This window comes from Acomys russatus, chromosome 13 (genome assembly GCF_903995435.1).
Source record: "Acomys russatus chromosome 13, mAcoRus1.1, whole genome shotgun sequence".
Taxonomy (NCBI): Eukaryota; Metazoa; Chordata; class Mammalia; order Rodentia; family Muridae; genus Acomys; species Acomys russatus.
Window position 1 is genome coordinate 12,236,727 of NC_067149.1, and position 138,985 is coordinate 12,375,711.

Here is a 138,985-nt window from a genome sequence, read left to right on the forward strand (position 1 = left end):
TCGTGCTTGTGTGATAAGAGTTTTACCAACTGAGCCTTCTCCTCAGCTTATACTTGTTTTTAAAAGGAGTAAACGGGGCCAGGGATGTGGCTCAGCGGAAGGGGGTTTTGTCCAGTATGTACAAGGTGCGGAGTTCAATCTTGAGTACTGTTAAAAAAAGAAACAACAACAAAAAAACAACAAAATTTTAGCTGGCGTTGTGGGCATATACCTTTAATCCCAGCACTCAGGGAGGTAGAGGCAGGCAGATCTCCATGAGTTCGAGGCCAGCCTGGTCTAAAGGCTACAAAGAGAAACCCTGTCTCAAAAACCAGTAAATAAATAAATAAGAAAAACAGTCCTACTCCCAGCACTCGGGAAGCAGAGGCAGGCGGATCTCTGTGAGTTTTAGGCTAGCCTGGTCAAAAAGTTAGTCCAGGACAACCAAAGCTATAGAGAGAAACCCTGTCTTTAAAAGAAAGTAAGAAAAACAGTCCTTTTATATATCATAGAAGTAATTTTTTTCAGATTTCAGAAAACTAGGTTTAGGAGGCCGTTCTCTGAAAAATATGTAAGCGTTTCAGTTTTGGTTCATGATTACATTTTTCTTTTCTTCTCTTTCTAGGAGTTTAATCTGATTGATAGGCGTGAGTTGGCACCACTTCAGGAATTAATTGAGAAGCTTGGATCTAAAGACAGATAAATGTCTCTTCTAGAACACAGTTATCCTCTTCTTGCTTTATCTACTGCTAGCACTCTCTCATTGCCATTTGGTATGGACTAGTGATACTGACTATAAGAAAGCAGGATCAAAAGACCCATTGTGTCTGCAGAGAAAATTGTCCCAAAGGTAGGTTGACCGGATAGCTTCAGAACAATCCTGTGACACAGCCAAATCAGAGTTGCTGTGTGGCCACCACTGTTATTGTTAGTGTCCTTTGTTTTAACCTCATGACTAACCTGCAGTTTGTTATTGAGCTTTGTTCAAGAAAGTGATTGAGTTTTTCTGTGTGACAACATAATGGACATTAAGTTTTCAGCAGTGACTTATTAGTAAGAAATTAGTAACAAATTTCTTAACACAGATCAGTTTGCTTCATTTTACAAATTGAAGCAGTGTTCTGTTTCTAAATCCCAACATTTACAGCTTCTTTTTCACTTTGGATGGCCTTTTATTTCATATCTGTATACTGATGTTTTATAGGCAAGAATGTATATTTTTAGCCAGGCATGATGGTGCATGCCTGTTACCTGACACTGTGGAAGCAGAGGCAGGAGGATCACACATTTGAGGCTGGCTTAGGCTACATTGTAAAACTGTGCGGGGGGATTGGGGGGTTGGGGGGAGGTGGGGGGGCTGCAAAATCCACAAGGCTTAACTCACAGGCATATGTGGACTAAGATTAACCAAAGTTATTTTAAGTCACTTGTCTTATTGAACTTGTTTGGGATTGTCTTCATGTCTGTCTGAGGAGAGTACACAGCAGATAAACCCTGTCTCTGACCGCGGCCTTGTAGGCTCTCCTTTGAAAGTCTCGCTCAGATTCCCTTCATAGGTAGCTTTTGACAGATACCAAGAAAACTCCCAAAAACCTGTGACAGACTTGGGCCTCAAAGCCACTATTTTCATTGATGTTTCCTTGCAGTTCTGGAGGGAACAGTAGAGAAAAAAAAAGTATTCAGAGTATTTGATACTTCCTAATGATTCCATCTTTTTATTGCAACTTGAAATTTACATTTATGTGTAGAAATGCAGAGACTTTATGGCAATAAGGACGAGAGTCAAAACCGCAGAACAGCTTGAGGGTGTGTGGGCTGCAGAAGGTCTCCCTGCTGCCTTTTAGAGGGGGAGAGTGACAGCAGCCTGCCTTCACTCTGTTGTTACCCAAAGACTGCATTGTGCTTGAGCTCTTGGACTTCTATCCTGCTTGTCTTTGTATCAAAACTTGAATTTTTGCTCATTCTGTCAGGATAAAAGATTCTGATTGAGGAAGGTGCCTGCTTTTCATTTGGTCTCAGATCCAGTCAGTTCTGGCTGCCTCCTCAGATGTGCATGCCATCCTAAGTATCCTGAACACTTGCCCGAAGGGTGGTGCTGGCATTCTGTGTGCCAGAGCTAGGATTCACACAGTGCTCACTGGTCTCCTACATGGCTTTGTAAAGTTAGGGTTGATGAGATTTTGTTATTTATTTTATTTCCACTAGACTATACAGGAAAGAAAAGCTCCAGTTTTAATAACTCACTTTCACTATGTTCTTAATTATGCTTGGAATTTTAAAGGAACTGTTTTATTTTATTTTGGCTGGAACCACACATCACCATTAGGGGAATTCAAGTTGGGATAATAGTTTAAGGAAGAAAGGACAGCTTGTAAACACCTCACAACCCAGGTGTATATAAAGGCCCAGATGTCAGCTGTTGTACAAGTGTATGACAGTCATCTTCAGACAGGAAGCAGCCTTCTTGCCACCAAGAACACATCACCCCAAAACCACAGACTCCATTTACTTTGATTTGTTTAAGTTCCTAAGGAATGAAATTCTCTTTCTCAACCAGGGTTCAATCATTTTTTATGATTTCTGGTACCCTCAAAGCAAAGGTTTCTTTTATTCTCTGCATGTATTTCAGGATAGAAATGTTCTCTCCATGACTGAGCCCCATATACAGAGGCAGCTCATTAATGGGACTTAAAGAAAAACCTTGTTAGTAGTTTGAAACTTAAGATTGTCTCCGTTTTTGTTGTATCCCCTTTCCCCTCTTATGGTTTTTGTTTGTTTTGTTTTTGTTTGAGTTTTTTTGTTTGTTTTTTTATTCTAAGACAGGGTTTCTCTGTGTAGCCTTGACTGTCCTGGACTCACTTTGTAGACCAGGCTGGCCTCGAACTCACAGCGATCCTCCTGCCTCTGCCTCCTGAGTGCTGGGATTAAAGGCGTGTGCCACCATGCCCGGCTCCCTTTTTCCTTTTAAAATGAAAACAGTGCCAGACTCTCAAACTGACCTGCCTTAACCAGCAGTGTGCACACATTTGTCCATTTGCTCACCTCTGAGCTAGAAACTTGGGAGGAGGATGGTGTCTTTCCACCAATGGCTAGAGGGCCCTCTTATAACATCTGAAAAAAATCAGTCTGTCTTGCCTTCTCCACAGCTCTCCCACTCCCCTCAGCAGAAGTCAAGTTGTCCTGTCATTGCAATGGCTTCTGACTGCCTGGTGGTGCCTTAGCCCTGTGGTGCTTTAACTTCTAGGACTTTTAAAAACTTGAACAATGGGGCTGGAGAGATGGCTCAGATGGCTGCTCTTCCAAAGGACCAGGGTTCAATTCCCAGTACCCACATGGTGGCTCACAAGTGTCTGTAACTCAAGTTCCAATGGATCCGACTCCCTCACACAAACACACATGTAGGACAAACACCAATGCACATTAAAGGAAAAAAAATTTGGACAATGATAGACAAATTTTTAAAAAATAGTCATACTTCCTTGTACAGTTTTTGTGTTGACAGCTACTATACTGTTACTTTGCTACGTGAATAAAGTGATTTACTAACAGCCAGTTCGCTTGGGGTTCTTGTAGCCTAGGCCTACAGAGCTCTAGTTCACACGGCTTCTCAATGGAGAACTTCAGGTCTGTGTTCTCCATGACTTTCAGCAAAGGCAAAGGCATAGTCCAGGTGGTGAGGGTTCCTGTTGTATTCTTGGCTTCTCTCTGAGCCCCAAGAGCACACTAGGAGTAGAGCTTCTCAGCCATGATGTCATTACCTCAGAAGCATAAACAAATCAGGCCTGAAGAGTGTAGGCCCTACAAGTATGTTTCCAGTCATGGTGCCAGAGCTCCTCTACTCTCTACAGGAGCCATCCCCTGTCAGTATGGGGCTGTGACTTGAACAGTGCCACCCTGGACATGAGCTGCTGTCATGTCATTCCCCACTGAGGTCAGTAAGAGTTCAGGCAAAGAAGGAAACAGTAGTCTTTTGGTCTTCCTGGTTTTACATTCAGTTTTGAGGCTGGGCTGTGACAGGCTCCGGAGCACACGTGGTAGTAGTAATTTTACTGAAGCAACTGCATTGAAATTCACACGGGTTTTCTCATCAGATTGTATCAAACAAGTATTCTGTAAAGCTGTTCTGGATGGCCAGTGTTCTATGGGCTGGTTATAGAACAGCATTCTGTGTTGCTCTGCATCAAAAATAGTTTGCATAAGGTAGTCTTGGTTACCACCTAAAATAACTTAAAATATTCCTCACATGAAAAATTTATGTTGTATTTTTAAACCTTTAGGGCTTTATCTATTTTTCTAAGTCGTTAACTGTACTTTTTAAAAAGGTATTTTGTATCTACTTTTGTAACTTCATAAAAATAAACTATATTGAAAGCAAAAATGTCTTTGAAGTGTGTTAGCATGCTTTTATTTAAGTGTGGAAATAAGATCTTTTAGGTGTTGCAAATTTGAATACAGTTTAAATTTGGATGGCTTTCCTTGCATGCCATTTAGTATCTCCTTTCTTTCACTTTCATTTTATATCACAGTTGTCTGTCCAGTTCCGGAGGATCTCACACCCTCACACACACATAAAAGCAGGCAGAACACTAGTGTACATAAAGTAAAAATAAATACTTTTTTTAAAAGATAGAAGTTCCTAAATGAAACCAAACATAATACCAGGCCTGCAGATCCACCCCCGGACAGAAATGAGCAGTCTCAATCCGGGCATGCTCATAGGACATCTTATGTACACATTCTGAGAAACAGGACGGAGGCTCGATTCACTAATTTCCTAACATTCCCCAGCCCAAACAGCCACTTGTCATTAATGTAGGATAATTACTAACAAGCTCGGTGTGTTAATCAGGGTTCTTTAGAGCAGCAGTTCTCAACCTGTGGGGTCTCAACCTCTTTGGGGGGAGGGGTCAAACAACCCTTTCACAGGAGTCACCTAAAACCATTGGAATACACAGACAGGTACATTATGATTCATAAGAGCAGCAAAAGTTACAGTTATGAAGTAGCAATGAAATTTTATGGTCAGTGGTTACCACATGAGGACAGTATTAAAGGGTTACAGCATCAGGTAGGTTGAGAACCACTACTCTAGAGGAACAGAACTAATAGAATGACTGTATGTCAAATTACTAGAATGGCTTATAGGCTGTCATCCAGCTAGTCCAGCAATGGCTGTCTCCTAACAGAAAGTCTGAGAATGCAGTAGTTTTCAACCCACGAGGCAGTAAGTCTCAGCTGGTCTTCAGTATACACTGGAATCCCAAAGCAGTAGGCTCTAGTGCCAGTGAAGGAAGGGATTTGCCACCGAGAGCAAGCAAAAAACACGGTTCCTCTTTGTGTCCTTTATAGAGGCTACTAGCAGCAAGTGTGGCTCAGATAATCTAGAAGATCTAGGTTAAAGGTGTGTCTTGTCTTCTCGCCTCAGAAGATCAGATTTAACATGGGTCTTTCCACTTCAAATGACTTAATGAAATAAACACTCCTCACAGGTGTGACCAGTCCATTGGGTTTTAAATTAATTCCAGATATAGTCAAGTAGCCAACCAAAAAAAAAAAAAAAACCACAGGTACATTTTAGGTCTGTTTGAAGAACAGTGCTAGTGGTTTTGGACTTTTTGAGTAGAGATGGAAACTTGCAGAGTGATCAAATGTGCTTAATAACTCATTGTATAAGATAAGGCAAGCCATCAGTCAGCAGCATACATTTATTGACATGGTCAAAGCGTGTTCTTTGCTTGTTCTTGATGGCAAATCTCTTCCTTCACGGGCACTAGAGCCTACTTCTTTGGGATTCCAGTGTATACTGAAGGCCAGCTGAGACTTACTGCCTATCTCGATTTTGTTTTTTGTTTTGTTTCAATAGGCCCAAAAGTAATCACAAAGGCCCACAAGATGGCTCAGCAGGTCAAGGTGTTTGCTGCCAAGCCTGACAGCTTTGAGTTTCATCTCTGGAACCCCCATGGTGGATGGAGAGAACCAACTACCAAAAACTGGTCTCTTACCTACACATGTACGCCGTGGCATGTACATGTCCCCACGTAATTAATTAAATGTAATAATTTAAAATTATGAATAACCTTAAATTTTTTTTTAAGTGATCACCAAAATGTGTGATCACTAATGGCCTAGTCTTTGGGAGCTGTTTGAAGCTTTAGAAGGGTAGAAGTAACTTACACAAGAGTCGGGAAGGCCAGAGTTGGGCTTTAAAGTACCATAGCCAGAAACTATAAGCCTTTAACCTGTCCAGAATGTCAAGGCTTCCAGTATCCTCGTTCTCTTCCGTGTCTTGATCAAAAGCAACCTAGATGCTCCTTGATTGACAGGTCTTATAGGGGTCATACTGCTCTGTTTTGGCTTTCAAGATGCTGGGAAGACATTGCAGGACCTTATTCCAAAGGAATGTTCAGTGCTCTCAGCAGTCTGGGGAGGCAGGAGCTGCAAGCCAGGAGATTTTCAGACTGTTGTCCAATGTCAGACAAGGTCAGTAAACTGGTACACAGCTGTGTGGGGTTGAAATTTTAAGGACTCTGACTCTTGGGGTGCTAGGGGGCTCTATAGAGTGACTGCAATTAAAAGTCATCTCAGTGAGGTAAAACTGCATCTCAAGAAACCCTGAGGAGTCCCTGTGGTGAGGTGGCAAACAGGCTTCTAACCCAGAACAAGAGGGTCAGAAATCCAAGGTCATCTTCAGCTATGTAATGAACTTGAGGCCAGCTTGGGCTATAGGAAACCCTGTCTCAACAGTAAACAAGATGGAGTGATTATGGCCCAAAGTAAATAAAGGGGTAAGAGCCTCAAGTTCATGCCAGGTGGTGGTGGTACACCCCTTTAATCCTAGCACTCTGGTGGCAGAGGCAGGTGGATTTCTGTGAGTTCGAAGCCGGCCTGGTTTACAGAGTGATTCAGGGCAGCCAGAGCTACACACAGAAGAAACCCTGTCTCAAAACAAAAACAAAACAACCTCAAGTTCCGAGCGGAAAGGATTGGCCATTTCTTGGGCCCAAAGGCAGTTTTAAAAATGAAGGGGCTGGAGAGACGGCCAGTGGTTAAGAGCAGGGCTCCACTCCCAGCACCCACATGGAGGCCCACAACCATCTGTAACTAGTTCCAGGGGATCTGACACTTTGCTGTCGGTGGACACTGCATATGCATGTTATGTAGACACACACACAGGCAAAACACTCAGGCACATAAAATTAAAACATTTTAAGAAGCCTCAAGTTGCAAGTAGTACTAATGTGGCTTGGTTGGAGGAGATTTAAGTCTCAAAAAAAAGACAAAAAAAAAAACCAAAAAACTTTAAAAGACAGTTGTGGCCTGGGCAGGTGATGAATGCCTGTAATCCTAGCACTGAGGGAGGCAGAGGCAGTCCTGGCAAAGTGAGTCGAGGACAGCTAAGGCTACACAGAGAAACAAACAAAAAACAACAAAAAGAAAGAATTGTGTAACCAAATGCCTGGCACAATTCTGGTGCTGTATCTTGCTTGCACTTTAAGAATCCAGCTGGATGGGTAGGTAAGGTAAGTCATATAAAAAGGTTATTTCCTGTGGGTGATGAGTCTGAAGGATTTGAGAGTGAACATTTTTCTCTCAAATGGTTTGGACAGCCTCCTGGAAACTGAAGGTAAGGGGTGCACAGTGGAGAGCCAATAGTTCTCAGTGACAGTTAAGTGGGTGGTGGTTCTCTGGAGGATTGACAAGAAAAAGCACCAATGTAAACGGTGGAGAAGTCTACAGATAAAACTGTGACCTTAACCCAGAACACTTAGCTTCACGTGACAAACGTGTCTGCACTGAATTCAGTGCTCATTTCCAGCAGGGCTGGCATCCAGTATAGCTCAGGGAGGGTCACGTATCTGCCGCCTCAGCTTGCTTCTGTGTCTGATTCATTACCAAAGCATCTCTTAACTAACTGGTCACAAAGCTGGTTGCCTTCTGTTTCGGGCTTTCTACAAGCTTAGCAACACATTGGAAAATGGTAATTTCTTTAGTTGAACCAAATCCAAAACCAGTCTCAGTCATGTGACCAGAACTATCTACCATCTAGTTACCAGTCTCTGCTCATTGAACAGGAAGTTTAAATAGCAAAGAGGGGCTGCTATACAGCTAGGAAACAGTTTAGATAGTTTTAACTGTATTTTGGCATAAATCAAGAAACTTAAAAGTTAATAAATTATTCCTAATTACAGTCACTGTAAATTTTAAGGAATCAAGCAGAAAAATCTGCTTATCAAGCAATCTGGAGATGAGGGCTGGAACCCAGGAGTCACTCAGCATTGGAATGAATTATTAACATTTTGTTTAGTTTTGAGAAAGGGTCTCTCTATGTAGTCCTGTCTGTCCTGTAACTCGCTGTGTAGGCCAATTAGGCCTTAAACTCACAGAGATCCCTCTGCCTCTGCCTCCTGAGTGCCAGCCAGGATTAAAGGTGCCCGGGTCTGTAAGTGAGCCCGCTTGTAGCTGATCACTTTAACGAACAAATCCAGGTCCACACGGGAGGTACTGACTGCACAGGCACAAGTGCAGTCAGGAAAGGCGGGGAAGTCGGCAGGCTGCAAACAGCTACCACCGGAGAAGCAAAGGGCTCAATGGAACTTGGGCTTGTGGTCTCTGACAGTGAACCACGCTGTTTCATTGGTGGTTGCTCATACCTCCTTACAGTCCTAATCCTACCTCATCTGGTGGTGGTGGTTTGCTTTGTTTTGAGACAGGGCCTCACTTCATAGCCCTGGCTGGCCTCAAACTCACAGAGGTATGCCTGCCGTTGTCTCTTAAGTGTTGGGATTAAGGCAGATGAAACGCTGTGCGTTCAAGGCCAGCCTTGTCTACAAAGCGAGTCCAGGACAGTCAAAGCTACACAGAGAAACCCTGTCTCGAAACAAAACAAAAAAGTGTAAACCACCACACTCCCACCCCATTTAGTTTTGAGACAGTGTCTCAGCCCAAGCCGGCCTGGAACTCACATTAGTTTTGAACACAAAAGGAGTCCAGGAATTACATACAGGTTTCAGCCTAGGCCTCTGCTGGCCCGTGTCCCCTGCTGGCCTGTGTCCCCTGGAACTCAGGGAAATCCCAAACAATTTTCCACCTCCCATCATTCATTTAACATCTCAGCTATACCTCATCCCCCACCCCTCCTGCCACTGTATGTGGCTCACGTGGCCACTGCAGCAGCCTGCCCTCCCCAGTTTCAGCCCCTTCACAAAGTCCCGTTCCCCACCCCCCACCCCGCTTCCTCACAGGAGCCAGAGTGCTCTTTCAAGAACACACCAGAGAAGACCTCCGTTGCTTGCGACTTTAACAGGAAATCCTTCTCCGGAACGAAGCCAGTTTCCCAGAGCACTGGCTGGGAAGTCGGCATGAAGGAGACCTGTCCCGTGCACTGCCGAGGAGGGCGACCTGGGGGCGGGGTGGGGAACTCTGCGATGGCAGCTGGCCTTGCGGGACGGAGGGCGTGCCCACGCTTGCAGTTAAGGCTGGTTCCGGGTGGTGATCGCGAGGTCGTCGCGGCCTCCGGACGGCAGGGGGCGGGCTCGCCCAGGGCAGCGACCCTGGACGCCATGCGGGCAGTCTTTCCGACTTGCACCCTGACCTCGGGCTGCGGGCTGCGTCGCCCGGCATGGCGGCGTGGGGCCCGGCGGCCGCTGCACCTCTGCTCCGCGGGAGCCGCGGGGTGAGCCGGTGGGGGCTCGGGCGGAGCTGCGGGGGAACTCGAGTGGCTGTTGTCAGGCTGGGGACAAGGCGGGCCTTGCTCTCATTCATTCTTTCCTGCCCTCTGCATCGCACCGGGTGTGCTGGGGGTTCGGGCTCAGGTGGATCGGGCGCCAGTCCCATAAGCAGTCACACTATAGCGACTCTGGGAAAGAAACTCTGCCCTACGTAGCGGTGCTGGGCACTCCGGACGAACCCGCACCCTGAAATTGCACACTGTCCAGGCCTCTGACCTTGAGCCTCCATAGCCTGAAGCAGCCTGGAGTGGGAGGCCAGCATAGGGCCCGCTCTCTTAATCCTCCTACCCCCCTGTTGGTTTTGGAGACAAGGGTCTCACCCTGGCTGGCCTACAGTTTGTGACATTCCTCCCGACTCCTGGAATAAAGTGCCTGGTCTTTCTCCCCCTTTACAGACTCATCTTTAGCTCTTAGTGATTCTACCTTCTGCCTGCCGTCGTTGGTTTGTCCCACCAATGTTTCTGTCCCGGAGCAGGCTCACCTCCAGACCTTGCAGTTGTATCAAACTCACAGCCTCATGGTTTTGTTCCTACGTGCAGCACACAGACCGTGGAACGCCAGGCTTGGCCGTCTCTTAGGCTTCCCGGCCTATGTCCAGCGGCCACGTCTCCCATCTGCTCACTCATTGCTTCAAAGGGCCTCCTGCCTTTGGGTCAGGACTGGGATGCTGCTGGCTAGTGAGAGAGCTGGGGAGATGGCTCAGCTGGTAAAGTGTTCACAAGGATGAGCTCAAACCCTGCCCCGCAGGATCCCTGTGAGATGGTGGTTAAGGGTGCTCACTGCTTTTGCAGAGGACCCCAGTTCACTTTCTAGCATCCAGGTCAGTCAACTCACAACTGCCTTTAACCCCAGCTCCAGAATTCTGATACTCTCCCTCATCTAGCCTGAAGGCACTCTGCACTCGTGTGCACAAACTCGTACTTAGACACACATACGCATGATTAAGAATAAAAATTGAAAAACAAAAGCCACACGTGGAGGCCCCATACTTGCAACCCTAGTGCTGGGAGGGTGACACGGGTGGCTTCCTGCGGCTGGGCTGCCAGCCTACCAGCCTACCTACTTGATGAGCTCTGAGCCAGTGAGAGACCCTGTCTGAAAAGACAAGGTGTTGCTCCCGAGAACGCCAGCTGTGCTTATCTTCTGACCATATCCCCCCTCCCCCGGCCACAGTGGACATCTGCGCACAGGCTGTTGCACACACATAAACAGACCATAGAGACCCAGGGCATATCCCTGAAAGTCTAGGATAGCACCCTGCCCTGGGCCTTTAGGTGACTGTGACCTTCAGCCCCAGCTCTCACCAACAACCCCAGTATTTTGCCTGCCCCCACTCCACCACCACGTCATCTCACAGTTCCACAGACTTCCTCTTTGTTGTCACAGCTCCCTCTGCTGCACTGCGTACATCGGCTGTTTGCCTCCCAGACTGAGGGGGAGCTCAAAGTGACCCAGGTGCTCAAAGAGAAGTTTCCTCGAGCCACAGCTATCAAGGTCACAGACATCTCAGGTGAGGCTTTCTCCCCCCCTACCTCCCCCCCATGGGGGCTTTGCTGAGATTTTTCGAGTTTGCCCGGGGAGAGGCTGAAGTGAAGAGACTGGGAAGAGGCCACTTGCCACAGTGACTTCTCTGTAGGTGTTGTGTTTGGACCAGATGGAGATGGGGCCCTTAGGAACACCAGAGGGGGCCTGGAGAGATGGCTCAGCGGTTAAGAGCCCTGGCTGCTCTTCCAGAGGTCCTGAGTTCAATTCCCAGCAACCACATGGTGGCTCACAACCATCTATAATGTGATCTGGTGCCCTCTTCTGGCCTGCAGGTGCACATGCAGGCAGAGCATTGTATACATAATACTAAATAAATATTTATGGCTTACCAGACCTCTGTAGAGGTGCCAAGAGCTCAGGCCATGCTCTCTCACTTTTGAGATGAACCTTCTAGTCTGCTCACCCCGGTACTTCTGAAACCCTACGGTGGTAGAGCTAGAATGGACCCAAGGTAGGTTTTGTCAGCTACCCTATTTTATTCAAGAGTCAAGCCCAACGCAGCCAAGGGAGATGGGGAGGACAAGGGACAGCATCAGGACCCAGGGCAGACTCTCTGAGCCAGGGTCTCCTCAGGCCACTGTTGCGCCTCTGAACCTCTGAATCGCTAGCTGACTGTCAGCACCATGCTGGGGGGGGGGGGGGGGGGGGGGGGGGGGGGGAGGGGGTGGCATAGCTTCTGCCATAGAAGCGAGCACGCCCAGAGAGGAACGCAGGTGCAAGCAAGTAGATAAGAGGCAGCCCTACACTTCACTGCTTTTACTTAGGGTGGGCTGGGCCTGCAGCTCAGCTGGTAGAGTGCTTGCATGGCATGTACAAAGGCCTGGGTTTGATTCCCAGACACATGTAAAACAGTGTGCTGGTGCTGGCCTGTAACCCCAGCATTAGGAGGTGCAGTTCAAGGCCATCCTTGAGTATGTGGAGAGCTGGAGGTGTGGTGAGGTGAGACTCTGCCTTAGAAAACAAAACAAAAAAAAAGGAGTCTATGTGATTGTATGGCAGGTGAGGGCACTGAGGGCGTCCTGTTGTGCCAGGAAAGCATGACTGGAGAATTTGAGGCTGCCAGCTATGTGGTGTCCACAGCCAGGAAGCAGAGAGAGTCGGATGCTGGGGCTCTGCTCAGTGTCTTGTCCTGCTAAGGGGGGGAGTCCCTTCATCTAGAAGCTCCGGCATAGGCGAGCCCAGAGGTTTGTCTTCTCAGTGATAACAGAGCTGTCAGGTGACAGTCCCAGATGGAAGATGGGACCACATACACTACGTCTGGATGGAACCCTAGGATGTTTGTACTTTTTTTTTTTTTTTAATATTTATTTATTTATTATTATGTATACAATGTTTTGTCTGCATGTACACCTGCAGGCCAGAAGAGGGCATCAGATTACATTATAGATGGTTGTGAGCCACCATGTGGTTGCCGGGAATTGAACTCAGGATCTCTGGAAGAGCAGGCGGTGCTCTTAACCTCTGAGCCATCTCTCCAGCCCCCGGATGTTTGTACTTTTAACAGGTCCTGGGGAAGGTGGTCCACCAGGACACTGAAATCGCTCCTCCCACCAGCTCCCTCCTGGGGCTTACTAGGAGAGAATGTTCTCCCTCCCTATGCTCTCCGGGCCTTGTGCGTCCTCTTTCCTGTCCACCCTTGACAGGTGTGGGTAGCTGAGAGGCCTTGCAAAAAGACGAGTCCATTTGGGTCAAGGCTGCCTGCCAGGTCAGACCGGAAATTGTGGTCTTTAAACTACACTCGTTCGCAGAATGCTGTCGGCATGTTCCATTCTTGCCACTCTCTGGTACCCGGAGGCTGCCGTGCCATCTGGTGACTGAGATGTCGCGACTCTGTTTTAGGAGGCTGTGGGGCAATGTATGAAATTCAGATCGAGTCGGAAGAATTTAAAGAGAAGAGGACTGTCCAGCAGCACCAGATGGTTAATCAGGTCAGTGGCTCCTGATGATCCTTTTCCCCCTGGTCTTCAGCGTCTGAGGGCACAGCAGTGGGCATGCTAGCAATCACTGCCAGTCCAGGAGAAAGCAAGGCAGCCACTAGTATACAGTCAGAGGACAGCAGTTGAGATCCTAGAAACACAAAAGCAGAGACTCGCTAGGTTGAGATATTGAACAAATGTGAATTCACTTAAAATTGACAGCAGGCCACCTAATAGCTACCTTTCAACTCCTTTTATAATACTAACAATGTTGACTGCGTCTTTGGTTTGGATTTTGTTGTTGTGATTTTAAAGAGATGGTCTCATGTAGCCCAGGCCGGCCCCAAACTCATTATGTAGGCAAGGGTGGCTTTGCACTTCTGACTATCCTGCCTCTGCCGTCCAAGTGCTGGTAGTGTCTGTGTGTGTGTTTATGAAATGCTGGGTTCAAACCTAGGGCTTGTGCACACTCTAGGAGAGCTCTAGCTACTGAACTGCACCCCAGACTAATTTGGGTATTTCTTTAAGACTAGATCTCATGCAGTCCATACTGGTCTCAAACTTATTAGTTGAGGGTAACTTCGAACTTCTGACCCTTCTGCCTCTACCTCCAAAATGCTGGGTTTCTCACTGTGGCCACCATGCCCAGTTTATGAGGTGCTGAGGGTAGAACCCAGGGCTTCCCGCACAGTAGGCAAGTGCTGTACCAACTGAGGTGTGGCCTCAACCCTGGCTAGGGATTTTTAAGGCAGAGTGTCCATCTGATAACGGACTTGTTTGGACTCAGGATCTCTAGTTGCTGCCTCCTGAGCAAGGTTACAGACACGCGCCACCATGCCTGGCCCACTCAGTGGTGTCTCCTGTCACACACTCCAAGCATAAACAGTGGTAAATGACATTTCTGTGGATTTCCGTGCATGTGTGTCCCTCAATGGGAACCTGTACCAGCTTTGAGTCTGGGTCTTTGTCTCTGAAGTCACCCCTTTGGACAGCTGTGTTTGGCGTCACCCTCAGAGATCTTGTGCACTGTCAGGTGGTTTAGTTTTTGAAAAGCACAGCTCTGACCATAAACCCCTTTACCTTAATTCACGTATCCTTTACTGTCCTTGGAGGGTCCCTTCCCTCTGCGGTCCCTAGGGTCCCTTCTGCACTCAACTCAAAAGCTGCTTCCCATCCTCCTGACTGGGCCCCAAAGCCCCTCTACTTTCTGACTCCTTCTTTTTAAACGTTTTGTGTTCTATATTACTAGGGGTGGGGTGCACCTGTTGCAGCACGTATGTGGTTGAGGAAGAGCTCGCCTTCCACCATGTGGGTCCTAGGGATTGAACTCAGGTCCCCAGGCTTGTTAGGCACCTTTCCATTGGGCCATCTCACCTACCCGCCATCTCCCTCTGCCAGCTGCTGCTGCTGCTGATTCTGACTTGTATCCTGGATACGTACACTCCTGACCCCTGTCAGCCCTTTGGCACTCTCACAGCCCTGTATCTTGCCTGTGGCACCTACAGCCCTCAGGCAGGCTGGTGGTTTGAGAGATAGGCTGTGATGGGGCAGTAACCATTGGCCCCTCCAGATGTTCTAGCCCTGTGGCCTGGCAGCTTAGAGCGCAGGGAGATGGGACTCCAGGCCAGGTAAGAATGCCGGGATTACAGACGTGGGCCACATTTGGCCTTTTTTACGTAGGCTCTGGGATCAAGTTCAAATTGTCAGGCTTACTTAGCAAGGGCTCTTACCTGGCAAGCCATCTTGCTGGCCCTCACAGTGACATTGTTGGCTGGCCTTGAGTTCTTTTTTTGTGGCTCTGTTATTTCATCATTGTCCTTTGCTTTTCTCTGTGTCCCCAATCCCCAGTATTACACCATGTGATCAGCCATGCTTATTCAAGTTACTTTTTTGTTTTTCTCTGAAGACAGTGTCTCACTGTGTAGCCCTGCCTGTCCTGGAACTCACTATGTAGCCCAGCCTGGCCTCGAACTCACAAAGATCTACCTCTGCCTCTCTAGTGCCGGGATTAAAAGTTTACACCACTATGACTAGCTTTCAAGCTGCACCTTCTTGCCCTTGGTACTTTGTTTTTGTTTTTTGTTTTGTTTTGTTCTGTTTTGTTTTTTGAGGCAGCGTCTCATAGCCCAGGCTGGTCTTGAACTTGCTATGTAACTGAAGATGACCCTGAACTCTATTTGTTGTTAAGCACTGCGGGTTGAACACAGTGCCTTATCTGTGGCCCCATGATGATCCGCCTGCTTCCACTCTCACACTTAGGGTGCTTTAAGCCCAGCCCGTTCCCCAACCGGAGCCCCAGTTTGCTCAGCTGCCAGCCGTTCCTCTGGCTGTAGCAGGGAACATGTGACACTGACTGTTGTGGATTGAGGAGCCTTGGAAGGTTTCACAGAGGTCATGGGGAGGTGTTGGGAAGGAGTTGTGCACAGTGAACTGCAAAGCTACGAAGCTTCCAGATCCAGGACCTGTCTGTGGGCTCCCAAGCTAGCTACAATGGCGTGTCCCACGGTAGTCCAGATGCAGAGACGGAAGTGGCCACTAGGGGGCATCCTGGCCTGCAGCAAGCCGAGGGAAGGCTTTTTCCAGGATTGTTTCTGTTTGTCTGCAGAATTGAGGCTTCCATGGCAATACAGAGTTGGCCTGGGGTCCCAGCACAACGGCAGGGCCAGTTAGAAACATGAGTAAAACCAGCTGTGGCCAGGACCACAGAACATCTGGGTCCATAGCCTGACCTATTTACTTGCTTGCTGACTTTGGACTGTTCTAACTCTATAACCCAGGTATTGTGTGTGTGTGTGTGTGTGTGTGTGTGTGTGTGTGTGTGTGTGTGTGTGTGTGTTATAGGCCAGAGGTCAACATCAGGTGTCCTTCCCAATCACTCTCTACCTTTAAATATTTATTCATTTTAATTTTATGTGTATGAATATTTTGCCTGCATGAATGTTCGCCTATTACATGACATCACATGTGCATCTGGTGTACTCAGAGGTGAGAGGAGGGAGTCCGGTGCCCTCTGTGACTGGAGTTACAGAACCCAGGGCTTCAGCAGTGGTAACAAGCGCTCTGGACTGCTGAGCCCTCTCTTTAGCCTTGGCCTCCATTTTGATTAAGTTTTGGTTCAGGGTCTTCCTTCATTGCTGGGCTGGACTTGAACTCAGGAGCTCAGGCTACCACTCTGCCTTACCCTGGTAGCTGGGCTGTACATGCGCAGCACCACAACAAAGTTAGGTATTATTGAGTGAGAAAAAAAAATTGTAAAGGGTGTGATGGTGCACACACCTCTAATCCCAGCACTCGGGAGGCCGAGGAGGACGGAGCTCCGTGGATTGGAGGACCCTGCTCTACACAGGAAGTTCCAGGCCAGCCAGGGCTCTATAGTGAGACCCTGCCTCAAACAAAGAAAAACGTATAAAGGGAATGGGAGAGGCTTGGAGACTAAAGTGCTTGTGGGCAAGTGTGAGGACCTGAGTTTAGATTCTCAGAACCCACATAACACTAGCTGCTGGTGTTACAGACTTGTGTGACCACGCAGCATTTGTCAGTGCTGGGTGTGTATGTGTGTGTGACAGCCCACCTTAACCTCAGCGCCTGGACTGCAGAAGCAGACAGTCCCTGGAGTAAGCTGGCTAGTTGACTGGCCCAAACAGTAAGCCCCAGGTTTAGCGAGACACCCTGCCAGACGTGGTGGCGCACGCCTTTAATCCCAGCACTTGGGAGGCAGAGGCAGGCAGATCGCTGTGAGTTCGAGGCCAGCCTGGTCTACAAAGTGAGTCCAGGACAGTCAAGGCTACACAGATAAACCCTGTCTCAAAAAACCAAAATCAAAACAAACAAAAATGGAAGTGGCCAAGGAAGCTAGCTAGCGTCAAACTCAGGCCTGCAGACACCAGTGTCAGACAAAAAATATTTTGAAGGAAAAATTGAAACATGTGCAAAGTAGCCTTCAGTCAGAACCAGATAAAATACTCTGTAGCCAACATAAAGACACTAGAACTGACTGTGACGTCTCTTTCTCAGGCACTGAAAGAAGAGATCAAGGGGATGCACGGCCTTCGGATATTTACCTCTGTCCCCAAGTGCTGACCACGCCCGGGCTACGTGACTGCTGATGCTTGAAACCTGGGTGCACTAAGCTCACCGCAACCTTCCAGGAAAATCCCCTGCCAAAAAAATGTATCTATTTTTGTTCATAGACATTTCTATATTATAATTATAGGAGATATGCTATCTATTTAGAGTTAATTAAAGGCCATGGGTACCTACTGCTCACAGCAGGCCGTGTCATCAAACAGTAGCCTTTGTTCATAGTGGTTGTGTGTGTGTCCTACTACTGGATACAGAGTGAAGGCCAGAGTTTTGGGTTGTTATTTTCTTTTTTAGACAGGGTCTTACTGTGCAGCCCTGGGTGGCCTAGAACTATTTAGACCAGGCTAGCGTGAACTTACAGAGATCTGCCTGCCTACTGCTTGGATGAAAGGTATGTGTCACCACACCTGACCCCAGAGTTTTGGTTCTATAAAGTTATTTTAAAGTTATTTCCCTCCCTTGCTTCTCCAAGAATGACAAGGAACCCTCAGTTTCTCATCCCCTGGGGAGGAGAGGAGGAGTGTGGCATGCCTAGACCTGGGTTTGAAGGCCTCATCCTCTGCATCTGGTAGGAGGCGGGTTTGCCAGGAGCTGTGCTGTCTCTGCCAGCCTTGCACACACAGTCACACTGGGCTCTGGGTGTAAGAGAGGCTGAGAAGCTAGAACACCCTTTCTATATTACCAGGACTACTGAGTCTGGTGCTTCCACTGAGGTGGGCAGAGGGTACAGGGTGATTGACCTCTAGCCCCAGGGCCTGCCTTATTCATGTGTTTCCAGAAGCTGGTTCACCAGCGAGCCCCCAAATCCAATGGCCATCGCTTTACCTTTGCTCTGAAGTCTGACTAGTTCATAAAAGTTTGGTCAATGCCTGCTGCAGGCATCGAAGATCGCTGCAGGAGTTGCCAGCCCCTGCAGTGCGGCTTCTGGCTTCCTGCCCAGCCTCCGCATCTTACTGAATAGCTTCTGGGTTTGGTTTGTTTGTTTTTAGATGTATTTATTTATTATATATACAGTGCTCTGCCTGCAAGTAGACCTCCTGGCTTTCGGAGCATCAGGTCATACTATAGATGGTTGTGAGCCACCATGTGGTTGCTGGGAATTGAACTCAGGACCTCTGGAAGAGCAGTCAATGCCTTTAACCTCTGAGCCATCTCTCCAGTCCCCTTGGTTTGTTATTTTTGAGACAGGGTTTCTCTATGTAGCCTTGGCTGTCCTAGACTCAATTGGTAGACCAGGCTGGCCTCGAACTCTGAGATCCACCTATCTCTGCCTCTGGAGTGATACGCTCAAAGGCATGTGTCACCATACCCAGTGATAGCTTTTTAAAATCAGTGTCTGGGTGTGCATGCATGCAAGCAGTGCACATGTGAAGATCAGAGGAAATTTAGCAAAGTTGGTTCTTTCCTTCTACTGAGTCCTGGGGACTCACCTCAGGCTTGGTGGCAGGCACTTTTGCCAGCTGAGCCATCTCCCTAGCTGTATCTATAAGTGTCCTGAGCATATAAACTCAGGTGCTTACGTCTATGTGGCAAGTTGCTTAATCTTTCCAAGTTTAGACCAAAGTATGCAAAACTGTCTAGGGCCGAGGTTTGGAGGACTCTGATGTGGTCCTCTTTGAGCACACCTGTCCCTGGCCATGGGGACAAGGCGCCTGTCACATCTGTCTATGAGTTTGTCTGTAGACTGTGCCAGGATATAACATGTGCCAGCAGTAACAAGGAAGAGCAGGCTTGAGGACACTGGGGGCGTAGAATCCGGGTACGATTGGGAAGATGGAAAGCTTGGCAGAGTGGCGAGCTTTGATTTTTGTGGCACTTACAACTTCAGCTCTGGCAAACAGCCACGGAGCACCATGCAGGAGCACCAGGGAGGCCAGGGCAAGACACAGCCTTGGCACTGGTAGTGACACGACGCCAGGTGGCTAACCAGGGGCCCCGAAGGGAGGGCCTGCAGGGGCAGTCAATGTTTGGACACTGCAACTCAATGCCATGATCTATAAAGTTCATGCTTGAGAACCGTGCAACTGAGTCATAAGAAAATTGCTGGGCCCAGGAGGTGGCTCAGCTGGAACAGATGCTGGCCCCCAAGCCTTACACATGCACCAAGACACACACCTCTCCCAGCCTCCTCCCACCCAATATGATAAAAGGAAAAAAAATTGGAAAACCCATCATGGTTTAAATTCATGACTGTTGGGTTGTGTTCATGGCAATCCTGGGTGCATGTGGCCTATGGCTGTATGTTGTACACATCTGGTAGGCTGTGTTGAGAGTTGATGCTCTTGGGGTGACCAGAAAGACTGCAGTGCAGGCTCCTGGGACACTGAAGGCTACCAGCCATGGGCCCCAAGAGCAGAGGGTGTCAGGGAGTGTAGTCCTTCAGTGAGGTCAGTGAGGACCTGATTCTCTGGCCTGCCCGAGGACAACTCTTTGGAGGAACAAGAGCACAGATAAGTGAATGGTGTACAAGTCAAAGTGAAAAAGTCATCTTTACTCCCAGAAGTGTGTGTGATGGGACACGGGATGGGTGGGTGGATGGATGGCATGATTGGGCCAAGGTGGACCCAAAAGCTGTGGATGAGAAGCTATGGGGTGGGGTGTGGTCGGGCAAGCCATGTGGCACATCCCTGAGCTGTTACAAGGGGGTACAAACAGAGAGAGAGAGGGGGGGGGGAGAGAGTAGGCCACACCCTGGAGCAGAGATGGGTGTGTTAGGGAACAAGGTGACATGGAGGATGGAGGCGGGGACTTCCGGGGGAAGGCTTTGCAGGGGTGGTCAACTGGGCCATCTGTCTGCACAGACTGCCACAGGTGGGGGAGGGCTAGACTGAGCTGGAGCTGCACACGGTTTTCCCAGGCTTGTTTGGCATTCTGGGGGTGCTGACTGAACAACCGCTGGTTGTGAGGGTTGGATGCCTCTTCAGGTTGAGAAGACTGACAGTTCTTTAAGGTCAAGCAGTGTGCAGGTCCACCAGCAAAACTTTCAAAATAATGTTGTGTCAACTCTTTGGGAACTTCACACTCTCTCCTCTCCTCTCCTCTCCACCCTCACTTCCCTCCCCAACCGACTGTGTTTTCTTCCCGTCAAGTCCATGTGTGTTGCTCATCCACCACCCTCAGGAGTGGGCCGAGCCATTAAAGAAGATGGACCCTCCCTCTCTCCCAGATGCCAGTAGCTCGACGGAGTGGTCAGATGTTTGCCAGCTTCTCCCTTCTCATGCTGGGGTTTTGTCTGGCTTTACCCTCTACAGGTTCTGGGCACGCTGTTAACAACCACCACTGGGTTCATTTGTGCAAGTGCTCCCCTGTGTCTGGAAAACACCAGTTCCTTGAAGTTTTCCACCACACCTGCCTCTTACAAGCGTTCCATTCCTGCTTGCAAAGACCCCGTAGGCCCCCAAACACTGAAGGCTAACGTCAATACTCCTGGTAACCGGGTCACGCTTGATGGTAGTACCACACTCGAACCACACAGCATGGGAAAATCAAACTGGTACTTCCCTGAAAGCTACACCCCTGTTGACTAGCTTTCAGAGTGCCACCAGGAAGGGATGCTCGTGGAGAAGAGCGTAAGCACCTGGCTGCGAACTCCATTATCAGCAACAACTGGCCTGGCAAAGTATATATATATATCATGGAGTAACCAGCTGCTTTCTGACCAGCTCTAAGGGCCAACCCATGAGGTAGGACCCATGTCCGGCACTGCTAATGGTGCCAAGAACACGTGGCTAGATAGGTCACAGGCCCTAGAGGAAAGAACCTACTATTCTGCTAAAATCGGTTTTTTTTCCCCCCTCAGACAGGGTTTCTCTGTGTAGCCTTGGCTGTCCTGGAACTTGCTCTGTAGACCAGACTGGCCTTAAACTCACAAAGACCCACCTCCCTCTGCCTCCCAAGTTCTGGGATTAAAGGCATGTGCCACCATCACCACCACCTGGCCAAATCAATGGTTTTTCAACCTTTGTAATTCTACGACCTTTCAACACAGTTCATGTTATAGTGACCCCTAACCACACAATTATCATCGCTAATTCATTCTGCTACTAAAATGGATCATAAGTATCTGTGTTTTCCAATGGTCTTAGTGGCCCCTGGGAAAGGACAACGGTTCAGAACTGCTATGCTAACAGACATAGTATCAAAGTGCCTCCTAATGACTTGCTGCTATACCCATAGATTGGAATATCTCTACACCCGCATCGAGCAGCGGTTTCTTGCAGCAGAAGTGCTCATAGAGGCCAGGACACTGAATCCTTTGGAGCTGAAGTTACAGTTGTACACTGCCTAATGTCGCTAGGAACTGAAATCAGGCTCTCTGAATGAGCTGCAAGTGTTCTTAACTGCTGAACCATCTCTCCTGTCCCACCACCCTCAGAACTTTTAGTAAGGTTGTTGACCAAGTAGTGTAGCGAGGTAGGGGTGATGACAAGACAAAGATCAGGATGGGCCAGGAGCACGAGCTAAAAGAGACACTTAGCCAAATCTCAAATGCTGTTGGAAGCAGAAAAACATCAGCAAAGGGGCGGGAGGGGCACTGAAGAGATGGGTCAGTGGTTGCTCTTCCAGAGAACCTGGGTTCAATTCCCAGCACCCACATGGAGGCTCAAAACCACCTGCCCCTCCAGTCCTAGGGGATCCAATGCCTTTCTATCCTCTGAGGACACCAGGCACATGGTGCTAGATCTGCTCGCTGGGACATTTTGGGCAGAGGAAATGGGAGATGAGGGCGACCGTCAGTCAGCTCAGAATTCCCCCCAAACCCAGAACTGTAATGCAGCCTGGGCTAAAGGCATCCCTCCCCCTTTCTCCAGGGGCAGCAAGCAGAACCAGGGGCCAGCTTTGCAGCTCACTACCGTGTCAGGGCCGCCAGAGCCCAGCAGGATGCAGCAACCCTCAGCAGTTATACAGTGGAAGAAGTGTGGACAGCTGAATTCCAGATTGACAGGGGCAACAAAGCAGACCCAGGGGCTGATACAGGATGCTCTGGAGAACAGTCTGTGGCCTCATCTACTGAGATGGCAGGCCCCTCATTGCCCCCTGAAGTAGGCTTCCTAAGGGTGTCTATAATAGATTCCAGAAAGTCTGCACGGTACCTTATGTCACAAAGTAATCCTGGTTCAAGGTGAGATGGGGGAAATAAAGAGCTTACACAGAATTTGAGTGCAAAAAATAAATATAAAATTTATTAAAACACCCACAATATTTTAAAGATGCCAGGAGTAATACAGTTCACAAACCCAGTTGTTTGTGTAAATTATAATAAAATACAAATCAAAAAAGGATACATACTTGCAATTTCTAGGCACCCTAAATTAAATTTACTGAAACACTGGGGGAGAAAGAAAGGGGAAGGAAGGCGGTAGCTCAGGAGACAAACCAATAAACTGGAAGGAAAATATTAACAAAAGGTAAAAATTATACAAAATAAAATTATCAGCATAAATTTACTGTACTAAGATATCTACAGTTTAATAATACACATCCTATTGCCTTGAGACACTGCAAAAACCTACCATTCATCCATCAACCCCAGATAAACTTCATTTCAAGTAGCCACAGTTTACAAAGTCAAGACGGAATATTCAAGTATGGTTGTTAAGTTCACCTCCATTGGAAGCCAGGTAACCAAAAAGGAATTCAAAGAGATAAGAAATAAAACACATCCAAAAGCTACAAGGGTTCTTGATCAAGTCTAAAGCATTAGTATGCTGTGAGACAGCCGGCCCTTGCTTCTTTAAACACAAGAAAAATCAATGACACTCTTGTCTGTCTTCGCCCCTCAAAAGAAAAAAAAAAAAACAGAAACAAACAAAACAACAACTATCGGAATCTAGAAAATTTGGGATGTCCAGATGAGCCAATTAGTATCTGAAGTCCCCATATGAAGAGTGAGGGTCCCCCCTGAATGCGGGCAGTCAGAGCAAGGAGAGCGTGAACGACACCCTACTGAAAGCATCCCTGATATCAAAACAGAAGCGACCGAGGAGCAGGATGAACAGCTCACCGACCCTTAGCCACAGAGCCCAGAACTCGGCTTCTGTGCTGAGGGCTCTGCTTTGCCCTCTCAGGTGGCACTGCCAGAAGCAACTACGCACACACGGCTGGAAGTGGGGCTGTGAGCCTGGGTTGGGGTATGCACCTCCAATGTGTTATCTTGGTCCAGGGTATATGGTGAAGTAGGCCTGGTAGGACAGCAGATAAAATGTGGTGTTGTGGAAGTTTTCAAATGACAGCAACCACGACAGAAAGCTCGAGACAGGCAGAGGAGATTCACATTTTAGTCACAAGCAAAACCTAAGAGAAGGAAAACAAAATCCAGCCATACTCCTTCCTCTAGGCACTCTGCCATTTTACTGCTTAAGAGTGAGCAGAGATAATGACCCCAGGTGTGTCAAGGTCAAGGGAGATGCCCAGTGGATGCCCACCTGTGAGCATCATACCCTCATGGAATCTAAGTTGTCACAATGTCCTGTTTTTGAGGTATTAAAAAAAAAAAAAAAAACTGACAGTGGATGATGTTCTTACATTTAATCAGCTTATGTGGACACAAGGAGTTTAGCACCAACTAAAAGCGGCCCTGGTGGCATCGAGGGACAACGAAAGCACCTGCCTTTAGTCTGAGCACCAGGAGCTACCAGTGAGCGGCAAGAAATCAAAGGCTTGCCCATCCCGTCCCTGCCGGGGCCAGGTGAAGGCACTCCCCCTGGACCACGGCCTGTCCCCTTGAGGATTAGCACCTGGGCCACAGGAGAATCCCTGCCAATCTAGAAGAGCCATACCCCCTCCTAATCTTGCCTGAGAAGATAGCACAAACCCACAGTGCCCACCCAGACAGGCAGGCCACTGCTGTCCTTGCAAGAAGCTAGCTGCCTTTTCCATGTGCCGAGCTTTGGCCACCACGGGGGGACAACAACAACAAAAACAAACCCAGAACACTGCTCGGAGCAGACACAGCGCGGTAAACAGAGGTCTAGGAAGACAGCACCAAAAGAGAAGGGAAGAAAAGCCCAGACGAAGCCCACCTTGTTTTTGGTTGGTTGTGGTTTCAAACGTTGATAGCACCTCAGGGAGACAAGATCAGGGACAGTCACATTGAAACACCATAGCACCGTTTATTAGACTATTTCAATTCATAAAAATGCTTCCAAGTCCAGAAAACACACTTCAGTAACAAAAGGAAAGAGATTGGTTGAGGCACATCAGGGATATATCAGTTTTCCACCAGCTTGGCCTTGCTTTGACATCTTGAGGCAGTCAACAAAGTCTCCTCGCTCAGTGACACTGGGCTTCTGGCTACTGTCAACCACGCTCACAGATCCGCTAAGAGGCAACAGAGCTCCACTACTTCTGTCCTTGCTGTTTAGCATTCTACAACCCCTAGGGTCTGCAAAGGACTGCTTCCTAACACAGCAGGAGGGAGGATGGGAAAAGGCAAAGCAGCACCCAGGAGAGCTGGGGGTGGGCTGCTCAGGCCCCACTAAAAACCAGACTTCAAACTGAACCCCCCCATCAATCCATGTGACCCCTCCCCCCAGTGGCGCTGACAGGCGGTTTCTCCAGCTAGCACCAGTTACTTTGTGAGAACCTGCTGCAAAATTATTTTTATTCTAAAAGATCTCTTGGGATAGGACTTCAAAAGTCCTCTCGCACACAGCAGGCAGAGAGAACTAAAACAAAGGAAAGGAAACAAAGCAGAGGTGGTGTGGGCTGTGGCCACCGGCGGGCAGGCGGCACACTGGGAGCGGGCTCCCATGTGGGCCGTCAGCTCCCTGCTATCAGGGTACTCTTAAATCTCGCTTATGCTGTCAGGTTCTTGAGTTGCAATGGCTTTTTTTTTTTTTTTTAATTATTTTTCTTTCCTCTTCTCGTGATAAAAAATGTCTTGTCAATCATCTTCAGGACTTAAAAAAACGATAGTGCCAGTAAAAAATAAAAATTTTGATTTTTCTCTTTAAGAAGCCTTCAGCAGCAAGGGGTGGGGGTATAGAAGTGTGCATAGTTACGTCTTAAATACACATCTAAAGCATGCTCATTTCAATGACAGGTTTGAGGTAGGTTATACATGTAGTGTGTGAAAATCAGCAGGGCTCAAGCACTGCCGCAGCACGGCGCCCTCAGACAGTGCTCGCTAGGACCTGACCGGTCAACACAGAACACCTCTCACCTCACCTCACAGCAGCCTGCTTCCTGGCCTAGAGCTTATGAACCAAGGCTGTGCAGGTTTGGGGGATGGGATGGGCACCACATGCTTTTTCAGCTGGTACTGATTTCTCTGTACATCTAATGGCTTTGCTACCAGAGGGTGAGGAGGGTTGGAGCATACTGAATACACGTCAGAGATCCACACACTGCCAACGTCAGAGTCATCTGGGCCACACTCGGGACCTTGCAAGCCAACAGCCAACCTGGGGCTTCTGTGGGCCGTATACACGGTCACATTCTCCAAATGCTTCTCAAAATATCATATTTAAGATTATTTAAAATGAAGTTTTTCAAGGCACCCCCCGCATCTACCTAAGCACGGAGTCAGATGAGACCTGCGTAAAAGTACTGATGCGATTAAGCAAAATAGCATTTAAAGGACCCAATTCTCCCTCAAAACTAGAAAATTAGCATGCGCCTTAAAGACTCTGACGCCTTGAGCTTGTCAGACAGAGGGCCAGAGGCTTGCCTATAAATCTGAATCTGAGGAATTCTAAGTCCTGACAAGCTCTTGGGCTATTTATTTCAAAAGCAATAATATTTCATTTTTTTTTGTCCTGTAAAATAATTGCGACTTTACAGAATATGGTAAAGGTGGATTGACAAAGCACAGTAAATATTCAGCTACTATTTACAGTTTCTCCCACAATTCCATGTTAAAATGTACTTTTTATTCTCTTCAAGTTGCTGTTTAAATCTAGGCAAAAGTGCTTTAAAAAAATCTTTCACTATTTACAGTTAAAACCAGACCACAAAAATGCTCAGGACACCTGTTAGCCACTCTCTGCCAGTGCTCCCGAAGGGCTCCAGTCAACACAGGGCCGCTGGGCTCTCAGCTCTGGCACAAGGCACCACAAAGCTCGGGGACTCAGATTTGCCTTCAGCATTGTTATGGGATTGCTACACTCGGCTTATGAAGACCGAACCTGGCTAGACCTACTCGCTGACTGCCGTCTCGGGGCTTGGCTGCCACTCTGTGTGTGTCCCGATGATGAAAGCCCCCCACTCACCACACGCGTCCACACGAGCAGCCTGTTAACATGGCTAATGGCATCAGGGGTAAAAAAACGAACACTCCATGAAGTCTGACTCCTCCAGACAAGCGCCGCTCCCACCTGTCAGGCCCAATCTCTCTCAGCAATGTCACGGAAATTAAAGCACCAACATTCTCATTCTCAAAGAACCAAATCAATGCACCAGGATTTTAGAATGGGCGTGTTACATGGGAGGTAAGAAAAGGGAGGAGGGAAGAGAGAAAGATCCAATGGAGAAGTGGCCCCCTCGAAGGAGGAAAAGCATAGCAACCTGTTGAAAACGCCTGACCCTTGCACTTTAAATGAAGTGTAGGCCACGCCCTGTGAAGGCTGGGAGGACTGCACCATTGTCCCTTGTGAAGATCCAGGAATAAGGACGATGTGTGACCTGCCATCACACTGGCTTGCTGAGCTCTGGCAGGATGCTACCTGCCCTGAGAGTCAGAAAAGTCCCAGCGCAATACTACAGCACCAGGCTCCAGCACCACACAGCACCGCAGAGCACCACATAGCACGCTGGCTCTTCACAGCTTGGGTTTCAACTTCTTGTTTTTAAAGATACAGTAGCCCTTTTTTAGTATCAACAAACTTTGGGGCGATTTTTTTTTTTTTTTAAAAAAAATTGCCACTAAGCTTCCTTCAGCCCAGTACTGACTGGCTTTATCACTAAGATGGAACAGGGCTCCTAGGAGCTCTCAACTCCTGCTCCAGCGTGAGGTGCTGCCTAGCGACCCGGGACATCATATGACTTGATAAATAACGGACAGAGAGGATTCAGTGTGGAGACTAGCGAGCTTGCAACTGTCTACTTCCAACCTGGTTTCCGGGGACGTCGAACACCAGCATCTCCAGGCCAGGCCTTCAGATGTCTATCTACAGCTTCTCCCACTCCACAGAGGGGAACAGGGTGGTCCCCAAAGGCTCCCCAGCCTGTGGGAAGGAGGGCTAGACCAGGGCTACATGCTAACCTTGGTTTGTTGGGGGCAGATGGCTGGGAGAACCTGCAGCTCCCAGGAGGCCAGGCTCACCAGGCAAGAAGCACTGCTGGCCTTTCCCGCCCATCTGTAGCCATCACTATTGTTGCTTTTTTAAAAAATCCAATAAATACACATTTTTAAATGGAATTTAAAACCACGCTCCTTTGTGAAAGGACACTATAAATTTTCTTTCCATTATTGTGATATACAAGGATAAAATTTTAAAAACAAAGAAAATAAAAGCCCCTCAAAACAAGGGGGAAAAAAAATAAAACAATGTGGAGATATAAATATTAAGATCACGAAAAAAAAAAAAAATCACCCGACAGCCGTAGTTTCTTCTTCAAAGTGCTGGGGAAGTAGGAGAGGAGGGGCGGGTCAGTTTCTGAGGTTTGGACCATAAATACATATATATGATAGGCATATCCATATATGTAGATATAGAGAGACTTCTGCACCCCCAACCCGCCCCCGGGCATGAGGGCAAAAGCACCACAGAGGCAGCTCGGGCCGGGCCCGACGCTGAGGTACGCTGGCTCCTGGCACCTAGATCCAGCGGCTGTAGGGGCCAGTGACCTTTGTGTAGGCGTAAGAGGACACGGTGACCGCCGAGTCTGTGGGCATGGCCATCGCCTGCCGGGTGGGGACAACCCCCTTCTTTTCTTTGTGCTGGGGCTCAGCTGCCATAGCAGCCCCCCATTTGCGCTTCTTCCCATAGAGCTTGGCCTCCTGCTGGCCCAGACCCAGGCGTGCGGCCTCCTCTTGCCGCTGCCGCGCCCGCTCCGCCAGCTGCTTCATCTTGGCCTCCCAGAGTGCCAGGCCGTGGTTGGGCTGGTTGAGGTTCTTGTGCTGGTAGAAGACCAGCGAGATGCGGGTGGGGTGGCAACGGTTGGGTTTTTTGAGCGGTGTGGTGGCATGTAGCTCCCGCCGGGCACACTCGATGAGGATGGAGCAATGGGCAGGGGCCACAGCCACGCCGCCGATGTTCTCATCCAGGAAGTTGTGTTCGCTGTCTGACCACAGCTCTTCCTCTTCCTCTTCCACTCCCAGGCCACTCTTCTCTTCCTTCAGCACCCCCTTGCTGGGGGGCTCCTCCTCCACGGTCCCCTCCTCCAGGGCGAAGGGGTCCCAGAGCTTGTCTTCTGACTTCAGGGCCCCAAAGAGCTTCTCGCCAGAGCCCAAGGGCATGCCAAAGGCTTGCCAGGCTTTGTCCAGCTGGTTGGCGCCCGGTGTGGGAACCCTTCCTTCCTCTACTTTCACAGGGGTCCACAACTTGTCTTGGAACCCAGGACCACCTTTCAGAGCAGAGTTGAAGTCGCCCGTTCCTATCCCCCATGGCTTCTCAGTCAGGCTGGGACCAGTCAAGGCCGAGGTGCCGTTCCCAAACTTGCAAGGGCTCCATGGCTTGCCTCGGAGCCGTCCTCCAGGGTGGGGGGACGACTGCTGACCTTCACCCGTGAACAGTCCCCACTGGCTTTCCGGGAAGTGTGAAGAGGTGAGACAGCCGGCCCCAAAGGAATTGAGCTTGTCGGGAACAATGGTGGGGCTGTCCCCGGAGGGGAACACCCCCCAGCTGCCACCCACACTGTTAGTCCTCTTGGGGGACATGCTTGGGCCTCCTGAGTACTGTCCCCACAGATGACTGGGTCCCCCATTCTGAGACGCCTCGGGCAAGGGTGTTCTGCCAATCTTACCGGAGTCTCTGGGTACAGACTCAGCCTGGGTCAGAGGGTCTACTGGCTCTTGCTTGATGGATCTGTTGTAGCAACTGGGGCTCTGAGCAAAGGGAGAAGGGTCCCTGGATGCTGGGTGGAGCTGGGAGACCTTGGGTAGCAGATATTCCTTAGGGCCCGGGTAAGCAGGCTGCTGGTGGTGTGGGGCATGGTGGCGGGTGTCTGTGGGGACAGCCTGGCCTGGCAGCTCGGCAAACTCAGCACCACCGTAGGCCGGGTTCAGGCTGTTGTGTAGAGCATGGAGGTCTGGCTTCTTCTCAAAGCTGCCTCCACCGCCCCCGTGCCCCCAGGCGCCAGGGCCCAGGAACTGGGAGGGGAAGACAGGGCTGCTAGATGGAAAGCCATAGTAGCCGAAGGAGGGGAGTGTGTACTTGGAGTGGAAGCCGTTGACGGAGGCCAGGCCGGGCTGCGCGTAGCGCGAGTGGTAGGAGTACACACTGCTCATGCTGTAGGGGTCAGAGGGCCGGCAGCTGCCCAGCACCGAGTAGCTCTCCACCACCGCGTTGCTGCTGTACTTGAAGGAGCTGAAGTGGTTCTGGGGCTCCACCTTGAGGGAGGGTTTCAGACTTTGCTGGGACAATCCACCCTTCAGAGACAGGCCTGGGGAAGGCAGGAGGCAAGGAGGAATGACACGGTCTAAGTGTAGAGTTCAGGGGATGGAGCCTCCTTCCCTGTCTGAGAGGCGCAGGATGAACGAGGTGCTGAGATGAGCTCAAGCCTGGCCTAGACTCGCTCCCTGGGCATCCCACATGGCGGCGTATAGAGAGTCTCCCCTCTGCCACCACTTACTGTCTGACCCCAGAAAACGCCTCGGTTCCAACGGAAGCTCTTCTTCCCCAAGTGTGGGCTTGGAGTCACAGCAGGGACTGCTGCCAGGGAGGAATGGGAGCTCAGGCACCCAGCCCACTTCCCACCCGTGGGCCCTGCCGTAGCGCTCTTCTCCCCACACACAGCAAGGGCATGCTGGAGAAGCCAACTGCTCCCGCCCAGGTGCTTCACAGGACATCTCCCTGAAGGACACAATGAACGGCCTCAGGACCGTGCTGCCTAAAGGCTGGGGTTGGCCGCATGAGGACAGGGCCCATCCTGTGCCGGTGGCACCCCTTTGTTTACCTGCATCAGTGGCGACGCCAGCCAACTCCAGGGCTTCCTGCTTGATCTTCTCTGGCGTGCTCAGCTTCTCCTTCTGCAGTTTCTTCTTCTCGGCCGCCGCCTTCCTGGCTTCCAGCTGCCGCTGGCGGCAAGACTTGGCAGGCTCGGGCAGACGCCGGACCTCTCTAGGGAATGCCGTGAGCACCTGGATGGCCCCGCTGCTCACCTTGGCGCTCTGGTTTTCCTCACTGCCAAACTCATCCGTGCTGGCCATCTTGTACAGGGGCAGCACGTGCAGCTGCTCATCCTCAGGGATCTGGCCCACGCAGCGATTGTCTTCCTTGGTCAGGGTACAGACCTGCCCCACACGGGGAGAGAAGGCGTGGGGTGAATCCATGCGTCGAGAGAAGAGTCTGAGCTCCCAAACACGTTACCCCCATGTAGTCCTACCATCAGCCATCTGCCTTGTCCCATCACATGCTCATGACCACCAAGGCTCTAAAAACTGGCAATGCGTGGCTCAGTGTGGCTGCGCTGGGCACAGGGCACCTGCCATTCCTGTAGCCCACCACGGCCACCACTATGCCACATTGACCACATCGACCACTGAGCTCTTTGCTTCTAGAATAACCTTTCTTTTTATTAAGAATGATCTCAGGAAAAAAAAAAATAGTTGTAAACATTCGTTCCACACACATGCACTTGTATGTGTAATACTTTTGGATGACCAAATAGGATAGCATGCACATTTTTTAAACATAGCACGAATATTTCTTGTACATGAATCTTCTAATACAATTTACAACCCCCCCCCCCTGCAACTCTTATACTTCACGTTCGACTGCCCTTAGCCTCGTGCCTGCCTTCTCTATGAGCAAGAGGCAAAAGGAGCTGGAAAGATGGCTCAGTACTGTCTGCTCTTCCAAAGGTTCTGAATTCAAGTCCCGGAAACTGCATGGTAGCTCACAACCATCTATAATGGGAGCTGATGCCTTCTTCTGGCATGCAGGCTCTGCATTGCAGACACAGTATTCATATATATAAAAGAATAAATCTTAAAAAAAAAAAAAAAAAAGAAGCAAGAGAAACTGGAAGATGTCCAACCTCTTTAGTGTGTAAGAGGCACACTTCACTTAATCAGGCAGACTGACAGGGTCCTGCGCTTCAGGAAACAGAACAAGTACTAAACACTTGCAACCATCACTATCTCCACCCTGGGACTTCCAGAAGAAACGTTTCTGAACAGAGCGGCAGGGATCCTTCATGGCTGATGGACGGGAAGTGTGGGACTCACTAACTGCCCACCTGTAAGGGAACTGGCTAAGTAGTTGATATGAGAGCGACACATGAAGGTTCGGCACATTTAAACATAGATCTATACCCACTGACACAGAAAGCCCAACTTCCCGCTAGTTAAGAAAAGCACGCCACAGGACAGCAGGCGACATGCCATTACCCCATAGCTGTGTATGGCCGTGGTTGTGCACACAACAGCAGAAGGGATGGCCACCAAATGCTGACTGTGGTTATCTCCACAAGCTTTCAGACAAGGGGTTTTAAAGGGTTATTATTATTATTATTATTATTATTATTATTATTATTATTATTATTATTATCATCATCATTATTATACATGTGTTTGTGTCTGTGTGTGAAGTATCACAGGTCCTCTGAGGGTGAAGATGGAGAGCTCAGGGTTACCTGAAGTAGTTTACTGAGAAACCAACTGAGGGTCTTTGGAAGGGTAGCAAGTGATCACTGACTGCTAAGCCACCTCTCAATCCCCAACTCTAAAAGTTTTTATACTGAAGGGTTGAGGAAGATGGCTCAGTGCATAAAGTTATTGCTGTGCAAACAGAGGACCTGAGTTCAAGCCCCACACAATGAGCCCAGCGAGGCTGGATCCCATCTTACTGGCCATCCAGATTAACCTAATTGCCCAGCTGCAGGTACCAAAGAAAGACCGACTCAAAAACAACAGTAAAACCCACAAAAGTAGACAGCTTCATAGAACACCAGAGGTTGACCTTTGACCCTCAATGCAAATTGAACCCAAGTGCACACACAGCTACCCACATGTGCAGGCCCACTTGCCTACATAAATGTACATTTTCCACCCAAGACAGGTTTTCTCTATGTAGCCCTGGCTGTGGTGGACCTGGCTCTCTGTAGACCAGGCTGGCCTCAAACTCACAGAGATCCATCCACCTGCCTCTGCCTCCCTGAGTGCTGGGATTACAGGTGTGTGCCATGGCGCCTAGCTACACATGTACAAATTTTAAGACATGAAAACTTGCAGGGCCCCTCACTTTATCTTAGGGAGCCTGCCCTTTCTGGCATTTCATGTCTGGGCCCCCAGCCTTCTCCTTCAGGCTCCCAAGGCCCCACAGTCCTGTCTGAACTGGATCCAGCTGAAAAGCAAGCACAGCAGCAGCAGCATTCCCTTGAGGGGGTCTCCACCTCAGTCAGCCCCAGCCGTCTCTCTTCTCCAGCGCACACACGCCTCTGGAGATGATCCACTTGTACTCTTTGAACCTTTCTCTTGCCTGCTCCTTCTACAACCTACACAGCCTACCAGGCTTTGAGGAAGAATTTCCTATTGTCACCCCCAAACCTCATCTTGTTCTGCTCGGGAGAGGCACCATAGAGGCTCTGACGGCTCACACACCTCACTTGCTGCTGTGAGGGCTTTCTCTGAGGAGGGGCTGGCCACCTTACCAACACTACCTAGAGCTCCAAGAATCCAGTCTCTACCTCCCTCCCTATAACAAGCAAACCCTGGCTCCCTCTGCTGGACCCAGGCTTCCTTACCACAGTGCACCCATTGTAGAGATTATGTTGGTCCTTGTGGGCGTGGGCACAGAAGTCCATGCAGGCCGTGACCCCTGAGAAGGGCCGCCCTTCCTTCCGTCCCAGGCGGCAGTCGATCGCCACGTCCTCATTGGTCACCTGTGTGAACGGCCAAGAACAGCTGCTCAGGAGGCTGCACCTGGGATGCCGGTTAAGGGTCACAGCTGTCTTGTGAACCTGAGCCACAAGAGGAAGGTCTCCCACTTGAGAGGCCCTAGCCCCGAAGGAATCTCTCTAAGTTAGCTCAGGCGTGCTTGCCTAGACACACAGGAACTCAAGTCTCCGTGGGGGAAGCTAGGCCAGAGGCACTAGAGTTAGGGGTAGACTGGAGAAGCAAGGCATCTCTGAGGCACACAATGGCCCCAGGAGACCTCTAGGCTTAGCGCTTTAAGAACACAAGGGTGACCACACTCCCACTTCCCAACATCAGGAAACTTGAGGGAAAACGCCACGGGACAGACAAAGGCCCCGGCTCCAGTACCTGGTTCTGATAGGCCTGGGGGGCCAGCCGCTTATATAGGGGAGCAACCTCGGTGGCCAGGTCCTGGAAGCTATTCCGGAGCACTTCCTCCTGCAGAGAGAACAGTTTAGAACATTCAGGACTGCCCTGGCTGGCAAACTCCCTGGCAGAAAGGAACCCTACCAGAACCATTGCTGGGCACCACTGGGAAGGCAGGAAGCCAAGTGTCTGCAGGGTTTCACAGTGTTCCTCTATCATGTCCATTTTAAAGCTGGGGACACTGAGGCTTGCTAGGAAAAGCCACAGCTGGAAGGTGCAGTTAGCCTGACAGCTAAGCTACCATATGACTCACATGCAGCCCCATCTGGCCCAGGGCAGGAGAGCAGGCCCTTGCAGAGTCCTTTCAGAGCAAGGCTCTGGGTCAAAGGTGTGCTATGGCAGTAGGGATTTTTTGGTAGGTGTAGATCTGTGTTCCCATGTTAGAGAAAGTGGAAACTGATGGGCCTGTGCTGGGCATTCACAGTTGGCCTAGCCCAGAGCCCGCTGCCAGCCAAGTAGCCAAATCCAAAGCCCCGGCTGCTATAGCCTTCTGAAATCAAGTGACTGACTGAATTAGGTCCCTCGGTGGCTCCAGGTGATTTTTGAACTAGATAACAAAGCTGGTCATCAGCAGCAGCATTGAGGAAGTGCCCATGACCACTGCTTACACCAAGTGCTGGCTGCTGTCTCACCTGCAGCAGCAGCATTTCTGTCACCCTTGGCCTTACACAGGCTTGTAGGCACTTGAGACCTTGAGCACACACACGGAACATTTATGAAGAAGGAAGCAAAGCTATACCGCATAGAGAGAAGCCAGGAGCACAGCTCAGTCAACAGTCAGTGCAACCCACATGACACTGTGTGGGGGCCTGAGTGCTGCTCTGGAGAACGTTGGGGTGCTGCCGTCAGCACAGCTGGTCCAAAGTAACACAGACAGCCCCAAGGTGAGGGACCCTGCCTCCTTCACCACGAACTACTCACACGTCACTCTTGTCTGTGAAGTAGGTAACACTGCCTGGGCAAATGGGTGGTCCTGGGGTGACTGAGACACATGTGAACCCAGGATGCAGCAAGTACTCAGGACGTGGTGATTGGCAGAACCAGGGACGGCTCTTGGAGAGACTAAGCGATTGTGTCTTTTTATTCCTGGCAAGTCTCAGGCCTTGAAGCTCTTCAACCCGCTGAGGCAGTCACATCTGCTGCCTCAGGAGGAAGAGGGTCCCTAGCTTACAAAGAGCTGAAATTAGAGTATTTTAAGCTTACTGAATTGTCTAAAAGTTTTCTGGGGAAAAGGCTCTGAATTTGGGGGAAAAAATAAGATTTTTATGTATGTGTGTTTACGGGATGTATGCATGCAGATGCCTGTAGAAGCCAGAAGAGGGTGTCAGCCCCCTGGCACTGGAGCTACAGATGGCTGTGAGCCGCATGAGGGTCATTTGGAAGAGCAGCCAGGGCTTTTAGCCATCTCTCCCTCCAATCCCTGAAAATGTTTCACTTTGCCTATGAAGAACAAAGCCATGAAGATGCTTACATGGGCTGTGGAGGCACAGAAGAGGTGGCCTAGTGGGTATCCCCGTCCTCAGGAGAGTGGGAAACCCTGCCAGTACCAAGAGATTTGAGTTCTGAAGGCGAAACTGGTATCAGGACACCCAGGATGCCTGCATCCCTCAAAGAGACCAGTCCCCTGATCCCACCCACCAGGAACACAAACAGAGAGGAAGCAGAGCAGAGGTGAAAGGGCAGCGTGCTTATCCTGAGACCACCCCTTGCTATGGCCATTGCAGCATGGAGCACAGAACACACGGCAAATAAGAAATGGCCTCAGCTGACATCACAGATCCTACCCCCTTGGTGGAAGCTGCACTACAGACCCAAAGGTCCTTACTCTCTTGTGACAGGGCCAAGAGAGATAGGTCCTGGAAGGGAGACCAGGGTGAGAAGCCATGGAGAGAAAACTTCATCACAACCCTGTGACTATGTGTGGACCACCACCCAGTGCACCAGGACAGGGCCCCAGCCCACTGAAGGGTGTGATACCTCACCAAGCCCAGTACGGATTCAGAGGGTCATCCACAGAGAGGAAGGTTCCCCCCCCCTCCTATAATTCCTACACCCTAAAGAAGTCCTACAAATAAATGGCCAGATCAAGTTCAGGTGGAAGATCTGCATTTATTTGCATTTGAAGCACTCAGAGTAATTCCTTTAAAGCTGCTGTTTAGGTGGCAAACATCTGTAGCGGCAGCCCTCAGTTTCCTCACCGCCTGCTAACTGGTCCTCTGCAGGGTCAAAACCCAAAGCCAAGCAAGAAACATTTTCTGCTGTTTGTGCTGTGGCGTGTCAGTCCTACCCTCTGCATAGCTGTTAAGGATGCAGGTGGGGAAGGGTGCGGGGGTGGGGTGGGGGGAGGCTGCCGTGTGCCAGGCAGTGCTCTCCTCACCTCTTTGGGATTGTCCCCCGTGAGGCGGAACTTGCGAGGTGTCTTGCTTCGAGCATACTTGCAGCCGTTGAAGTACATGCTCCAGGAACAGCCGAAGGAGAAGGAGGCACCACAGGTGTTGGGGTCTTTGCCTTGGCAAGCACAGGTCCGGCTGCAAAGTACAACACAGGCCAGGCATGCAGATGTGGTCTCTTTGTTAACCCTGTCCCTAATCCTGCAGACGGCTGGCATCCACTAGCCTCTGGTGACAAGGGCAGGTTACTCAGTGAACACTCACGCTTGGAGAAGCATGCTTGTCCAGAAGCACACGGCATGCTACATGAAGTATGAGTCTATCAGTGACATTCTTGCAGAGGCAAACTTAAAGGGACAGGAGAGACATGGCTGCAGGAGTCGGGGGAAGGGCTGTAGGTGAAGGGTACAGGAGTTATGTGTGGGCATCAACTTCAGGAATTATTCTCTGCTACCATGTTGGTCCTGGGGAATGAACTCAGGATGTCAGGCTCGGTGGCAATCGCCTTTACCCACTGAGCTGTCTCATGGACCCCTGTTCGCAATCTTGACTAGGTGACCTAACCATAGATATTTGTCAAAATCCTTCCAACTGCTGGGGCTGGTGGAGAACACCTTGGAACCCAGCACTCTGGAGGCAGAGGCAGATCTCCCCGAGTTCAAGGTTAGCCTGGTCTATATAGCTTGTTCCAAGCCAGCCAAGACTACAATAGCAAGACCCGTCTCAACAAAAATAACGCAAAGCCCTCCAAACTATATACCTATAGGATAACTTTACTGAAATGAAATGCATCTCAATGAATGGATAGGAAAACCCAAATAAAGACAGGTTAGCACTGATGTGGGGTTGAAGCCGTGGCTGCCCAGCATGCCAGTGTCTGCTGCCCAGGGCCCTGCAGCCCCGTCACCCACCCCCCACTGCCACCCCAGCACATACTCGTCATTGAGGCCACATCTCCGGCTGGTAGGGTTCCCGTACTTCCGCAGTGTATCAGTGAGCTCCTGGTAGAGGGTGTCTCCAAGGCTACGAGGGATGCCCTCCCAGGCCAGGATCAAGATGACAATCACGGCGTTCTGACAATGGTGGCCTGCCCGGTGCCGCACGAGGCATAGCAGCTTCTCCTCCAGCGTGTGCCTTCGGATCACCTGCAGAGACACGGGACTGAGCTATGACCCTGCGGGGGCCACACAGTTCTGCATGGTACCTGCCCCTCACTACTCCCACAGACCTGGAGTTATGAGTCTTTAAGACAGTACCATCAGAGAAGAAACACACATTTTTAAAAGAGCAAAATAAAAAATAATTACAAGCCGGCGTGGTGGCGCACGCCTTTAATCCCAGCACTCGGGAGGCAGAGGCAGGCGGATCACTGTGAGTTCGAGGCCAGCCTAGTCTACAAAGTGAGTTCAGGACAGCTAAGGCTACACAGAGAAACCCTGTCTGGGAAAAAAAAAATTACAACAAAGTCTAAGACATTTGTGACCAACACAAACTTGAAAGAATAAATGAAACTGTGAGCCAGAAATATAGTGGAGAGAATTGCACATCTGTGTACGTTTATACGCGGGCAGAAAAAGGGCTGCGCATATGTGTGTGTTCACACTCAGGGCATAACACGGTGGAAAACAGCCAGGCTCCTCAAAAATAGAACCCACGGTTGTGGGGGTGTTGAGGTCAGGGGAGGACCAGGCTGCAGACAGGTGTAGTCACACCTGCCACTCACCTTGTGCAGGTTCCACAGAAAGGACAGGTAGGCAGTACCAAGAGGGAAAAGGGGACTGACACAAGGTGAGGCCTCAGTAGGGACATCTGTTCACTAAAGCTGTGAAGCCTAGCTCTCCTTAACCACACAAGGGACCTCAAGCCTGTGCAGCTAAACTTCTCTGGTCTGTAAGGACAACGTGGAAATGAGGAGCTCTGCCTGCCCCGCCGTCCAGCCATTCTTTTAGACAGGCTCTTCCTATGGAGTCCTGGAAGGTCCTGAACTTACTATGCAGACTGTGTTGACCTCAAAAACAGATCTGCCAAAAAACAAAACAAACCAAAAACAAAAACAGACCTGCCTGCCCCTGCCTTCTGAGAGCTGGGATTAGAGGTGTGCTTGGCCAAACACTTTTTAAGATTTTTCTTCACTTAAGAACTTATGTGCATATATTTGTGTGCTTCATGAGTTTAAGAGAGCCATGTGGGGGCAGCTGGAGCCCCTCCCCCCCATCAGAGCAGCAAACCTCGCAATGGCTGAGCCATCTCAGCAGCCCCCAAGCTCCCTTTTTAAAGTAACAAGCACCACATTTTTTTTTTTTTTGCTACTATGGTAAAATATGCATAACATATAGATCTGTACATTTTAGTGGCTTTAGGCTCATTCCCCACGCTGCACAGCTACCACTTCCTCTAGCACAGTGGCTCTCAGCCTTTCTACCACCGTGGCCCTTTATTACAGCTCCTCATGCTGAGGTGACCCCCAACCATAAAATCATTTTTGTCGCTACTTCATAACTGTAATTTTGCTACTGCTATGAATCATAATGTAAATGTTGGATACGCAGGATACTCGATACGCGGCCCCCAAAGAGGCTGAGAATTGCTGGTCTACGACTTCTATTCCCAATAAAGCTTAAACCTCACTCGCGGAACAGTAATGCTCCAACTCTCCCCTTCTGACACTCCCAAGCCCCTGAGATCACTCTTTTTTTTTTTTAATTAAAATTTTCTTTTTAGCATCTATTTAGTCTGCATGCGCCCATGCAGGCCGAGGGAGAACTTCTACGAGCCCTGCTACCTAGTAAGATCTAGAGATGAAATTTACACCACAAGTGCCTCTACCCACTGAGCCATCTTGTCAAGCCTACATTTTGGATTTTTGGTTGGGCTGAGAGTTGTATCTAGGGTCTCATGCATCCTGGGCCAGCACTTTGTTACCGAGCTGCATTCTTCCTAGTGTTTCAGCACTGTCCTTTCTGTCTCTGCAGCCTGACTCTGAAGTACCTCACGCATGTGGAGCTCTAGGCAACCCAAAACTGACAACTGGTAGTGTTCTGTTTGTGACAGCATGGTCGATGGCTCTCTGCAAACATTAGCACAATATTGCACATTCTAGACAGCACGCAGTCCTGACCATGAGGCTTTGGTCTAAAGCAGGCACGTAGTGACGTCATCCCCTATTTCCCAGCCATCAGTCAACCATCATTTTGTAGCTGTGTCTTGGAACTCAGAAGCACACAAACAACCTACGCTAGGTCAAATGCTGCTTCAAGACTCTTCAAACGGTTGCCTGGCTCCTGGCAGGCTGTGGGAGGCCCACTGTGGGCACCGCCATGTATCTGCAGATGCTGATAAGACAGAGCCCCTGGACCAGGGTTCTCCAGGCCTTACAGTCACTCTCTATGGCTGATGTCACTTTGCAGGTAGGAGCTCTGAAGAGGTACCTCCCTACTACAGCAGACCTTTTACTGCAAGGGCCACCTCCCACGCGGATGGAAACCACACGCTTCTGCACGCTTCTTTAAGAAGCACCAGGCTCTTTTCTTGTGAAAAGTCGTACAACACTGGCTAGGGAGTGCCGGAACCTAATATGTGCTGACTGAGGCTCAGACATTTGTTATTTCCATCCAATGCAGAGATGCAGAGGCAAGGAGCGATCCCAGGCAAAGACAGTGAGTGTGGAGGCGACATCCAAATCAGCCACACGAACATCCTTTCAGCCTTCCTGCCTCTGGCCCTGTGGCTTTCCTCACTGACATCCAAGCCAGCCACACGAACTTCCCGCAGCCTTGCCCCCACGGCCCTCCTCCTCAGAAATGCTTCTACTCCTTGGGCCACTTAATGCCCCGTGGCCCTGCTCACGTCTGCATCCCAAGCTGACCCAGCCTCAGCTCCTGTCCCTCGGCTCCTACAATAGAAGCATCGCCGCCGTTTCTTGGCTAAAACTCATGCCTCCAGGTCTCAGTGACCTCGCCTCCAGTCGCCTATGGCAATCGAACATGGACCAGCTACCGAGAGCCCAGCTCACTCTAAGCCAGCTCTGTAGTAGCAACGGTGATTCCAAGAGCTGTTCGTGGGCCAGAAGGGCAAGGCTGAGAGAACTGAGGTCTGCCAGTGACATTCTCCCCGACCAGATGGCCAGGATCCCTGCTCAGAGGCCGGTAAGAAGCAAGCCTTGTCGAAGTACTACCCGGAGGCCGCGTCGAGTCCCTCAGCTTGGCTCATCTAGGTCAGCCTCCACTCTCTTCCCTGGCTTCCAGGCAGGGGTGGGCTAGGCTCCTCTCTTCCTCTGTCTGCAGCCTTTACCAAGGGGTCACACACACTAAGTGTAAAGATGAACATAGTCCCTCACAGCACAGGATGCCTGGTGCTGGCGTGTAAGTAAGACAAAGGTAATGTGCTGCCACAAGGGTCTTTGGCTCTGGGCCCACGATGGTACGTATGTCTGTTTCCTACCCACCTGCCTTGCAGCCTGTTCTGCCACGTGGGCCCAGGGGACAAGAACGCTCAGTGCAGCTTAGCCGTGGAGACCCAGCACTCACCCACTTGGCAATGGGACAGCCTCGAGAGCTCTTCCCTTCCTTCCCCGTGTAGATGACCTTCTCGATCCGGATAGCTTTCCCCTTCTCTCCATACCTAGAGAGGAGACAGAAGCCGCATCAGCACAAAGAACACCCAGAGACTCTGCAGTGTCAGGAGGAATGGCCCCAGGGTGTTTCAGCCCGGGCTTCTGGCTACTGTGGGGCAAACAGAAGGGGAAAGGTGGAAACTGTGGCTGCTCTCTGCTCACAGGCTTCGGAGTGTTACCCCCAGGCTCCCAGCATTGGTTCATCTGTTCTTCCTTTGCTCCTGTGCAGCTTGCCTGTCTCTGTCCTCAGACAGAGGGACAGTTAGACAGAATAGTCCCCGGCTACTTCTGACCCTTGAAGAAGTTGCCTGAGCCCACAGGCATCTGCACTCAGCTCTGCTGGCCAAGGACCCCCTAGTTAACTACTTAGAAATTCAATATACAAATGAAAAACAAAATTGTGTGTGTGTGTGTCTGTGTAGCTTATCGGTCTCTTATAACCACCCCAGCTGACCTCTGAATACAAGGATGGTAGGGGAGTGACCCTGCTAAACACAAATTCCAGCATACAGTGGACAAGGCTGCCCCATAATCCCCCCGCACACACCCTCTTCCTGGGCACCCATGCCTCAGTATTAAAGAGCCAAAGGCCTCTGACATCATATACCAATCACGCCATGTTTATGGACACAACTATGACCATGAACATGTATCACACAAAGACACAGGGCAAGCCTGGTTCAAATACAACCCGATGGTCAGACAGCCACTCTCTAGCTACATAATTGTGTGGCCAAGTTACGGAGATCGTCTGGAGCCCAGCCTTCTTGTGTGTAAACTGGACAGCCCCAGGCTTGATGGCATACACATATTACTTAAAGCGCATCAAGCGTGAGGGAGGAACTCAGCACTTCTCTGTCACAGCATGAAAGCCGTCCTCTTCTTAATACATTTTCAGTATCATCTGCAAACAAGGGTCACTTGTCATCCTGGCCTGTATTACCTGAGCTCCTGACATGCTACAGGCATTGTTGCTCCCCCTGGACTTCACCGAGAGCATTTCCAGCCATCTCGCCATGTGGGGCAGATTTCTTGCCTTTGACGAGTGCCCTGAGGGCCTAGGACCTTTAACTAGGTATCCATCAATTAACGTAACAAATGTATTTTTAACATCTAACAAAACTATTTTTTTCTTTAGCCTATTAACATGATTTTTTTCTGTGTAGCCTTGGCTGTCCTGGACTCACTTTGTAGAGCAGGCTGACCTCGAACTCACAGCGATCTGCCTGTCTCTGCCTCCCAGGTGCTAGGATTAAAGGAGTGAGCCACCACACCAGACCCTTAACATATTTTTAAAAGACTGATTTAGTTGTGTGTGTGTGTGTGTGTGTGTGGTGTGTGTGTGGTGTGTGTGTGGGGGGTGTGGGGTGGGTGGGGGTGGGTGTGGGGGTGGGGGTGGGCTGTGTGTGGTCTGTGTTGGGGGTGGTGTGGTGTGCACAGGCATACTTAGGCTGGGTGCTCTGTGGGTGCTGATCTCGGCTCCAGTCCTTTTGACTGCACAGCACTCTGCTAAGCCATCTCTCAAGCTCCAACACAGGCAGCTTTTAAAAAAAGACTAAATAAAAAATATCCTTGTATTCTGTAGTGAATTCAGTTTGATCATGACATTTAAGTACGCCATTTAATAAAGCATAATGCTATCCTGATGTGTGAAGTTTTGTGATACCCCATTCTTCACCTCATCTGTTCCACTGCTATGAATCATTATGCCCCAGAACCAACCAACAAGGGCACCAGTCTTGGATGCAGGTCAGTGGTACAAAAGTTGGCATCATTAACTCACCTAGGTGTATAATTTCTCTATACATATATACAACACACACACACACACACACACACACACACACACACACATCCTGCCTTTAGCAAAGTATCTTGTGGAAAAAACAGTGGCCAAGGTGCTTTCCCCACTCTGTACACTAATGGTTTTCTAACTTTTTTTTTTTTTTTTTTTTTTTTTTTTTTTTTTTGAGACAGTCTCACTGTGTAGCCTAGGCTGGTCTAGGAACTCAGTCCTCATGGCCTTAGATTCCTAAGGGCTGGGATTAAGGCATGCACCAAGCCCTGCCAATGCTTACAGACGTCTTTCAAAAAAAAGCTTCCTTGTTGCATTTCCCTGGTTGAAAAGGGAACAGAGTTTCTTTTTCAGACTCTGAACTAAGGTGTCTATCTCACTCAGATCTTCTGGGAGTGCAAGAAGTGCTTTGGACCACATTAATGGGAGCAGCTGCCCGTCCTTATAGGAAGTGCTTGCAGAGGCCATTCAGGGCCTCTGTGGCAGGACCTGACAGGGTGGCTTTTGTTCGCTGCCTGGACAAGTCTCAGCCCAACAGGCTTTATCAGGCCACTACCCCCAAGGGCAGGCCTGGGACCTAGGTCTGTCTAGGGATCCCTGTTGGAGACTAGCGTAAGGCTGCCACAGCTCTCTCTGAGACAACTATCATATTTCCCACAGCAGGGTGAGCTGAGGACACCGGTGCTGGCTTTCCGACCAGCTAGCTCCTTCCTAGCTTCCTGTCCTGTCCTTGGTGACAAAGCTCCTCAAAGTTTGCACTGGAGACCAAAAAGAAAGGGCCAAGTTGCCTAGCCAGCTAGACTCTTTTTTTTATTCCTTGAAAATATAAAAACTGAAAACACTGGGGGTGGGGGGCCATGTCATGGTATATTTGTGGAGATAAGAGGACAACTTGTGGGAGACAGTCTCTCCTTTCAACCACGAGGGTTTTAAGGTTACACTCAGGATTGAAGGTCAATGCCTCTACCCACCGAGCCGTCCTGCTTGCCCATTTACCTCTAGAACAGAACCTGTCAACTGCTGCTTTGCTTCTTTCGCCTTAAATGCCTTACCTCCTGCCTAACCATGACGAGCCTAAAACTACCAGATTCTGAGTCTGTGAGGACTGGCTATGGTTCTGGAAGGTTGGCCCCAGGATCATCAGCAGGTCTTTCTGAGAGCCAGGTAGGTAGGCGGGTTATCAGGTCCTACTCAGACCAGGAATGGGGCCCAGGGCCCTGCCTGTGCTCTCACAGTCCCCCAGCAGCTTTGGACTCCTGCTCAAATTTGAGAAGCATTAAATCTGGACTTCCCCAGGGCTAGCACTAGCATACGAATGAGATCAGTCCTCCCCGAGCTCACAGGACCCACGAGCTGTACAGGCTCTCTGCAGTGGCAGGCTGCAGAGGACCCTTTAAGGCTCTGTGTAGTGGGCCATCCACAGATTGTAGCTTGACCACTGATTCTAATTACCTATCAGCACCAGGACCTGGGTGTCCATGATGCCTATGAACACATTGGGGTATTTTAGAATCTGCTTTCAACTCCACTCCCTCCTCTAGATCTGTGCCCTACAGGCAGCTACAAAAGCCATCAAAACCCCCTTGATGTCAGTGTGTGCCCTTCCCCGACTTTGGCTAACCCGACAATAGAGCCCTCCTGTGAAGAGAGGTGCAGACAAAGTCACCTGTGGGGCTGGAGAGATGGCTCAGCGGTTAAGAGCACTGGCTACTCTTCCAGAGGTCCTGAGTTCAATTTCCAGCAACCACATGGTGGCTCACACCCATTTATAATGAGATCTGATGCCCTCTTCTGACATACGGGTGTACATGCAGATAGAACATTCATATACATTAAAACAAAAATTTAAAAGTCAGCTTGGGCCGGGCGTGGTGGCGCACGCCTTTAATCCCAGCACTCGGGAGGCAGAGGCAGGCGGATCTCTGTGAGTTCGAGGCCAGCCTGGTCTACAAAGTGAGTCCAGGATGGCCAAGGCTACACAGAGAGGCCCTGTCTCGAAAAAACCAAAAAAAAAAAAAAAAAAAAAAAAAAAGTCAGCTTGGACAAGCCACAACAGCAAGAAATGCATCGCCCACCTGCTTTCCTCCTTGTTCCAGAAAAGTAAGACATCTATAAGATAAACTCAGAAAAGAAAAGGGAAGATGGGCTGCTGTACAGGCTTTGTCTGTTAGAGATGAGCCCGTAATAATCTGTCCTATGGGAAAGCAGGTCAGCAGTGACTCCTTAAGGTCAAGTCATAAGATTCAGACTCCCACCACCAAAGGTGAGGACTCCCACTGCCAAAGGTGAGGACTCCCACTGCCAAAGGTGAGGACTCCCTCCGCCAAAGGTGACGCCCTCACGCTCTTCCTGGCGTGGGGTAAGCAGACCTGGCTCTCAGCTCACTGGCAGCCAATACAAAGATGGAGCCACAACCTGCTCCCAAGACTCATGGGGCCCTTATGGTGGAAACAAGCCATTTGCTGATGGAAAAAACAGGCATTCCCAGCTCTCGGAGGGGATCGTCCCTTGGATTTGTTTCTGAAGAATCTGTAGTTGGCTGTTATTTTTTAAAGCAGGGAGGGGGGAAAGTACAATCTCAACTCAATCCCTCCCTCCCATCCTTGTTTCAGAATGCACTCTGCTAAAATTAGAGAACTGTCTGGAAATCTTATAGAATTACTAACATTCCTGTCCAAAGGAGAACAACCAAACACAATTAAACCAAAATCACACTCTCCCAGCTCAGACCTGAGCAAACACTTGCACTCCCTTACCAAAACCGCTGGCAGGCCTGGAGTGTTGGGTCACACCCAGCACTAGAAGGTGGAAGCAGGCGGACTAGGACATCAAGGCCAGTGTCAGATACACAGTTAAGTGTGAGGTCTGCCTGAGCTGTCCAACTGTCTCAACAAACTAAAAAAACAAAACAAAACAAAACAACCCCCCCCCAAACAAAGCAAAAAACCCAACAATAAAAAAGTCATCATTAGCCAGGTGGTGGCGGCACACACCTTTAATCCCAGCCCTTGGGAGGCAGAGGCAGGCAGATCGCTGTGAGTTCGAGGCCAGCCTGGTCTACAAAGCGAGTCCAGGACACCCAAGGCTAACACAGAGAGATCCTGTCTTGAAAAAACAAACAAAAAAAGTCATCCTCCAAATGTGGCCCGGTGCAGTCTACAAACTGTGGCAGACATGCAAGGACACACAAACACACATGAGTCTAAGTCTCTTGTCCCGGGCTCAGGCAGGACCCTTTAAATCAAGACTACATTTGGAGTTGGTCTTTGATCAAGTGGCTTTTCTGATGGTTATTCTGAACAGAAACGTTTCCAGATGGCTTGGGAAATGAAGAGCGATTACTGCAGATCAGTGACCTCCATCCAGCTCAGCTTACAGCAGACCCAGTCTCCATCCCATTCTTGCTGCACTGACAGGATGAGCCCAGCTCCCCTATTCACAGAAGACCCGGCTCCCATGTCTGTAGGACCTAAGCCACTAAGCCTCCCACATGCACATGCTATGCACATGCACAAGCAAAGGTAGATCATCTTTGCTTTGTTTTATATAAAATTCTAATGGTTGGTTTTGAACACATCAGTGTACACACACAACAAGGGCAGCCCACGCTTTCTGGAGCACTTGTAATGGTTCGGTTTCCATGCCAGTCCAGTCTGTGTCCACAGCACTCCTATAATGCCAGCTCTGCTTTGTAGATAAGAAAACTGAGTTATATAACTCCCAAGGGGACTCAACAATAAGCATAGGATCAAACATTAAAGGCTCTATGTGAACCAGGCATGGTGGTACACGCCTTTAATCTCAGCCCTCAGAAAGCAGAGGCAGGTGGCTCTCTCAGTTTGAAGACAGCCTGGTCTACATAGGGAGTTCTAGAACAGCCCGGGAGACATAGAGAGACCCTGTCTAAAAACAAATAACAAAATTTCCATAAAAAGTCTCTATATGAACAACTTTAAAAAGAAAGAAAGAAAGAAAAGAAAGGAAGAGCTGTTAAATAACCCCACAGGAAAGCAGAGGCATGCGAATCTCCAAGATCAAGGCCAGCCTGGTGTACAGAGTGAATTCAGGACAGCCAGGATTACACAGAGAAACCCTGTCTTGAAAAAGAAGACAATCAAAAACCCCACTCCAATTCAGTACTGAATTGGTAAACTCATGATACCTTCAACTACAAAAAAGAAAGGAAAAAAAGCCATAACCTCACTCAGTCTTTTCCTCTAAAGTGACCTGAAAACAATGAACCACTTTTGTAGCAACATGTACCCTGACCCCAAGTCCCCAGAGTCTTTCAGGACTCCTTAAGATAAGTGTGCAACATGAATCCAGAACATCCTATACAGTAAAATCAGGGCAGACTCCAGTTATGACGTAATTTGGGTGGGGATGGGAAATCAAAACAAGACAACCCACCTGATGCCAACAGAATGTGAGCTCTAAGCACCCTTTTGCGGGACATCGAGCGGACAAGGGAGCATGGGAGCATGCCAAGCAGCAGTGTAGAAAAGTTACCCAAGAAAACCCGGCTGTGGAAGACTAACTCCATAAGCCATAACACCACACAGCAGTGTTTCTTCAATAAAGCTTTTTTGGGAACAAGAAAAGGGGTCGGGGCACACGGAGGGCAGCCCTACAGATGGCATGAAACCCACGGCAGAAAGTGAGATAGACTCCTGCTCTGAACCTGCCACCATCCAGATGTGGGGGTTCTCCCTGGAGCCATCTAGCGCGACCCTATGGACTCAGGTGCTTCCACATTCCACCGGCGCTCCCCGCTCTCCCTGGATGCCAGCGTCACTCACCGCTCCTCCATGAGTTCCCGGATAGAGGCTACTGTGGGGCCAGATCCCAGGTGAGTGTAATATGGGCCTTCATCTTTCTCCACTATTTGTTCTGCAGAAATACCAAGAGCAAGCATTATTTGGAGACAATTAGGCAACACTAATTCAGAAAGGCAAACCACTAGTAGGAAGTTAATAAGTATGTCACAAATAGCTGTAAAAACTGCTCAATTCCTATCAGGAAATACACAATAGAATTAAATTCATAATAAAGCACATCCATCAAATGGGAAAGTTTAAGAGCCTGATAAAACCAAGTCTTGTCAAGATGGCAGCCATTTCGAATTCGCCAGTACAGCTAGAGTCAGCAAGCTACCCCAGAAACACCACCAAAGGGAACCAAACTCCAGGGTTCACAGCAGCAGCACCTCTAAACATGGGCATCCATCAACAGGCAGAACAGTAAATTAAGTGTGGTACCATCCAAATTCACCAAGAAAGCATCACTTCGCCCCAGGGAGGAGTAAGTTCTTTTTGCAGTACTTGGGGTTGGATGCAAGACCTTAAGCGAACTATACAGTAACTCCTACCACTGAGGTATTATTCCCAGCCCCTTAGAGGAAACTAAGACAGTGCGTTGCTAAGTTACTCTAGCCACGTTTGCAATGGAAATCCTTCTCTTCAGGCTCCTGAGTTGGCAAATTCCAGGCCTGTGGCAGCAGGAAGAAGTTCTGATATGGCTATCTATCGCATAACAAGCCTCAGTGAAACACACTAGACACAGCAGGTACGGTGATGCACGCCTGTAACCCCGGTAACTGGGAGAATCAGGAGGAGGCTGCCAACCTCAACTAGGTGGCAAACCCAGGGCTATCGCAGGCTACAAGAGACCCTGTCTCAAAAGTGAAACTACAAATACATTAAGAATTCAGTTACATGAATTATCTATAAGAGAGGCCGGTTCATAAAACACAGGGAGCGTGCACTAGAAGTTATCAAAGAGCGAGGAATGTGGGGTTACTGCTTCACAGGCACAGGGGGGCTGTTTAAGGTGACAAAGAGTTTTGGAAACAGACAGTGGCGATGGCAGAATGACAGTACGGCACATGTATTTAAGGGCCCTGACTGCACATACATTTATACATGATTAAGTGTCAACTTTTTGTTAGATGTATTTTATTTTATCACAGTTAAAAAACCAACCAAACAAACAAACAAACAAACAGAAATGGGGCTGGTGATCTGGCTCAGTGGGTAAACGTGCTCGTCAGGCAAGCTTAGAGGCTTGAGTCATTCTTGGACCCACATAGTGGAAGGAAAGAACTGACTTCTGCAAGTTCTGACCTTTGCAACCATGCATTCCTCATCATAAAATGTAATAAAAATTTAGCCGGGTGTGGTGGCACACACCTTTATTCCCAGCACTCGGGAGGCAGAGGCAGGCAGATCTCTGTGAGTTCGAGGCTAGCCTGGTCTACAAAGGGAATCCAGGACAGTCAAGGCTACACAGAGAAACCCTGTCTTGAAAAACCAAAAAAAAGTAATAAAAATTTAAAAAATAAATAGAAACAAAGTGCTAATACATGCTGACGTTCATGGAGCCTGAGAACACTGTTAAGTGAAAGAAGCCAGGAAGCCCTCACAGTATATGGTTCCATTCGTGCAAATTTCCCCGAGTAGGTAAATCTGTAACAACAGAAAGAGTGGTGGCTGAAAGGGAAAGAGATGGGGAGTAACAGCCTAACCGGCATGGATTTCATTTTGGGCGAAGTAAAAGAATTTCAGAACTAGACAAGAGCTGGTTGCACAATGTGTGCGTTCTCCTCACCAACTTTGAAATGCCTAATTTCATGCTGTGTGAGGGTTATCTGCTAAAATAAGATAAAATATGCCCTTTTAAGTGAGCTTAAGTGGAAATTTCAAAGAAAAAGAACCAGACTCCAAGAGCAGATGTTCTGAATGGATACTGTAAGGCTGACAGACAGCCGGTAACTGTAAGCCACACATACTTAAGTTGGTTACGTTTGGCTCCTGTCAGAGGAGACAACTAGACGCCAACAGAGAAAGGAAACTGATGGAAGCCCACTGAGGAAGGTTCAGGAGTCCAGGGAGTAGGGTACCAACGTCAGCCTCTCACTTTTAAATGTATGCAATTATGTAAGACAATATAAGAGTATGTTAAGATGCTTGATGCTAATAATTACTAATGATCAATACAAAAAAAAAAAAAAAGTTTGTTATCTTTCAAACAAGTAAAACCCAGGGCTAGTGAGATGGCTCAGTGGGTAAAGGCACTTGCCGTCAAGCCCCACATGACACGAGTTTGGTACCTGGAACCCACGTGGTAGGAGGAGGGAACCAGCTCCTATACAAATTGCCCTCTGACCTTCAAATACACACATACATTTAGAGTAAACATCGCTGTAAAGCCATCATTTGTTATGACTCCATGAGAAATTCTGGCCACACACATCAAAACATGTATGAAAGGATTTTTACAGTATTATTAGCAATAGTCAAAACTGGAAGCAGCATGCAAGGTTAAAAAGGCTGCGCCCAGGACAGCCAAGGCCACACAGAGAAACCCTGCCTTGGAGGGCAAAAAGAAGCTATGCCCAACAGTATAAGCTAAAATCTAAACCCCAGTGTGATGGCATCATGAAGTGAGGTTCCCAAGAAGTAATTAGGCCATGGAAGTGAGCCTTGGGGCTGGAGAGATGGCTTAGCAGTTAAGATCTCTTATACAGACGACCAGAATTCAGTTGCTAACATCCATACTGAGCACCACTATGCCTATAAATTCTACCCATGTATCTACAAGCATGTGTTATCTATCTACCTACCTACCTATCCATCCATGCACCCATCCATCAAAGAGATGAGGGAGGGAGAGGGGGAGAGGGGGAGGGGAGGAGAGGGGGGAGAGGAAGAGAGGGGGAGGAAGAGAGGGGGAGGGGGAGAGAGGAGGAGGAGGGGAGAGAGGGGGAGGGGAGGGGGTGAGGGAGGGGAGGGGAGGGGGAGGGGAGGGAGGGAGGGGGAGGGGAGGGGAGGGGGAGGGGGGAGGGGAGGGGGAGAGGGGGAGGGAAGGGGGAGAGAGGGGGAGGGGAGATGGCTCAGTGAGTAAAGAGCTTACTGTGTAAACATGAGTCCTGAGCTCCCCAGCAACCATAAAAAGGGGGGGGGGGCATGTCAACTTGTATCTATAAGTACAACTTAGGGAGATGGGACTCTGTGTGTGTGTGTGTGTGTGTGTGTGTGTGTGTGTGTGTGTGTGTATACATGCACACAAAACTAGGTGGATCCTTTGAGCTCATTAGCCAGCCTAGCCAAGCTGATGAGCTCCAGGTTCACTGAAAGACCTTGTCTCAAAAAAAAAAAAAAAAAAAAGGAAATGATCAGAAGTTAGATGTTGAATCTGATCTCTACACACACGCACACACACAAGAGACACAGAAATCTTAACTCTTCTGCTTGTCCCCCTGCGTCAGGGAAGAGCCTATATCCCAGCTAGAAAGGGAGCTCCCACCAGTTACAGGGTCTTTGACCTGTGAGAATGCTCGCTTAAGCTGTCCAGTGTGGGGTGGGGCTATTTATAACAGTACACCCTAACACACACTCATAATCCGGCAACAGAAGATGGGTAAATAAAATGTAGTATTCACGGCTGGACCGCATCCAGGATGAGCCGACCACCACATGAGCACAGTGGGGGGCTGAAGGCCAAGCCTGAGCCAGCAAACTAGATTCCGTTTAAACATTCAAAGATAGCGGCGGCTAAACAATGCTGCTTAGAAATCCACACAGAGGTGGCAAAAGGAGACAGGACACTCAGACACTCAATGAACTCTGACCTTCAGAAAATGCATTTTCAAAAGAAAATCAAGTACGGCATTGTTTAAAAAAAAAAAAAAAAAGGTAAAGACAATGGTTTCTTGGGGGTTCAGGAACAAGAAAAGGATAGGAGGGGATCAGAGGAGCCTAGGGACCAGGCATGGCCTAGATCTTTAAGTATTTGGTGCTGATGTGGGCATTCGTTTTATAAATGTTCATGGAACTGTAAATGAAGGCTTTGCGAGCTGTTCTGTGAGTCAAAACCTTACAATTTTATAATGTAAAACATGCTAAAGAGTCTAGGGAGCTGGAGAGATGCCTCAGCAGTTAAAGAGCACTTGCTGCTCTTCCTGAGGACGTGAGTTCAGTTCTTGGCACCCACATGGTGGCTCTTAACCATCTCAATTCCAGTTCCAAGATATGTGATGCTCTCTTCTGGCCTCTATGGGCACCAAGCACGCACGTGGTACATAGACATACATGCAAGCAAAACCACATGCACATAAAACATTAAATAATTTAAGAGTCCATTTTAATTTTATATAGAACATTATACTGTTTTATGGTGGATACACACACACACACACACACACACACACACACACACACACACACACACACCGCTACTCCCTTTAAAGAGCAGTTGTTCCTGCTGCACAGGCAAGGGACCCACACAAGCTACCCTCATAGCATTGTACCACAGGGGAGGGATGGGATTTTTCAATGCTTAACTTTGGGTCAACTGGATGGAAATATTTGATCCATAGTTAGAAATTTAAAGCTACCCCTCACTCCCCAAAAATCGGAGTTGAAGATGGTCAGAGTTTAAGAGCATTTGTTGCTCTTCCAGAGGACCAGAGTCCACCCCCTACCCCAGCACCTGTCAGGCAGCTTACAACTGCCTGTAGCTCTAGCTCCACGTTATCCAGTGCCTCCTCTGGATCCACACACACACACACACACCAAACTTTTAAAAATTACACGAGTGCTGAAAAAATAAACAGATTATTCAAGTTATCACAGAGTAGGGAATATCTCAAAACATGACATAAAATCCACTAGCCACTGATTTAAAGCAAAAGACTCTAATAAGTCTAACTAGAGGGAACCTTACAGTAATCACAATCAAAAGTCATGCTGAAGACAAATCATACCTAGGGGAACAGTCTGGAACACCACACTAGTTTCCTTAATACACCAAGCTCTACCACAACTAACGAGAAAAGGGGACGGAATGATTCTTGGAGAATTACAAGTGGCCTGAACATATCTGAAGCCATTTCTCTCCTTTTTCGATGGGTCACTTGTCAAAACCCGTTAGGTCTGTGTACTGGAAAGGGCACAGGAAACAAGCAGTGTGGAGAGCAACACAGCCACGTGCTAAAACAAGTGCACAATCGGTCTGACCCAGCAATTTTAAAGGATTTATGTTTAGGAATTCGGTTGGATTTGCATACATCTGTCATATCAGCACTCAAGAGGATGAAGAAAAGGCTTTGTGAGTTTGAGACCAGCCTGGGCTATACAGAGGGTCATGTCGACTGAAGGTCAGGAGCTGGGGTGGGGAAATGGGTAGGGATGGTCCCTGGTATTGTTCATAATGGGAAATTATCATAAGTCCCCTACAGCCCCGCCAACGAACATTACTGAACCCTATGTTGGAATGTTGGAATTAGATTTATGTACAGAAAATTACTTCCAGGTATTTTTATTGAGGGTGGCCATATTTCCAATGCTATACACATATGTACACACATAAGCATAAAGGTATACTAGCATTACCAATGCTAGTAACATAGTTATGGCAAGCTTAAACTAAGTTCAGTCATCTCTTAGCCTCGTTTTAAAGAGCTGTTATCTATGCTTATGTGCAGCCTAGCAGATGCTCCTGGATGGCTCTCTGGCCCAGATCAGGACAGCAGTTGCTTCCTCAAAGCATGTCCCCATACCCCTAAGGCACCCTTCCATACCACAGACAAACAGAAGTGGCTCTTCCTGCTGAGGACTCTAGATGGAAGAGAGAACACAATTTCAACAGTGTCCACAGCTGCCCCACACCACACCATCTCAACACAACCCCTATACTTGGAACCACACACCATCGCCACAGGCTCCTGCCACACACCCGCACAGGCCCGTGTGTGTGTGTGTGTGTGTGTGTGTGTGTGTGTGTGTGTGTGTGTGTGTGTGTGTGTGTGTGTGTGTGTGTGTAGCATCAATACTGTGCGTTTTCTGTGAATGCTCACACATGTGCAGATACGTGTATGTGTGAATGTGTGCAAGGGCCTGAGTGGATAACAAGCATCTTTCCCATCTCACCTCTACGTTATTCATTGAGACGAAGTCTCCAAACTGAACACAGATTTGGCCAACCCAGCTAGTCTAGCAAGCCAGGTCACCCTTCAAAGTGTTAGGATTACAGGTAGGCCACTATGCCTACCTGGCATCTGTGTGGGTTCTAGGGATCCAAATTCCAGTCCTTGTGCACGGTGAGCACTTTATTTACTGAGCCCCACCCCCACCCCCATAGCCCTCTACCTTTCCTCCCCGCCCTTTGAGACAAAATTTCTCTCTGAACATGGAGCTCGGCATTTTGGTTAGACTGGCTGTCCAATAACCACCCCCTGTGCCAACGGTGTCCTTCACCCAGCTCTGGGGCTACAGATGTTCATGTGGGTCCTGGGGACTTAAATGCTGGCCCTTATGCTTACATAGAAAGCACTTTACCCACCAAGCTGTCACCTTAGCTCAAGAGCGCATCTGCCCTAAGGCCCAACTGAGCTTTCCCGGGCACCTGGTACATGCCGGGTATCAAGGAGAGGATCTGATCTGCTATGTAACCGCTAGTGGTACACAGAAGAACAAATATGATCTCGTGGACAGGAACCTGGGCAACAACGGTGGTTACATTCCCAACCTCTCTAATCCCTATGCCTCTGCGTGCAAAATGAAAGGCTCAGCCCAGCGTCTGGCACAAACATGAACGCAACAGGCTGCTATTGTTCAGGCTCTGTCAACAACAGTGAGGCTGCGAGTGACCCACACAACCTTCATAAGCCCCAAAGCAACTAAAAGGTAGATATACGTTTGCAGAGCAGTTGAGAATTTGATGAGCTATCAGATGCCAAGGCCTCAGCATTTTCTGAATGGCTCCAAGCATAGCTTACAAAAACGACTTGCTCCAAATACACCCTATTCTGAGGCATACAAAAACAGGAGCTGACAGACAGAGGAAGCACAGTGGAGGCCCGGAGAGAGCAGCCTCGAGGATGCGGGGGTTGGAGTTAGTGGTCTGAGCGCTCTTTATAGGTGCTTAGTAGACAGCTACAGCATGGCATACAGAAAACAGGATGTGACTGTGACAGAACTTGTGGGCTTTGCTCCAGCTCCTGCTGTGCAGAGAAAGTTCAAAGGAATGAGCTAACCGGAGGGTCTTGCAAGGCAACCGAGCACCAGGGTGACTTTGGTGGCTACCTTCTGCCCCAGGTCGGACAACATCAGCTCACATGGTCAAGGTGAAGCTGGAAACTGAAGCCTGGCAGTTCCGTCCCTAACCAAGCCAGTCTGGAAACCGGCTGGTTGGGTTTCTCTGGGAGAGCTGCCGAAACACGGGGAAGACACCCCAAGAAAAAAAGCAAGGCCACTTGCAGCAGTTGACAACACAGCCCAGGTGCGTCTTAAAAACACCATTTCTTTTAAGTGCACTTCCTTTCCTGAGCATGTTTTTTTATATGGGAGTGGACATTCTAGGAAAAAGAAATCTGACCCAACACGTATATTTAACTATGAAACTTGTGTGTACACACATAAACCCAACAGCGCCCATTTTTTTGTTATGTAAATATCCCATTTTACATCTTTTTGCCTTAAATTTTTATTTTGCATGATCATGTATGTGCCACAACACATGTGCTGAGGTGGGTGGGAGGTGGTATGGGGTCTGTTCTCTCTCCACCTTTACACGAGCTCCAGAGGTCAAGCCTGGGCTGACAGGCATGCACAAGATGAGCCGCCTCACTGGACCACGGTTTGCTTTACATGGTCACCATGACAACCGGCACCTTTATAGGTTCCTGAGTTAGGTGTTAACATTAAGATATACAGCTATAGGGGCTGGAGAGGTGGCTCAGAGGTTAAGGGCACTGGCTGCTCTTCCAGAGGTCCTGAGTTCAATTCCCAGCAACCACGCGGTGGCTCACAAGCATCTATAATGAGATCAGGTGCCTTCTTCTGGCATGCGGGGGTACGCGCAGGCGAAAATACTGTATACATAATAAAAGAGTAAAGAAAAAAAAAGTCTTAAAAAGAGATATAACTATAAGTATCAAAGTTATGTAAAAACCCTATACTTCATTTGAATTGCAAGTGTTTAGTGTGTGGCTCAGCTTCTCAACATGGTAGAGACCCACACACCTCAGATAATGAACTTACAGGGTGTCAGATGACTCCGCCAGTGGTCACTGGTCTGATGCTTGGGCCTGTGGTGGCACAGAGCACCACTGTGGGAATGCGGGGCTTAGGAGGCCTGTTCTCCTTATGGCAGCAGGGAAAAAGAGAAGAGGAAGGAGGTGCATCCTGCAGCGATGCTCTCTAAGCAACAAGGTAAGCAACCCAGAATAGCATAAGAAAGTCCCTGAAACGGACCAGATTCACTAGGCCCCTCCCTACCAGAGTAAGCAAGAAGAGCTGGGTTTGTCCTACAACCAGAACATCTGCCTGGAAGCTGCAGAAACACGCCAACTGCCTGGAAGAGCTTCAGACCAGAGTCACTCGGAAAGGACACTCCCCAACCTGCTGAGCTGCCTGTAGGCTGTAGTGTGCTTCAGGTTTCCCAGATTTTGTGAGCTGTCACCATGCTGGGGTAGGCCGCCTTGGATGCAGCTGTTGGAGTCATTTCTGTTCCTGTAAGTAACCCTTTACCCATATTCCTGTAAGTAACTCCAATAAAACTCATTTGTTCACTAAATTGGACTTTGGTGGTATCCGTACTTTGGGGTTTTTTTTGAGATCCCTATGTGGGGTGAGTAGATGTGTGTGTTGCATCTTCCCAGGAAAAGTTTTGCCACACAACAAGTGTATATTCCCAATGGCCTAACTTACTTCCATTAGAGCCCACCTCCTAGTGGTTCACTTTCTCCCAGTAGTGCCACAGGTTAGGAACCCAGCCTTCAACACGTGGGCCCTTGAAAGGCATCAATAGCCAAACTATAGCAATCACTATAAATGTAGTCTCTACTCACTGAAACAGCTAAAAGCCCCAACCCTCTAGGAGCTGCGGACACGCCAGCGCTTTATTCTGACTTTTAAATATCATCATCCACCAAAGGACCAAGGGGCTCAGAGGAAGGGTCAACACGAGGTCTAAGGCCAGAAGAGGAGGCATGTACTTCAAACATCTTGCAGAAAAAGCAAACAAGCACAGACAGAATGCCTGGGGAGTGGGAGGTGGGCACAGGTAAGCTATGTGCAAAGAGCTCTGGAGCTGGCCTGAAAGTGCTTTAACCAGTCAAACCTGGGAGAAGCCATGCAAAAAGGCAACTGTAGCAAACACACATTAAATATAAGCATTGGAAGAGAAATGCTTAACCAACGAAACAATGACACAGGAATACAAAGAGAGAGACCTTTCTTTACAACCACGGGAAGGGGGGGGGGGACTGTTTCATTTGCTGGTCTTTGCAGCATTTACATGCACCACAGAAAGGAAAACTGCTTTGTAAAGTATGAGAACACTTTTATATCATTTGAAATTGGGCTTGTAGAAAAGCTCTGAGACTTGTCTAAACAGACCCATCAGTATATACAGAAAACAGCAGGAGCTAAATAATCAGGGCACCACTTTCCACAACCACATCCACTGTGTCCACTGTGTGTTGTTAAGCATCAAATGGTTTTGAAAAAAATTATTTTTAAGTGTGTGTGTCTGAGAGAGGGGTTGGGGTTGGGCTCGAGGAGTGCAGGTACTCAAGGAGGCCAGAGGAGGCATCCGATCCCCTGGAGCTGGAGTTACAGGCAGTTGTGAGCCACCCACCACGGGTGCTGGGAGGCAAATGTAGGTCCCCTAGAAGTGCAGCAAGTGCTCTTCACTGCGTGCATAGTAACTTCTTGTTTCAATTCTGAGCCACAGCACATTCTTTTTGAGGACACTTTAATTAAACATACTGATGGCTGTCAGGGGGTCAGGGGTTTGGAGAAGTGGGAAGTTGCAAGTTTGACTGTGTTAGTCAGCTTACCTAAGTGGAATCATGCCGTGTACACGGTTCTGCAACTAGACTATTTCACCTAGAGAGAATGCTTTCTAAGTCTGCTCATATCCAGAAACATGCTAGGAATCAAATACAGGTAAAGACTGAAAGAATGACAAAATCATCACTCTACCATGAGCGATAAAAATTAATCCATTCGTTGCATACTAGCCCAAGGGGCATGTCCCACGAAAGCCTTCACTTACCAGGAAACTGGGACAGAGGGAAAGGCATCCTATTGGGACTCTAAATGAGAGACGCATGGGAGAATAGCAAAATAAAAGGATCCAAAGGGTCCTAGAAATCTACAAGTAGAACAATATGATAGGCAGATTTGGGCCCAGGGGTCCCGCTCAAACTAAGGCACCAGCCAAGGACAATACAGGAGGTAAACTTTAAACCCCTTCCCAGATCTAGCCAATGGTCAGAATATTCTCCACAGTTGAGTGGAGAGTGTGATATGACTTTCTCACGTACTCTGGTGCCTCACATTTGACCATGTCCCCTGGAGGGGGAGACCTGGTGGCACTCAGAGGAAGGACAGCTGGTAGCCACGAAGAGACTTGATACCCTATGAGAATATACAGGGGGAGGTAATCCCCCTCAGGAACAGTCATAGGGGAGGGGAATAATGGGAAAATGGGGGGGGGGGAGGAATGGGAGGATACAAGGGATGGGATAAACATTGAGATGTAACAAGAATAAATTAATAAAAAATAAAAAAAATTAAATTAAATTAAAAAAAAAATTAATCCATTCGGAGGATCATGGGGATCCGAGCGGCTTTGGCCATCACAAGAATGACCTGGATGCAAAGGGGGCTGAGTAACTTCCTAACAGCAATACCCACTCTAACTGCCCTAACAGTGGTTAACAGGGCATCACTAACAGGGGCTAAACAAGCCCTTAGACCTCACTTTCAGTCCACACGAAACACAGGATCCAGAAGCATGTTAACCAACACCACGAGCCCAGAGTGCAGATGAGACAAGGGAGCAAGCTGGCCCTGGTCTCTCTGATGGACACTTAGATTTGGCTGGAGCTCTCTGCAGGCAGTGCTGTGTCACTGGGGGGATGGGGGGGTGGGGGATGGGTAAAGACACTACTCCACAAGGCTGAGATAATGTGCTACATATGCTCTGTGTCAGCAACCAATGCCTGGTATTTCCCGCAGCAAAATGAAGCTTAACAGCCTTCTCGGCGGCGCTAACACTAGGAGCCTGTAAGCCATTAGGAGGGATGAGCCTACTTATAACATTTTGCTTCCTGGCATTTGGTATTTCATGAAAATTAGTAAGCAGTGAACATTATTTCCTGTTTTTTGCCATAGTTTTGTATCCCCCCCCCCACACCATACCACTTCTAACTTGGACAATCTCTATTCTGTTTTTGCTGACACTAGTGGGATCTTTAGGGGGGGGAAGAATTGGTGCCTTTAGAATGTCTTCCATCTCCTTTACCATCTGCTGTGTTGTTGTTGTTGTTGTTGTTGTTAGACAGGGTTTTTCTGTGTAGGTTGGCTGTCCTGGACCAGGCTGGCCTCGAACTCACAGCAATCTGCCTGTCTCTGCCTCTGTGTGCTGGGACTTAAAGGTGTGCGCCACCACACCCAGCCTTACCATCTGCTTTTTGATAGTGTTCTTGTGATTATACTTCCCTCTCTGGATGATAAAATGTTTAATATAAGCAGGGAGTGGTGGGAAACGCCTTTGGCCCCAGCACTCAGGAGGCAGAGGAGGGCAGTTCTCTGAATTCCAGGCCAGCCTGGTTTACAGAGTTAATTCTAGGTTAGCCTAGTCTACAGAGTGAATTCTGAACTACTCGGGGAGGGAGGGAAGTGAGGAATAAAAGAGGGAGAAAGGTACACAATTTAATAAATTCATTTAAAATATGAGTGACCTTTGCATTTTATTTATTTTGACATTCTGGTCCTGGAGGCAGGGTTGTGTGTAGACTTCAATCTACACAAATTGGCTTTAATCTCAGTTTGTAGCCAAGGATGACCTTGAACCTACATATCTGCCTCTAGCACCCAAGTGCAGGCATTACAGGCAGGTACCACCATGCTTGGTGAAGCTTCTGTTTAGAGGCGCTACCAGTTACTCTGTACTCATTCTGACTGTCGGTAGCACTTACTGCTAGCCCCTCCCCTAGCACAACTTCCCTCGTCTGTCATTATTTTGTGCATTCCTGCATATTAGACATCTCCCCTCTACCCAGACATGGTTCCTCCATGTAACAGCCCTGTCTGTCGTGACCAGGCTGGCCTCGAACGCACAGTGATCTGCCTGCGTCTGCCTCCCAAGTGCTGGGATTAAAGGCATGCGCCACCACTACTCAGCATGGACATATCTTAATGAGTCCTTTACGTGCACGAATAGGGATTTAACCGAGCACTGATCCCAAGTCACTCAAGAATATTTCAATACTCAGAGAGCTGCAATAGACGATTCCAACGTAAAAAACCTTTACTAATCAACGAGACACAGGTCAACAGGGTCACATGGACCCTTTACCAAAGAGGATGATGCGCATAAAGGCACAGTGAGAGTCTATCACATACCGCAGCGGCAAAGACTGGCACTACCTGCTGGTAGGGATGCAGGGTTTAAGTCATTACAACCACTCTGGCTAGCTGATGGTACAACCCTACCACCTACAGTGGAACACAGCCTTAGCCCTAGGAACAAATAACTTCAGAGATCCACCTGCCTCTGCCTCTAGCGATCTGCCCCTCATTCTTACTGTGGAGTGAAGCTCCCGTTTTTGAGCATGCCTTGGTGGAGCCCCACACCAAAGGTGCTCTTTCATACCATTCCCAATTTCAGTTCGTCCCCCTATACCCGTCTATGCTTTTTACTCCGAGGGAGGGTCTTGCTTATTGTGCGGGCTGGCCTTGACCTCACTCTAATCAGATCTTCAACTTTGGCTCTTCCTACCTCAGGATTATAGGCGGCCAACACCAGCCTCAGCATTAAGTAATCTTTGACAGGGGAATCTTATATGCCCAAGGCGTCTCTCACTTGTGGCTTTCTCATAATATTTTGCAATGGATGTTGTGGGGTGGATACTTCTTTGTTGTAAGCTGTTGTGGCTGGGGCTCGGCATCATCCATGCCCTTTGGATGTCAGCACTATTGTATCTGCTCTGAGCCCAAAATGTCTTCAATCAAGAGGGATAAATTAGCCCTCCTTTTAATTAAAACCACAGTTCCAGACTTGTTTGACTGAAATAGACTACTACCCTTGTTTATTTAGCTACTGCTCATGTTCTTCCCTTAGGAACTAACCCAGAGAAAGCAACTCAGTGGGCCGGAAGTGGGGCAGGAGCTGGGCAGGAGTATAGCTCCAGGTCTATGTTTTGTGGTACTGATGGCTCTAGACCCCTGGCTTTGTGTGTTGAGGGCTGCGTTACAAGCTCTGTCCTGATGGGGACAGGCTTTGGGCACTTTGGACCACTCTGTCCAGTTTTTAAAAGCCTCACATTGGGTACGACTTGTGTGTGGAGTGTCAGTGAAGATTACTCCCTGCACAGTGGCCTCACTCTGACTGACCCTGCTGGGTCTCACCTACAGATTGGTTCCTGGTATCCGGCCTCTCTGGTTGCCAGCCAACCAGAGCCGAGAGCTCCTTCAAGTGAAGTCCTTCAAGTGAGCTCCCCACTTTGCCTGTATACACTTTCCCCAAAGGTGGTCTCCAGTCTCTAAGTTATGGGGTTCCTGAGGCCCCAGGATTGTTTCCCCAATACCCAGTGCTGTGCACCCTACTGCTGTTCCCTGAACAAGTGTCTATGCTGGCAGGCAAGCCGGGCACTTGTGGCTTAAGATGGGAGCCCTCCCTGCTTGGGTCGAGGAACTTTCTCCTTTTCTTCTATTCCTTTGGGCTCCTTTCATCGGGTTTCAGAAAAGGAATATTCTGCTATCTGGATATTAGGTCACCATTTCCCCCCTTTCAGTCCCATGTGGTACTACTTCCTCCTCCATTAAGGTAAAGAGAGAAATGATTTAACTCTACGTAGAGAAAAATCTGTTTCCGCTCCTCACAGAGGACAGTAAGACAAGAAGTGAAGTGAGGTGTCTTCTTTTTTCTTTTCTTTCTGAAATATATATACAAGAGCTCCGCTGTGAGAGGGCTAAGGAGCGTAACATACTATTTTTGGGAGAGCGCCTCCCACAAGGCTTGGGGTATTTTCCTTAACCCCTATGCACCTCATTTTACACTCATTAAGACAGAAAGAAAGCTCTGTTCTACGCCTACCAGGCTGGGGAGAGAGATGAAATGCATTTTTCTATCATTAGCAAGAGGCAAATGAAACCACTCATGATGAAAGAGGGACCCTGAGTGTCTGAAGGACCTCCCACCTGCCCCTCCCTCTCCACACTTGCACACTGCGGAGAGCAAGCAAGGCGTGTCACTGAAGTCTGACAGCTGGAGGTCGAGCCCCAAGACCCACAAGGCGGAAAGAGAAGCAAGTACCTTTGAGCTCCCCATGCACACTGTGGCACATGGGCACACTCACACACACACTCCACTCTCCCAGTGGGGAAAGCTAAAAACAGAATGCACATGGGAACGGTGAGCACGGCTTTCGGGACACTGGTACACAGAAACCATGTACAGCCAATGCCCAGACCACATCGGGCTCAACTTGCACCTACTGGCTCTTTCCTAGCAATCCTCTGTAAGGCCTCCGTTTTTAAATTCAATGTTATGGGCAGCTTGTGCACACAGCCAATAAGATCCATTCCCCGAGTGTCCTCTGGTGTGACATTTCCTGAGAGTTGTAAGCCCATAGCGGGGAGGGGGGAGGGCGGGGCAAGCAGATGGTCAGGACCTTTCTTGGATCAGGACTACTAGGTGGAATTCTTAAACATGATCAGGTCACCCTGATGTCTATGTTACTGGGAATAGATCTACGCACCTTGATGTAAAAGGCCCACTAGCTGACTACAAAGATGGAAAGCGAAGAGATAACACCTATGTTGATCACACATCTCTGACAAGATGAAATACAGACGTGGAATAAGGTTGACCAGTTAACCCAAAAACCGCATAGAGTACTTGCCAGCCCAGATGCTTCAGAACAACAACAGACGATCTTGTTATCAAGACACACAGGCTTTTGCCGGGGGATGGGGGGGCAGGGGGGTGGGGGTGGGTGGGGTAGGGATAAGTGGGGTGGGGGGTGGGGGGGTGCACACCTTTAATCCCAGCACTCGAGAGGCAGAGGCTGGTAGATCCCTGTGAGTAGGAGGCCAGCCTGGTCTACAAACTGAGTCCAGGTCAACCAAGGCTACACAGAGAAACCCTGTCTCGAAAAAACAAACAAACAAACAAGAAACACAGGCTTTAACTGCAGAGATGAGCACACGGAGCACAGCCAGCCAGAGAAGCCCCAGCACCGATCACTGACTCACTCAGTACTGATGCTCAAAGCTCCCCAGGGGGACTTTATCCTGCCTTCTCCACGACTTCTCACATGACCTTCCCCCTCAAATGCGAGCCCTCCCTGCTGAACATTGGTCATCTGTGTTCTAAGGCTTCCTCCTAGTCTACACAGCCTGGACATGACCACAACTGAAAATTCAAATCATCATCTCCAGTTCATGAATCCAACCTTGGCTCCCTCCCACACATCTGCAAGGCCGGCCTGTAGGTCTCCTCCACCACACACCCAGTTGCCCAACCTGAATCTCAAGAGTCACATCAACTGCTGCTCCTCCTCCTCTCCCGCCACCTAGCCACTGATGGACTTCTCTTTCCCCTCCTTCCTAACCAGCAGTCACTTTTTAAAGACAGGGTTTCTCTACAGAGCTCTGGCTGTCCTGGAACTCACTATTAGACAAGGCTGGTCTCGAACTCAAGAGACCCACCTGCCTCTCTCTCCCGAGTGCTGGGATTAAGGGCATGTGTCACCATGTCTGGCCTTTGGCAGTTACTCTTAGCCCAGGCACCCACAATTCCTTGCTTGAGCTTGTAAACTGGTTTCTCTGCTTTTAGTATCATCCCTCCTTCCCCGAGACTGCCCCTCCCACCGCTCCCAGCTAACACACCAGCCACACCAGAACTTGTCTTTCATGTCTTCCCCACATCTCATGTGGTTTGCATGCCTTTTCACTTCCCCATACCCACAGCCCTCTCCTTAGTGTTTCCTTAGCAACTGTACCCGTTTACCTTCTATGACCCTCTAAAACTCAGACATCACCCCTACCAGGAAGTCTTCTTTGCTGTCCTCTGAACTTAGGACTGGAGTCTCTACTTTTATCCAAAATATTCTATTGTTTTACAACTATTTTAAGAATCATCAAAATGAGTACAAAGGAAGGGGACACATTTTCATAAAATGAAAGCTGCAGGAAATAGGCTCTACATGATTATAAACCAAGACAAATTTGTGCTCTCCATTCAGGACTGTCCCTACTTGCTGTTGCCTGGTAGTCACTGCAGCCAGCCACATCTGCTGAACAATGAATGTCCCTCCCCTCAGCTTTCACTGTGCTCTGGGCAAAGGAGAGGCTGGTCTCATAGCCACTTCTTTAGGCATGATAATGGGCTTAAAATGCAGAAGTTCTATGAAATCTGCCCCCTGACCCCCACACATCTAACCTCCTGCCTGGGCTCTGGGCTAGTCCCCACAGCTTCCTGTTGGCCGCACCTCAGACACATTAAGGCAACGATTAAAAGCTAACACAGATTGCTTTCTCATCTATGAAATGATATCTAGATCTTAAAGGATGCTTTTCCCACTAAAATGTCATTCAGATTCGTTCTCTGTCCTAATCTTTCTCCTCTGGGCATTTCTCCATTACTGAGCGTGGACACAGCAGTCCCCACAGCTCAGTGCCCTGCCCATCTTTGCCAAGGGTCACAGGATGGTTAAGGGCAAACAGGGTAGCTCCAATGCAAACTTCAAAATACTAGGAATATTTCAACACCCACACCCGCTGCCCCTCAGAGCTAATGCCTTCCACACTGTCTATACTTTATTTTGAAATTTCATAGCTGCCTTTAATTTTAGAATTCCTAAAACAAACTTAGATATATCCTACCAAACATCCAAGAAATTCATAATTTGTTTTTAAGACAGAGTCTTTCTACACAGCATCAACTAGCCTATAACTTCTTATGTAGCCCAGGTTGGCCCCAAACTTATGATTCGCCTATTTCAGTTCCCCCAAGTGCTGAGATTACAAGTACATGTCACCATATCTTGCTCCATAATTCTCACATATGGGTAATGCTCTTGGTTTTTAAGTTTCTTGTACTATGTTATAGGAAATGTTTTGTTTTGTTTGGGTGTTTGTCTGTATCAATGTGTGTGCCATGTTTGTGCCTGGTGCCAGCAGAGGCCAGAAGAGGGAGTCCGATGGCCTAGAACTAGAATCACAGATGGTTTTAAACCTCTGGTAACCGAACCCAAGCCCTCTGGCAAGAGAAGCAAGTGTTGTTAAGCATGGATTAGGAACAGTTCATGGGTTCTTCTATCTCACCTTACATCAGGGCAATCCAGAGTCAGCCTGATTCAGAGTCTACGCAGAGCAACTGAAAAGGACCATTCTGGACATAGGGCTCTAGATGCTTCTAAAATAATATTGAATGTCTTTTCCTAACAGGAGCCTCAGACCCTCTGGAAGCTGAGGTTAAAATGCTTCGTCCTGCTACTGTGTGTTGTAGTTAGGCCTTGCTTACCAGTTAGCTGGCTTCAGTCCAATAAGACCTGCTAGGGAGCCTGCAGCCACTGCTCAGTGGTAATGACCTGTGATGCAAGCCTGATCACCTGAATCTGATCCCTGATCCCACTTAATAAAGGAGAAAGTCAGCTACAGATTGTTTTCTGACATCCCCTGCACCACACACATACAAAAAATTAAAAGAAAAATAAGAGTATGACATGGTGGTTAAGAGCCCAAGTCCTTAAGTTCGAGTCTGCATTCTACCATTTCTCTGACCCTGGAAAAGGATTTAACCTGACTCTCACTTCCTCATGTTAGAGCACAACCAGCTGCAATCCTCACACCATGTGACTGTACTGTGACCTAAATGAAGTGGTGACTGAAGTGCTTGCTCTGCTGCCTGGAGCTGAGCAGCGTTTCCTGAGCACTACTGCGGCTCTCAGCAGCCTCCTGCTCTGGGTCATCGCCCTCTAGGCGCACGTAAAGGCTAGAGTAGAGAAGGGCCCAGCACTCCCAGCTCGTGATTGATGGAGCTGGAATTCAGATTCTAAAACGGCCTTGACCAACCTTCACACCATAAAATGAATTTAACAAGTAACACAGTAAGGACCGACTAAGCCCTAAGCACTAGGTACTATATTCAGGCCAAGTGACAGACAGACAGACAGACAGACAGACAGACAGAGACACAGAAGGGCAAGAGGAAGACTGCTCGTGATCTGAATGCACTGCCCCCCAAACACTGGGGACCAGGGGCTTCACAGCCACACCTTACAGTCATATCTAACAAGGAGCAGAGCTAATGGGCATTTACAAGCACCTCACGAGCCATTTTATTTGCCGTTCGCACATTTCCCCATGCCAGGATGACAGCCTTTGTGTATCGCACAGTCACAGAATTCAGGGTCCTCATCATGAGCATTGGGGGAGGGGGTGTTTGTTCTGTCAAATACCTGAAGCACACGTGCCATTCATGGGCCTTTAAGCAGCAGGGCACGGGAGCCAGAGCAGACCCAGGGCTGCCACCATAGCAAGAACATCCTCTGAGACTATCACATCCATGGGGTAGTCCTAAGGCACCCAAGGACAAGGCCTACAAACCGATGGGCTCTTTAGCCCCTGACCTGTGGCCCAGGGTCACACCCAGCCCAGACCTAGCCATGTCAGAACATGTGCATATGTTACCTCCAGCTGCACATCCACTCCAGGCTCGGCCTACACAACCAGAGTGCACACTCCTCTCCAAACCTGTCCCCAGTGAAGAGCACTGCTGTGGCCAAGACCTCTTCCAGGACCATCATCCACCTGCTCCCCCCACTCCCTCTCAGGCACACACATTTTCTTACATCGCTCATGGCATTTTCCTTATAGTTTCTGGATTGTCTCCCCTTCCACCATGAGTCAGAAGTTTTCAAGTGCATAAGATAACAACGACATCACTTGCTTTCAAACCCTCAGGAACCTACTACTTCCCCTGGGATCACGTCCAACTCTTGACAGTCGCCCCCTGGGGCCTGACTGATCTGACCCCTGCCCACCGTGTCATGCCACCCCATCCTACTTTGCTCTTTCTAGGGCAAAAAGACTCCAAACGAATCCTACTTTCAGCCAGGGGCACGCCTAACTCCTAGAATGGTCCTCCTTTCTAGCTGAGGGCCCTACAGGGCTCTGCAAAGGCACCATCTCCTGTAGGAAGAATGACCATGAGGCGGGCCTCTGGCATGCCTATGGGAGGGGTAATCTTGACTGTATTAATTGAAATAGAAGGCCAGTCCACTGTGGGATTCCCTAGCTGGCATTCTGATTACGTTAGCGGAGAAAGGGAGCTGGGCAGCAGCAAACCGTCACCATCCTCTGCTTCCTGGTTGTGGTTGCCATGTGACCAGTTGCTTCCAACTCCTTATCTCTTTGACTTCCCTGCCATGAAAGACAGCACTCTTAAACTGGGAGCCAAGATAAACTTGTTTTCCTTTAAGTTGATTTTAGCTGAGTATTTTTTTTTTTTTTTAACGGCAACGGGAAAATAAGTTAAGACAGCCAATTTCAGTTACATTGGTATCAGTTTCCTTTAGGCTTCTTTACACGTGCCTGTCAGCTCGTTTCCCAGGATGTGGCACAGTGGTAGGCATTCCATAAACCATCTGCTAGATGAAAACCCAAGCCCACCAGGCTGCTCTCCATCCTTCCCTGACACTCACACGGACTTACCAACACAATCGCAGGTGGGAAACTCAGCCTGTGCCTTCTTGGCAGGTGTGTCCAGCAGACTCTTGGTAGGTGTGTCTAGGTACTTAAGAGGTGACTCCAAGAAGCCACTGAGAGTGGGTGTGAGTGGGTTCTCAGCCTTAGTGGGTGTGGCCTCCTGCCCTCCCTCCTCTGATTGGAAGCAGGTGGTTGAGAGGACAGTCACGGCCCCTGAAGACTCAATCTTGATCTTCTTGGGGGAGTGGGTGGCAAAAGGGCTCTCTGGTGCTGGGAGACATGTTGGCTGGTTTTCAGGGTCTTGGATGGGCACCGAAGGAGGGCCGGGGAGCCCAAAGCTATCCCCAAATTCAGCCTCAAACTGCCGGATGAGCTCCTCCAGCTTGTCATCGGCAGGGGGAAGGGGGCCGCCGGTAGAGCCTGGCTGCAGGGCTGCTATAGGGCTGGGGGACCTCATTTCCTGAGTAGGGGGCAGCAGGCTGTCCCCGGAGGGACTAGGTGCAAATAACGCAAGAGAAGGTTCTGGGGGTAAAGGGGTGGCAGCGCCCTGGGAGGCAGCGCCCTGGGAGGCAGAGCTCTGGGGGGCAGGAGGCAGGGTGGGGAATTGGGCAAGTGGAGGTGCCTGCCCTTCTGAGCATTGGGATTTTAGCCCTTCCAGAATAATCTGCCTAAGAGGCAGGAAGAGAGGCTGCATGTCCCGGGGCCTGGACTTCTTGATCTGAATGGGCTTTCGGACACTGGTCTTGATCCCAGGGGTGGTTTTCTCCGCTCCCACGGGACCTGGGGTAGAAGGCTTCTTCTTCTTCTCCTTGGGTGGTTTGTCGGGAGGCCGTGGGGCAGGTGAGCCTGGTGGGGCCCACCAGCCAGGAGCCTGTGGCTCTGTGGGAGCAGGGAAGGAGGCTTCCTGGGCCTGTTCCAAGAATAGGTTGCGCTTGTGATGAAGGTGCTGCTGCAGGGCCGCCTGGGCCTTCTGGTGGGTGTCGGGCTCTGCTGATGACAGGGGAGCCTCCCTCTGGGAAACAGGGGATGGTGCTGGGGCTGGGGAGGAGGAAGGGGGCTCAACCTTGACCTTGGGCTTGGTGGGCAGGGCCTCAGGTCGCTTGAATACTGACTGGATGTAGTCACTGGCGCTGCCCAATAGCTGTTCCAGTTCAGCCATAGGGTCAGGGCTTGGGCGGGGCACAGGCCAGGAGTTCCGGGGTGTGGCTGGAGGGGTATCGGTACCCCATGCTTCTGGAAACTCAGTTCTTGGGGTTGCTGGAGGGTAGGCTGGGCTATCAGGAACAAAGGATGGATGGTCCTCTGGGGGAACCACAGGCCATGAGGGGGCCCGGAGGTAGGACTGGGGAGACCTGAAAGGGGCAGAAGGGGACAAGGCCTCAGGGAGCGGACAAGAAGCCTGGGAGGCGGAATGAGAAGGCTGAGGGAGGGCGGAGGAGAGCTGCGTGAGGGCCTCGATGGCGATGGCTGTCTGCAGGCTGATGTTTTTTTCCTTGGCAATGCTCAGGGCACTCTGGGACAGAGGCAGGCCCTCCAGGGGAGGTACCTGGGGGACCTCAGAGCTAAGGAGTGGTCTGGTGCTTGGGGCTGGGAGGCCAGCCTCACCAGGAGGCAGAGTGCCTGTGAGCCTGGGCCGCTCCTGCCCTCCCTCCATGGCCACAGACTTGATCTTTCCCTCCAGCCACTCGAGGTAGTCAGGGCACTCTGGGCCATCGCAATTGCAGTTGGGTGGTTTCATGCCATGCCTCGCAAGGGCCAGGGCTGTCTGTAGCGTGTCAAGGTCTTCGCTGCCCTCCGAGCAGCTCTCGGGCCGGGTGCCCCTGCTGTTGTTCCCAGCCTCACGACTCATCTCACGATTGAAGGTTTCATAGAGCCGGGTGCTAAGGGCCCCATAAGAGGACACAGCTTCGGCCACAGCCGAAAAGGCCACCAGATCGTGGGCATCTTCCAGGCGGGCGGTGTGAGCAGGGCCTGAGGCAGCGCCCCAGCTGGGCTTCTGGTCTACCCGCCAAGGACCCGCAGCTCCCAGCAGAGTGGGTCCGGCGGGCTCTCTAGCACCATTGACCGGCGCCCCTGAGGTGCTTAGCTGCCTTGAATCTCCATGGTACACTGGCCCTGAGTCCATCTGACCTGGAATAGGTCCATCAACTGGGCTGAACTCTGAACCTGTCTGGAGAGAGAGAACAGAGGGGAGGGGAAAAAAGGAAAAGCATAAACCACACTATTTGTAAAGTATCACCGTGCTTCATACTGCCCAGGCATACTGCCAACACACCCCTCTTTTCTTGCAAATTCTCTCCCTGGCACTTGCTGAGCCTCAGTCTACCTTCATGCATCTCCACTCTCTAGCTCAGAGAGCTGGGGAAGGGGAGACAGGTCGATCCCCAGGGTTTGCTCTGGCCTATTAGTGGTGGACCAATGAAAAGACCATGTGGGAGGGGAGGGGTCAGGAGGGGTCCCTCCTGAGCTATGATGCCCAAGGCCGTCCTCTGACCTCCATATACACACACATGTGCATACATGCAAACACACAGAAAGGTTCTACGTGGAGTTCTCAGTGTCACTGGGCCCAGTGAGAGCTCAGACCAGTTACAAAAACCATGAACACTACCCTATGAGCATGTACAGGGGGAGGAGGTCCCCCTCAGTCACAGTCATAGGGGAGGGAGTAAGGAGAAATGGGAGGGAGGGAGGAATGGGAGGATACAAGAGATGGGATAACAATTGAGATGTAATATGAATAAATTAATAAAATATATTTAAAAAAAACATATACACCCAAAAAGGCCCTTAAACTTCCAATAACCAAAGGTATCCCAAGGTCCTGCCTACTTTATTTTTGTGTCAGGAGGGAAAGAAAGCTAACCAACCAACCCCAACATGGAACAGTGTGTTGTAAACAGAAAGCTGGGAAGCTTTCCCACTTGGCCTGGGCAGGGATCAGTCACCGCTTCCTACTGGGGAGACGACCCACATTCCCTTCTCTCCCAGTTAAATCCTCTCAAGTTAGGAGAACTAGCTCACATCCCACACACAGCCCCAGGGCTGAGGGAAATACTGATGACCAACCCTACTGAGCCCCATCCCATATGGAAATTGGCCCCACTCCATGCAGGGCCAGTTGAGCTAATGGCATTTGAGTTCCTGTTTGGAAAGATTCAGTCTTCTCACCCAGGAACCCCCTATATACATATATACACACTCAATGCCCACAAAAGTTCACGAAAGGGAAGGTGTGCTAGAAGCGGGGCTGAAAGGACCAAGTCCAGAAAGATAAAAGCAAATACAAAGAAAGACATGACATAACTCTGCAAGATTCATCCCTTGGAAAGTCCTTCCTTTTCACCGAAGGCCAAAAAAACCTCAGAAGGATTGACAGATTCTCAGTCACAGGCAGTGGGAACCTGGTGAGGTGCAGGGCTGACAGCTACTGAAAACCTCAGGTCACAGCAGCTGCTGCACAGTCCAACATCCAGCTCTGTGGCACCCCCAGAGGCAGGGGCCTTCAAAGCTCCACCTGTAGTAGGTAAGTAGCACTGCTGGGAAGCTGCGGAACTTGGGAGTGGACCAAAGGCGTTCATGGTACCCCAGCTCCGTTCGTTGTTTCCTGGCTCCATGAGGTAAGCCCTTTGCTCTGCCACTTATTGCCCACCATGATGTCCTGCCTCAGACGCAGTGATGAAGCCAAGCGGCCAGTGACTGAATCCTCTGAGACCATTAAACAACTTACAAAAAGGTCTTTTTTTCTACTGCCCCTCCCTCACTCCCAGCAATGGAAAGCTGACAGATGGGAGGATTTTAGTAAAGACACCACCTTAACCAAATGATCAACATTGGTTACCAAATAACTGACAAGTAGCAACTTAAGGAAATGGGTGTTTTGGCTCACGGTCTGAGAGAGTACAACCTCTCACTACTGTAGGTACTGTTTGGTAGCAGGAACTCACACTGTGGCAGTAAGGTTGTGACTGCTCTTGCTCACAGCTCGGACCAGACACATGCAGAAGGAAAGGCTGGTGCTTAGCTGGCTTTTCCTTTTTATTCAGTATAGAATCACAGTCCGTGGACGGGTGCCCCCACATTCAGAGTGGATCTTATCCCTTCAGGTAATCCTCTGTAGGAAAGCCCTGGGAGACCCACCCAAAGATGTGCCTTAATGTCCAAGGTGTTTCTCAATCCAATCAAAACTACCCATTACACTTATTACAATATGGCAACACCAACACAGGACTCACAACTCAGAGAACTTCTGCCAAAATGTAGAACCTTAATCTATTCGTGAGGAAATTACCAGGTAAACAAAACTGCAGCATTCTACATAATACCTGAAGTGTCCTCCCAAAGCCTATAATCAAGGGAGAACCTCTTCCAGTTTTACCTAAACAAAACACGTGCTTATAGGTCAGATCTCAAACAAAGGAGAGCAGCAGCTGCCCTGCTGATGCAATCTGAGTAGCAACACAGCAAGAATACACTTTGTCCATCCTGATCTACACTTGCATCATTATAGAAGCAGGGAAGAAAATGCTTCTGGGGATGCAGCTCAGTGGTAGGTCACATGCCTAGCATGTGAGAGGCTCTAGGTTCAAGCCTCAGCTTTGCCCCCTCCAAAAGGTAATAATTAAAAACTACAGAATCTTCTTAAAAATAGTGAATGCCCTTGTTATTATGACAAACACGTCTAAGTATTTAGCAGTAAAGGGACACGGTGTATTTCTAATTTAATCGCAGGTAGTCATAAAATATTTATATGCATATATAAAAATATACATATAGAGAAAATGCTAAAGTAGATGAGAATGTAAATATTCTGGTTCCAGGTATGATCTTTTTTTTTGTTTTGTTTTTGTTTTTGTTTTTTTGAGGCAGAGTCTCTCTGTGTACCCTTGACTGTCCTGGTCTCGAACTCACAACGATCCGCCTGCCTCTGCCTCCTGAGTGCTGGGATTACAGGCGTGTGCCACCACGCCTGGTTTTCCAGGTATGATCTTATAACATTGGAAAAGTTTTAAATTCTGTCAAGCTGGGAGTTGGTGGCACACATCTTTAATTCCAGCACTTGGGAGGCAGAGGCAGGTGGATCTCTGTGAGTTCAAGGCCAGCCTGGTCTACAAAAAGTCCAGGACAGCAAGGGCTCTGTTACACAGAGAAATTCTGTCTCAAAAAAAAAAAAAAAAAAAAAAAAAAAAAAAATTCTGTCAAAATAGAACACTAAAAAATAAACCAGATATCTGGGTAGCACACAAAATACTTTACGGTGGCTACGATAACACCAGCTCCAAGACCGTCAGCTAGGCACAGGCATCACAGGCTCCAGAGGGGTGGAGGCCACTAGGAATCAGGTCTGTTGCAACGACGCCTCAGCCTGCAGATCCCACCTCCTCATCACTGTCCCTGTTCTGGCGACAAAGGGCTCACGTGCTTCTCCAATGTCTCAGAGCTCTCAGCACGTGGCCCTCGCTTTTTGGCCTATGGTTTGTTGGTCGCTGTGGTTTATTCTTAGAGCTTCACTTCTATTCGGACCCAGTTTGAAGAGTTAGCTGTGCCTCCATCTCCAGGGCTCTGCGAACTGTGGCTTCCTCCCTCCTCTTCACTTATCACGCATCGCCACTCTGACAAGCCTAAGCAGCTGCCTCCCGCAGCGGTAGCGGTTAATGCAAGGCAATGTTTGAAACCCAAGGACTCCCATGCCTACCCACAGCTGGTGCAGCAGAAACACTCCCAGGACAAGGAATCTCCTGTCCACCACTGGCCACGCAGTATCTGCTGGAAAACTTTTAGACACCTAAGAATGTTATCTTATACCCGGCCTACCGCTCACTTTGGAAGCTTACACAAGTGTGGCTTACAGACCTGCGGCAACACAACTTTACGCGCTATGTGTAAAGGGACAGGCGGAGGTAACATCCGAGAGTAGCAAGATTCACGAAAACAATGTCAGGAAGACTAACGCTGCAGGAGCTGAGGCTTCCCCAAAATGGTCAAGGCAATGAAAAGGGATTTTAAAAGCTATTTTTGGTGTGTGAATAAGAAAGAACTAAGGCTGGCGGTGTGCCACTCAGTTCCTTGAGAAGGAAAAATGCTTTTCAGAGCAAAAAGAGAATAAAGGGAAAGGTAGACACAGGCATGGAGGGGAAGACAGGAAAGCCAGCACACGTGGGCGAGATAAGAAAACCCTGAATTCCTGTTTCCTGGCTAAGGAACCCCATTGATATATTTTCTCAGTACCTGCCAGTGAGCCTGGAGCAAACCTGTCGGCAGAAGTTGCCAATGAGCACTGAAAGCAGGCATGGTCCCCGACATACAGTCTTGGGTTTGAAGGCTGGTGCATTCTTGAATGGGTAGAGGGACCATAAGGAGTCAGGTTCCACAGGAGACTGTCAACCATCTTAATGTTTTGTGTCATGTGACTAATGAAGCAGGGGATGCCATGATGCACAGGTCAGAGCCACAACTGCCACAGGTCCGCCTAGCTGGCCTGACCAACAGCTAGTGGTTGTTTGTTTCACAACCAAAGTGTACACAAAGCCTCGATTTCCTTGAAGGGTCTACATGTCTACCTGGCAAATCTGTCTGCAGCGGAGAGGAGCTACCATGTACACAGAGTAGATCTGTCTCCTCAGCACCAGCACAGCCTGCTGAAACCAAGGCCAGGGGCCAGGGACTGAGCACCTGTTCGCAGCTGAATCAGCTGCCACTTTGTTGGCTACCTGGGAAGCCCCTTTGTAGGCTTTTGATCTACACCTCCATCAGAAGACGTTCAAGCTTCATGTCTGCCACAACTCTGATGAGGCCAGCTACAGAGAGTGCTGGCTTGTAAGTGCCTGTCACCACAGTCCAGCCATATTCACAGTACAAACTGGTAAGTCAACTGATGGGGTGGGATCCGGAGGTCTGTCACAGTGAGAAAGTCAAGCAAGGAGTGCAGCTTAGCAATCTGGAACTCCACTTGGTTTGGGCTATGCACACTCACTCCCCTCTTCTTACAACGTACTTAGCAGCCTGACATGCCGCTCTTATTTGCACGTACTATGCCCGCACACCCCTCCAAAACCTAGGAGCGCATCAACAACAAAGGACCCCTGTATGCACTGAGCTGCATGCACACCCCTCTCTGAATAGACTAAGTTTCTAATTGCCTTAATGGCTGTCAACCTTAGATCCTATTCAATCATACTTGAGTTGGGTCTGGCCTGAACTGGTTTGGAGTTCAGGCAGTAATTAGGCAAATTGTCTTCAAAATGAACTTTTAAGGAGAATTTCCTAATTTGCCACTTCATGCCTAACTGGACATGTACAGGATTAAAATCAGATGTGTTATGGGAAAGGACATACAAGGCAGAGAAGTGGTTATGTAACTTGAAAGTTGTCAGTCAAAACACAACTGCTCAAAATATATCCCGAGTGCCCAAAACCCCTCCCTTGTCTGTCTGTCTGTACATCTCTGTGTGTGTCTGTCTGTCTGTCTCTCTCTCTCTCTTAAAAGATATATTCTTTATTATAAATACAGTGTTCTGCCTGAATGTAGGCCTACACACCAGAAGAGGGCACTAGATCTCACTAAAGATGGTTGTGAGCCACCATGTGGTTGCTGAGACTTGAACTCAGGACCTCCGGAGAGCAGCCATCTCTTTAATGCCTCCCCGCTCCCATTTTCTCTTGAAGGGAAGTCGCAATAGTAATCAGGGCCCCTCACTATCTTCACTCACACGCGTCACTCTCGCCAGTGCATCCGGCCTGTTCTGTCACTTTCCTTTGAATAACGCTTCCCTGCTCCTTCTGCAGTCTGTCTGTGCCTTGGCTTCCATTCCTTTAATAAGAGACCGGGAACCCGGACACACCTGGGGCAGACCCTGACTACCAGCAACAGCAGGGCTGTTCTCAGAAGACACAGATGTTGAATACAGGAGGGGGAAACTATTCATATATTGAGCAGCTGTGCCACCTGCCAGAAGGGCAAACAGACTGGATCAGATGCCAAAAGGTCAAGAAGCTAGAGAGAGAAAAATCAAACAGTAAATACAGCCCTGTACTTACACCAAGTCTATGCGAATTATACACAGGAGACAGCCGTGCGCACCCAAGTGAAAGAATGACAGGCATAAAGCAGGGCAGCAGCTTCGGAGGGCCCTGCAGCCCGTGCCTTCCTCAGACTTCCTGACCAGAATCCACAATCAGAAAGACTCATGTCATGTATAAGGCCCAACCACACACCGGATCCAAGATGGAAAGCAGCAGGTATAGGGGCAGTAGCGAGGACACAGCAGAGAGTAGACTTACTTCCAGGAGGGAAATTTCAGGAATCACTGCAAGTCCTAAGGGCTGCGACCCAAAGGCCAGGCAGATGTTACTGTCACTCTCCAGACCTGTGGCATGAGGCCTGAACCAGCACAAGTATGAAACATGTCACAGGAGTAAAACATTAAGAGACAAGGAAGGAAACACTTCTGCTGGGTGAAGTCTCCCTTGACTGGTCCGTGCCAGAGCCGAGTACGAGGGACGCGTAGCCTCATTCTGTTGGGCCGCATAGCCAACTGGGCCCTGAGCTGCTAAGGGATGAGGCTCCTGGCACACTTCTGGAACCTGTGCCTCTGCCTCTTGCAGCGCTGACTGCCTGGTTGCCACCTGTCTTATCCTCCCTAAGCTTTGGGCCAACCTCAGAGGCTCCATGCATAGTTAATGATATCTCCACTACAATGGGAGTGTCAAAGCCCCCCCCCCCCCCCCCCCCCCGCCGCCCAGTGCTTCCCTTTCTGGGTACAAACCCCACCCAACTCTCCTGGGGCCCTCCTATTCCTGTTGGGTCTCTTCTTTGACCCACAATGCCAACAACTCTCCAGTTCCCCTTTTAGGTCTTGCTCAGGTTAGGGTGTTTCCCCATTGTCTGGAGTAGCAGTAAACGTGAGTGAGGCATAGACATGCCCTAAGCTTTGTCTCCATCTGAGGAGCTGTGTGCGCCAGAAGCTCGGAGCTCACCTTTGCCCCACTCCCATCTCCCTCCAGGGACACAGGAGCCTCTGCTGGGATGCCATTCCACATCCTGCCTCTTTTACCTATGTTCCTCTTGCTGCCTCATCCTCATCCCTTCTGGGGCTCCCTAGTCTCCACCACTGTCTCCCAGACAGCTTCAGGGGTTCGACAGCAGCAACCTGCCCTCCCTACCTGAGGGGGTAAGGAAGCCCTGGTGTTGGGCAAGGCTGGGCAAGGCTGGATTCTCTACTCTCCAGAGAAGTCAGTCAACGCCAAGGTGGGCTTCAGACCCAATCCTAGCTTCCTAAGTTTCTCCCGATTCTCAGTAAGCACACACCGGCTCTGCGACACTCCACTGAAGAGAAAGCAAAGGGAAGTGCTTAGGGAAGAGAGGAGTGCTGTCCATCCCTCATCAGCCTTGGCAGGAGGCGGAGTTAGAAGAGGACCACGCGACAGGGCTGGACTGCTGCTTGTCAGCTACACACCACGTTAGCAAAAACCCGTCCAAAGTGCTGACAGCCAGAAAGAGCAAGCGCCCATCTCTCCACGGCGGACCCCTCTGGGGTGAATTCTCCCAGAATTTGAGGCAATAGAGGCTGCCTCCCCACCCAGATCTTTCCACCCCAGCCAAGCCAGCAGCTGTTGGAGGGTTTGCAGCCCCACCCTCTCCCCCTCAGCTTAGTTCAGGCATCTACAGGAGGCAAGAATCCTCCCCTCCTTCCCAAGTGAAACAGTGCAGGGATCCTGCTTATGGCATTCTATCTAGAGCTGAATCAATTATTCATCTCTTCAGAGGGTCCTCCCCCTCCTGAGCTTTGCTGACAAAGCTGGTGTGTAATGGAGAGACTTTTAGGGGGGCCCTGGCAGAGGACGCACACAGCTGCCCACTTTGGCAGGAGAGTATGTGTGCTCATGTGTGCACAGGCTAGTAAGCCCCAGGGATGTACCCCCTATGTAGACTGCAACCCTGAGAAGGCATGTCTAACTTTTTGACCCATCACAGGATGGCAGAGCTACTTCTTGTTAGGGAGGGGTTAGAAGTGAGTCTCACGGTTCCTATTCATGTTATCAATGCAGCATTAAAAAACCTCCCGATTTTCCTAATTCAGAATTGACCGATGTACAGATCTTTCAGTGACTGAGCGAAGCTCAAGAAAATGCCTGACAGCTCAGAGGTTAAGAGCACTGACTACTACTCTTCCAAAGGTCATGAGTTCAATTCCCAGCCAACCACATGGTGGCTCACAACCATCTATAAAGAAATCTGGTACTTGCTTGTAGCCTGCAGGCAGAATGCTGTATACATAATAAATAAATAAAATCTTAAAAAAAAAAAAAAAGAAAAGAAAAGAAAAAGAAAATGCCGAAACTTGCCTCATCTGGGACAGGTAACCTCTGCTCCATTTGGCAAGAGTACCGGACTATGAGAGTTCATGCCCTCTGACCTAACAGCAACTCATGTGGCAGCAAAGAGGCTGAAGGTGAAAACAAACCTGTAGAACTAACTGCTAGGACACGCTCAGGGCAGGCAGGGCATGGTGCTCAGCACCCCACGCTTATTCCTCTCATAGTCCATAGGCACCGGACATAAAGACACTGAGCACAGTGCAGCCATTTTTATTCACCAAGTACTGATACTCACTTTAATAAATGTTTAAAAAAAAAAAAACAATAAGGGAATAGAAGAAATTAAAATGCTACAAATGCCAAGATTGTTTCCCCTGAAGCATTATAACAAAAGAACTAGAAACAGCTTGAGTGTTCCAAAAACACAGGAGTGGTTTACAAAGTGCTCTATATGTCTTTATGGGGGTGGGGTGGGGTGGAGGGTAGGAAAAGTACTCCACTAAACACACACACACACACACACACACACACACACACACACACACACACACACACACACCAGGGAGAGGGAGGTAGAGAGAGACAGAGAACACAGTAGCTGGAGAGATGACTCAGAGGTTAAGAGCCCAGGCTGCTCTTGTACATGGCCCAGGTTCTAGTCCCAGCACACACATGGCAGCTTAAAACTGTCTAACTCCAGTTCCAAGGGGTCTGTTATCCTCTTCTGGCCACCTCAGGCACCAGGCATGCATGTGGTACACGTGCGTGCAATGGGAAAACCAATACACATAGGTAAAAATTAGAATAAAACATAGTAAAGCCAGAGTGATGCCAGGTGAGGTGGTGCATGCCTGTAATCCCAGCACTCAGGAGGCTGGGGCAGGAAGGGCTGAAGTCTGAGGCCAGCCTGGGCTACATAGCAAGACTGTCTCAAACAAAATAAAATAACACAGTGAGACTTCTGGCGTTGCCACTTACTAGATGCCATGCTTTATGCAATCTCTGTTCTTCTGTTTCCTCAATTTGTAAATTGAGGAGGGTAATAGTACATGAGCATTAAAGACACACACGACCTGTGTTCACAGAGCACATGCATGCATACAGCAAGGGCCATAAAATGATGTGGGGCTTTTTTTTGTTTTGTTTTCTATGTTTGTTTCTATGTAGCCCTAGCTGTCCTGGAACTTGCTATGTAGACAGGCTGGCCTTGAACTCTCTGATCTGCCTACCTGAGTGCTGGGATTAAAGGTGCCACCATGGCCCGGCTAGGTGTGTGTTACTTTAACACTGAGTGCCTGTGGGGTTCAGCAGCAGCTTTTCCTGAAATGGCACTAGCAAAAAAGCTAAGAGAACAATCATTCTGGAAACATTTGTGGACTATGATTAATGTCAAACACACACGTTCTGTGGCCCTGTAGTTCCAGTTCCAGAGAAACCACATATACACGCAAGAGGTGGCACGCCCATGATTCACAGCACTGTTAGCCAGCAGCAGCATGTGCAGACACCCCAAGAGCCCACCAGTCACAGATCAGATGAGTGCTAAGCAGCAGTGGGAATAATGGACCACAGGATGGGAAAGGCTCTCACAAACTATAATGAGTTAGAAAAGTGGGGAGGGAGGAGACAGTTCAGTGAATAAAGACACTTGCCTCCAAGCCAGACAACCCAAACTCCACGCCTGGAATACACACTGTAGGAAAGATCAGATTCAGGCAAGCTATTCTCCTGCATCCTCATGCCCGTGTGCCCATACAAAGAAACGGAATAGGCATGAATTTAAAAGAGCTGGCCTGGGCTGGAGAGATGGCTCAGAGGTTAAGAGTAATGACTGCTCTTCCAGGCCTAAGTTCAATTCCAGAGGTCCTGAGTTCAAGTCCCAGCAACCACCTATAATGAGATCTGGTGCCCTCTTCTGGTCTGCAGCTGTACATGCAGGTAGAGCACTGTATACATAATAAACAAACCTTAAAAACAACAACAAAAACTGGCTTTACGCAGAGATGATGATGCTCACTTTTAATCCCAGCACTGGGGAGGCAGAGGCAGGTGGATCTCTCTGAGTCCAAGGCCAGCCTGATCTACATAAGAAAACCACAAAGACTGACCTTCAAAGGAGCACATATATGTGTGTGTATACATTCCTTCTAAGGACTTAAGAGATTTCTACTAAACAAGCAAAATTAAATGCAAGGGAGCACAATGTATAATGAAAACTTCAATGAAGGAAAGATAAACAGTGAATACCAGGCAATGGTTGGGTCCCTGAGACAGACAGGGATGGATTAGAAGAAAGCACGCATGTGAACAGCACGTATTTGTCAGGCTTTATCTGTGATACATCATGATGTGCACATGACACCATCAGAAAAATTACAAGATGGCAGTTCATTTGCTGGTATGTTTAAAGTGATAATAGGAAAATATAAAATACAAAACCACAGAAAATACGTTCAGTGGAGGAAAAAAAAAATGACACTTCAGAATGCCTCTGAAAAGGGCAGGGTCTCAGGTAGACCAAACTGGCCTCAGACTTTCTGTGGAGGAAGGCTGGCCTTGAACTTCTGATCCTCCTGCCTCCACTCTGTGACGGCTTCGATTATGAGCATGTGCTACCACATCCAGTTTTATGCTGGAGATGGAGCCCAAGGCTTCCTGGGCAAGCACTCTACCAACTGAGCTGCATACCCCATCTTCAGGGAGTGTTTTCCTGATGAGGAAGCGCTGGGGGGCAGGGCGTGATTCAAACACTGCCTGACTTAACAATGCCATCCCTTTAACAATCCACAGCAAACCAGCTCTGCCGCTGCAGGGACACACACGTGAACAGAGCTCGGCTCCTGGCGGCAGACACTGTGCGGTACTGTGCTTTCTCTTCACAATTATTCATCACTGTGTATGTCTGATGTCTGTACATGTTTGTCAGAGCAAGCATGTAGGAAATGTTCTGTTCATGGGTTATCATGCTTGATTTTTTTTTTTTTCTGAGACAGGGTCTCTCGATGTAGTCTTGGATTTTTTTTTTTTTTTTTTTTTTTAAGTGGAGAAAGGCTTAAAAATAGATTCCCAGGGCCTGAAGAGATGGCTCAGAGGTTAAGAGCACTGATTGTTCTTCCAGAGGTCCTGAGTTCAAATCCCAGCAACCACATGGTGGCTCACAACCATCTATAATGTGATCTAATGCCTTCTTCTGGCCTGCAGGTGTACATGCAGGCAGAGCACTGTATACTTAATAAATAAATCAATAAATCTTTTAAAAATTATAAAAAAATAAGATTCCCAACAGCATAGAAACAAGCGCAGGCCTACAAACACAGAGACCCTCAGGCCCAGGACTTGTGGGCGCTTTTTGTGCACTTTTTGTCGTTAGCTACAAACTGGTCTCTCATGCACAAGTCCAGTTTAAGAAAAAAAAAAAAAAAAAAAGCATGTCTGGGAGCTGAAGAGTGCCCTGGGAGGTATCTAAAATCCTCACCCATGGCATACCATGGCTGCCAACTTCAAACAGCAATTTGCAGGCCCTGGCAGAGCAGCTGCTCAGCACAGTCCTGGTCTGTGGGGTCCCACCAGCCCCTGGACCACAGCCTCCAGCTAGTATGGAGGCAACTGAGCTGACCACATCAAAGGACTCGCAGAAGGCAAAGTCTCCGGCACACCAAAACCAGGTCAGGCCACCAGGGTGGCTCCCAGGCATAGCAGACTTGTGGGCAGCCCTGCTGTGCAAAAATACAGCCTGCACTCCTGCCACAGGGCCATCGATCCTGCCAGCCCCACAGTGCACATCCTTAGACTGGGATGCCCATGGCTCAGTCAGGCCCCGCCTAGCACTGCTCACAGTCAGCCTCTCCACTACCTCCTGCCTCAAAAAGCCTTCTTAAAAGGCTCAGGAAACCAGCAAGCAAGCATTGCTACCACCACAGTCCCCAGACAGAGCTAGCCTTGGTGAATGGCCCCATGACTACTTCCTGAAGGAATCCCAAACCCCTCAAAATCCAGAGTATTCGAGTGTGTCAGAGGACCAGGACTGAGGAGGAAAAGCAAGTAGCTAACAGTTTTGAGTGGAAGTACAAACTACATGACGTAAGCAGTTCTGGCTTAAATGTAACCAACTTCCAATGCTTCCGACTCCACATCCATTTTGGCAGCAAGCCAAGAGAGGCACAAACCAACCAAGCACAAAATTGGCGAGTGGTATAAAGTCAAATCCAACACCTACAGCAGCACTGTGGATGCCTGCAGCCTCCCTGCTACCCACCCCCTCCCTGCTACCCACCCCCTCCCTGCTACCCACCCCCTCCCTGCTACCCACCCCCTCCCTGCTACCCACCTCCTCCCTGCTACCCACCCCTCCCTGCTACCCACCCCCTCCCTGCTACCCAGTTATAATTCTTCAGGAGAAAACTCCCACAGTTGCAGAAGGGTCTCAACATTACTAACAGATCCCATCTTCTCCCTCAAACAGCTTGCTTCCCTGTGTATTCCTTTCTCAAAGACTAAGGTGGAGCCATAATCTGTTCATGGAGGTAGTGGAGGGCTGGAGACACACAGATCAGTTGGTCCAGTGCTTACATGGCATCTCAGATCCCCAGAACCCACATAAAAGGCTGGGTTTGGGATGCTAGGAAGTGAAGATGGGGGTTCCCTAGCCAGCCATCCTATGCTACACAGCTCTCTCTCCAAGTCAGTGGGGAATCCTATCCCAAAACAAAGAGGAACCAATACTCATGTACACACACACACACACACACACACACACACACACACACACACACACCCACCCACACCAGGCTCCTCTGCCAGGGTCCCTCTCACAACTGGAATCTTTACTTTTGTTTCAAATAGTAAAAGACTGGTGACCAAATACGTAAATAAATGAGTAACTGGGGTAAGAAGGACCCTTTCCCACAGTAATGCTGAGCGCCCAGGAACCTAGTTTTAAAGATTTGCAATTTTTCCTTTTTTGAGGAGTAAGGAGGTAATATCAAGACAGGGGTTTCCTGTATAGCCCTGGCTGTCCTGGCCTCAAACTCAGAGATCTCCCTGCCTCTGCCTCCCCAGTGCTGAGATTAAAGGTGTGAGCCACCTGGGAAGGTCTGCATCTCAAAAAAAAAAAAAAAAAAAAAAAATTTTTTTTCTATGGATTAGTAAAAAGTGGTTCCTTATAAACCGAACATTGGGGTAAATTACGAGGCAATTCAACAGGACATTAGATACTCATGGAAACCCTTAAACAGAGGGAAAAGATGGATCAAACGGAAAGTCAAACTAGCAGAGCACCTACCTTCTGAGAGCCATGACATCACCTAGGTACGCACTCTATACGTGGTAAAAACAAAACAGCCAGAGCAGCTCCACAAAACAGTGAACGTGGTCTACCTATGAGTGTGATCAGTCTATCAATACATATATATATCACCTTCCGTCTTGTACAGAATCACAAGCCGTCACTCCAAACATACAGTCAGCAGTGCTGTTCGGCACTGAGGACACCGCAATAGAGTCCCTGCTCGTGGCCTGGCACTGCTTAGATGTGCGGCTTTATCCACATTCACAGGGCATCAGCGTCACTGGACCTCCCGGGAGCGCAGGAGCCTACGCCCACACACTCAGGCTTTGACTCTGGACTTGTCTTTGAGTAAAGTTGCCTGGTAGAGTACCCAAGGCATGCACTAAAGTCATTACAGAGGCAGGGAGGCCCTGGTGCACAGCTCTGGGGAATAAAGCGAGGTCATAAGGGAAAGATGAGGAGAGAGAACTGTTTGGCAAAGTTTTGGGGAGTTGTGGAGTGAGAGGCTCTGCTCGCTGTCGGAAGTGACGAAGAGGTGCAGTGCAAAGCCTGGTTTGCAGCGGGTGCCTTTCTTTGACTTAGTTCGGAGTTTATCATAGTTTAATGCAGCATGCACTTAAAGAATTGAAACCACTGATGTTTTTAACTGATTTTTTTTAACATTAAGCTTCCCCTTAGCATGTCATATAACCTTTGTATACATTTCTAGCTATTTAAGAATTTCATCTCTGGGGCTGGAGAGATGGTTCAAGTAGTTAAGAACACTTACTGTTCTTCCAAAGGTCCTGAGTTCAATTCCCAGCAACCACATGGTGGCTCACAACTTTCTGAGGCCATCTTCTGATGTACATGCAGACAAAGTACCCATATATGTAAAATAAATTAATATATTTTTTTAAAAAAGGTTTTTGCCTCTGACAGATACTGCGCCATTCTCCCTGGGCCACCCATAGCAGGTGCAGAACCCATGGTTCAATCTCTAGACATCTCCTGGTCTGCCACATTCCCCAGGCACTGCCTGTCTAATGCCTGTTAGGCCTTCTAATTCCCCCACTGGCCAAAGACACTGGAGGAGGTGATGGATAAAAGGTGGAGTCCCACACAGTAGGGCGGGCTCATTATTTGGACAACAGTTTAGAAGCTGTACCATCCCTGGCTCACTATTTGGACGACAGTTTACCATCTGTGTACTTGGAGAAAACTACCCTTCAAGACTGAAGGGGGGGGGGGATGACAACACCAGGATCTATGGTTCTTGCCTCAGTTGACACTAATGAGGCCTGCAAGGCACTGCTTGAGAAAACACAGGTCTGAGAATGCCCGGCAAAGGGCACGCAGACTGAGCATGGGCAGCCCACGGCCAAGTCTTCTGAGCAGCTCTGACCCTCCATCTCTCCATGGCGGGATGAAGACAGAAGCCAGGAGTACTCACTCTAGAGCCTGCATCAGAGTTTGACACTTCCATGCAATATGAGGACACGCTTGTTTTTCTAGTCGTTTGCTTTTACTCTACAGAATGACCTATGATGGATTAGGAAAAAAAAAAAAACCTCAAGACAACTGGAGAGTTTGGCTAATAGGTCCGGGAGGGCAGGTGGAGAAGAGACACAACTTCTAATGTTTTATACTGCAGTACAGTAACTATGGCTAACAATCAACTGTATACTTTAAAATAGGTAGTGGTCAAGAGCACTCACTGCTCTCCCAGAGGACCCAAGTTCAAATTCTCAGCACCCACATGGTGGCACAAAACTGGCTGTAACTCCAGTTCCTTGGAATCCAACACCCTTTTCTAGCCTCTATGAGCAACTCCATATAGTAGACAGACAGGCACGCAGGCAAAACACCCATAGAAAAATTAACAAGTTAAAAGGAATCCTGAATGTTCCCAACACAAAGAAATGATGTTTGATGCAGATAGGCTAACTACCCAAATCTGATCACTAAGCATCATACACGTGTACTAAAATATTACACCGTATCTTAAAAATGTATATATATGCGATTAATTGGTGTTTTTGAGACAGGGTTTCTCTGTGTAGCCTTGGCTGTCCTGGAACTAACCTCTGTAGACCAGGCTGGCCTTGAACTTACAGCGATTCACCTGCCTCTGCCTCCCTGAGTGCTGGGATTAAAGACCCACCACCACCACCGCCGCCGCCCGGCTACAATTAATTTTTTAAGTCACTGATTTTTATCATGTAAGAGCTAATCACAAATAATTCACATAAAGAACTAATGAGATTTATAATGATCAATCTAGCCAAAATATCTCACAAGGCTGCAAAGGGGGCAGTGACATAACTAGTCAGGCAGCAGTGCTTGCTACCAAGCCTGACCATCCGAGCTCAGTCCTTGGGACCCACATGGAGGAAAGAGAAAAACCAACTCCTACAAGTTGGCCTCTGGCCTCCACCTAGGCCCTATGCACCCACACACCCCCACAGACAGATGCATTAAATGTCTTAAAAGATACCTTTTTTTTTTTATAAAAGCTGCAAAGCACACCAAGACATTTCAATAGGGAAAAGAGTCCTCCTCTCAAGATGCGTGGCAGAGCAGGAGTGTGACAGGAGTGGAACACGTGACTCACAGCAGGTTCAAAAGCCCACGCACAATGAACCACACACTGAGTATAAGAACGAACACTATATAACGCTTACAAGACAGGTAAGGGCCATCAGCCCAGATAAGAGGATGGACTCTTAGGTGCAACACTGGGACAAGGAGTAACGAAGAACAGAGAAATCAGAGATTTCACCGATTCAAACGCTTCTCCGGGCTGGAGGCAGCGAGATGGCTCAGCAGGTAGAGGCACACGCTGACATAAGCCTGAAGTTTGGTCCCAGGGAGCCCACATCGTGGAAAGACAGAACTAACACCCATGAGCTGTCCTCTAATAAATGTCTCCGCTTCAGGAAAATCCACTAGCTATATGTGTAAGTGGGGGCAGAGAGATGGGGCAAGCCGGAAGGGACTTGAAAGTCATACATCTGAAAAGTGACTGCTATTTGCATAAAACCTCACATAACTTAGTTATAAAAAGGCAACATCAACTACGAATAAGCATGCTAGCCAGGCATGGTGGCCCACATCTGTATCCAGGCACTTTCAAGGTTGAGGCAAGAGTGAGTTCATCATCAGCCTGGCTAATACAATGTCACTTTGTCTCAAAAAAAAGAAAGGGGAAAAAACCCCATAGGACAAAAATGACATTTACAGAAAAGCTTGTATGATTATTCATACCAATGGTATTCCTAACAGTCAAAAAGTAGAAAGAAACAAACCAAATGTGCACCCATTGCTGAATGAGCAAACAAAATGTGGCTTGGTTGTGCTATGGGATATTCTGAATTATCAACTTTCACACACAGGCAGACCTTGAGAACGAGAAGGATAAAAAGGAGGGGCACAAAAGGTCACAGGCTGTGTGACTGTGACTCCGTTTATGTGAAGATGTCCAGATTAGGCAAATCCACCGGCAGAGCATCCATTAGTGGTGGCCAAGGGCCGAGGGGCAGGGGTGGGGGCGTGGGGGTGGGTGGTGGTTAGTCCTAGGGCTGATGGGGCTCGTGGGAGTCCAGGGAGCTGAGCACTGTTTCCCATGGGGCTTTTCTGGGATAAGACATGTTATGAAACAACGCAGTGTGAAGTATGTACTCTATACATACATACCAAAGCCAAACTGTGTAGCTTAAAGGGGCCACTTCATGTTATGTGATTTGGGGGGGGGGGCAGGGGCAGGGGTTCGAGACAGGATTTCTCTGTGTAGCCTCTGGCTTGTCCTGGACTTTCGGGATCCACCTGCCTCTGCCTCCTGAGTGCTGGGATTACAAGTGTGCGCCACCTCACCTGGCTATATTATGTGAATTATATCTCAATAAAAGCGTAATTTGAGAAGGAAGAAGAAAGAAGCAACCGTGGCATCGGCAGCGCAGGTTGGAGCCCAGGGAAAGCAGTTTCAACTCCTTGACCTTTCCCATTAGGTCACAGGATAGGAGGGCCCCACTGGGGGGGGGGGGGGCCGAGAGGGAGGTTCCTTTCCTACAGAAGATAAACCTCCTCACACCTCACCACAGGGCTTTGAAGAGAGGAAGCTCTCTCAGCAGGGGTGTGGGCAAGAAAGTGAAGGCTAATCATTTGCTGGAAAAAAACAAAAAAAACAAAAAACAAAAAACCCCAAAGCTACAAATTACATTTTTTTTTAAAATCACCCACCACCCAGCGGGGAGCTTCAACAAGATAACCTGAGGGTCAACAGCCTGTGAAGTATCCCTTTTGTCATGTAAATGACCCGCTCCAGATGTCCCGCACCTGCACCAGGAGGGAGGTGCGGAGCAGGTGAGCCTGACACCTGGTTACCTAAGCCCAGACTCAGAACAGTGTTCAGAAACATTCTCAGGTTTGAGAAGTACCAGGCCCCAAATTGTGGGGGTGGGAAGGAGCTGGCTCAAAATCCAGTCCCAGGGTGTTCCTCCAGAGAAGGGGGACAATTGTGCTGGCTGGGGGCAGAGATCTTGTTCCCTGGCACCATTCTCAGGGACAGGCAGTGGCTGGAGTTTTAAAGTCCTCCCTCCCAAGCTTCAGCCTTGATCCTAAGCCAACCCCAAACCATCCAGGGAACGGGTGGGGCACAGCCCTGGCACTGCAAACCCGGAAGGGCAGAAGGCAAGACCAAGGCAGGCAGTTCCTGGGAGCTGGCTGGCCCCACCCCTCTGTCTGTGGACTTCAGCTAGCAACCCAGACCCCAGGCCTCAGGACAGACAGCAGCTCCTGCCCCAGCACCCCTAACACTGCCCTGCAGCACTTGACTGAGTTAGGTCCCTAATCTTTATCAACATAATGAACGCATCCCACCCAGGTACCAACCAAGACCCAGTCCACTTAGCTTTACATGAGACAAGATTAAGTGGTACGGACTTAAGCTATAAAGAATTTTAAAGCGGGGTGGTGGTGGCGCACGCCTTTAACCCCTGGGAGGCAGAGGCAGGCGGATCGCTGTGAGTTTGAGGCCAGCCTGGTCTACAAAGTGAGCCTCAGGACAGTCAAGGCTACACAGAGAGACCCTGTCTCGAAAAAAGAGACCCTGTCTTGAAAAAAGAAGAAGAAGAAGAAGAAGAAGAAGAAGAAGAAGAAGAAGAAGAAGAAGAAGAAGAAGAAGGAATTTTAAGGAAAAAATCAGAATCTAGATTAAAGGACACTTAAAAAACAACAACAACAACAACAAAAACCAACCAACCAGGCCTAGAAGTACAGGTTTATACCTGTACCCAGCTACTTGGGAAGCCTGAGGCAAGGAAAAAAGATCACAAATTCAAGTCCTGCCTGGGCTACAGAGTGAGTCTAACCGCAGCTTAATTGGGGGAGGGGGCAGTGATTTCAACGTCTGCGATAGACCAAAATATCTTCCATAAGAATGGCGCAGACACCGGCAGCACTTGCGTGAACTCTGCAGATCCCCAAGTGACTACAGACCCCACTCCTTTTTTTTTTTTTTTTTTTTTACATTTTACCTAACGTATACAAGTGCTTTTTCTGCATGTCTGTCTGTGTACCACCACATGCACGCAGGTGCCTGGGGACGCAAGAGAGAGTCAGATCCCCTGGAACTAGAGTCACAGGTGTTTGGTTATGAGCCACAATGTGGGTGCTGCAAACCTAAGTCCTCTATAATACCAGCCAGTGCCTGTAACCACTGAGCCATCTCTCCAGCCCCCAATGACTCTGGTTATCGATGTGATTTCAGAAGCGAAGGACACTTAGGTTTCAAATGACTCAAAAATTACAGAGAAAAAGGCTAGGATGGCTTGGTACTAGAGTGTATAACTTAGCACTGCTAAGATCCTGGGTTCAATCCCCAGTACCGCGGAGAGACGAGGAGAAGGGAGACGAAGTAGTATAAGATTCTTCCTCTTTTTGGAAACTACGAAGTTATGCCAAAACAGCATATTCTTTAAAAAAAGAAAGTAAGTTAATAGGTGACCCTTAAGGGTCTTCCAGCTTGAGATGAGGTTGCATTTTCTGCAAACAAAAAAGCCAGGAAGAAACCAGTGGTCAGAGTCAAAGGCTATCAGTGACAGAAGAGCTCTGAATCTAGGGTTCTTTAACAGCCGTACCCCACCCCCACCCCATCCCCCCACCCTCCACCAGGCCCCAGGTCCTCACCCTGAGAGCTGGTATGTGAGCTACAGAGTCAGGAACTGAGAAATAAAGAGGAAAGGGCCACCCGTGCAGTGAGCAGTGGCGGCATTGCGCAGAAACAGGGCTGCCAGCGGGCAGTACCCATCTTGCTGTGAGACCCAGCCCCCTCCACACAGGGCACCAACCCCTCCTCCTGTGGCACTTCACAACAGGCAAAGAGGCTCTAGCCACAAACACCCAGGCCCACGTGGAGCTAAGCGGCAGGCCAGGGAGCAGGAGCACAGTGCTCAAATCCCTAACCCAAGAAACATCTGGGAAGCTTTGTTAGCAAGCAGCGTTAATAGCTCTCAGGTCAGAGGGGAGAAATCAAAACCACAACTGCAGACTCAAAGATAAGTTAGTAGCAGTGAGAACCATATCTAGTAACAGGAAAAACCCTGGTCTCATAGGCACTTTCGCAAAATAAAGAGAAAAATTAGTTTCAATCCAAGAAGGTATGAAGGAAAGTAAATGGAAGTATGAAAAAAACTGAATCACTGGGGAAAAAGACTGAAGTGGCTGATTAGAAAACAAAAGCAGTGGTTTTCATACATGAATCTAAGTGCTAGTTCTCCAAAAGACCAACCAAAGACACCTCAGACAAGACTGGTTGTGTTAAAAAAGGAGATGCTAAGAGGTGCCAAAATTTAAAAATATAAATTAATGATTTTCTAGGGAAATTTTAGAAATATTGAAAGATTTACTGGAAAACATCTACCAAAGAATTTTATCCATTTAGTTAACCCATTTTCCTCTTATTAAACTTCCCTAGACATCTGAGATCAGAACTTACTTGCCTTCTTCTCATGTGTAGACAGAGGAATGTAGGAGCTCGGACAGGCCTAGCTATTAGCCAAGTCACCTAGCCAGACATGAGACTCGGTCCCACAGCCCGGTATCCCTGGGCAAACAGCTCAGAAACCATTTACAAGATGCCTGTAAGGCTGCTTTGACCATTGGTCAGATGTGGGCATTTCTAGCCCCCCTGCTACCTACACAAACTGTGGTCCAAACGCCAGCAGCAGTGGCTCCCCTGAGAGCACAACCCAAGGCCCAAGCCCAGGCCTGCTAGAAAATGCCCCACATGACCTGGACGGACACTGAACTACCAGAAGCCTGTCTAACCCCTACTCGTCCAACTGCCCTTTAGTTCCTATCAGCTTCCTAAAGCGCACACACCCATTCTCTGTTCTGCCTGTCACAACCAAAGGCGAAGGGTGGGGACAACTGATAAAGCTTGATTTGATCTCACAACCATAATTTAAAAGCTTAGCTGAGCAGGGGCTGGCAAGACGGCTCAGCACATACAGCCTGCTTACTGCTAAACCAGAGGGACTGTTTGATCCCTGGGGCCAACATGATGGAAGGCAAGGACTTCTAAAAGTTGTCCTCTGACACAGGTACCCTGCCCGCACCCCCACAAAGAAACTTACAATTTTGTTTTAAAAGGATTGGCAGAATAAGCAAAGCCAAACTCTTAAGAGGTGTTTCTACTTTTTTCCTGAGGTAAAGAGTTGGTACCAACAACACATGAAGGTCTCTTGTTAGTAAAAATCCTCACAAAAAAGAAATAACACATACAGAGAAAAAAAAAATGCACATCCCAACTAAATGTAGTTTTAAAAAATTAGACTTTTCATATCATTTTAACTGAATTAGAAAACAGTATATAGGCCAGGCAGTGGTGGCACATGCTTTTAATCCCAGCACTTGGGAGGCACAGGCAGAAGCAGGCGGATCTCTGAGTTCAAGGCCATCCTGGTCTATAGAGCGAGTTCCAGGACAGCTAGAGCTGTTATACAGAGAAACCCTGTCTCGAAAAACAAACAAAAAGAAAAAAACAGTATGTACATACAGTAAGCATGTATGATTTTGATAATGGGATAAAAATTCAATAAAGACATTAAAATAAAAAGATTGTTCTAGAAAAACTAAATTAATGAGTTATAAATGGAAAAAAATTAGAACACCTTTCTGTTTACTAGATTTTCCTTATCTGCAATGAATTTACCCAACCACACACCCCCACCAGACAGGGTTTCTCTGTGTAGCCCTGCCTGTCCTGAAACTTGCTTTGTAGCACAGGCTGGCCTTGAACTAAGAAATCCACCTGCCTCTGCCTCTTGAGTGCTGGGACTAAAGGTATGCACCACCACAGCCCCAGCAATAAATTTACATTGTTTGTAACAAACAGTCTGGTGGAACCTGAAGTCTAATAGCTTTCACACTTACCATCCCCTGCATATGCACATGGGTGTTACAAGCAAATACGGGTAAAGACTTTCAGTCCAAGCAAGCAGAGCCCAGTCCCCAGACCACCTGTTTCTCAAACTCCCAAGAGTACGTGTGTGTGTGTGTGTGTGTGTGTGTGTGTGTGTGTGTGTGTGTGTGTGTGTGTGTGTGTAAAACCATCTTCCTACTGGCTACAAACGGGATCCAGGGGCGTGGCTCGGAAGGAACTACCTTCTGAGAAGCCCCCTTCTATAGCCCAAAGATGGTGAGCAGAGATGAGGGGAAGGCTCCAGCTGGCTAGGGAGCTGGGTGAATTCAACATGACTCTCCCAGGCTGGCATAGGACAGCAGTCCACCACCCATGTGCACAGCAGGCTTTACCAGCCAGAGATCCAGGCCTCTGTCTTTTTTTTTTTTTTAACTTCGTATTGATTCTTTGTGAATTTCACATCATGCACCCCCTCCATATCAGCTCTTTAAAAGAGGCAGTGTGTCTCCAGAGTGTTTCCTCCTCAAGGCAAGCCTCACCCTGGGCAGCCCTGCACCACAGCTCCTCTGTCGGAGCGCTCTCTACTCTGGGAGGAAGCGTTTGGATCCACTCCACTGGTTCGCAGAGGTCCATCTGTTTGTTTCTGCTCTGCACCTTGAGGAGGCAGCAGCTCCTCCAGGGCTGGCAGGGATACAGCAGTGGCTGCCAGGAGTGGCCCCTCTGTCAGCCCTAAGGCCACCCGGCACACAGCATCTCGCCCACTCAGGTGGGCAAAGGGAGATGGATCAAGGTGGCCACAGGCTAGGCTTGGGCTCAGAACAGTACTCCTATCTCCTTCTCCAAACCCCAACATCCCTGGGTGTGCTCTTGCTTCAGCTGTTCCCAACCAAGGGCAGGACAGGGCAGCAAAGGCGTTAGCAAAGCTTTTCTCATTCTGCTGCCCTGCTGGAGAGATGGGTGACAGTGGTGACCATGCCATACCTAGACTGGGAAGCATAGCCCCAGTGGATGGACAGAGGGCCGGCTCGCATCTCTACCCTCACATTCTCCTTATGCACATCAAGAGGCAGACACTCTGACCCCCTGCTTCACAACCATGGAAGCCCCCCACTTATCTAAACCCGTGGGCTCTATGTAGCCCCCTAGAAATGAGGGGTCCCTTATTCACGTGCCACACAGGAGGCCTAGCAACGCTAGGTGAGGAGATGTCTCCATCATCACCTTGGCTCTTAGGCCAGTTGAGACCAGGACTTCAGGATTTCATCTCGACCGACTAGCAAGGACATAGGACAGAGCAGCACGCCAGGACAGCCACATCCGGAAGTTGTGCCTTTCCAGTCTGGCAGGTTACTTGGTCGGGTAAGAGCACTTGCTGCCAAGCCTGACAACCTGACTTCAAGCCTCAGGACCAAGTCATAGAGGGAAAGAACCAACCTGTCAAGCTGACCTCTGACCTTCACACACTAGCCCCCATGCACACAGCAAATTACAAAGAAACAAAACAACAACAACAAAAACCCCAAATACCTTTCATTCCCCAATTCCCAATGGAAGCTTAAACTACAACCGTCATGGGAACAGCTAGCATGCTGACAGGTAGAAACCATCGGGGGAACCAAACAGTAGGGAGCAAGATCCTGTCCTGAGTAAAGATGATGCTCCTGGGCACACAGCTGTGTGGCGCACACCTCGCCAACGCCGGCAGCCTCCCAAGCTCCCGCTTCCTACTTCCTGCCAATGAATCCTGTCCTCTGACAAGAGTGGAAGATTCATTTGTTCTGGGAACAGAGAGCACAGGTCTCTCCAGATGAGTTCTAACCAGGGTGAGTGACAAGAGAGTCACTGGTCATTATGGGTAATTATGAATGAGGCGTCTCTGTGGGAAAGTAGCCCAGGACCCTCTTTTCCCTGCAGAGACAGCGAGGGTGCTCCCCCCATCTGTTACCCAGATCCCAGCCTCCAGGCTTGGGGCCAGAGCTGCCTCAGGCTGCACTCCTGGCTGAGGCCCAGGCAACATACTTTGAAGATGTGAAGGTTACTGTCTCTCCCACCAGTTTGATTCCACAAGCACTTATTAAAAGCATTTACTGCCTGCTAGGCATCGCGCCAGGTGCCGGGGAAGTGCAGCTGATGGGTACGCCACCACAAGAAACCTAGACCCAAGGACTACGGTATTGCTACAGATGGCCAGAGAGACAGGGATGCACCACGGGCAGTTGATAAAAAACAAAAAACAAAAAAACCAGGCATCTCCAATGTGCCTTCAGCAATGGGGCCCGGAAGGTGGCTCAGTCAGGAAAAGTATCTGCCATGTGAGCATGAGGGGCTGCATTTAGCTCCCCAGCACCCACACAGAAAAGCTAGGTGTGCAGAGACAGTAAGACTGCTGGGGCTTGCTGGCTACCACCCTACTCTGTATCAAGGGAGTACAAGAGCAATAGAGCAGGACAGCCGATATCACACACACACACACACACACACACACACACACACACACACACACACACACACACCTTCCTGCCTGGAACAAGTGAGGTCCCAACTCCAATCACCAGCACTATAGCACAGCAGGAAGCAACAGGGGCAGGGGGGGAAGGCCGGGGAGAGACCACAACAGCAATAGTGGAGAGTATGTGTAACAGACACAAGGACACTTTAAAGCTTTGGTAGGAACCCAGAAGGGCTAGGAAAGAAAGAGGTACTTCCCCGGGCACAGTGGCACACAGCATTCTGCGAGGCAGAGGCAGGTAGATCTCTATGAGTTCGAGGCCAGCCTGGTCTACAAAATGAGTCCGGGACAGCCAAGGACAGGTTACACAGAGAAACCCTGTCTCAAAAAAACCAAAACGAAACAAAACAAAAACTCACTTTATCGCTATAGCCATTAAAAATTGGAATTGTGATCATCCAATGGGAAACAAGTTAAATTATATAAATCTATGTCATTAACAACCCAGTAACCATTGTTGCTGCTGCTTTTGAGAGGCGCTTCTGTATAGCCCAGCCCGGCCTTGAGCTCTTTCTCCTTGCCTCGACCTCCTAAGTGCTGGAATTACAGGTGTGGGTCACCACGTCTACTTCCTGCAGAAAAGGCTAAGACAGACAACACTGACTTAGCAAAGCATCCTTAGGATATTTAGTAAAGAGCTGGGAGAAGCAGTAAATTGTTCAGTTGTTACACAGAATGGAGAAATAAGACCTGTGTTTCCAGCCATACAGTTTTATATATTTGATGTCTTTAAATAGATATGTACTATTTTAAAAGTTCAGAAATAGCCGGGTCTAGTGGCATACACCTTTAATCTCAGGACCTGGAAAGCAGATCTCTGAGTTCAAGGCCAGCCTGGTCTGCATTCAGAGTTTTAAAACATTCAGTACTGCAGAAAGAAACCTTGGCCTCCCCTCTCACCCCTGCTGATGACAGTAATAACTAAAAAGTTCAAAAATGGGGTTGGAGAGATGGCTCAGTAGTTAGAGAGTACTTGTTGCTCTTGCAGAAGAGCAGGACGTGGTTCGCAGCACCCACATGGTGCCTCACAACCATCCAGAAGTCGAGACCACAAGACCCAGTGCCCTCCTCTGACCAGGCACACACGTGGTGCATGTCCACACATTCAGGCACAAAATTCACGAACATAAAACAACTAACAAATGAGAAATACAGAGCATGAAAAAGAATCATGATGCACAGGAAATGAAATGCAGCTAACTGCAGATACATTATGTGAATAATTTGAGGATGGGCCACTGACAGAAAATACATGGTAAATGGTTTACACCAGCAGGCAAGGTCAAAGAAAGGCCAGATTGGTATCTCTAGAAAAGATAGCAAACCATATGGTTTCATGACACCTTTTCAAATTCTAAAAGACTGGAATTATTTCAGCTATATTACTTAAAACTGTACCAATGCATAAAAACCCTTCTCAATCCCCTATATGACGTTACTGCCACTCTTCGAACATCTAACAAGGAAAACACAATCTCCCAACGTAAGCAAATGAGATAGTGTTGACACTAAGTCATCTTATTATTTAAAAAAAAAAAGGTAGCCAGACATGGTGGCACATGGGAGGCACTTGGAAGGCAGAGATAGGCGTATCTCTGCAAGTTCAAGGCCAGCCTGGTCTACAAAGCAAGTTCAGGACAGCCAGGCCTTTTACACAGAGAAACTCTATCTCAAAAAACCAAAAGAAAAAAAAAAAAACAAAACAAAACAAAAAACAAAAAAACCAAAAGAAAGAAAGAAAGGAAGAAGAAGAAGAAAAAAAGGTAAGGGGAAAATACTATGTGATCTTCAAACCACACTCAAATAGACAAGACAAAAATTAACAACTTCCAATGGGAAAAAAATTAACAAAGTGAAATGAGACGGTTTCTTTCACGTGACATAGTAAGAAATCATAGAACCTTAAGGCCTCAGTAATCCACAACACCTTGCTTAAAGGCAAAACACTAGCCTAGTCACTCACGTTGCAGTGAGAAGGGAACAATACTAGTAAAGAGACAGATGCTCAAGCCAGTAAGAACCTGACAAAGGACACATGTTCCTAGCTGCAGCTCCATCCATCGCGAAACACCAGCCCCTGGGTCAGGCTCCTGGCCTGATTTAACCTGGCTACCTGACCTGCTCCAGCCTTATCACTAGGACTAACAGACAGAACTGTGAACTGTTTGTCCGTGTGCTCACCCTGCATGTGTAGTGCACTCATCAGTGACCCAGTGGCTAGTTGTCATCTAGGGTGACGAGCTAACCAGCCACACTGCACTGGGACTGGGGTCAGAGGAACAGATCTGAACAAGGACAGCTAGGTAGCTGCCCTGTGATGTTGCCCGCAAATTCCCTCCCCTGCCGTCTTCCATTTTTTCCCAAAGAATAGTCGTTATTGGTTTAATTTTAAGAAACAGAATAAAGGGCCCAAAAAGGACATAGGCTTTTATTTTTAACTCAAGATTGGAGCCTGGCATCACCTTAAACACCCAGGTGGAAAAGGAACTAAAGGGGCTCACAAGATGCCCTGCCCTGTGACCTTCACAGTGACACCTACCAACGCCAGAGAAAGCGCACGGGTGGGTCTGTGAAGGCGTTTAAAGGTATTCCTGGCAGAGGCCACGTTAAAAAACCTCCAGGCTCAAAGCCAGCTCAGATTGCTACACTACGTATGGCACACCCTGACTTTGCCCAAAGTGCCACAGAGACACTTGAGTGTTTCAAACAGGGCGGAAAGTCATCTCCAGAGCCGGATGTTGATAACATGGGTGTGTCTGTGAGACTTTAACACACTGTAACAGAACATGCTTTTCTTCTGTGCATACACTAGACTTCAGTTAAAACGAGGTGCCTGCCTGTAACCCTTGCGCTCTGGAGGCAGAAACAGGGAACCCAGGGCACAGGCTGGCTGCCGAGGAGCCAAGCTAGGAAGTTCTGGGTTCCAGTGAGGGGCTCTGACTCAATATGCAGAGACAGATTGAAGACAGTCAAAGCAAGCCTTGGGCCTCCACATCCATGCACACACACATGCACATGCACCTGCAGGAATGAGAACACACATACACGCTAAGAAATAAAAGGTTTAAAAATTAAAGGCTGGGATGAGAAAATTCTATGTCCTGCTTGCTCTAGAGCCTCGTTCTGAACATCACACTCTAATTGCCAAGCTCACAGATCGGTCAGGACGTTCAATCCTGTTCAAAGTGTCTGGCAATCTGGTCGTAACTTTCCCAGGCTTTCATTGCTTGGGTGCAACCCACAGGCATGGGAATCGGAGAGCCAAACTGACAAGGCAACTGCTCTTAACCCCGGAGCGCCTCAGGAAGCACGGGGTCCCTGGAGCCCAGACACTGGCATTCCCTTTTTGAAAGGCTGCTCAGAGAATTCTACCATGCAGCAGGGGCTGAGAGCTGCTAAACTAGTTAAACCAGAGAGACTGGCTGCTGTAGACTCAGGACAAGCTGAAGCAATGCCCTGCCTGTGGTGGTGGAAGCTGGGGTGGGAGTGTCTAGGGGTGGCGTGTTCTGGCACCCACCCAGCTCCTGCTCCATATCCAACACTTCCCCAGACCTCAGTCAGAGACTTAATGGGGAGCAAAGGTATCATTCTGAAGGAGAGGGGGAGGGGGCACGTTTGCATGCACTCCTGGGCACACAAATGTGGAACACATAAGAGGCTTTCTAAATTAACTCTAGGGCCCATGAAGTTGGACACAAAACCATGGGTTCTGGCCCCTAGCCAAGGAGTTCAGACTGGACTTCTTGCCAGGAAGCCCCAAGACACACGCCAATGCAACCACACAACCCCAGAGCTAAGCCCTAACTACTACCCAGGGGCCAAATGATGCCTCTGGGAGCCCACAGCTGGAAAACAGGAAACCAGTGGAAAATAGAAGGAAAGGGCCATAGGACAGAGGTAAGCAGAGACAAGGAATGAGGCAGTGAGGAGGGAGCCCCCACACAGCTTGCCTACAGAGACCTTCCAGCACTGCTATCGGGGGCCTCATGCCACCCTCGTCCTCCATCTACCTCAGTCTAGAACAGGAGCCCGTATCCATGAGTTTGACTCAACACACGGTTATCTTGGCCAGGCGGCTCCATGGCACTCTCCCTCCATGACTCTGACTCAAGGAGTCCTGGTCCACATGTCATGAAGCATGCTTAGACTAGGAAGAGGAGCTATGCCTAAAGCGTGTAGTGGGACCAAGGGCAGACAGCCAGAGGCCCTAAACAACATCCTAGTATAGAGAAAATAAGAGTAGACTAGAAAGATGCTGAGAAAAACAGGGAGACAGTTCTCAGGCATGTTGACTGGAGAAACCACAGCTGCCATGAACAGTCTAGCAAGCGGACTGACTGATAAGAACACTTCAGAGATCACTGAGTTGGAAACGTCGCAGGCCCAGAGCTAATTTATCTTGAACCCTCCTAGTCCCTAAACAGCCATTTGTTTGCCCACCTCTGCGACCGACATCCTGTGACTTCCACCAACAGCCAAACCCAGAAGTGTCCCCAGATAGCATCTGAGACCTATAGCAAGCAGTTTTCCCACTTCGCTGCAGCCTGGCTGTTCCTATCCATGCATTTATACGAAGTGTTTTGACTTATGGCTTTGTTCAGTTTCTTAAAAACAAACAAACAAAAACTTTATAAAACAGTTACCAAATTGAACCACAGAATTTGGTATAACCTGAATCTGTGTTTCTGGGCCATGATAATTCATATTGGCTCCAGAATACACTATGGCTCCGACCCTTCAAAATGAGCGGTATGTTTTGTTTTGTTTTTAACGTTGACAGGAACATCTCCAGCTCCATCAAAAACCATTTTCCTAGGCTTGGTGGACAGCGCCAATAACAGCTCACATGCTTCTCCTTCTCCAGAACCAGGAGGATCAGAAGGGACCCTCTGCACCTCAACTGAACCTAGTCAAGCCAGCAGAGACAGGGTTTGGTCTGAGGGGTACTCCCGAGGGAAAACATAGCTGAGGACTCGACGTGCTGATGCAGACCAGGTTCTCTGCCCACAGCCCTTCTCTGGGCCTCTGCCCGCCTCTGACAGGTGTTTCTGGCCTCCTGCTCAGGCCCATCCACAGAGCAGCCAACAGAATCCGAGATAGAACCTCCCTGAGGGATAGGAAGGTAGACCCCAGCCACAGACCATTTGAGAGAAGACAGTGGATGCTGCAGAGGCAGGAAGCAGAAGCCAGCCAACAGGGCTGAGCTGGAGAGCTCTCTGATAGGGACAAGCTACTAACCCTCTCAATGCCTTTGTTTCCATGCATAGCCCATGAGATCAGGATTACTCATGAGGATGCGTGGGGGCAGGGCTCAGAAATCCAATTACTTAAGCACCAAGGGCACAAGAGTTCCTAGCCAGACACACACTCAGGATTTGCTTAGACCCTAATCCTCCCACACTTGGCTATGTTGGCCCCTTAAGTAATATTTCTGCAGCAAATCAGGTTAGGCCCTTTTCTCTAGGCAGCTAAGACAAAAGAAACTCACATTTTTACTATAATGTTTAACAATGCAAACAAGCCCTGCATGGTGGTGCAAAGCCTTTAGTCCCAGCACTAGGGAGGCAGAGGCAGGCAGATCACTGTGAGTTCGAGGCCAGCCTGGACTACAAAGTGAGTTCAGGACAGCCATGGCTACAGAGAAACCCTGTCTCAAAAAACAAAACAAAACAAAAAAATGCAAACAAAAAGGCTGAAGAGCCTCAGCTGGAGTAAGTAGGGCCAAAATGCTTCAACTAAAGCCGCCAAGGTGACAGATATGTCCATCCTTAGAGGAATCACAGTATGCGATTAGCACCTCAGATGACAGGGCTCCCTACACCTCTGCAATAGTACGGATCACTGTCTGGAGGCCTGAAGATAAAGGTGAGTGGGAGAACACTTGCCCAACAAGTCTCAGGTTCAAGCCTCAGCACCACCACAAAGAATAGTTAATATTTAAAAATTCGTAAATGAAGTTAGAACTGGTGGCGCAGGGCTACAGCATGCATTCAGAAGCCTGGGCGGGAAGGGGGTTGGTATAAGGGTGTTACAGTAGCAGACCATTTCCCTGGCATGTGTGAGTTCTGTCTCCAAGCACAAACACACCCTTCAGGGGCTCATGGGGCTCAGACTTTAGACCATCAGATTCCTGAACACACAGGAGCGATCCTTATCTACAGACACTGAGGTACAAGTATGCCTTTTTGACTGCGCTTAAGTGACTCCCTGTAACAAACACAGGGTGAGGAAGAACTGGGGAGGCAGTGTCCAGAAAGGGTGTGGAGGCATGCAAACTAAGAGTCCTATGCACCGCCAGAAGCAAGTTCAAAGGCAGTGCTGTCTACAGTCTGACCCTGTCCAGCATCACATACACGCAGAGGAGCCTTCAGTTACTGCTCATGGGATGCTTTGACTGGCACTGAACACCAGAGGAAAACTTTACTGTTAGCTGTTAGCTAACGGTACAAAGTGGGACTTCGTCTTGGAATTATAAAAAAGAAAACCTAAAAAGCCAATCTGGTCCGTTTCTAGATTTAGTTTGAGAAAAATTAACTTTGGAAGGCAGGCCCTCTGCTGCGGAGAGGAAGCCACAGCCATGGATGCTAAGTGACTCTCCAGAATTAATGGCAGAGCCCATGAGTAGAGTAAGAAAATCAACTTATTGCTCCCTCTCAGCCAGTGAAGCAGTAAGTCTATCAGACCCAAACTTTTTTTTTAAAACAAGGTCTGATATAACCCTGGCTAGCTACACAATCAAGGATAACCTTGAACTCCTGGTCTACTTCCCAAGTGTGAGATTACAGGCACACACCACTATATCCAGGTAAATATTTACAAGGTGACTTTTCCTTTTGGCAGTGTTGGAGATGAAGTCCATGGCAAATGCTCTTCAGTGAAGTCACAGCCCCAGCCCCAGAACTCAAGCTTTCTGGAACTTATGGATGCAGACTAGGCTGGCCTCAACTCAAGAGATCTACCTGTGTGCGCTTTCCGAATGCTGAGATTAAAGGTGTGCACCAGCACAGCCAGGAGACGCTCACTGCTGATGAGCTGAAGGCAGTTACAAGTCCACATGACCAGCCTAGGCACGGTATTTTATCCAGCCCTCTCAGGATCTAAAACCAACGCTTTCTTTCCACCTTTATTCGTTTCTGAACACATGGCCTTAACCCATCACCTGATCCTGGAAGCACTGACCTTGAAAACAAGGCTGGCACATTGATTCTGCAAACTCTCCTGAGGTTCAAAAAGCCAAAAAGTAAGCTTGGCACAAATGAGTGCATGTGGGGTGAGAGGTGCAGTCTGTGGTGTGTACAAGTTCATGTGCCCCAAACAGTGGAGATCAAGGGTCTTAACTGCATGAAAACATACCGGCAGGCCGGGCAGTGGTGGCGCACGCCTTTAATCCCAGCACTCGGGAGGCAGAGGTAGGCGGATTGCTGTGAGTTCGAGGCCAGCCTGGTCTACAAAGTGAGTCCAGGACAGTCAAGGCTACACAGAGAAACCCTGTCTCGAAAAACCAAAAAAAAGAAAAAAAAAAAAAAAAGAAGAAGAAGAAGAAGAAGAAACATACCAGCAATGCTGGTTTTCCCATTTATAACTGAAGTAATTTAGTCCACATCTCTTAGTTATCTAATGGTTCTGTGAGGTTCAAATAGTAACTTCTATCTTGTACTTAGTACTGGGACCTGTGAGTGCTTCTCCAATGTTGAGAGACAAGAGACAAAGAATGGGAGATAGAGTAGGTGGGGACAGGGACAGTCCTGGCTTAGCACTCCACGCCACTGGTTTACTCATGCAAGCCACCCCTGCTGTTCTATGTGGCCAGACTTCCTAAATTGGCCCAAGAGAAAGCCTACTCCCCCTCAGAGGCTGGGAACAGGGGTCTCGCTGACTGCCAGATGTCTGGGTGTGGGAGGAAATGAGGCCAAAAGCCCAAGAGGTCAGGGATGGAAAAGAGGACTTAAGTGGATTGGGAGACCCAAAAGCTGAGCCAAAACAAAGCCTCTGCCATACTCCCAGCCCGGACCCCCCAGCCAGCCCAGCTACTGCCACAGCCTCAGGGTATGGGAGGGAACTTGGCAAAACCACAAAGCCCATTTCTAGCAGAACCGTCCATCCATCTGCAGCTAGAAGCAGATGAGCACCCAACCCCCCCCCACAGTGCACGCACCCAGGCACGCACACAACCCCGAGAGGGCCACAGAAGCATTATGGTGGTCCCAGAATGCAGCCCCAGGTCCCTGCACTGTGATGGACAGAAGCCTTCCATTCCAGCTTACAATCTTATTTTTGCCACAATTCCTCCTCTTCTGATATTCACTCAAAAATGGCTGGGGTCACTGTGTGATTAACTCTGGCTCCTACCAAGCATGGAGAAGCCCTCTCTGCGGTTCCCAACTTGAATCTGACAATTCTCTTGGCTGGTTCCTTTCCTGCTCCAGCCTGACAGGCCCACCTGTTTTCACACTTTACTGCTACTTATAAGTTACCTCAGAGAGAAGGGTCCTTGCGAGAGCCGAAGGGCAGGCAGAAGAGAACAGACAGGAGTACCAAGAGTGTGCAGAGTCGCAAGGAGAAGATTCTCAACAGGGCATTTTTAGGGTGGTCTTAAGGAAAGACAGAAGGCAGAGATCCTGGGCCAGAACCAAAATAGTTTCCAGACATCCTTTAGCCTGTGGAGTGAATGTTCCCATGAGGCAGAGCGTGGGATCCCAAAAGCAGGGCAGCCTGGAGCTCTCGGCACTGGGCGCTCTGTTCTATGCAGGCAGCTGAGGGGAAGGAGGCAGCACCAGGGCACTGTGCTATGGCATATTACCCGGGATATATCATGAGTACACAGCACGAAGCCTAATGTACAGTAAACCAACGACCTGCACTCATCAAGCCCAGCTTTGTGGCTGTGCCAGGACTGTGTACACCCACACATCAGGATATTCCTGGCAGCACACAAGGAGACATGCATTATTTCTTCTGGCTGCTGGACATCATTCACCCTTGGGGCTTACCCCTCCCATACCCATCCTGTGGGAACTTGTACACACACACACACACACACACACACACACACACACAAACATACTCCCTTTATCCTGACCACAGGAGAACCTTTTTTTTTTTTTTTTAAACCATGACCTAATAATAGATTGGGAAAAACTCTCACCCCAGCAGGCCACCTGAGAAAAATCCAAGGTTCAGAGAAGACAAAGCCAGAAAACAGGGGCTCAGACCAGAGTACTGCTGATATCAAGGCTGAGGGGGAGCTACGGTTCTCAGGCAGGCAACTCAACAAACAAGCACAGATCCAGTGAGAACTGGGTAGGAAAGGTCCATACAGAGGGCGTCCTCTTGATTTTCATAACACTGGGGCTGGGGTTCTGGGGTTTTCACAACAGGTGAGAGAAGGAGAGAACACACTAGCAGAGTGAAAGGAAGCAAGTCTGGAGCCACTGCCACAGCAGGCAGGCAGGCAGGGTGCTGCAGGCAAGCAGGCAGGCAGGCAGGGTGCTACAGGCAAGCAGGCAGGCAGGGTGCTTGAACGAATACACAGACAAGCACATAGGTACAGAAGCAGAGCTTCCTCAGCTCCCTGAGCCCATCTGTCCCCCCTTTTGTCCGGCTGGGGGAACGGAAGAGTTGGCTTCATAATCTTAGCATCTCCAGTGCCCACGGCCCTGGAACAGTATACTCGGTGACTAGAACTCCCCCAGACAGCAGTGGGAGGCCAAAGGAAGCGGAGGTGGGAAACTGTGGGATCTGGCTCCCAAGAAAAGACAGCAAGATGGTAAGTGAGCCAATGTGAGCTCACAGTTCCCTCAGCAGCGTGCACACAAACAGTATCACTAATGCTCTGCTTGCCTGCGGTCTCCCAGGCCCTTTGCAGGTGACTATCAAGAACTCCCAGCCTCACCAAGGCATGCCAGCTCCCTCAGAGAGTTGTCACTGGGCTATTCCTCCCTAGGAAGCCATTTGAGAAGTAAAATCCACACCCTTCTGCAAACACTCACTTGGGAACTGGCCAAAGTATAACCCTGGCCTTCAAATCTACCTTGTAAGCTAGCCCAGGAAGCCCCAAACACACACAGGAGGAAGCAAAGCACCACCCTGTCAGTGTCACCACCCAGTGAGGAGGCAGAGTGCCATTTCCAGTACCTCCTCAGAGCTTCCCACAGCTTTCCCAGGAAGCAGGAGGTAGATTTACAGGAAAGACTGAGAGCATGCAGGGACACTCACAGCTCTCCCACCTGCTACCTAAGCAACCAGGCTTGGGGCTTCCTCTGTGCTAGGGAGAGCCCCACTGGGCCTGTCCTGTACACCTGTCCCCACACTTACACCTCCTGGGCCAGAAGATACTGCTGAGTAATTCCAACTTAAGTTGGACCCCCCAGCCCTGTAAACTCGGGCAAACTACAAGGAAACCTACTGATCTGGTGCTGGCCAACCTAGGGATTAGTCATAGCTTCTTAGTGATCAGGTGCTCCCCAGACTCTCCACTCTCCCCTCTCAAATGCCCCCCCCCCCAAAACCCACCTGGAATGGCTGAAAAGCCCTCTCTGCTTCCCTCACACCTGGGAACACGGCCTTCCCAGTCTCCCAGACACCAAGTGGCACAGAATAACAGCAGACACCGGCTGGCTTCCCAGCCATAATGTTGCATCAGCCCCCACCCTACCCAAAATATCCTCACCCCCACCACCTCCTCTCCTCTCTCCAGCCATCTCCATGGTGACAGCAGCATGACTAATGACACCCTATCAGCTTCAGACTCAGGAGTGCAATTCTCCCTCCCTCTTACTGTCTTTCACCCCCCCCCCCCACCGCGACGTCGCACCCCGGGGATTTCTCCAGATTGGATGCAAACCAACAGTGCCAGGGCCATTCTCCAGAGATTTCCAGAGGCAGGGGTGGGGAGTGGGTTACATGTCTTTAAAACAACACACACACACACACACACACACACACACACACACACACACACACACACACTCAACAAACCAAACCCCAACTGCACCCAAACCATCCAGCTGAGAAAGCAAAAAGAACCTAAACAAAACCCACACAGGCCTGAGAATTCATTGGCCGCCCACTCTCCCGCCGCCCCTCCCCCTCAGCTGCTGCTACACACACAGTGGGAGATTAAGGGATCACCAGAGGAGACCCTTTATTTTTATCCAATCCAGTCAAACACTTCACCCCCACCGCGCGCGCCCCCGTACGTACACACACACACACACACACACATACACACGAGCGCGCACCGCAGGCAGGGTACCTTGACAGTCGCCCCTTGTGCCCAGGGCCCCGTTCCTTCACCAGTCTTTATTTCCACCTGCAAAAGAAGCCAAAGACACTGGTGAGGCAGGCTGGCAGCAGGCAGGGAGCAAAGCGGTCCTGCACAGGCCCCAGCGCGCTGGAGGGGAAAGGGCCGGGGGAAGAAAGGCTGGACCTGGCCATCTTCCTGCTCCAGCTGCCACCAGAACGCGGATGGGCCCCTGCGCCTTCCAGTGTTTTGTTTTCCTGTCTCGGTTCTCTGGCCTCAGGAGATCCCGGGGACCCGCTCCCGGCCTGAAGGAGGCCTACCCTCCCTTCCAGGCCCTGCGCTCTACCTCGGCCGGCCTCCTCTACTGCATCGGCCGCCGCCAGGCCTCCCATTATCCCCGCCGAGGGAGCGCACCGAGGGAGGCACTGCAGAGGCGGCGGCCAGCTGCCGGCTGCTCCCGCCCCGCCAGGCTGGTGTGCGAAGGGGCGGCGCGCACGCCAGCCAATCCCGCACCCGGCCCTCCTCGCCAAGGACCTGCCCAGCAGCCAGGCGGGGGCCTTGGTCAAGGGAGCCATAGCCACCAGGGCTGCTTCCCAGGCAGGCCGGGGATCCCGGGGCACTCTCCCCTCCCCACATATATAAGGAATCTCCTGCACCTCCGGCGGCTGCGCCTGGAGTACGTCCGAGCCGGGGTTGGGGGAGGTGGGTACCCCACACCAGCCACTCTCCAGCTGGTGGAGAGTGCCCCAAGGAGAATCCAGAACGGCAGAAGCCTCTTATCCCTCCCACCCCACCCCCAAGCCCCGCTCCTCGCTCCCCGCCCCCGCTTTGCAGACTGCAGATGAGTGGAGTAACTTACCGAAGGTGACACCGCTACAACACAGCGGAGCTCAAACCCCAAGCCAGGTCTATCCTCTGACCGTACCCTTCGCCCTTCTGTAGCTCTACTCCCCTGCTCTCTGGCACCCTACTCGGAAAACCGGCTGTAGCCGGACCCACCAGGTGCCCCTTCCAACACCCGTCACCCCCCCCCCACTTCTCCCAGACCTCAAGAGTTCCCTTCTAATTCCCTAACTCCAAAGCATACCAAGGGTGCCATGGCCGGGAGACTAAAGGGGCGAGGGGACAGCAAGGTGTATTCCGTATTCCGTATGCAAGTCCCGGGCATTCCCAGGCACCTCTTTCATCTATCCCCTCCCCTCTGACCGGGAACATCCAGGCTTCTACCTCGAGCGCGCTGCGCATAAACTTTAGTAATCACACTATCTTGGTCCTAGTAGATGGTAAACTTACCTCTCTCAGCCTCTCTTTTCTCATCTGTAGAATGGAACCAGCAGCCATTTCAAAGAGCTGTGAGGCCCTGAGAAGGCACAGAGCCAGCTGCCTGACACAACGTAGGTGCTGCTGCCTTCCAGCGCTCTACATTTCTGCCAGAGCTCAGGGTGCTTTCTCATTCTCACAGATGAATAAGCCGAGGCCTGAGAGAAGTGAGTCACAGAAGAGCGCCCCTGCTCCAGTGACTCGCTCTATTACCCACTCCACCACAGAGGCATAATCATGCCCCACCCCAGGCCCCCAGGGGGTGTTCAGAATCAGATAAGTTCCTTAAGAGAAGGGCAAGCCTGCCTCTGGTAGAGAGGCTTCAGGGCCCACACCTGTCTCCCCTTTGTCCTAAAGGGGAGGCCTACTGGGTCCTAAAGCAGGGAGGGAGGCAGATGACAAGATAAGGTGAAGGGAAGATGTCTTCAATCATGACTTTAGGTGTCTTTTAACTCACTGCTGACCAGCCTGAATGAGTCCTCCCACTTCTCTTGGCTCCCTAAAGCCCTGTACTGAACCCATGCACCCCACATAGAATGTGGGAGAGACCAAAGCAGCTTGGACAGTATCAATACCGTTGCCACCATGGGGCTTGCCACAGCCAAGGAGCCTGCCACATAGAAAGCCCTGTGCCAACCCTGTTGTAGCTTCACCTCATTTTACCTGCTCGACACACACACTTGTTTTCGGGAAAAGGAAGAGTATTAGGGGATGCTGAACAATTTGCCCTTGAAAATTGGTGGGCGGGAATTCAAGCCTAGACCCTTCCCAATCCTGAACCCCCTTTCTGCTAAGCCCAGGGAGACATAAAGACAATTGGGTCACTTCAAGTGATTACTTCCTGTCCAACAGATCTGAGAATACTAATATTTTCACTCTTCCCAACGCTGCTTCCCTCACCCCTCCCCCGCATGCTTCTGTACTGCAGGACGGAATCCAAACAGCACCTCCCCTCTGCTAGGTCCTCAGTCACCAAGCCTTCCCTAAGCTCCTCCCTGGCCTCAGTAACAGCATACTGCCTCTTCTGGCGCACCAGTCACGTCCAAGCAGTTATTTATTTACAGTCGCTCCCCACGTGGGTGGGGCCCTGTCCTCCCGAGGTCCTAGGCTCTACACAGAACTGGAATGTGCTGAGCTGAGTTCTGCCTTGGGAGTGTGGAGTGGCAGGGAGCTGGGCACTGAGATGGTCAAGCTCCTAAATGAGGTCCCTAAAGCCTGGGGTTGGGGGTCAGCATCCGCTCTCCTAGATAAAGACCTGCCATTGTGAACTATGGACCAACCTGCCTCTTCCTTACAGCTTATAGCAGCTCTGGAACCAAGTCCTCCCCATCTCTTTGGGCTAACTGTGTGCTCTCCCAGGTCCCCACACTGCCCTCCAGCAGCCCTTGGCTAAACCAAGGGAGCATGTGGCACCCAAGACAGCCTACTTGTTCCCATCCTCATCCCACTGTGGCCACCTTCCCTCTTGAGAGGCACCTGATGCCAGTCACAGAGATACATGCCAGGCAGGGCTACTAAGCCCTGACTTTCCTCATCTTTATATGCCCCCCCCCTTTTTTTTTAAACTGTGGGCCTTGCCGGGCGTGGTGGCGCATGCCTTTAATCCCAGCACTTGGGAGGCAGAGGCAGGCGGATCGCTGTGAGTTCGAGGCCAGCCTGGTCTACAAAGTGAGTCCAGGATGGCCAAGGCTACACAGAGAAACCCTGTCTCGAAAAAAAAAAAAAAAAAGAAATAAACTGTGGGCCTCACAGTGACCAGCTTAAGATTCCTTGGGATTCCTCTGCATAAGGACAAAGATCCTTCCCCCAATCTTCCATCCTGGCCTCCCAGACTCTACTGTGCTGGCTGGAGTAGGGCCACAGAGAAGGGAAATGGGGGCTGCAAACACCGAGAAATCTCACCAAACTCCACACAAACAGGAACTCAGGCACACGCGCGTACACACAAACACACACACACACACACACACACACACACACACACACACACGGGAGGGGAAGACTGCTAGTGAACCAAGCACCAAGCCTCAAGGGGCCCCACAAATGGAGACACGAAGTTCTTAAAAACCTCAAAATAAACCAACATGCTAGGAATTTTCCATGCCCATGCTATAGATGGAGAAATGATGAGAGTTCTAAGCACCTTGCCCAAGGTCACACAGCTAGAAAATGACCCAGCAGGACTCTTCCTATGCTCTGCTTGCAGTGGCCACTATGATAATCCTACAACGTCATCCATCTACCTCTTCCAGAGGAGGCAGGGGACCAGAGATGGGTCTCTTCCCTTCGCCTCGTCATGAACAAAGAACCTCTTCACAGGGCTTTCCCTTCCATGCTCAGTGGAAGCCCACTTCCTCCAGGAAGCCCTCTCTGGTTACCTCAGCCTGTTGCCAGTCCACAGCACCTCTTACATTTCTCTTTTAACACCTATGAAGTTTGTCTGTGTGTGTGTGTCCTGCCTCCCCAACCAGAATGGCTGAAGCCCTGCCTCTCCAAACCTCTCAACACTGAAGGCGCCGGGAACTGACTGTGGAGAAGCCTGTGACCTGCTCGCCTCCTATCACACAAAGGTTCCTGCCAAAGAAACCGACCACCCCCTCCACCTTTGGAGCCTATGTTTCCTGGTGTCCACGCACCAATTTCCACCCAAGTAATTGCAGCCCCATCACACATACATCATCCCCTATATTTGAAAGTCTTTGAGGTTGTCATGGGAACTGCCTTCGCCTTCATTCACTGATCAGACCTCACAATTAGCTTTGGCAGCGGAAGTCTTTGTCAATGGCAATCACCAGAAGGAGGAAGCAGAGGAGCAACACGGGCGGGGCGGGGGGGATTCTTCTCCTTAGAGGTACAGCAGACCTAGATGCGGTGAAGGCACCGCTCCCCAGACCCACCCTCTCACGGCCACCCTGGCAGGTAGTACCACTCTGCCTGAACTCTGAGCATCCTCCTATTAGCTGTTCTCAACCTTCCTAACGCTGTGACCCTTTAGCACAGCTTCTCATGTTGTAGTGACCCCCCCAACCATAAAATTATTCTCATTCCTACTTCATTACTGTAATTGTGCTACCGTTATGAGTCATAATATGTAAATATCTGATATGCAGGTTCTCTGATACGTGACCCCACGGGTTGAGAACCACGGTCCTAGACGGTGGGGAGGTGGTCTTGTACTGAGTCTCATTACGGTCAAATTCAAGAGTCTTTTGGACCACAACTTGTTCCAGGACCCAAATCAAACAACAGGAGACTTTATAACCCTACAGACACAGGGTGCAGAGTACCTTAGAAACTCAAGGCAACCTGGGGGAAGACTTCCAAACGGAATTAACGGAGATTTAACCTACTTTAAGGATCTGTGGGCACCCTCGAGTGTGCCCAGCCTGCCTGCGTCTTCCCACACCTCTGCCGTTATCCTCTTTCGAGCACCCAGACAGCTCTCTTCAATCCTTTACAAACCACTACACTGTCACACACAAGACCCGTTCCTTCCCTTCCCAGCTGGTCTACAAGAGAGGCCCCAGGGAGACTAAGGTTAGACTCTGTCCTCAAGGCACTCCTCCCTTCCAGCTTTATAATCATGGTCGGGCAAGAAAATGTTTCCTTGGTGTCGTGAAGGACAAAGGTAACACTGTCACCCCTCCACTCCTGACTCAGGCTCAGTGCCTGGCCTAGCCAGCACCAGCCCCTGGAGAGGTTTGCTGGATAGGGCTAGCTACAAGTTAAGCAGACTCTTCCTAATTCTGGAAACTGAGGCAGCACCAGAGAGGAGCTGTACTTCTCCAGGAAGAGGAACGTCCTAGGTCCTGGAGCCCAGGGATTTCCAGAAGGAATGTGTCCTCCTTACTCAAGTTGCCAGCCCTCTTCATCCTATCCCCTGACCCCCCTTGCTGCACCTCTCCTCCCCACCCCACCGGGCCTCAAGCAAGAGCCTGTAACCCTTCTCTTCTAGAGTCTCAGAGTCACGCCTGGAATCTTGGGGAGAACCGAGTTACCCCTAAAGGGGGAGATCAACAAAAGAATAAAGACTGGCCCCACATGAATGACTCAGAAGTGGAACACTATAGCCCAACACCTGGCCACTTGTTTTTGACCCAGCTTCTCCCTGTCCCCTCCTGAGGCTTCTTCCAACAATCAAGAGGGGCAGCCACAGTCTCACCACTGCTGTTCCGACTGCCAGTGGCCCGCCCATCCTATCGTGAGAACCTGGAGTCACTGAAGTGGGAGGCGTGTAATCTGTCCACTAAGTCCCAGGCAGGGCATAGCAGCGCTGGAACTCCCACAAGCCAAAGCCAGCAACGTGAACAGAACAGAGCCATCGGGAGCCCAGCCCACCTCCTGGCTCACTTGATGCAATCAAGCAACCCCCCCCCCAGACCTGAGTTCACCTGAAAGGCAACTGGTGATCCCACACCAGTGCTTTCCTAGCCCTCCATCCCCCGCCTGTGCCCCCCTCAGTCAGTAGTAGAAACTCAGGCTGTCAACTTCTTATGCAAATGGAAGACAAAGCCACCACAGGGTACACAGTCCCAGAGTGGCAGGGAGTTTCACCTTACTCCTACTGCTGTTCTAAAGAAGACCATGGCCATGCCTCCAACAGCGGTTTCTGTAGGTTAGAATACAGGCGAGCACTGTCTCTTCCGTAATGGCTATGGGCCACGGTTCCCAAACCAGAAGGCTAGTTCCCCAACCTAAAAGCAACTATGGTGAGGATGGATCTGGGGACCACATACAAGAACACCCTAAGTCCAGCCATAGCTCTTCTGTACTAGGAACTTTTGGAGACACGGTCTTAGCATATGGCTGAGCCTGGCCCAGAACCCATCCTGTAGGCTGGACTACAGAAAGAGCTAAGCCAGCCTCCAACTGGCAAATCCTTCTGTTTCCATCTCCCAGTGCTGGGATTACAGGTCCAAGCCACCACTCCCAGCTGAGAACATTCTTTATCTGAACTGTCCGACACGAGCCATTAGCCACGTGCAGCTGAGCAATTAGAAGGGAGCTATCGAGACTATTACTGTAATTTTAATTTTAATTTAAATAGCTGTCCATGGTTTATGGATCTTGTATTGGATGGCCCAGATAAATCATGCTTTTAAAATTCGGGGTGACCATGAATATTCTTGAGAATGCACTAAAAACCATATACCGTCTCCCCAGAGAAGATAGATATGCTCACTGCCGCACGTTCTCGAACATTCAGCTGAGCCTTTCGGAAAGCTCACAATCCTGACCTCAGCCTAGATCTTCGACTGAGCCCAGTTATAGGATAGAGCCTAGGGCTGGGGTGTGGCTCAGTCACGAAGCGCACACTTTCCTAATGTGTTTAAGGTCTAATCCCCAGCACAACAACAAAAGAAAAAATTAAGGGTCTGGGAAGGGAGGCTCCCTTTGGTAAAGTGCTCGCTGCACAAACGTGATGCCCGATACCCACATAAAACCCCAGCATGGCAGTGTATGCTGAACCCCTAGAACTGGGGAGGCGAAGATAGGATCCTTCTTGGGGCTGGCTGGACAACCAGCAAACTCAAAAGCTAAGGTGGATGGGCAGGACAGATGGCTCAGTGGTTAGAGTACTGTCTGCCCTTGCAAAAGACACGAGTTCAATTTCCATGTCAGCTAACAACTATCTATAACTCTAGTTCCAGCGGACCAGAACCCACCCTCCTCTGGCCTTCACAGGCACACACTTGGTGCCCAGACATACAATGCAAGCTAAACACCATATCATGGTAACAAGAGACAGCGGAGTTTTCCAAGGCCAAGGCCAGCCTGAACTACATAATGAATTCCAGGCTAGCCAGGACTATACAGTGAGGTGTTGTCTCTAAGTTGGAAGGTGGACATCATTGAGGAAGACGCTCAATATTGATCACTGGGCTTTGTCTCTCTCACACACGCACACAAATATTTCTTCTGCAAGAAAAGTTGTCGAAGGAAAATGAAACTACGCCTAATGTTACACTACCCACAGACCTTGTAAGATCACTCGCTCCTTCATAGCACATCACCAGCCTATGACATATGCAGCAAAGAGTCACACAGTCCCTTTTTTTTTTTTTTTTTTTTGCCATGGGCTCAGTAGGCCTGCTTAAAGCCCACTAACAGAGGTCTGCAGGTCCCCCCACAGGAAGGAACAGACTCCTCTTCCACACAGCATCTGTTCCTCCACCCATTTGCAAATGACTAGCCCCGTTTCCTTTGATTGTCTTATATGTGGCCGCTGTGACAGATCTCAAGATAGGCTGAGGAAATTCCTTACAGAGTTTCAGCTCTTCTTTCTACCTGGTCAGGAAGTCAAGTCCTCATGTGAGCAGCTCTTTTCAAAACAAGTCTTGGGAGGGGGTAGGGGCATTGGAAAAATCGCTCAGTGGTTAGGAACATTTGTTCTGGCAGAGGACCCAGGTTCAATTCCTAGTACTCATCTGCTAGTTTGAAACTATCCATGACTCCGGTTCCAGGGGATTCCAGCACCTTCTTTTGACCTCTCTGAAGGCACCAGGCGTGCACACTCATACACATAAAATTAATTATTTTTTAAAAAGTAAAACAAGTCTAGGCCTTTCCACTGAAGTACCATTGACTTTGGCCACTCTGGGCTGCTCCAATCTCCTCAGCCCTGTGCTCCATTTTCCAACTTACAGCCACTTCCTCCTCACTTGCAACACCCTACAAGCTCAGACCCTTCAACCAGGCCCAAGATTCCCCAGACATACCTGTCCCTCTGCTAAGCACCATTTATGACCTGTGGGCCCACACAACTTCCCACACCAGGCTTCTCGAGCAGCAAACAGTGTTTGAGAGCTTTCCCAGCTGTTTTCAGATCACACCCAAGTCCTTAAACAGTACTACTCAAAACTCACCAGCCTGAGGAACTCCAGTAGGAATGTGGAGTCAGTCCTGGGTTGGGTTCTCCTTTCCTGGTTGGCTACTGGAATTCTGTGCCTGGCTGTGAGTTCATTTGCCCCCTCCCCCCTGTCGGGCCCACCTCTCTCCTAGCCACACAAGTGTTGGGAGACTTACCCTTCTAATTCTAATGATTATATAAGTCACCTGGGCATCTGGCTGAACTACAGATTTGAGTTCAAAAGTTCTAGAAGGCCAGAGATTATGCATTCACAACAAGCTCTAGAAAGCACTTCAGGTCCACTGTGCAGCAAGGTGGAAGTGGGTGAGATGAGCCCTCCCACCCCCCCACCCCCACTTTGTCCTGCAAGTCAAGCAGGAGCTGTGTCACTCTTGTCTGCAGCAGAGGGTCTCTGCCCCCACAGAGCGGATGCTCTTCAGGAGCCACAGTCCACTCAACTCTGCTCCAGGCCACTTAGGTTAAAGTTTCTGGCAGGTAGGACCCTCCCATCCCCCACCCCCTCAGTCCCATGTCCTGTCTAGTCTCCCTTTTACATTTCCCCTGGCGAGTCCATTACGGAGCTCCTGATCTACACTGTCAACAAAACAGAAGCTCAGCTCTGTCGAAGCTTCTAGAGAGTACATCATTTCTCTGCAGAAATCCAGAGCGTAGCCTGTCTGGGCTGCTTGCTAAGGAACGTTCCCATAGCCCACTACTGGCCTCTCCAAAGTCTCACTACCCTTTTAACAATCTGTCCTAAAACTATCAAAAAATTAGCATCAAACTAATATGCTTGTAATTAAAAAAATATAAAAACTCTGAAAAACTGGACTTCTTGCCCACCTGAATCTGCACTTTATCATGGTACTTCTGTAAAGACTGCTCCTTGAAGCACTCACTTGGGAAGCTATTTGGCAGACAGTAAGTGGCCAGCGGTGACTGGCTCTCCTTTCCCCAGTATAATGCCCCCCCCCCAGTACACCGGGGGCCCAATGGCTGCTGTTCCTGCCCCTAGTCCTGCTCCCTAAGTTGCAGGCCTACTTACTTCACTTCCTTCTCCTTGCTGGGAGTATGCAGAGAAGTTGCTGTCACAAGCATTTCCTCCTAGGCACAGTGCATTCTGGCCACGGGCCTTCTGGTGTGCCTGGGAAGGCTCAGCCAGCCAGCTCCTCACATCACAATCCCTACTGGGCACAGCCCTGACCATCTGTATATAGTAATGTGGCACCATATAAATGGCTCAGATGGGCCTGGCCCCCTCTACTACCCTTATCACATTTCCTTTTTTAAAAAACACCCCTTCGCCCCCACCCCCACCCCACCCCGCTGATTGTCCTCATCGAGTCTGTGGCTGCAAAGTTAAAAACAGCAACTCAGTGAGGACTTTCTGGCCTTCTTGCCCAGCCTTTTTCTCGGGCCTCAAGCAGCCAGATGGGCTCGCTTTTAAAGAATCTCATTGCCCACCTTACTTCAGCTGTTTCTCCCTGAGGGAGCTGAACACCCTCCTCAGGAAGCTGCAACTCCCAGATGCCTTAGCAAGAACCCATCATGTTTCTGGCATTGTTGAAAGGCCTCCCTGACCCCCGAGAGCTGCAAGTATCTTGTCAGAAAGCTTAAGGCGATGTGCTCGGCTAATGGCCAGCAAGTACTCTCCAACCTCGTACCATTTCTCCACTGTTCATCCTCCTGTTCTTCAGCTTCCAACCTGATGCATGTATTTTTCTACACAGATTTTCTTCTCTTGCTTAAGTCTTTACTTCCCTTACCCACACCCGGGACCACCACAGTGCCACAGCTTTCTGACAAGATATTTGCAGCTCTCGGGGTCAGGCAGGGAGGCCTTTCAACAATGCCAGAAACATGATGGGTTCTTGCTAAGGCATCTGGGAGTTGCAGCTTCCTGAGGAGGGTGTTCAGCTCCCTCAGGGAGAAACAGCTGAAGTAAGGTGTGCAGACATCCCCCTCCCTACACCTAGCTCCAAAGTCCTGTTCTAGAATTGTTCTTCCAGGAAGCCGGGGATGCCTCAAGATAAGCATTAATTTGTATTCACAGGCTTACAACTCAGACTAGCGCACAGTTGTATGTGTGTTAAATTTAATTCTATCACTGTGCTGGCTACCTACTGCGTGCCAGATATGATGCCCATTCTGTCTTACACGTCATCCTTGTAACACCCAGAGGAGATTAGCCCTCTCTCACAACGGAGAAAACCAATGCTAGAGCGATCGACTATGTCACCCTGCCGTGTGTGCTTCATACTCAAACTCTACTAACTTGAATGTAAGCCAAACAAACTCAGACACCAGCCTAAGCTCTGTATCTGTCTGGGACTAGGAACGGAGAAGACAACAGTAGGGGTGCAAACCCCTTCAGATGTGTTTCCCCTACTTCCAAACCCAGAGAAGCAGCCACCCCGCCCCCAGAAGCCATCTTTAATCTTTAAATTCTGAACTATTGAGCCCAAGGATTTGGCACACCCTTTCCAAAGCCCTCCAGCAAAAAGAAGTCAAGAAGAGAAAAGGGGGGAGGGGGAAACACAAGATAAGCTTTCCTTTGCACATGCCATGTCCTCGCCTTTACAGGATGGCACCAAGCAGCTGCGGACCCCTAAGGAAGCTGGCAGAGTGGAGTCAGGGGGGAGGTAAGGTAGGCTGTCCAGAGGACCACAAACTCAGGAGCACAGATGAAGGCAGATGGTACAACCTTCAAGCCACTGGGGATGGAGTGTCCCACCTCTCCTGAAGAGTCAGGCCAAAAAACAAAAACAAAACAACTCCTGGGACACATTCTGTCTGCTAAGCATTGTGAAAATCTAATGATTAAGGTCACTGCGGTCCCCTGAGGCTGCCAAACACTTTGCTCAGGCAGAGTCTGTCAGGCGCAACTCAATGTGCCAGAGACAAACCCATCAGATGGAGTGTCTTCTAGACAGCAGTTCCCAGGCTTTCAAGCCTTTATCAGCAGGGCGCTTTGTGTTTTGTTTTGTTTTTGCAAAGGCGAGCCACTAGTTATCGTTTTTTTTGGTTAGTTTTGTTTTAAACCAAGCAAAGACAAAAAAAAAAAAAAAAAAAAAAAAAAAGAAAAAGAAAGAAAGAAAAAAGTTTCCTCAAAGTTTAAGTATCAATAAAAAAGCACACATTTTTTTGGTTTTTTGGTTTTTGGAGACAGGTTTCCTCTGTGTAGCCTTGGCTGTTCCTAGACTCGCTTTGTAGACCAGCCTGGCCTCAAACTCACAGCCTCTGCCTCCTGAGTGCTAGGATTAAAGACATGTGCCACCATGCCTGGCTCGAAAGTACACACTCTTTGAGCACTGATCTTAAAAAAAAAAAAAAAAAAAAAAATTAGGGCCACTGAGATGATGAGTAAAGATGTTATCTGCAAAGTCTGAGTTTGGTCCTCAGAACTCCCATGATAGAAGGAGCCTGTCCATCCACATCACACACAAAATAAACAGAACCAATTAGTTAGCCTTAAGAAAAAATTGATGCCGGGCATAGTGATGGCGCATGTCTTTAATTTCAGCACTCAGGAGGCAGAGGCAGGCGGATCTCTGTGAGTTCGAGGCCAGCCTGGTCTACAAAGTGAGTCCAGGACAGTCAAGGCTACACAGAGAAACCCTGTCTCGAAAACCCAAACCAAACCAAACAAAAAATTCGTTCCATCTCCTCTACAATACTGTTTCTCCAGGAACCGGCAGGCAGCCCTCCCTGGTCCACAGCCCTACATGAAGACCCTCTGTATCACAGGCTGTCCAGCTACATCTTTACCTGACCCTAGGGGGCCTAGAGTAGCCGCCAAAGCCATCAAGTGTGGCAAGGTCTGCACAGACTTCTCAAGGCTGTCTCTAAGCCTCAGCCAACCCAAGTCCACAGCATCTTTACCATGACCACCCAGCAACCTGGCCAGCAGCTTTCAACAGGAGGATGAGAGGCCCTGGCCTCATTTCTGGCTCCATTCATTCAGGGATGTCCTATCCTATTGTTGCCAGAACAGGCACTTAATGCCATCCACAAGTCTCACAAAAAAAAAAGAAAGAAAGAAAGAAAGAAAGAAAGAAAGAAAGAAAGAAAGAAAAGAAAAAGAAAAAGAAAAAAGTGGCCCACAGGGATTTGCATCTTTACCCTTGAGTCACCAGAAGAGCGGAGAGAGGTCCTGGGATGTAAAGAGGAAGTGATATTAGGAAAAGGGAAATAAAGGGACCCAGACATGCAACATACTAGGCGGCTCTCACAGCCAAACGCCAGCTCTTATATCTAGCTCGCCCTCTGAGAAACGAGCTGCAGGGCACAAGGTGAGCAGCATACATGGGCTGGACACTATTGCCCCAAGGCTGGGGGTGGGGTGGGGCTGCAGATGTGATCCAGATGTCTGCCTCAGCTGGTCAAGGGAAATAGGTATGTAACAAACGCACAAAGGGAGTTAAGAAGGGATGGAAACACCCTGGCAGAATCCACTCCCCTGCCCCTAGCACCTAGATTTTTCTTCCTAGCCAAAAGCCCTACCAGCTTGAGGCACAATGCTACATGCAGCTGTCAAGGAAATCCTGAGTGTGTGAGCTACACACCCAGCCTGGCCACAGGTGACCTGGTGCTCAGAGCACAGCAGCTCCTGACCCAGCTGAAGGGGCTTTGAAGATCATCAGGGACAGCTCCGTTTCCCCCAAGAGAAGACAGGCCCGGAGGTGCGGAAAAGTCCTGGACAAATTAGTGGCAGAGCTAGGAGCCCTGCAGACAGCGCAGGCCTCTCTCTGTCTCTGTCCAGCGCCAGTTCCGCTGCCTGGAGCAACTTGAGCCTCTACGCTATGTGTTCCGCCTAAAATCTGCTCTATTGGCTGGTCCCTGCTTTCGCCAACTCTCTGCTGTCACAGATGCCACCAACCTTGTGTGGACTGTTCACCAAGTAGTAGTTGGAAAGGAGGGGGGGGGGAAACCCAATACAGGGCCACTACTCCTCCACTCCTCCCCCCTAGCCCAATTCTGGTTGCTCTCATCCCAAGTCTTCCTCCTGTCTACCACCATGAATACAGGGAGCCCTCCTTGACACGACAAACCTAAAAAGCACTTCATTGATAAATTGGCATCTAGTGCCTAAAACCCACCAAACTACTATTATGCCCAAAAAAAAAAAAAAAAAAAAAAAAAAAAAAAAGAAAAACCTGTGGCCTCGGCAAGTATCCCATACTTGGAAGTATCCCATGATTGGAAACCCCAATCACATGTCTCTCATTAAATTCCTTATTTGAGAGGGGAAAAAAAAAAAAAAACTGGAACCCAAGGAAACGTTTAGGAGAGAAATATCAGGCCCCCCTCACCCGAAAATCAGGACAGCACAAAAGCCAACCTATCACTCCCGAGCTTTGCCCTCTAAGTGCATCCACCTCCGTCCGCAGTGCCTCACTGCTACCACAGCTGCCCACATCAGTCACCTTAAAATACACCTGAGGCTTCCAGCAGTAGGAAAAACGTTTTCAAGCTCAAGCTAGACATCTGTCTGGCATCAACTGTAAACACCCGTGATGAGAACGGTGGCTCCGCAGCGCTCCGTGGGAACAGAAGCGCTCTCATACAAACCCTCAGCATGGAAAAGGAACCTGCTGGGCTTCCAACAGCAGCAGGCTGTGCCCCAAGGGAGACCCAGTGATCAGGCATGGGAGGACGGGCTTAAGTGGACGGGTCTTTTTAACCAGACCCTCAAGAGGACATCGCCCTCTGGCAAGGGATGGGTGGGGGCCTAGCAGAGGCCCACTTACCTCCTTAAGGAGCCCCACTTTTTTCTTCAGCACCTCACACTTGCGGAGTTTGCAGATCTGGTGCGTGCGACGATTGGTGCAGCTGGTACAAGACCCACAGTTTTCCAGCCGCCGGCAGGGTTCACAAGTCCCACACCGTTTTCTTTTCTTTCGCCCATCTCCACCCCCTCGCAGCTGAGTCTCACTCCCAGACATTGGAAGCCCAGGCCCTGGGAAGCCCCCTACCATCACTTGGCCCTGCGGGAAATCATAAAGGCCTGGCAGGTCCGGCTGGACCGCCAAGGGCACCTGAAACTGGCTCATGACGCGGCGTTCACCTGGGAAGGGCGCATAGGTGCTGGGTTAAACTACTGTCCAGAGTCCTGCTGTCTGCAAATGCCACCAACAGGTTTTTCTCTCCTAAACAAGTCTACAAGGGTGAAGACAAGGAGCTTCTGCCTCTGGGATGGGTGCCTCTTCTTAAACCCTCTTCACCTTCTCTGCAGCCGGCTTACAGGGCACCTTCGAGGACCAGTCTCCCACCTGCAGAGCCCCAGGATCTGGGGCAAAACAGTAGCAGCAGGCCCCAGGGAAAGTTTCATCTTGGCTGGGCGGGCTCTTCACCCTCACCCACCCGGGGCTCAGGCATGAAGTGAGCCAATGGGTGTGTGGTGGGGCAGATTAGGGTGAGGAGTTTCCTCCTGACACTTCTCCCTCCCTGGTGGGTCAGGATGATGAAGGCTATGCTGCCTGAGGGGGGAGAAAAGACACAGAAAAGGGAAGCGCATCATTCGGGGCTCAGGGACAACTTTCACGTGTTATCTCTTCCTGCTTCTGGGAAAAGAGAAAATGGGGAAGCCAGAGTGTGTCAAATGAAATCCTTCTTAGAACCTCAGACGGAGGTACAGCGAACTGGAGGTGGGGGGTGGAGTTGGACAAGGCATTCAAGGGGATGAGGGGTGCTCAAGGTGGGATTTCTGAGAAAGTTGCTCTATGTACCCCTCATCCTCCACCCCCACACATCTTCTACTGGCTTTTGAGTTTCACTAAAATCCACACGCGCGCAGCCCCTCACTGGGGGGCCGCAGGACCTTCCTCGGGGAAACCGAGCTTGCAAAATAAAAGTTTGCAGAGGCACGCTCATTGGAGCGGACGGCGCCCCAGGCGGCCTGCAGGTGGGGGGCGCGCCCGTAGGGAGTCCCGCGCCGGCCACCTCACAGCGCCCCAGGAGTCGGAGCCCCGCGGACCACAGAGGAGGGCGACCCGAGCAACCAAGGGGTGCGGGGAGGGGACGCGCTGGGGCGCAGGCCAGGCTGCGCGCGCCGCCGCCGCCGCTGCTCGGGGCTCCTTTGTTCTGGGGCCTCCACCGCTCCGCTCCCGCTGCACCGCAGCCCCCGCCCCGCCACCCCCACTCAGCAGCGCCACAGGGCCATCCCGAGCTCCCTGCCAGGTCCCTGGCTACCCTGCCGCGTCCACCACCACCGCCTTGCCACGGTCCCCGTGCTGCCCCTCCCCCCCCCCACGCGCTGCCCCTCCCCCACCGCGGAGCCGGAAAGCCACCGGCTGCACCGACCTGCCCGCCGCCTCCGGGGCGGAGCGCACAAAGGGGCAAAGTTTCCTAGCCTGCCGCTGCCGCCGCTGCCACCGCCGCCACCGCCGCCACCGCCACCGCCACGGCCCAAGGTGAGCGCCTCCGGGAGCGGAGCGCCCAGCCCAGCCAAGCTCGCTGCGCGCGCGAAGTACCCCCGCCCCAGACCCGGCCGAGCAGGGGACAGTGCAGGAGGAAGGAAGAGGCAGAGGCGGCGGCGGCCGCGGCGGCGGCGGCAGCAGCAGCAGCAGCAATGAAGGCGGCCGCGGGACTCCCCGCCCCCCGCGCGCCGCGGCACGTGCTCGCCCGGGGACTCCCCCGCCCGGGAGGGCGCGCACGTGCGGTCCCGCCGAGGCTGGCCGCTAGGCCCGGGACCGCGCAAGAACGGAGTTCCCGGGTAGAGAGCGAGGCGCGCGCGGGCCGGCCGGATTTTGCACCTGCAGCGCCTCCCCAGGCCTCACAGAGGGGCCCTCCCGAGACACGGCTGTCCCCGCGGGCTGGCCCGTCCCTGCCCTCCGGCGGGCCCCGCAGCCGGAGCTGTCGAGGAGGGGCGGGGCGCAGACCTCCCCAGCTAGGCCCTTGGCCCAGCCGCCTGGGTGTCCCCACTTCCTGCCACTCCCTGCGTGCTCGGGACGGCCCCACGCTTGCCTAGCAGCCCCGAGACGGACCGACCCCGTTTCCCCTTCTCGGCTGCCTCTCTCTCAGGCCGAGGCAGGACAATAGGGGACATCCGCGTTTGCGTACCGAGTCAGCCTGACTCGCAAAAAGGAGGTGCCCGAAGGTAGAGACCTAGTGCCCGCTGCATGGCATCCGCTTGAGCGTCACAGCTGAGTGCCCTGCCCCGACCGACCCCTGGGCCCTGCCATCGCCAGCTTACCCGGCGCGCGACGCTTGGGCTCTTTAGCATCTAAAACAAAGACTAATCCGAGACCCCGGCTCTGCCTCCCAGAGTAAAGGGAAGGAGCGCGTCGCGGAGAGGAACCTAGCCAGATTCGGGGTGTGCTCACTCAATTTCTTAGGGCCCAGCTCACCACCAAGGCCTTAACACCGCAGACACTTAGAAAAAGTCACCCTGCGTTGTGTTCCAGGGAGGGGATAAGGGACAAGACACAAAAGTATTTCCAACTTGCCGAACTGCCATTTCTCTAGGCTGATTCTCCCCCCACCCCTCACCTGTTGTTACTAGCCAAATTGAAATTCCAGGTTAGATTAAATCAGCTCCACCCATCTGGTCCGACTGCCAGGCTAGTGCCCACAGCTGCCTTCCACCTACCCGGGTTGCTGTGGAGAAGGGTAGGGCTGTACCCTTCCTACACATGGGCAAGTCCTGGCAGAAACCACCATGGGTGGACTAGCCTGACCAGTTTGGGCGGTGCTCACACAGCCAGGTACCTAGCAGGCGTCCTCACCGGCTAAAGCTAACAACTCATCCAGAACTGGAAAAAAGAGCATTCGGCTCTGTGTGTGTGTGTGTGCGCGCTATGCGGGGGGGGGGGGGGGGGGGGGGGTGCTTAACTGATCTCACACAGCTCTCACTGTCCAGAAAGCCCTAGGCAGTTAGTTCAAACAGCCGGCGTTGTCTGGGACTGTTTGACAACCTGCTCCACACGCCAGCTTGTCAGCTGGGTGGGTGGTGAACATGGCTGCAGTAGCTACTTCCTACCACGGCCTTTGAAAGTACCCAAGAGTTTCCCATCAGGGAAGTTGAGACTAGAAACTACGAGATAGAGAAGTTGTGGACTTGGCACACTTATGCACGCACACATATGCACTCACGCCCACATACACATACAACAAAACAATAGGTGAATGATTAAAAATTTTTAAATCTCAAGCTGGGCAGTGGTGTGTGCCTTTAATCCCAACAATTGGGGGAGGCAGAGGCAGGTGGATCTCTGTGAGTTCGAGGCCAGCCTGGTCTACAAAATGAGGCCAGGGCAGTCAAGGCTACATAGAGGGATCCTGTCTTGGGAAAAGAAAAAAAAAATTTTTTTTTAATGTCTCTTAATTGGTTACACTTGTGATGACAATGCAATTTGCCACACTGCTTTCACTTGCCGGTTTCCCTTGTCTATTGTTTGAAAAATGGGCTGGGTGTGAAGAAAATAGCCTAGGCATTAGAGAACTGTGGCTTCCAGATCTGGCTCTACCGCTGACCAGTGATGCAGCCTTGAACTGTGTACACTCCATCTCTTAGGAGAATCCAAAGTAAGCACTTAATACCGGGTTCACTGAGTAACAAGTGATTCTTACTATTAACAGAGCTACCTGGTGAGTTAAGTGCTTTTGTTAGGTCACTTCGCTACTACCAAGTGGATTCGAAAGCAGTGCCCAGCAACTTCTGATTTGCCTGGATAATTGGCAACAACAGTTAACCAGTTTTATTCTGCACCTTTCATGGAACTCTTTGGCTTGGGCAACCTGGTGGACTGCGGGCGTGTGGTGTTCACCCGGATAGAATACAGGGATGCTTGTGGCCAACCGTGTAGCAGTCCTCAGGGGTGGAGGATGTGTGAGCAAAGAGGTGTCAGAATGAGCCGCAGGGCACATCAGCCCGAGAGCAGCCAAGGCTGCAGTAGCTGCCTGCCCAGCCTGCCCAGTCACTTTTCTCTCTGGAACTTTAAATCTCAGTTGTTCGGTTGCTTCATCCCACTAACCCCGGTTCAAGAATTTCTTCCCTGGGGAGATGTTAAAGTTTATCCCTTCCTCCTAAAGGCCCCATCAGCAAACCAAAGCACGGTTAGTTACACCAAGGGGATCCACAGACTTACAGAATGTTGTTGAGGTAACTGGCAGGGACAGGAAGGACACCTCAGCAGCAGCTGCACTTCACCCAACAGTCACACAAAAGGAGACCCCTGTCTGCTAACCCTGCCAGCCTATATACTCTAGCACCTCCCATGTGCAATTAGGGCAAACTAGTACAAATGGCTGGGGTGAGGGGCCAGTAACCCCTCACCCAACTTTTATGAAGAAACTCAACAGTCATCAGCTGAACCTTGATGGCCTCTTGAAAGCAGGCACAGCTCATCTAATAAAAATGGTCAGTTTTTCCTCAGAGGACTGATTTCAACAACATACCCTCTCCACTTTCCAGGAAACCCTTCAGGTCTGGGAATAAATGCCACTTCTTCCCAGAAGGTTCTAGCAACTTAGATGCCAGGGTTCCTCCACCCCCAGCCCCCAGAGAATAGTTATCAGTGTTTGCATATTTCCTTTCTAGTCACCAGACCAGCTCTGAAGAGCCAGGACCACACTCTTCTTTCTCCTTACGTAGCACCAGATCAGTATGTGTTTGTTTATTTGTTTGTTTTTTGGTTTTTCAAGACAGAGTTTCTCTGTGCAACAGCTCTGGCTGTCCTGGAACTCGATCTGTAGTCCAGGCTAGCCTCGAACTCGTAGAGATCCACCTGCCTCTGCCTCCCAAGTGCGGGGATTAAAGGCATGCGCCACCACTGCCCGGCTCAGTATGTGTTTTAAAAAGAGAAGGAGGAGGAGGAGGAGGAAACGAAAGAGAAATGGATCAATAGCACCAACCAATGACGTATTCCAGAAACACTAAGGACCCATAGGCTTCCAAGTTTCTTCCCCAACCAGTGTCCAACCTGCCCAGATCCTTCAGGGGTGCCTCAAGTGCGGTCCCAGATGCTCAGCTCTCTGTCTCGGGGTTTCCAGCCTTCTGTGCTGTGGTTTTATTCCCACACTGCTCAGGCCACATGAGCAGCTGAGGATGGCCGTAAACAGGAATCAGTTCTGTGCAGGGTTCCTGGACCATCTCCATCTCCTGGGAACTTTGAGAAGCTGTGTTCCAGGTCACCCTAACAAACGCCATCAGAAACTCTTCTGCTCTGGCCCAGGAATCTTTTAACAAACCTCTTCGCTTGTCAAGGTTTGTTGTTTTTTTTTTTTTTAAATAAAAGATTTATTTATTTATTACATAGACAGTGTTCTGCCTGTATGTACGCCTGCACACCAGAAGCGGGCACCAGATCTCCTTATAGATGGTCATGAGCCACCATGTGGTTGCTGGGAATTGAACTCAGGACCTTTGGAGGAGCAGCCAGTGCTCTTAACCACTGAGCCATCCTTCCAGCCCGAAGTTTGTTGTTTGTTTGTTTTACATGTATTTACTTATTGTGTATGTTTTATATGTGGGCACACACGTGCCATAAGTGTGCATGTGGAGGGCAGAGGACAATTTCATTCCCTGCTTCTACCTTGTGAGTGCTGGGCATCAAACTCAGGCCATCAGTTTTAGGGGCAAGCACCTTTGCCCACTGAGCCATATGGCCAGCCTCACTGATAACAAGTTTAAGAAGTGATTAGAGGAAACAGATGGAAAGCAAGTTTAGCACCAGGCAGAGGTCAGGGGCTGGCCCTGAGGTGCTTAGGAGAAAGCATCAGGTCTGCCCTTTGGGAGATGGCCTGCCTGGCCCACCCTTCTCAGATGAGGATGGAGTCTCCTGCAGGAAAGTGTGCTCCAGAGAGGAGAGGTCAGCCCCTGCCGCAGCTGCCATGCAGGCTGGACCTGGACAGGCGTGCCCCTTACCAGGCAAAGAAGTCTTAAGACTTACAAGCCCTGGGCTTGCTTGGTTTTCTCCTTCTGCTTTTTGTTTATTTGGTTTTTTGTTTGTTTGTTTGTTTGTTTGTTTGTTTTTCAAGACAGGACTTCTCTGTGTAACAGCTCTAGCTGTCCTGGAACTCTCTCCGTAGACCAGGCTGGCCTTGAACTCACAGAGATCCTCCTGCCTCTGCCTCCCAAGTGCAGGGATTAAAGGCATGCACCACCACCGCCACCACCCGCTTTTTTGTTGTTGTTGTTTTGTTTTTTGTTTTTGTTTTTCGAGACAGGGTTTCTCTGTGTAGCCTTGGCTGTCCTGGACTCACTTTGTAGACCAGGCTGGCCTCAAACTCACAGCGATCCGCCTGCCTCTGCCTCCCGAGTGCTGGGATTAAAGGCGTGCACCACCATGCCCGGCTTTTTTTTTTTTTTTTTTTTTTTTTAATTAAATATTGATTCCGAGAATTGGGCTCAGGGCCCAGGCTTGCATGTCAAGTGCCTTTACCCACCACACCATCTCATAGGCCCAGCTTGTGTGTCTGTCACGACTGAAGATGTGGAGAAATTTAATTCATCTCGGATGTTACATCCGTGGTCATGTAGTTGGTTGTGGAGGGGGACATTTCCGTTTTGTTTATTTTCTTCTAAAAGATTTCTTTATTTTTATGAGTACTTTGCCTGCACTTAAGTATGTGTGCATGTCTGGTGCCCGAGGCCTGGGCCCCAGGGCTGGAGTTACAGAACACAGGGAGCCACCATGTGTGGGCTGGGAATCAAACTCTGGCTCTCTACAAGAGGAGCATGCATCTTAACTACTGAGCCACATTTCAGCCTTTAATCATCCATTTGTCAAAACAATCATCAGCTGGCATTTGCATGGGGCATTCCCGTTTCGGACCGCTTCCACACACGTTGCTCTGTGCATAGCACAAAAATCAGGAATGGTACTTTTTATTGATTTATAGAGAAAGTTTCTGGGGCCTTAAGGAGCAATAGCTCCAAAGTCTATGATTACTATGTAGGAAGTGCTCTGCAATCCAAATCCTACCAATCACACTAGGACAAACATAGCACCAAGAATGGCTTTTGAAGAAAAGTGAATTCACTGGTTGGTTTTATGGATCATGGGATGTGTGTGAGGGTCATTGGTGGAGTTTATGGGGTCATGGATGTGTGTGAGGGTCACTGATGGGTTATGGAGTCATGGGATGTGCGTGAGGGTCACTGGTGGGTTATGAGGTCATGAGATGTGTGAGGGTCATGGGTGGGTTAGCTATAGGGTCATGGATTATGTGTGAGGTTCACTGGTGGGTTATGGGGTATGAATATGTGTGAAAGTTCTAGACTATGCTTTTGCTTTGAGGGTTTATTTTTCAAAGATCATTTTAAAATATTTACTTAGTTTTGTTTTATGTGTGTGTTTAAAGGCCCCCATGCATGTATGAGGAGGCTAGAAGAGGCCATCAGATGTCCCAGAGTTGGAGTTACAGGAAATTGTGGGTCACATTGTGGGCGCTGGGAACCAAACCCAGGTCTTGTACAAGAGCAATCAGTGGTCTTAATCACTGAGCCACCTCTCCAGCTCCAGCCTTTGGGTTTTATAACAAGTTTCGTGACTACATTTTGAATCCGAGTTGAGTAGAATAAGCTGTGTTAATTGCAGGGAGCATGGCAAAGAAGTGAAATCACCTGGAAACTGCCCGAGCTGAGGCATCTGGGCAGGAGAGGGCCTTTGCTTGATTCAGGGACCCAGGTTGACAAATGCTGAACGTGGTAAAGGCTTGGGTCCCTCCAAGTTTGATTGACAGAATCAGTTATGTTGCTAGTAGAGACCCATTATATGATGCTATAGCAGCAAATAGTCTCTCAGTTTCAGTGATGTCACATAACAAAAATCTATTACTTGGGGGAGAAGATGGCTCTATAGGTACACTGCTTGCTACTCACCATGGGGACCTGACTTTAAAACCACAGCACCCATGCAAAAAGCCTACATAGCCATAACCCCAGAACAGGGGACAACAAAGACAGGATACAAGCCCAGCCAATCAGTGAGCTCCAAATTCAGTGAGAGACCCTGCCTCAAAAACTGAGGTGAAGGGACCAGAGAGATGGCTTGGCAGTTAAGACACTTACAGCTCTTGCAGAGGAACAGAGTTCAGTTCCCAGCACCCATCTTCAAGCTACTCACAACTATTTGTTTGTTTATTTATTTTGTTTTGTTTGCTTGAGACAGGGTTTCTCTGTGTAGCTCTGGCTGTCCTAGAACTCACTCTGTATACCAGACTGGCCTGGAGCTTAGAGATCCACTTGCCACTGCATTCTGAGTACTGGAATTAAATGCGCGAGCCACCACTGCCTGGCTGCTCAGAACTACTTGTAACCTTAGCTCCAGGGACCCAGTGCCTTCTTCTGCCACAACCCCACAAACATAACTTTTTAAAAAAGAATCTTAAAAATATGTAAGATAGAGAGTAATAGGGGAAAAAAAAATCTGATGTCAGCAGGGCATGGTGCCACATGCCTCTAATCTCAGCACTTGGGAGACAGAGACAGGCAGATTTCTATGAATTTAAGGCCAGCCTGGTCTACCAAGAGTCCAGACAGCCAGAGCTACACAGAGAAACCCTGTCTCGAAAATCAACAACAATAAAACATCAATTTCTAGCCTCCATATAAACATACATACACACACACACACACACACACACACACACACAGAGAGAGAGAGAGAGAGAGAGAGAGAGAGAGAGAGAGAGAAATACAGTATATTGTTTGGGCCAGTGATATGGCTCCATGGCCAAGCAATGTGCTGCCAAATCTGATGATCTGAGTTTGATTCCCAGGTCCCTCATAGTGGAAGGAGAGAACCAACTTTCAAAAGTTATCCTCTGACCTTCACATGGATGCTGTGGCAAGTACACACACAGAAACGATAAATAAAGATGTGTTATTTTTTAAAAAATCTTTTACAGTTCAGTCACAAAACATGTACATTGTAGGTACATTGTAGTGGGAGCCCTGTTTCCACTGTCACCAGCAACCCAGGCTGCCTACAAGTGGACACATCTTTCCTTAACCTGGAGCACTGGTGAGGGGCAAATAAGGCACTGGCCCTTTACCTCCCAGTGGTAGCCATTACTTCTGCTTTCATCTTGCTGGCCACCGCAAGTCACAGGCAGGAAAGAACAGGAAGTACACTCTTTTTTTTTTTTTTTTTTTAAGCTTTATTTATTTATTATGTAGACAATGTTCTATCTGCATGTACACCTGCAGGCCAGAAGAGGGCACCAGATCTCATTATAGACGGTTGTGAGCAACCATGTGGTTGCTGGGAATGGAACTCAGGACCTTTGGAAGAGCAGGCAGTGCTCTTAACCTCTGAGCCATCTCTCCAGCCCAGGAAGTACACTCTTGCTGTACACCTGGAAGAGTGGGAAATTCATTTGGTTAATGGCATTGGTGAATGTGTGTGCAGTGGATGTGTGTGTGTGTGTGTGTGTGTGTGTGTGTGTGTGTGTGTGTAATGTGTTAGTGCAATTTATCCTGCCCCTTCCCAGGACACTGCTCCCTCCTAGAGATAGATAATGGAGATTCCCATCCTAATAGGTGATCATTCCTTACACTAGAACAGCCCCGGAGATTTGGACCACAGGGAGGGTTAAGGGGAAAGACGGTGGAAGAGGTGAGAGGCCACAGGGCAAGCTCCGTAGATATCAACTTGTGGACAGAGAATCCAGCAAAGAAAAGGGCTCCGGGTATATGAGACAGCAGACACTTAGCAGCTGAAATCTCTAAAGCAATGTGCCTCTGCTTTTACCTCCCACTCATCCTTTCTGGGTAAGCGCCGGTGACACTTCAGGAAGCCTTTGACAAGCCCTGAGATTAGGTGTGAGCACTCCAGTCACTTCCCAGGAGTGCCTGCCCCTGTTGTAGCCACTGGGCTGTGGGCAGCACCACACCGTACGCAGTTGCTGGCCGCTGGATGGAGGCTGCCTTAGGGTGGGATGTCAGGAAGGAAGCAGAGTGCGTGGCTCAAAGGCTGCAGCAGAAATCTAGGTGAGAAAAAAAAAAGGGGGAGTTGTGGAGGAGAGGATGGAAAGAAATACAGAGAGGCCGGGCGTGGTGGCACACGCTTTTAATCCCAGCACTCGGGAGGCAGAGGCAGGCGGATCGCTGTGAGTTCGAGGCCAGCCTGGTCTACAAAGTGAATCCAGGACAGCCAAGGCTACACAGAGAAACCCTGTCTCCAAAGACAAAAAAAAAAAAAAAAAAAAAAAAAAAAAAAAAAAAAAAAAGAAAGAAAGAAAGAAATACAGAGAATGGAGAAAATCCACAGCAGAGGCAGGACAAAGGGGCAGAAAAGGAGGTAGAACCAAGGAGCCCAGAGGAGGAGCAAGGTGACAAATGAGGCCAGGTTGTATATGTCCGATTTGAGGAACCTGGGAAACATATCCACCCTCAGACCGCGGAAGTACCACGTACAGTTGGTCACACCTATGAAGGGAGAGCAAACTGGCTGGGTAAGCTGCTATGAGCTGCTTCTGGGTAAACATCAATGCTGAACCCTACAATAAAGTCTGAATTTTTCTGTTTGGTTTGTTGTTGTTACAGGTCTCCTGTACCTCAGGCTGACCTTGAACTTGCTATGTAACTGTGGATGACTTTGAACTTTTGTTCCACCTACCTCCATCCCCTGCATGCATTTTGAAAGAAACTTATTTAAAAGAAACAGGTGTGTGTCGGGGTGGGGTGCGGGTGGGGGTCTCAGAAAATATGTATCATATAAAAATGGTGAAGTTCAGCAGGGTGGTGGTGGCACTATTAATCCCAGCACTCAGAAGGTAAAGGCAGATGGATATCTGTGAGTTCAAGGCCATCCTGGTCTACGGAGTAAGTCCCAGGACAGCAAAGGCTACACAGAGAGACCCTGTCTTGAAAAACAAAGACAGAAAAGCAAAACAAAAGGTGAAATTCCTATAGATTGTATAGATCCTAGGACCTCATTGGGAACAGTGAAACAGATTTTAATTGTGTGTGTGGGTGAAAGTGTGTAAATACAGGCACATGTGTACAGGTCTGTACAAGAGTGGAGGTCAGAGGATAAATTTGAGGAGTCTGTTCTTTTCTTACCCTGTGAGTTCTAGGGCTCAATTCAAGTCATCATGCAAGCGACTTAACCTGTTGAACCACACCCCTCACCTGCTTGTGTGTGTGTGAAAGAATTTTGCACAAAACTATTTGTTCCCATAGTGATCTGGTTTCCATGTTGTCCCTGTCCGAGCTTCTGAAAGTAAAGGCTGTTTGAGAAGTAAACATATCAATCTTTTTATATTTGAGGTTCCTTTGAGCCACATTTGCAGGGGCACCACAGTGCAGAAACACCAGTCCTCAGAGCCCCTAGGGGGCCCGGGCTTCCCGTTCAGGTGTATGCCCATCTATGACATCACCTTTTCCCTTTACACAAAGATGCTTTCCCAATAAACCCGAGTTCTCATTCTGGATCTTTCGAGGTGTTAGTTTGTGAATATGTAAAGTAAGTCACACCCCACTTCTCATCTGCGAAGATGACACTTATGATACATCATTGCAGAGTGACCAAATGAGGCACCCTGCTGGAAAGCCCTATCTCAGACCTTGGTATACAGTAGGCACTCAATTGGTCCACCCTACCATCCTGGACACCTCTTCCAATTTCACAGAGAAATGACCTTACAATGGTTTGACTAATGTAACCATGGCAACTAGCATTTATGTTGCAGGATACTTGACCCCATTGTGAACCCCGAGACTGTGAACTGTAAAAACCTGTTTCTTTTTGGTGTGGCTCAGCCCTAACACGCACCTTTAATTCAAGAACGTTCTGTACACAGGATTTAATAAAGTTAACCTTGGCTCAAGAGGCGGAGAAAGAAACCAGCTGTCAGCGATTGAGTAGCTAGGAGGGACCTTGAGAGAAAGGTATTTAAGACAGGCTGGAGAAGAAGAAGGAGCTCTTCAGCTCTTCAGCTCTTTGGCTTTTTCCTCCTAGGCCATCCAGCTGAGCTAGCAGGCTCCTTGGCTTTTGGCTTTTCCTTATGGGATCTGAGCTGAGTAGGAAGGTCAGCCAGGTGCTTTGCCCCTCTGAGCTAGCAGGTCTTCACTGCTACTGAGTCTTCATTGGTAAAATCAAACCCTTGGGGATCATCATCTTCTTCTTGTTCTTCTTCTTGTTCTCCTCCTCCTCCTCCTCTTCTTCTTCCTTTTTAACAACACATTCACACATCATGATCAATGGAAATACTGTGTATAACTTAGAGTGGCAGTATATGCTTGGTGGCCAGCTGCTGGGTGTGAGGTGCAGCAGTGCTCCCTAACTGGCTCTCTTTCTTTCCTTCTTTCTTTCTTTCTTTCTTTCTTTCTTTCTTTCTTTCTTTTTTTAGTTTTTCGAGACATGGTTTCTCTGTGTAGCCTTGGCTCTCCTAGACTTGCTTTGTAGACCAGGCTGGCCCCGAACTCACAGCGATCCTCCTGCCTCTGCCTCCCGAGTGCTGGGATTAAAGGCACGCACCACCACTCTCGGCTTGGTTCCCTTCTTTTTATAGTCAATCAAAACTAGGTTGCATCATCCCAGTCTAAGCTGTCCTGGACTTGTCCCCTCTCCCAGGCTCTCAGCTCTCTCCATCACAGCCTGTCTGTTTCTTTGACACTGTGATTCCTTACCTCATAGACATGGATTGAAATGCCTTTGATTCTGGCCTTTCGGGTATATCAGCAGGGCAGTCATCCTTAGAGTCGGGGGGTGGGGGGGGGGCAATGCAGCCAGCCAGGAGTGAGTTTCAGATTCTTGCTTCTCCAAGTACAGGCCGTGGATTTGAAGCGGGGGTCCCACCGAGAGCTTGCAGCAGGGCAGTATCTCAGCAGGCTCCAGCTGAACTGGATATCAGAAGACTTTGAGGGGCTTAGTGCCCACCCCACGCCCACCCCCCACTCCCCAGTGATGAAGATGCTAGCTGGACAGCTAAAGAGCAAGGGCCATCCTCACTGACCGGGAGGGGAACTTCCAAATGTCCTTACATCACCAGAGGTGGTGGCCCACACCTTTAATCCCTAGCATTTGGGAGGCAGAGGTAGGTGGACCTCTGAGTTCCAGGCTAGCCTGGTCTACAGAGTGAGTTCCAAGACAGCCGGGGATATACAGAGAAACCTGGCCTAGAAACAGAGCACTCACACCAAGGAATCCCGTCAGAGCCACCACTGTTCCTGAGGGAGACACTGTATCCTATCACTGTACTCTTCAAGTTCTGAGCCAGGGAGGAAAGTCACATGCCTGTGTTGCCATGCCTACTCATATCTCCTGTAGGACTGACTTCATGGTGTTAAGACTAGGCTATGAAGCTGGGCATGGTGGCGCACGCCTTTAATCCCAGCACTGGGGAGGCAGAGGCAGGCGGATTGTTGTGAGTTTGAGGCCAGCCTGGTCTACAAAGCGAGTCCAGGACAGTCAGGACTAACACAGAGAGACCCAATCTCAAGAAAACAAAACAAAGCAAAAACACAAAAACAAACTAATAATAATAATAATAATAATAATAATAATAATAATAATAATAAACTATATAACCCACTGTCATTCCAGACTACAATGCAATGTGAATTTTAATGTCACCTTGTAGGAAAGCATAGGATTATTAATGAACCAAAATCTGTAAGACAGAAAGCAAAGTGTCAAAGGCACGAAGAGGCCACAGGAGAAGAGATTGGCTACCCAAACAGTAGCCTGCAGTGGGCCACACTGCCTGGCAATCCTGCCCAGATCCCTGTGGCTGCTAGGAGGAAAAGATGAAAAAAAGCGTAGAAGCAGCCTGTGAGCTGACTGCAGGTCTTGCTGGAGACACTGCTGCTCACTTCTGTAGCAAGAAATGCAGTGGAGGTTCGAAAAGGCTTCTGGGACATAGGAAGGACGCTGCCCTTGGCCAAGAGCCTTCTCTGGAAGCAGGCAGGTAAATTGCTTTATGAGGAATAGCCGGAAAGTGGCTTCCTGTGGGCACTTCTTGGATGTGGGCACCAACGTCAACATAGGCAAAAACTTCAGGATTAGGGTGGCCAGATGTAGCGTAAAAAAATACGAGATATTTAGTTGAATTTGAACATCAGATAAAACACAAATAGTTTCTTTATGTCGAGCGCATATCTGTATCTATCTAGTTAATTACCCTGCTCAGGACAGGGTCACATGCTAAACCAGGAGCTCACTGACTAGTGGCTAGAGTAGCTGGCCAGAAAAATCCCTCCTCTCTCTGGCTCCCAACCCTGGAATTCCAGGTGCATTCCCTCTAAGCATTTTTTTTTTTTTTTTTTGAGACAGGCTCTCTCTGTTAGCCTTGTGTTAGCCTTGAGACAGGCTCTCTCTGTGTTAGACCAGGCTGGCCTCGATACACAGCGATTAAGCCTGCCTCTGCCTCCCCAGTGCTGGGATTAAAGGTTTGCGCCCCGCCCCCGCCACCCCCCTCATCCCTCCGCCCCCGCCGCTACCCGCCCCAGCCGGCTCCCTCTAAGCTTTTTACGTGGGTGCTGTGGGCCCCCAGTCATGCCTGCCTCATGCCTGCGCAGCAAGCGCTTTACCCATTGCGCCATCTTCCCAGCCCCTACCTTGTTTTTAAATTTAGAATAGAAACAAAGTTGCGTTATGCTAGTGTAGAGGTGGGGCAGTCTTTGGCAACGTACTGTTTGCTTTGTCAAATGTTTTGTTCTACAAAGAGGGGCGGGGGGGGGGGGGGGAGTACCAATGTGGTTTGACATTCCTCTGTGTGTGATAGTTAAGGAATGTATATTGTTAAAAGTAATTCTAGCTGTTTTGATCATTCCTAGTTGGGTTGTTGAAGGAGACAATCTGTTTCTTTGTCCAGAGCAATACAATCTTACTTAGGAAGACGAATTGTTTCCATGTAAACAGGCACCGATTCAGTGAGAGCCACCGAAGAAAGTGGGCTGGCTGTTTACCTGAGGAGGTAATATTTCCAAGTATACAATCAATTCCTACTCTACATCAACAGCTTAAATTGAAAGATAAAAAGATTTTAAGCCCGGCATGGTGACGCACACCTGTGATCCCAGGTTTCAGGGAGGCAGAGGCAGGCAGATCTCCGTGAGTTGGAGGCCAGTTTGGTCTACAAAGAGTTCAAGGACAGGCAAGGCTACACAGAGAAACCCCTCTCAAAAAAGCAAAAACGAACCAAGCAAAAACAAAACAGAACAACCAACCAAACAAACAAACAAAAGACCCAAAGAATTTAAAAAAAAAAAAATAGCAGATTTACTGAACAAATGAACGAATCTAACAGGCAAGAAAACAAACAAACAAACACCAGAGTAGAAACACCTAGGAACAATGAAGTAAGCAATAAACTGTAACAACTGTATCGTACTCAAAGCATTCGTAGTCCATAATTGTTTTACATTTTCACTGTTCTTTAATATTGAACATTTGAGTTTCCAGGGGTCTTGGGTTATAATTAGATCTTCCACGAGGGATCAGGTACCTAGATTTTTTTTTAAAAGATGTATTTAACTTATTATTATGTATACAGAGCTCTGCCTACATATACACCTGCAGGCCAGAAGAGGGCACCAGATCACATTATAGATGGCTGTGAGGCACCATGTGGTTGCTGGGAATTGAACTCAGGACCTCTGGAAGAGCAGTCAGTGCTCTTAACCGCTGAGCCATCTCTCCAGCCTGGTACCCAGATTTTTTTTTTTTTTTTTTTTTTTTAATCTATCCCTTTCTTGGAAGTGTGGGCACTTAGAGAATATAAACTATTTTTAAGCTCTTGCTAAGCATTCTTAATTCACTTCCCAGAAGCATATATAAGCTTATAATATTCTCAGTGAATAGTATAGCCAAAGAAAAATGTTAGTGGGCTGCAGAGATAGAGATGGTTCAACTGTTAAGAGTGCAGACTGCTCTGGCAGAAGACCTGAGTTTGATTCCCAGCTCACAATTATGTGTAACTCCAGTTCTATGGGCTCTGATGCCCTTCTATGATTTTAGACACCTGCACTCAAATGGTGCACACACACATAAACACACACACACCCATAGACACACACACACACACACACACACACACACACACTATATATATATATATATATATATATATATATATATATATATATATATATATATATATATATAAATAACTGCAGTGCAGTTTCCCTTCCCTCTTTTCCTCTCAGTCCCTCCCCCACCTCCCCTCCCCATCTACTCCTCCTCTGTTTCTCTTCAGAAAAGGGCAGGCCTCCCCTGGATAGCAACCAGCCCTGGCATATCAAGTCAAAGTAAGGCTAGGAACCTCCTCTCCTATTAAGGAAAAACAATGAAACCCATAGGAGGGAAGGGTCCTGAAGGCAGGCAACAGAGTCAGAGACAGCCCCTGCTCCCACTGTTCGGATTCCCACACAAGACCAAGCTACACCACTGTAACATATGTGCAGACGGAGGGCTTAGGTATATCCCAGGCTGGCTCCTTGGCTGTCGGTTCAGCCTCTGTGAGCCCCTATGAGCCCAGGTTGGCTGATTCTGTGGGTGTGCTTTTGTTTTTGTTTTTCAAGGCAGGGTTTCTCTGTGTAGCCCTGGCTGTCCTAGAACTTGCTTTGTAGATCAGGCTGGTCTTGAATTGAACTCAAAGATCCGTCTGCTTCTGCCTCCCAACTGCTGAGATTAAAGCCACCATGCCCAGCAAAGGCAAAGCATTCTATCTATCTATCTATCTATCTATCTATCTATCTATCTATCTATGTCTCTCTATCTCTATATCTCTACCTTGTGGGGTGGGGGCTCGAGACAAGGTTTCTCTTTCAGCCTTGGCTAGCCTGGACTCACTTTGTAGACCAGGCTGGCCTCAAACTCAGAGATCCACCTGCCTCACGAGTGCTGGGATTGAAGGCATGTGCCACCATGCCCAGCTTTCTATACCTCATTTTTGAGGGAGGGTTTCTTTGTGTATCTTTGGCTGACTGCCCTGGAACTTGCTCTGTAGACCAGGCTGGCCTTGAGCTCACAGAGATCCACTTGCTTCTGCGTCTGAGTGCTGGCATTAAAGGTTTAACCTGGATCTTCTGACGTGAGAAGATACACCTTTAATCCAGATTTTTTGAGGTTGGAAGACCCACCTTTAATCAGGGCCACACCCTCTGCTGGCAGCCTGTATAAAGGAGATGGAATAAAGAAGCTTCTTTCTTTGCCTGCTTGCTCTCCATAGCAAGTCTGTTCCTTTACTGGCACTATAGCCTACTCGTTCAGGATTGCAGTGTGCATTGAAGACCAGCCGAGACATCCAGCCTCATGGACTGAACAGCTACCGGCTTCTTGGAAGGCATGCACCACACTGCCCGGCAAAGAAGACACTCTAAAAAGGGAAATATTTTCGAAAAACCCTTGTATTTTCATTTTCTGAACTGTCACTTCTAATCATACACATTAAAGTGGGCCAGTGAGGTGCCTCAGTGTGTAAAGGGGCCTGCTGCTCAGGCCTGATGGCTTGACTTCTATCCCAGGGCCTCTGTGAAGGCAGAAGGAGAGAACCAACTTCTTAAAGTTGTCCTCTGGCCTCCACATGCACTCCCACCCTCCACAGCTTACACACACACACACACACACTAAACCTTTAAAAAAGATAGAAGGCGGGTATGGTGGACCGTGCCTTTGATCTTAGACTGGGAGTGTGGGGAGGGGGAGGGCAGGCAGAGCTCTATTAGTTGGGGACAGTCTGGTTTATATAGAAAGTCCCAGGACAGTCAGAGCTACACAGTGAGACCCTGTCTCAAAGGACTAAATGAATAAAACAACTAAAACGGAGTGTGATTGAAGAAGACATCTGACATTGACCTCTGGCCTCTCTACATCTATGCACATGAGTATACATGTGAACACATGAGCATGTACATAGACCACGAGCACAAACATGCACGCGCGCGGGTGTGCAATGACAAGTAGAGCATCAATGCCTTTAAAGAGGTCCTCAAAGAAGGAAGCAAATTCTGATTGGTCTATCAGAGTGACAGATTTCATACCTGGAACTCACCTCCAGATTCTGGTCAAAAGGATTAGGATGTTACACCCTATGGGGTTCTTGGTTACATCCAGTCATGTCCTGAGCTAAGGGGACAGTCTCTCATGTCAGCCAGGCTAGAAACCAGGAGCGGCTGCCAGCTGGGGTGGGCATGCAGGCCCCTTCAGCCTGCTGCTTTCCAGACTGGACATCTCTGGCTACATGCTCTAAATGACCTGCTAACTGAGCCTCAGTCTGTGTATCTACAAAATGGGAGTGTTTAATGTCTGCTGCAAGAGCTGTGCTTCGGGGCTGGAGAGATGGCTTAGTGGGTAAGACCATTCACTACTCTTCCAAAGGTCCTGAGTTCAATTCCTAGCACCCATATGGCAGCTCACAACTGTCTGGTGAAATTTTCTGGTGTGTAGACATAATATAGACGGAGTGTCCATGTACATTAAATAAATAAATCTTTTTTTTTTTTTTTTTTTAAAGAGCTGTGCTTCAAGAAAAACATGAATAAGAGAAAGTATCAATGTCACAGAAAGTATATAGAATAGTCTTGTTAGGGTCTGGAAATCTGGGTGTCAGCCGTTCTCTCTGATCAGTGGAGTATCCTTGGCAACATAGGAACTCGTGCAAGCATGGGCTTCCTCTTAAGCTGTCAGTCTTGTGCCGTCATTTGACCTGGAGTTCCTTAGGCAGGTGCTGTCACACACATGGGTGCCTGGGGCAGTCCTAGCCAGAGGCCTCGTGGTAATGGACAAGAGCCAACAGATCTGGGTTGGGTCAGGCTATTTGATCATTCCTACTTTTAAAGGTGGCTGGCTTCCAGGAGGCCAAACTGATTCTCATGAAAATGTGCTTTTGCATTTTAAACACGCCTTCAAATAAATATTCTTATCTAAATCGTGTCCTTGGGGGAATGTCTTACCATAGCTTAAGATATGTCAGGGATTCCTCTTTTGAGATTGCTTTTGTCTAAGTTACATTTTCCTGAATATTCCTAACCAGTCGTTTTATTTTCTATGCTTTGGAGGAGACCTTAATTTTAGAAAGCAGTCAAAAATAATTTTGAGAGACATGGGAGAAGAAGTATAGTTAAGCATAGGTGAGACATCTAATTTTTTATGTCGCTTGTGACACTCATGTGTCTCTGCTGCCCATCAGGCTCCAATGTCTAGCACACAGCCACTTGACACGTCTTCGTTGAATGGTAAACACAGCCTGACTTTACATGGACCCACAGATGGACTCCAGAGGAACCCTGACGAGAGTTCGGGGCAACAGCAGCCTCTTTGGGACTAGTAAATCCTAATTAATATGCTAGTTAGAAATTTGCTATTTCTACACATATGCTCAAGGAGAAAACCATAGCAAGTCTTTACCTATTAGTGAGGCTAAGTCTGGATTGTTTCCAAAGGCCCACTAATCATTTTCACTGGACAAAAGCAGACATTCTGGGATGGATTATTCATGGTGACAACCCACAGAACACCCAAGCATGGACTCCTTAGTAAAGACGGTGCCTAAATAACCTCTTCTGACAGGAAGACTACAAGACACTGGCATTAACCCAGACTTGCAAAGGAGCTGAGGTGTGTGCATCCGCCCCTTTGCACATTTCAGTGTTTGGTATTAAGCAGCTCACAGGATGGAGTGTGCTGGCTGGCCATCAAGCCCTGTGTGGTTCTGGTTTCAAAACTCTTTAAAAAAAAAAAAAAGGTGTGTGTGTGTGTGTGTGTGTGTGTGTGTGTATGCAAGCACTTGTGTGTGTGCCCATGCATGTTTGTGTGCAGGTGTATGTGTGCTGGGAATCAAAGCCAGGTCCTCTGCAAAAGCAAAAACTGTTTTTAACTGCTGAAACGTCTCCAATGCCATTGTGGAAAGCTCATATGAGCCACCCCCTCGGTCTTTGCTTCT

General features: G+C 49.2%; 3 protein-coding genes across 9 annotated transcripts in view; 2 read left to right on the forward strand and 1 right to left on the reverse strand.

Moving 5' to 3' along the window:
- The window catches only part of Mob1a (MOB kinase activator 1A), a 15,543-nt gene extending 14,520 nt beyond the window's left edge, over positions 1–1,023 (forward strand). For both annotated transcript variants that reach the window (XM_051154795.1, XM_051154796.1), the window contains exon 6: positions 605–1,023. In XM_051154795.1, the coding sequence (XP_051010752.1) occupies positions 605–682 (78 nt within the window). In that variant the 3' untranslated portion in view covers positions 683–1,023. The remainder of the gene's footprint in view (positions 1–604) is intronic.
- An 8,512-nt stretch (positions 1,024–9,535) lies between these two features.
- On the forward strand, positions 9,536–17,457 carry Bola3 (bolA family member 3). The gene is made up of 4 exons (XM_051154797.1): positions 9,536–9,652; positions 11,094–11,217; positions 13,092–13,180; positions 17,183–17,457. The coding sequence occupies exons 1-4, from the start codon at positions 9,599–9,601 to the stop codon at positions 17,246–17,248; spliced, it is 333 nt and encodes a 110-aa protein (XP_051010754.1). The 5' UTR covers positions 9,536–9,598; the 3' UTR covers positions 17,249–17,457.
- An 8,513-nt stretch (positions 17,458–25,970) lies between these two features.
- Positions 25,971–121,146, reverse strand: Tet3 (tet methylcytosine dioxygenase 3). Of its 6 annotated transcripts, none has more exons than XM_051154800.1 (12): positions 120,904–121,146; positions 118,900–119,628; positions 104,992–105,048; positions 67,230–69,393; positions 47,295–47,385; positions 40,615–40,708; positions 37,025–37,233; positions 36,076–36,226; positions 33,621–33,710; positions 33,101–33,238; positions 30,311–30,647; positions 25,971–29,797 (listed from the first exon to the last, which is right to left on the reverse strand). In XM_051154800.1, exons 2-12 carry the CDS (start codon positions 119,200–119,202, stop codon positions 28,011–28,013), a joined length of 5,421 nt encoding a protein of 1,806 aa, XP_051010757.1. In that variant the 5' UTR covers positions 119,203–119,628; positions 120,904–121,146; the 3' UTR covers positions 25,971–28,010. The 6 variants fall into 6 exon arrangements, with proteins under 6 accessions (XP_051010757.1, XP_051010756.1, XP_051010755.1 ...); XM_051154799.1 differs by lacking the exon at positions 120,904–121,146 and adding an exon at positions 120,452–120,527; XM_051154798.1 differs by lacking the exon at positions 120,904–121,146 and having other exon boundaries at positions 118,900–119,727.
- Positions 121,147–138,985: the final 17,839 nt, after the last annotated feature.

What these genes read in the sequence shown, in the direction of transcription:
- Tet3 (XM_051154800.1), bottom strand. Translation starts at nt 119,202, where the DNA reads ATGAGCCAGTTTCAGGTGCCCTTGGCGGTCCAGCCGGACCTGCCAGGC. An exon ending in CACAAGGGGCGACTGTCAAG is followed by an intron (nt 69,394 to 104,991) that starts GTACCCTGCCTG and finishes CTCTCTCTCCAG; the next exon opens with ACAGGTTCAGAGTTCAGCCC. An exon ending in TCCCACCTGCGATTGTGTTG is followed by an intron (nt 47,386 to 67,229) that starts GTAAGTCCGTGT and finishes GTATTTCTGCAG; the next exon opens with AACAAATAGTGGAGAAAGAT.
- Bola3 (XM_051154797.1), top strand. Translation starts at nt 9,599, where the DNA reads ATGGCGGCGTGGGGCCCGGCGGCCGCTGCACCTCTGCTCCGCGGGAGC. An exon ending in TGCTCCGCGGGAGCCGCGGG is followed by an intron (nt 9,653 to 11,093) that starts GTGAGCCGGTGG and finishes TTGTTGTCACAG; the next exon opens with CTCCCTCTGCTGCACTGCGT. An exon ending in AGCACCAGATGGTTAATCAG is followed by an intron (nt 13,181 to 17,182) that starts GTCAGTGGCTCC and finishes TCTCTTTCTCAG; the next exon opens with GCACTGAAAGAAGAGATCAA.